General features: G+C 50.1%; 2 protein-coding genes across 23 annotated transcripts in view; one reads left to right on the top strand and one right to left on the bottom strand.

Moving 5' to 3' along the window:
* The window catches only part of SLC6A12 (solute carrier family 6 member 12), a 21,989-nt gene extending 7,168 nt beyond the window's left edge, over nucleotides 1-14,821 (top strand). For all 13 annotated transcript variants that reach the window (XM_084766716.1, XM_084766723.1, XM_084766720.1 and 10 more), the window contains 13 exons: nucleotides 634-768; nucleotides 2,047-2,187; nucleotides 2,929-3,016; nucleotides 4,071-4,203; nucleotides 5,984-6,118; nucleotides 7,800-7,903; nucleotides 8,222-8,346; nucleotides 9,442-9,554; nucleotides 9,941-10,078; nucleotides 10,764-10,866; nucleotides 12,424-12,524; nucleotides 12,873-13,043; nucleotides 14,286-14,821. In XM_084766716.1, coding sequence (XP_084622842.1) covers nucleotides 634-768; nucleotides 2,047-2,187; nucleotides 2,929-3,016; nucleotides 4,071-4,203; nucleotides 5,984-6,118; nucleotides 7,800-7,903; nucleotides 8,222-8,346; nucleotides 9,442-9,554; nucleotides 9,941-10,078; nucleotides 10,764-10,866; nucleotides 12,424-12,524; nucleotides 12,873-13,043; nucleotides 14,286-14,429 — 1,631 coding nt within the window. In that variant the 3' untranslated portion in view covers nucleotides 14,430-14,821. The remainder of the gene's footprint in view (nucleotides 1-633; nucleotides 769-2,046; nucleotides 2,188-2,928; nucleotides 3,017-4,070; nucleotides 4,204-5,983; nucleotides 6,119-7,799; nucleotides 7,904-8,221; nucleotides 8,347-9,441; nucleotides 9,555-9,940; nucleotides 10,079-10,763; nucleotides 10,867-12,423; nucleotides 12,525-12,872; nucleotides 13,044-14,285) is intronic.
* Nucleotides 14,822-21,626: 6,805 nt separating this feature from the next.
* On the bottom strand, nucleotides 21,627-118,073 carry IQSEC3 (IQ motif and Sec7 domain ArfGEF 3). Of its 10 annotated transcripts, none has more exons than XM_084766516.1 (15): nucleotides 117,457-118,073; nucleotides 90,529-90,612; nucleotides 74,172-74,442; nucleotides 59,449-60,551; nucleotides 57,507-57,668; nucleotides 40,779-40,901; nucleotides 40,212-40,378; nucleotides 37,127-37,266; nucleotides 35,916-36,041; nucleotides 33,545-33,644; nucleotides 33,277-33,438; nucleotides 30,387-30,479; nucleotides 28,721-28,770; nucleotides 28,544-28,623; nucleotides 25,010-25,116 (listed from the first exon to the last, which is right to left on the bottom strand). In XM_084766516.1, exons 1-14 carry the CDS (start codon nucleotides 117,975-117,977, stop codon nucleotides 28,549-28,551), a joined length of 3,177 nt encoding a protein of 1,058 aa, XP_084622642.1. In that variant the 5' UTR covers nucleotides 117,978-118,073; the 3' UTR covers nucleotides 25,010-25,116; nucleotides 28,544-28,548. The 10 variants fall into 10 exon arrangements, with proteins under 10 accessions (XP_084622636.1, XP_084622637.1, XP_084622638.1 ...); XM_084766515.1 differs by having other exon boundaries at nucleotides 25,043-25,133; XM_084766510.1 differs by lacking the exon at nucleotides 28,544-28,623 and having other exon boundaries at nucleotides 21,627-25,133; nucleotides 117,457-118,072.
* Nucleotides 118,074-141,867: the final 23,794 nt, after the last annotated feature.

Genomic DNA, 141,867 nt, shown 5'->3' with positions numbered 1-141,867 from the left:
GGTGGTGGTGGGGTTGATTTGTGAGGGTTCATGCTGCTGAAGCTTAGCAGAGGGTCCGACATAGAAAGCACCAACAGAGCGCTAAGTTGCAAAACTCCAAGGCCCCTCTCCCCACGAGGGACCTCTGGGTTGAGGCAGGACCTCAGTAGCTCTGCGGGTCCCCACACAGCTTACTGCAGGGCAGGCCGACCACATGGGCCCTAGGGGCTGAGGAAAACCCTCTGAAAACTATTGGTGAGAAAAGATGCTTCCAAGCTGGCTTTTTTTTTTTTTGTCTGTTTGTTTCCCAAACGGACCCATCTTGATAGTTTAATAAGCATATCAAATTATACAGAACACATGTTTTTCTTTCAAAACTAATACGTGATTTGATTTGTAAAACACAGTGAGTGAATAGTTCATTTATTGGAGCTTCCATCTCAGGATTCGTTTCTTTTCCTCCAAAGACTTTGCCTGACTATTTAGGGGCTCAGGTTAGGATTTTCTTCTGGGCACTCCTGACAGCGTGCCACCAGGCAGAGACAGCGTGGGTCTCGGGTATGTGAGAAAAGAGACAGAGGAAAGAGACCCTGGAGGGGGTCCAGGGTCTGGAAGCAGCAAGCGGCTCAGACTCTGCCCTTCTTCTCTTTTCAGGAGCCTTTTTCGTCCCCTACTTCATCTTCTTCTTCAGCTGCGGCATCCCGGTGTTCTTCCTGGAGGTGGCGCTGGGCCAGTATAGCAGCCAGGGCAGTGTTACTGCTTGGAGGAAGATTTGTCCCCTCCTCCAAGGTGAGTGATACCCTGGACCAACCATCCCCATCCTGCCTCCTGCCTGTATTTGTTGTCACTGCTCTAGCTTTCCTGCTCCCAGCCTCATCCCTCTCCTGTGCCCTGTGCAATCAGCTTCCTGAGGCCCAATGTTTAGATACCCAGGGAGAGGGACCTGTCAAGAGACACAGTATAGAGTTATTGGTACCAAATTAGGTGTAGATATTGGAACCTGAGCCCTAACCTACATCCAGGGAAAGTATGTCTGATGACTCTACATCATGACCCAAACAGGCTTCAAAAGACTTCATAAGCACGAGAATGCTGCTGACGGTGAGCGCCAGCGTCTATGGAGGCTGCCTGTGTCAGTGTTTGTGGGAACATTTTGCATGCATTCCATTGGGGGACTCTCATCAATTCCCTAACCCCATTCTATGGATAAAGAAAGTGGGGCCATTCACTGAGAGTTTAACGCCCCCCCCTCCGAGCCCCTCCTGGGGTCTTTTCTTCTTGCCTCTATTAGGGACAGCTCACTCTTCTCAGTAGATCTGTGGTGTGGACACAGGCAGCTGGGGCATCTTTTCCCTAGCCTCCCTTAGTGACTTAGCCAGTTCTCTGGGCTGCAACGGAGAGCCCAAGAGCCCTCTTGTCTTTGGGACATCCCTTATACCTCAGACGCAGAGGTTCTTTCCTCTTGCTAGTGTCTGGAGGACCACTAGGGACCAGGCTACCTGGGTCATTTGTCCAAAAAGTGACCAAATTGGGTTTGTCTGATGAGAACTGGGTATTCTGGCTCCTGAGAAGGTTGGTTGCCTGACCAAACACTGGAGAAAGGCAAGGCTGGCTGCAAGTTACACCTCTTGGAGCCTTAGCTGGCTGCTTGTAGAATCCAGGAGACCCCTAATGGGGCTACAGCCCAGGAAAGCAGCTAAGGTCTCTGTGAGAATTTCCACAGCATGTTTCCATCCAGGAGGCCACGTTCTTGCCACAGCCGCAGCGGCTTCTGGTGTCCCTGCCAAGTGTGCCTTGTTCCTTCCTGTCCTGCCACTTTTCATTTTACAGGTAATATATGATGGTAATAGAAACGTAGGAAGTGCAGGCAGGGGAAAGAGAGATAGTAATAGGGACAGTGATAAAGATGATAAAGATAAAATATTTTCACTGCAATGGGAGGATATATAAGATAATGAATTTATCCATCTTCCCTTAAGAAGGTGATAGGAATCTCCGTGTAGGAGTACATGTGACTGGCAGACCCTGTGTGTGCTGATTTCTTTGACTCTCTCTTTGCTCCTACAGGCATTGGCATGGCGTCCGTGGTCATTGAGTCTTACTTGAACATCTACTACATCATCATCCTCGCCTGGGCCCTCTTCTACCTGTTCAGCTCCTTTACCTGGGAGCTGCCCTGGACAACCTGCACCAACTCCTGGAACACAGGTATCTGTGTGTCAGCCCCGCCATGGGGCCTTGACCATGACATTGGTCCATGGTGGCTGGGGACAGAGGGTATCACAGACCTTGTCTTATAGCTGAGCTACGTGGACTGTGCTTTCAGTTCTACTGGCCGGCCCTTCCATGTAGCCACTATGGGGACCAATGGGGGCTGTTATACAATGACAGCATGCCTCCGTTTAGCAAATGTTCCTGGGCACCTCTCAGGTGCCAAACACGGTCAAAACTGAGCAAAGATAGCTAGGACCCCACAGCTGTCTGGCTTGGCTGTGGTAGAAGTAGATGAATCCACAAAGCCAGACTTCCCCTTGATGTGTGGGGCACAACAGTACATCAAGTAACGGGAGAGGGAAGAGCCCATCTTGAGAACAGTACAGAGGGAAGTTCAGCATATGGTCTAGGTTTTTCTGTCCATAGGATGAAATACCAGTGTGACACAATGGGCAGGCCAGGGGCAGGCTATCCTGGGAGCTGCCCATGTGGGCGGTACTGCTCTGGAGGATTTCAGCACATTCGTAGGAGTGGCCAGACTCTCTGGGAACAAGTGCAGTGGACACAGGTTCTACAGGGAGGAGGAGCCTGTCTCACTGATATCCTGGCCCCTGAGGCAACTCCTGGGCCTAGAAATGGTGGGTAGCTCTGTTGCTAGGTCATAGAATAAGTGCAAGGGCGTCCTTCCTCATCTGGTCCCTAACTGATACACATCCCCAACCTTGTCCCCGACAGAGCACTGCGTGGACTTTCTGAACCGCTCAACAGCCAGAGCAGTGAACCAATCTGAGAACGTCACCTCACCTGTCATGGAATTCTGGGAGTAGGTCCTGGGTCTGGTTGCCCTATGCCAGGGGCCCTAAGGACAGGGAGCCTGGATGTCTGGACTGTGCAAACTTGAACTTGGTGGTGCATGCTTAAGCCTCCGTGCATGCTTTCTAGCACCGCCAATCCTCTGCCCTCTAGACCTGTATCCCTTAGGAACAAGGGAAGCTTCACATTCAGCTTTGATTGCCTGCCTGTACTTTCATACTTAACCCAAGCCTTCACGTGTCATGACACACTTGCATTTTCCCATCTGCACCCATTCATTCTTCTGGCTGTCCTCCTGTGCCATTCCCACACATTCCCAGACCTCCGCCCACGGGGGTCACAGAAACCACCTTTACTATCTCCTGGCAGCTGGCTGTGTGCATCTCTTCTAATCTGTGTTCCCTGGTATCCAGTTGGCAGCTTGACACCGGCTGGCATTTATTTGCACCACAGAGAAGTGCTCACCGTCCACTCTCCTGCGTGATGCAGACGGGGTGCACCCCTACCCCCGCAGGCCGTGTACACTAGCTGCTTTACCCCGTTGCCTACCTGTGTCCTCACACTGACTCACCTTACACACACCCACCTGTCTGCCTGTGCCCTCTCACCTGCCCATTCCGGGCCATCTGAGCTCTCTCCCAGACAAACCCATCCCCACTCTCATCTTCTGATCGTGACACACTTCCACTCCCTCCCCTGGTCCCGTGTCATCGCTGACCTCCCTCTGCATGTGTGTGCCTTGTCTGTCACTCACTCCCAGTTTCAATACCTTCACTTTCTTTATCTCTCTGTACAGCAGAGAGACCTGCATGAGTTAGAAAGACACAGGTACCTGTGGGATCACAGCGATTTGGTTTTCTAACATCTGGGGACACTCAGACCATGGGTGGGTGGGTGGCATGGCCATGGAGAGAGTGGGGGGGGGGAGGGCTGGGAGCGGCAGGGATGGAGCAGCCCCTGTAGAGTGTTATCTGTTGGGTCATCTCTTGAAGACTTGGTTACAGAGGCAGATTGTCCCCTTTGGTCTTTCAACTGGTTACCTATTTTCTTCCCCAATCCCTTAGGAGACGGGTTTTGGGTATTACTTCGGGCATCCACGACCTGGGGTCCCTGCGCTGGGAGTTGGCCTTGTGCCTCCTGCTCGCCTGGATCATCTGCTACTTTTGCATTTGGAAGGGGGTCAAGTCCACGGGCAAGGTAAGGAGGTGTCCTGGCTTCTTGTGAATAGTTACAGTCACCGAGAGTCCCCAGGGACACTTGAAAGGGCCCCTCGGGAGAGCAGAAAGAGCAGTTTGGGAGTGATGTATTTATGTAAGCATAGGAGAGGTTGCAGGAATACAGGGATTTAGTTTAATATTAGGGGAGACACCGCCCCAACAGATGTCAAAAGACCTGTTTAATCTAAGCAATTTTTAGAGCAAAACAAGCCCATAAGAGACCTACTTTTGGAGCTCATCAGCTTTCAAGCAATATGGGGTGGTCTCCTACTCACCTTTGTGTGGGTGCATCTGTGTATGTGTCTCCATTGTATACAACAGGGTCTCATATCCTTAAGACACATCTGTTGTATTTAAGGGCACATGAAGAAGAGTTTCCATACAAATTAGTGGACAGACCATCTTTAGGGGTAGGTGCCAATCAGTGAGGGGGTTTAAGCCAAGAACGGGCAGCAGTGGGCTTGTTCTATAGTGAGATTTCAGACCTGGGCATCCAGGGATTTGGCCATGATGCCTCCTATTTTTCAAAGACAAGATTAGCAGGTGCTAAGCATCAGACTGGCCTTGCGCCTGGACTTATGAGCATCTTAAGGGAGGGCAGGATGATTTCAGTGTGCGGGTTGAGGGAGCATAGTCACGGGGTGGGGGGTGGGGTTGAGAGTGTGGGCCATGCCTGTGGTGGCAGGAACTTGAGGCTGCTGGTTATCACATGATGCTGACTAGGAGGCAGAGAGTTTGGGTGGGAAGCAAAGCTGGGTTCTAACAGTGTCCACCCCAAAGTCTCACAACTTCCCAGCATAGCGCCACTACTGGGAACCAAGTATTTGACACGTGAGCCTGCAGGGAGCATTTCACAATTCATTTCACAATGAGATGGTGCTACTCTTTTTTTTCCCTGGATGGTGGTCAAAAAAGGCAAAATCAGTATAGATAAGAATGATAACCGGGTGCGGTGGTGGCGCACGCCTTTAATCCCAGCACCCGGGAGGCAGAGGTAGGCAGATCTCTGTGAGTTCAAGGCCAGCCTGGTCTACAAAAGTGAGTCCAGGGCAGCTAAGGCTACACAGAAAAACCCTGTCTCACAAAAGAAGAAGAAGAAGAAGAAGAAGAAGAAGAAGAAGAAGAAGAAGAAGAAGAAGAAGAAGAAGAAGAGGGATGGTGGTGGTGGTAGTGGAGGCCAGGCAGACACCACCTGGTCAAGGCAGCATGGAGTCCCTTTTGAGTCTCTAGGACACTCAGGCCACTGCTGCCGCCCCAACCATGACCTGGAAAAATACAACCTTGATCACATGCAGATTGCCAGGCAAAGCTGGCTACCTTTTTCCTGGAGAGATACCCACACTCAGGGGCTTTGGGTGTGGGGTACCCAGGATGGTGGATGGAGGGGGTCCAGGCTCTGTACTTGTGAGCTGGGAGCTCCTTCTTGTCCCTGTCTTTCCCCCACTTGCACTCCCCTCCCCCCTCCCTGCTGATGTGTATCACACTGGGCTGGGGAGTAGGACCTGCTGGAATGTGTAAAGGGAGGTGTGGAAAGTTTCACGCACTCGCCATTGGCTGTCTGGGTGAAGCTGGAGGACTGAGCTCCTGCAATGGATGTGGGGTGATGTGCTGTGCCTGGAGACAGGTGGAGGCAGAGCAGGATGATGGGTGGAGACTCCTCCCCCTCCTCCCTGCCCTCCCCCGCCCTCTCCTGCCCCCCCCCCCCCCCCCCCGCCTCTGTGTACCATGCCAGGAGTGACTTTGGCCTGCTTTCCCTCCAGGTTGTTTATTTCACAGCCACGTTCCCCTACCTGATGTTGGTGATTCTCCTGATCCGGGGCGTCACCCTGCCTGGAGCCTACCAGGGCATCGTCTTCTACCTGAAGCCAGACTTGCTCCGCCTCAAGGACCCCCAGGTGGGTACCACCAGGGAACCATTAACTGATATGTGTCCTCACCAGACTCTACTGCACTTTTAAAGTCTTCTATTGCTTTTCCTTTGGTTTAAGAGAAATAGATGTATACTGAAAAAGATATGATAGAAGAAATTTGCAAAAATTGCATGAGAGTCCCTTGAAATCCTGCCACCACCACTATTAGCATTTTAGTCGCTTTCTTCCCCACTCATAGGTGGTGTGCATGCATTAATGCAATTGAGATAATTTTATTTAGAGAAACAGACCGTCTTGACTTAAATTTTGTTATAAGCCTTTCCATGCCATTACATCCGTCTTTAAATGCCATCTCAGTGTCTGCATAATATTCCCTCCAAACAATTTATTCAACACAAATATCCCGAGGGCCTCTTAATAGCTAGGTTTCTGCCTGGTGCTGGCCCTAGAGCAGCGGAGAAAACAGACTGTCTCCCCACCCTGCTGAACCCTGAACCCCAGCCTCAGACACTAAGGTGATACCTACTTTTAAATATACATAGTCTATCAGTTTCTGAGGGTGACTGTGACATGACAACATACCTGCAGGCTCTCATCTCTCCTTAGAAATGGTGCGGTATTTTTTTGTCTGACCAAAGCTTGTCCTACAACACACATTAAGTCATCTCTTGGTTGCTTGTAATACAATATCAGCTGTAAATAAGTAGTTGTCCTTTTTGTATCCATACAGGAGACAGTGTTAAGAAAAAAGTAACTCATACCTATAATCCCAGCACTCAGGGAGGTAAAGTCAGGTGGAGCTCTTTGAGTTCAAGGCCAGGGTGGTCTTCAAAGTGAGTCCAAGACAGCCAGGGCTACACAGAGAAACCCTGGCTTGAAAAACTAAAAACCAAACCAAACTCAACAAAACCAAACAAAAAAGGAAAAGAGTCAGTTCTTGTCAGGACAGGTATATATATATATTTTTTCTGAATATCTTTCATGTGAGGGTTTGTTAACTCTCCACCCCACCCCCACCCCCAATGTGTCTCTAACCAGCCTGGGACTTAGGCAGCTAGACTGCCTGGCCAGGGAGCTCCTGGGTTCTGCACTGGGCTTATAAATGCACACCGCCAGGCCTGGGTTTTTAACCTGCTTATGAGAATTGAACTTGGCTCCTCAGGCCAGTACTACCACCCCAGTCCCAGTAGTAATTTATTTTACTCTTTGGTAAGTATGTAGACCCAGTAGAATCACTTTATGGTTTATTTTGTTGTTCACTACAGGTGGGGCTGGGCGTCTCCTCGTGAATGTATTGGCCATTTGCAATTCCACCTCTAGGATTTGTCTGAGCATATTTTTTTTCTTTCACCAAGAAGTCTTGGTGGATTTCTTTATATTTTTATGAGGTAGCCCACGCACCAGGTCATAGTTCATAAGGTGCCATGTAGACACCCTGGCTGAATGCACGCCGGGGACTCGTCACTTTAGCAGGCCCCGGTATAGCCTGGAAGTGAAATAGCCCGATATGCACTTGATGCCTCCTCCCTACCCATAGAACCAGGCTGGAAATGGGTCCTGCCCGTGAGAAGGTGGATGTGGAGGAAGGGGACAGTGACTGGGAGTAGGATGCAGGCATGATACGGTGCTCTAGGGAGGGGCTGCAGTCTGCTAGCCACAGCTCCAGGCCCTGCTCGCCTCTACCGCTTTCTTGGGCCTCACGTAGGTGTGGATGGATGCGGGCACCCAGATCTTCTTCTCCTTTGCCATCTGCCAGGGGTGCCTCACGGCCCTGGGCAGCTACAATAAGTACCACAACAACTGCTACAGGTGAGAGCCGCTGGTGTGGCAGGGGAGGGCAACCCTGCCTCCGTGGGAGCTGAGCAGGGTTAGTGTGGACGCCTTTCCAAGACCCGGTTAATCTTTCCCCTTCCTGGTCCCCTCCTCCTGTCCTGACAGCTGGTGTCTGTCTGCTTTACCTGCGCCATACCGCACTCTTGCTTTCCCATTTCTTTCTTTCTGTGTTTTTCCACTTCTCTTCCTCTTCCTTCTCCTTTACCGTCTGTCTTTCGGTCTTTCCTTCTTGCCTTTTCTCTTCCCCTTTCTCTTTTCTTCCCCATCTCCATCTGACCTCACTTATCCCCACAGGGACTCCATCGCCCTCTGCTTCCTGAACAGTGCTACCAGCTTTGTGGCTGGCTTTGTTGTCTTCTCCATCCTCGGCTTCATGTCTCAGGAGCAGGGAATACCCATTTCTGAAGTGGCTGAGTCAGGTAGGAGATGCTCTCCACATGCTGCTTGGGACTCCAGGAAGCAGATCCATTCTGCTGAGAGAGGGAGGAGTCACAAAACGGGGCTAGGGGCCTTTTTAGCTTGGAATGGTGGGGGGTTGTGTGGTATAATGGTACAAACAAAGCTTTTAGGACTGTGGGAGAGAAGAAAAGGAGAAGGGAAGAAAGCAGAAAAGGAAGGGAGGGAAGGAGCTGGGGAAGGATGAAATGATGTGTGTGTGTGTGTGTGTGTGTGTGTGTGAGAGAGAGAGAGAGAGAGAGAGAGAGAGAGAGAGAGAGAGAGAGAGAGAATGCAAGCATATATGACGCTTAGTCCCAAGGAAGAGCACAGAATGGAATTGCTTGTTTTCCTTTAAAGAGCCACATCTACACGCCTACACATAAAGGAGCACAGATACACTAGATACACACATAGGTACTCACAACATATAGTCATATGAACAGTCAAAAATGCTCAAGACTCACAGACATTCACAGATACAGACACACAGAAGATCACACCCACAGACACAGGCACTCAGAGGCACACAGAGATCATGGAAGTCCACACTCACAGGTGCTCACAGGCACAAGCACACAGGTGTGTTTAGTCATCCCCAAGGAATCCCATGTATAAATTCACACACACACACACACACACACACACACACACACACACACACACACACTCATAAATGAACACATAAAGATCACAGAAGTCCACACTCACAGATGCTCACAGATACACACTAATCCTCACATAAACTCAAGGCATGTACACAAACACTAACGGATGCACACAGATGCTAACAGACATGCATAGAATCTCACAGACCCTACAGATGGTCATAGCTGCAGACACGCATAGACAGACACAGCTGCACACGAGCTTTCACAGACACAGAAGCTCACAGACACACATAGATGCTAACAGCACACAGACGCCCATGGACACTCATAGGGACTCACAGGCATGTCAAGACACACGCAGATGTTCTCACACACTCCTGGGTACACCAGGTGCTAAGGAGAGGAGAGGGTTCCTCTTCAGGCAGTGAGAGGGCTGGGGTCCACATAGCTGTATTGTGTCCCTGGCAGGTCCTGGGCTAGCCTTCATTGCTTTCCCCAAAGCTGTGACGATGATGCCTTTGTCCCAGCTGTGGTCCTGCCTTTTCTTCATCATGCTCCTGTTTCTAGGGCTGGACAGCCAGGTATGGCACCCTCGTCCGGGGTCCCTCTTTCAGCGTCTGCTCCTCTTGGTAGCACTTTTCCTCATATACCTTTCCCTGAGCATGGATCAGAGGCCTCGCTATGGTTCGAGTCTTTTGCCTGGTGTTCTAATGGGTAGTCCCAGGCCTCCAGAGCCCCTGCTGTGAAAGGGCCAGGACTGTGCTCCCCAGATGTTCAGCCCCTCCCCATTTCCAGCCCTCCCCACTGGAATTCCTTGATCCGAAGTTGTAGCTGAGGGCAGGGCTGGCTCACCACTGCCCCACCGCCGCCCCTCAGCATAGACCAATAGCGTGTCCCACAGCAGGGTCGTGTGGGGCAGTGCCCTGGCTGCACAGCTGTCTCATTCTACTACTGTCTTGACTCACAGTTCGTCTGTATGGAGTGCCTGGTGACGGCCTCCATGGACATGTTCCCTCAGCAGCTTCGGAAGAGCGGCCGGCGGGAGCTGCTGATCCTGGCTATTGCCATCGTATGCTACTTGATAGGGCTTCTTCTGGTCACTGAGGTGAGAGGACAGCGTGGGGGCTCCCTCCCTCTGCCCAGGGACTTACACCCTCCCTCTGCCCGCTCATGGTGAGGCTGAAGGTCCTGCTCACTGGAGTCTAAGTGCTGGGGATGGGAGCCACACACAAATGCCCTAAACATGAAGGTGTTGGGTGGCAGCGAAGTCTGTAGCTATGTTGTTGCCTTCTGTCAAATGCATGCACCTACCTGTAACACTGTTGGGCATGCATGCTATCTTTCTTTCCTCAGGTCCCTTGACCCTTAGGCAGAGTTCCCTCTGTGATATCAAGGAAGGCTGTTACTGCGCTTGGTACCTTTTCCCATTTAGCCAATCAGGCTTTCTCTTGAGCTTGACAGGTGTTTAGGCTAAGACCCTTCCCTAGGCTTATCACATGAGAAAGGACTGCTAGCCCAAAAGGAACAGCATGAGAGGTACCAGTTCCACCAAGAAGGAATACTAGGCAATAATACACTATCACAGGCCCCCCCAGAACCTCGCGGGCTCAGGAATTATTGTCCTGAGGCCGATGGTAGTTCCTGACGGCAGAACCAGGTTGAGCGGTCTCCTGGTAACTGCTACACGTTTCTCCTGAGCAAGGCAGGCTAGGGCAGCATACCTCGCTGTGGGAGCACAGGTGTGGGCCCTGCCCAGGCCTCAGCTCTCTCCTCCTCCTCCTCCTCCGCAGGGTGGGATGTACATCTTTCAACTCTTTGACTACTACGCCTCCAGTGGCATATGCCTGCTCTTTCTCTCCTTGTTTGAGGTGGTCTGCATCGGCTGGGTGTATGGTGAGTGGGACAGATGGCTACGCAGCAGGAACGAGATGCCCCAGGGCTGATGAGGGCAGGCTCTGCTGTCCAGGACGGGAGTCTAGGTCTGGCTGCCTGGCTTGATTCCTTTTTCTAGGAATGTCAGACATGCTTGGAGGCCCATGTCGCTCTTAGAGTCAAGGCAAGGACAAAACAGGCTTTCTTCATCAGTGGACTCCCTGTGAGGGGGGCGGCCTTTAGGGCCGTTTGGTCTGACACTTCCCCCCCCCCATACCCACCCTCAAAAATCCTTAGTTGCCTTTCCAACAGCCAAGCCACTCCTGCAGGCTTTGCTGACCACTGACCACTCCACGGACAGTCCTCATGCCTTCAGAAACAGTTTCCCCCAGTGGTGCTGTTATATACTGCTTTCCTACAGGGAGGTGTCCTGACTTCAGGGGAGGGCCCCTGGGCCCCACAGCACTGAGATCACTAAGTGGCAACCCCAGTGCCTCAATGTCTAAGCCACTGTCATGCTTGGCAACAGCTGGGGCAACACTGGGCAGGCCACATGCCACTTCAAGCCTTATGCAGCAGAAAGGCAGGCTCAGAACAGATGCTCTTTTGCCAAAGCTTGCATAGCTACTAAAGGGAAATGCCATCTCCATCCAGGTCTGTAGGCTCCTTTGCAACAGGTTCGGGGACACAGTGAGAATGTCACAAGGCCCAGAGCAGAGAGAATGAGTAGACATCTCATATTAGGGTCTCAGAGGAAGCCTGGCCAGGAAGGTTCTTACTTCACAGCCTTGGCCTTCCTATGGTGTCCTTTTTCGTCCTCGGAGCTGGCTCCTCTTCTCACCGTAAGCATTTGATATTTGCCCGATTCTCCAGCAACTCTTGCTCTCAAAGGCACCAATAAACTCAATCAAAGAGGTGGACACACCGCCTGGAAGTATTGGGCTTGGAACGCTGGCCTTTAGAAGTCAAAGCTGTGGTGGACATGTAAGGGTTGGCATCCATGCGTCAGTGATCAGTGCAAAGGCAGAGGCTAGAGGAGTCCCCTAGTCGTGGCCACCAGTGAATGGTTCTTCACCTCCAAGGAGACTGGCTCTGCCTGAAACGAGGGCCAGTGTGAAAGCTGACAGAAGCCAAGCCTGTCAGTGTCCTCACTAAGCACAAACCGACCTGGCTGTGCGCAGTGTGGGGGAATTCCCAGGCCTGGAATTGGGGGTGGGGTGGGGCACAGCTCTATTCCTGGTGCTTTTCTGGCTTTTCTCTGCTCTGCGGTGTGGGTCAGTAAGGATTTGCTGGGACTGGCTCTTGTAAGCCTGTATACTCCTATGTGGATAGGACAGACGCTATTCATCCTTAGACAGGATGGCAGAGGTTGTTCCAACAGCTTGTGGGTGGCAGCCTCTGCTGTTGCCACCGCCACCACTGTTCTGTGGCCCAGAGGCTGGGTCTGCATCTCTTTAGCCACTGTGTTACCATTTCCAGGGCAGCCAAGGCTCGGGGGAGGAGTGGGAGTGCTTCCCAAGGCCCAGGAAGTTGTCTTTACCTCCTGTTCCCATCCTTTCTCTCACTCTGCTCCCTTAGGGGCTGACCGTTTCTATGACAACGTTGAGGATATGATTGGCTACCGGCCATGGCCCTTGGTGAAGATTTCCTGGCTCTTCCTGACCCCTGGCCTTTGTCTGGTACACACGTAACCACAGCCCCTTCTCCCTTTTGTGTGAGGAAGACGTGGTGTCTGGAGGTTCTTTCCTGCCTGGGCAGGGGGCTGGTCCCTCTCTCTACCTTCTCTCCTGGGCCTCCCATCCATCTGCCTTCATTTAGTCTCTTCTGCTTCAGCCCTCCCTCAAAGCCCTACTTACTCCTGATAGGCCTCTTTCTGTCTGCCTTGAGCTCCTTAAACCCCAATGTTCGCCACCTGCCTCAGTTCCTGTGACTGGTAGATCAGCAGCCCCTCGGTGTGGTTGGGTGGCCCTCTGCAGGGAGGGAATCTTGGTGGCTCCTGTCTCATCCTGCCCATTCTCTCTTTTAAGGCCACCTTCATCTTCTCCTTGAGCAAGTACACACCTCTCAAGTACAACAACGTCTACACGTACCCTTCTTGGGGCTACTCCATCGGGTGGCTCTTGGCTTTCTCCTCCATGGGCTGTGTTCCACTCTTCATCATCATCACCCTCCTGCAGACCCAGGGTTCCTTCAAGAAGGTAGGTGGCTGTGGAGGTGACCCAGTGAAGAAGGCCCCGGAGGGAGGCTTAGGGGCAGGAGCATGCATCAACTCCCCATACAGAAAGCCCTGGGACTACATGGAGGTCTTTAAGGCCTTTGAAGACCATGCCTCTGGGATCTCCGGTACATAGCATCTGACATCAGGCTGACCACGAAAGCCAGCTAGCCGAGAGCAAACTGTTTAATGGTTAAGGGAAAACAAGCACCAAATGGGGCCAGATGCAGGACGGTTAAAGAACACATGCAGAGCCTGGCTTGGGAAAGTGGCCAAGTGCACCCTGGCTCCTGGCTTCTTTGCTTGTCATAGCCCCATCTGAGGCACAGCAGATGGCCTCCTGTGTAGTCTGGGGTATGCCTTCCTGGAAGAGGCCATTGCCAATGGCCCATAAAAACATCAATTTTGTCGGTCAAAGTCAGACTGTCCAACAGTAACAGAGAGGCCATCTACTGTGCTTTAAGCGAATGGGCCTTTTGAATTCTTACATATCAGCAAGGTCAGAGATGGAGGATAGCTGGGAAAATACTTAATGGGGCATATAACAATAGTAATTAGAAGTGCAGTAATGACAATCATAACTTATTGATCACCTGCCCTGTGCCAGGAACTGTCCCTAAAAGGTGTGTCGTGTGTTGTTACCCCCACTTTTATGGATGATAGGATGGAAGAGTTAGGCGAGTGACCTGAAGCTGTCTAGGTTGTTCTAGTTAGAACTGGAAAACCAGCCGGGCGTGGTGGCGCACGCCTTTAATCCCAGCACTCGGGAGGCAGAGGCAGGTGAATTGCTGTGAGCTCGAGGCCAGCCTGGTCTACAAATCAAGTCCAGGACAGCCAAGGCTACACAGAGAAACCCTGTCTTGGATAGAGGGAGAGAGGGGGGGGGTAGGGAGGGAGGGGTAGGGAGGGAGGGATAGAGAGAGGGAGGGAGAGAGAGAGAGAGAGAGAGAGGGAGGGAGGGAGGGAGGGAGGAGAGAGAGAGAGAGAGAGAGAGAGAGAGAGAGAGAGAGAGAGAGAGAGAGAGAGAGAGAGAGAACTGGAAAACCGGGAGTTCGTACTCCTTTTTTGAGTTCGTACTCTCAATCACCTCTCACTGTCTGGTTTCACCTCTGAGCCATCTGCCTTTAGCCATGAGCACCTGCCTTTGTTTCCGGGGACATAACCACAAAGAGCGTCCTCCCACTCGCCCCAGCACCTGTTCACTCCCTGCTTCTCCCCCCCACAGCGCCTTCAAAGACTCATCACCCCGGACCCCAGTCTGCCCCAGCCAGGGCAGCACCCACCTCGGGATGGCCCCTCTGCTCAAAACTGTTCGCCCTCTCCGGCCAAGCAGGAACTCATTGCCTGGGAGAAGGAGACGCACTTGTAGGAGGTGCCAGGGGCCAGGTGATTCTAGAGCCAGGCACCTGGTCAAGGCAACCTCCTCCCTGGGATAAACCTCTGCTCCATCCTGCTGAGACCTTCCAGGTCTCCGGACACCCCTTCCGGGGAGCCAGTTTTCTGTTCAGCTGGAACAGCTGGTCGCTTCTCAGTTCTTCCCAACTGTGCTCCAGGAAGCCCTGTGCTTTGAACTCAGACCCCTGACTTTTTGGATTGAAAACAAACAAACAAACAAACCAAGAACTGGACAGGCAAAGTGATGCTTTCAAGTTCACGTGGAGCTCAAGACCTCCTTTGGACTTGCTGCTGTTTGCTGAGGCTTGGGAGCCTCCAGCCTCACCCCTTCCTCGTTAACACGCCTGTATGGATCACCTGCCACTAGCTGAGTGCTTCTTGTCTCACTCCATTTTAGCTGTCTTATGGCTGGGAGGTGATGTCCACAAAGGCACTCAAGAATGGGGACATACCTTGTTAAGTTTCCTTCTAGCCTCTATCCACCAGGCTCCTCCCCCTAGCTTTCCATCTTCTTCTCCCTCCCTCCCTCCCTCCCTCCCTCCCTCCCTCCCTCCCTCCACGCTTCTCTCACAGACACACACACACACACAGACACAGACACACACACACACACACACACACACACACACACACACACACACACACACACCTTCCTCTTTTTCCCTACCCATTTCTCCTCTGTTCCTTTCCCAACCATTCCTTTCCAATTGCCAAATCCTACAACACACAACCGGTGGCTCCTGAGGGTTCCAGGGAGGCGGGATGTCGGTGAGTTCCTGGTGGGCTTTCAGAAGAGAAAAGAGGAGAGGGACTAGGGTGCTGAGGACACTGTCCTGGCCACAGGACACCAGCCCCCTCCCCCCCACCTGCAAGAAAGGATGCATAGATAAACATCACCCAGAGACAGCACCCAGTGCCAGAATAACGCCAATGGCCTGACCTGTGCAGCTTCCGTTCAGAGAGTCTCCAGGCCATCCTCAGAGCCTCCCTACCTTTACCCAAGTCTGAAAGGCTTCCCTTCTTGAGAGGGAGCATCTATCGATGCTCCTCTGAAGACTTCAGCTGCCCTGGCTCCCGGCAGCCCCTTCTGTCTCCTTCTAGACTGCTATGCGTACCTCGCTAATCCTCATTGGACCAACTAGTGAGAAAACTAGGAAGTCCAAAGAGAGGAATCCTTAGAAACTCTGCCATTGCAGTTGGATGCTATGGCGGAGTCCAGGCTCCTGCTGTGGGACCAGTGTGGAGCTCTTTTCTGCCCCCTCGTGGCAGAGGAAAGCAGAACTCTTCCTTTTTTCCTTTCTTTCTTTTCTTTTTCTTTTTCTTTTTTTTAAAAATAATTTATTTATTTTTATTTTGTGCGCACTGTATGTCTGTGAGAGTCAGATTTTGGAGTTACAGACAGTTGTGAGCTGCCATATGGGTGCTGGGAATTGAACCCGGGTCCTCCGGAAGAACAGTCAGTGCTCCCAACCGCTGGGCCATCTCTCCAGCCCTCTTTCTTTCTTTTATTCTTTTTTCACCTTCATTTGTTTCTTGCTGGTATAGCCTAGAGAGCTCCCTTAGAAATCAGGTCAGGTGCCTCATTAGCACTCTTCTCTGCCACCTGGACCACGGAAGATGAACTGTGTGGACACTCTCTCCTAAGAAGATGGCTGGCTCTTCTGTGCTCTTCCTGTCTGTCTCCTTGGCCTCTCCTTTGTCTTCACTTTCTTGAGGCCCTGTGACTCTACTCCTCAAGCCGAGGGACAGACTGCCTTTGCCTCTGTCGCTCTCTCTGCTCTCACATGTCTAGATCCCTGGTGACTGAATCCATGTGGTTTCCTTGTTGATTTAGCTGCTCAGTGAAGTGGCAAGGGCCGCTTGGATCTGACAGGGATGAAAAGCTTGTTAGCCACCCATGGAGAGAGGTCAGGAAGGACCAAATGTGCTTGGGAAACAAATACAATGGGGCGGGAAGCCCGGCTGAGGTGGCCTGGTACCTCAGGCCCCGCATCTTGACTCCAGCTCCTGTGGTAAGTGGGTTGGGTCTCCTATCTGGTCTGAGGGGCCTGCCTGTAGGTCACATAGGTGAGCATAGAATTGCCTCAGACAGACCGAATGCCAAAGCTGGAGGCCTCGGTGGCCACATCTATCTGTAGGATCAGTGTCCAGTCCCATTGCTGTGACAAGAACATGCCAGGACCGAGACAGACACATTGTGAGGCTTGCTCTGTCTACTTCGATCTCAGCAGAGTGAGGACAGACATTACATTAGCACCCAAGTGCTGGCCCTGAGGCCAGACCCCATAGCCATTCCTTGTCACTGGGGCAGACCTGTTCCCGTAGGATGTTTGTCACGGGGCCTCGTATTATCCCGGCTGGGTCAGACCTCTCCAGGGGAGGTGGCGTTTGTTCTGCTGTGGAGAGAAGTGTCTCAGGGGACACAAAGAGCTGTCAGGACAGCCTGGGAGCAGCCAGCCGTCAAGAGTTCTGAGTTCTCTGCCTTATTGTAGCCTCAACTTGATTCTTTTGGGCTTTTCACACAGACAATTGAGCTGCCTGGAAATAATCATCATGTTTTTCCAATCACTGCTTCTTCTTTTTTTTCTCTTTCTTGTCTTCCATCACTGGGTGACTAGAAGTAGTGGCAGGTGGAATCCTGCTTCCTTCCCAGTTTTGACAAAAATCTAAACATTTCACTACTAAGTGAGACTGTTGATGGGGATGTTTGATGGATGGCATTTATTAAGTGATGAAGTTTCATTGGGACAAACCCAACTTGGTCATGGAATGCTGTTTTTCTTTTTTCTTTTTAAATCATTTGCTGCCACATTCAGTCTGTTAATATTTGTGTATATTTTTTGTATGTGGGCTCATAAGGCTAGCTTGGTGTCTGTAATCTCTTTTCTAAATTGTCCTTACCAGCAGGGTGGAGAAGGGTCTTTTTGTTCTTAAGGTCATGTTGGGCTTATACGTGAGGGGGCTAGGACTAGTTTTGTCTTTTCTGGAGTTCATGTGAGAACAGCAGTCTCTGTTCGCTGAGTGTACATAGAATGCAGTCAGTTACCAGACCCAGTGTCAGGTAGAGGTTTGGGAAGCATGTATACAGGTTTTAAAAAATATATATGACCTGTTATTGTCATATACTGTAAAATTGTTTTTTCCTTCCTCTTTCCTTAGGTTTTAAGAAAACAAACTCTGGTAAGTTTTATTAAAGAAAAATTCTCCTACGTTACATTTCTCTAGTCTGTGCTGGCGTGCTCCTAATAATATCAGAAGGCCCCAGATCAATGGCAGCCAGTGTGTACACACTATAGTATTTTCTACATGCTGTGCCCAATTCAATATCATTGCCACTGTGTTGATGGGCAACAGCTTCGGCCAGTCTCTTGTGGTGTTCTGTTTCAGCTTCCTCAGAGCTGGGCACTTGGTGAGGATGGACTGCTGTGCTTTGCCTTCATCGTTCATCTTCAAAGTCTGCCTGTAGCCCAGCGTGCACTTTCTACTTTTCATAGGTTGGGGCCTAGAGTTGGTCATCTCCAGAGACTGTGTTGTTTGTGGCTGCCATCTTTCTGCCTTTGGTGTAGAATGGCCCCCAACCAAGACGACTGGGTTATGAGAAAAACTTTTTTTTTTTTTGAGAAAATATCTAACTATGTAGCCCAGAGTGTCTTCGAACTCACAAATCTCATACTTCAGCCTTCTAAGAGGTCCTGGGATTGACGGCATACCCTGCAATGTGAGACCTGGCTCTGTTGGTCTTATGGTTTGGCAAGACATTTTGATAGTCATGGGTTTACAGTCTCTTTGTAGTGTTTGGTTGTGAGGAACCTTGTAGTGTTTGCAGATCCAACTTCAGTTCTCACTCACGCTCCATCTTAGAAGTCTGCTGGCTTTATTGGTCATCAAATGAGCTTTCAATTATACTACTCTCTGTTGTATGCATATATATTTTTTTTTTGCTTCATCTCTGCTTCTTTCTTATTTCTATCTGTCTACTTATTTTGGTTGGTTTTGTTGTTCTTTCTCTAACTCCCGAAGCTAGGTATCTCAGCATCCATGAGAAAAATAGCTAACCTTGTTAGCTGGAGTAAGTAGCCCTGAGAATGCTGTGCATCCTATGAAAGTGGACAAGGCTCTCTCATCCCCCTCTTCTATGTCCCAAGGGCAAGTGCTGCACAGCCCAGATGTCTTAAAGGCAAAGGGGATGAGGCTCCTTGGTAAGGAGAGCAAGGCATGTCTGCCTAGGAAGCTTGGGGAAAAAAAAAACAACGGGATGGGGATGGGGTGGGGTGGGGGAAGGGTGGAGTCGGGGTCTCAAGCCTTCCGAATAGCTAGCTCTGGTTTTCCCAGAGTCTACTGTGGGCCTGAGGTCACTCAGGCCTGAGGTCGTGAGAGCAGGGTGCCCTGAGTGGCTGGCTGGTTCTCTAGGGAGTAAAACACTCAGACCTGTAAGGGGTGGTGGTGGTGGGTTTCCATCCCCTCCTGCCTATCTCCAGGGCCTGTATCCTCTGGACTAATCCAGGATGGAGTATTCCGGCTGGGACCAGTCCTGACCCTCCCCCTCCCCCAATCCCTGCTTATTTAACCTCCAGGGGGGGGGCTAGCGCTAGGCCTGATTGCCTACCTAAGAAGAGCAGGGGAACAGTTAAGGACATGAACACGCTTTGGTTCTCGGGCTCTGTCCTGGGGCCTCAGTCCTCCCAGAGGAGATGCTCAGAGGGATGTGGAGTGGACCTTGCTTCAGAGAGTCAAACTGTGTACCCAGTGGTGGGATGTTCTCATGGTGTCCCCTCACTCCTCAGCTACAGCTGGTACCTTAAATGCCATAATAAGAGCCCGTGGCTTAGAGGAAGGAGCTGGCGGGAAGTGAATGAAAGAAAGCCTGAAGGACACGGTACTCGGCAGGCTGTCGGAGAGAATGGCGCTGGACATCCGAGTGTCAGAGCACCGGGGAAACAGCTGCTCTCAAGAAGGCTCAGTTGTCAGGAGCAGACTCATGAGAATACATCCCACTCTGCCTGTGGTCTCGGCCCTCAAGTGTCTGCCTCCCAGCTCCCCAGGGACGGTCTGAGTCCAACAGCATGCTTATCCCTCAGTTTTGCCTCCTCTGAGCTGTCTGCCCTCCCCCTGTCAGCCCCTGTCACGCCTTTCTTTCTTTGGGCTTCTGAATATTGCAGAAGGTCAGCGTTATGACTTCTGCAGTGAGGGTGTGTACCTCAAAAAGATACCTCTGCCCTACCCTGTAGATGCGCTTTCAGATTGCTTCTCTGACCTTGACCTGGATGAACTGTCCTCTTGGACACTCCCTCCTTGAATGCCCACTTTAACCTGTCACCCTTCCCTGTCACCATACTGCGTGGCTACAGCCAGACAGTTCCTGTTCCTGTGGGATTTCCCTTGTCTGGTTTTGAGAGTAGAGCTTTTGCGCATAGTGATGTGTGTCCCACCAACTGCCTGGCAGCTGCGGGCGAGCTTATTGTTAAACTCACCAACTCTGGCACCAGCGTCTTGTCAGAGTGAGATGCCCATTGCTCTGAGTCAGAGACCCACAAATTCTGGGACCTCCTAGAAAATTTCTAAGTCAGACACCAATGAAGTGATCCCCCTGTCTACAAAGAGTCACCATGGCCACTGACCTATGACAGATGGACCCAGAGGTGCCATTAAAAAAACATTTTGATTTCCCTTTCTTTCTGGAGGCTCCCCTTTCTCCTGGCCTACATTGCAGAGAACAGAATGCTAGGAGAGCGGAGCTGCCTGCTAGCCTGCTTGCATCATTGTTCCTGGGGTCCTCTTGGCCTTAGGCCCTTTCCCAGGCCTAACCCTTAGTTGAACCCCTCAAGGATGCTCTCAAGGGGCCAGCCGAGTGCTTCAGGGTCAGAGAATTCCCAGGACAGGACAGGTCCAAGCTGGTATCTGCTTCTTCTGGAATTTCCTACTTCCTGGGAAAGGGCAAACTTATGTTCCCAAAGCTTTTTAATAGAGGATCATGGAAACAGCCTGTGGAGCTGTTTAGAGGTCTTGGGGCTTCAGAGCTCTGGTCACCTGGGAGCTGGGCATCTTCTTTACAGGTACCAACCATCTTCATCCTGAGAAGAGAGTCTCTGATGCATCCTGGAGGCCCTGCCAGGAGAATCACTCCCACAACCTCTTGCTTTGCCTGCTGAGTGAGCTGAGCAAAGTCCGTGGCTGTGGACACGCACGTTAGCCCTTCTCTCCACTCTTACTCTGGCCTCCTAGACGTATCTTTTGTTTGTGTCTCAACACAGTATCTTGCTATGTGTTTCTGCCGGTGTGACACTCACTATGTGTCTCAGGTAGGTCTCAAACTCACAGTGATCCTCCTGCCTCAGCCTCCTATGTGCTGGGATTATAGAAGTAAAGCCGCCATAGCCATCTCTGAACCCATCTTACAAGCACTTGGCTGTTGTCTTCCTATTTCCAGAACGTTGGATTCCTTTTCTGCTTCCAGAGGGAGATGTGGCTTTGGAAGGGCATTGGGAATATGGTCCCACTCCTTTTTTTTTTTTTTTTTGGTTTTTCGAGACAGGGTTTCTCTGTGTAGCCTTGACTGCCCTGGACTCACTTTGTAGACCAGGCTGGCCTCGAACTCACAGCGATCCACCTGCCTCTGCCTCCCGAGTGCTGGGATTACAGGCATGTGCCACCACGCCCGGCTTATGGTCCCACTCCTAAGGTAGCTCTTTCCCCAACAGTATCCCACAATTCCTCCACCCAGGCCCGTTACGCTGGTTTTGTTAAGCTATCCCTTAGATTAGGTGTCAGATTTTGGATGTGAGTGTTGGTGAAAACCAGAAGCAGATGACCAGGCCTTGTTCTCCACTGAATGCACATGCGTGTTAGTTGGGATGGAGGCAGGTTGCATTTGCAGAGCAGTTTTCTGACCTTCACCTCATCTCTGCTCCAGTACCCACCCACTAGATGTCTAGTCCTTTCTAGTCTAGCATTCAGAGCGCAGCTTCTTTAGACGGGACTTCCTAAGGGAGTTATACCCTAAGACGTTGTCGATCCTGGGGGAAAGAATGACGCTATGGCCAGAGAGGATCTGGGTAGCCCCAAGAGGGTCAGCATATTGTCTTTCTGGATCCTAGCAAGGGAGACATTCTAATTTGAGGTGGCTCCCCCACCTCTCCCCCCCCACACGAGTGAAAGAAACAACAGACACAAGTTTGCTCAAGTGACACATTTCAATAGAATCTCTAAAACTCTATGAATTGAACAGATAAAATACCTCTGGGCTATTTTGTTACAAAATATTTGCCATTTGGATTAGTTGCTGAGTGCAGCCACCCTGCCTGTCCCCAGAGAGCTGTCACTCCACCTGGTGAAGGGTGAGCAGGGGAGGAGAGGTACCACTGAAAGATGGACAGCAGATGTGGAGACAGACAGACGGACGATATCAGGAACCCCTACTGGGTAACAGAGACATCCTGGCAGGCTCCGGACAGGTTGGGGATGGGGAAATCAAAGACCCAGGACCCATACATATTTGTGAGACATCTTTGCAGACGAGAAGACACACAGGCTGGCTTCCAGGAAAGGCTGCCAAGACAGGACCTGCATTAGAACTGGAGGTGGGACTGCCTAAAAGTAGGTTAGGAAAGGTGCTTCCACCTCCCACTTAATTCTGGAGTTGGGGCCAAATGGATAAATTGGGAGAGGGGCCCAGGCTCCCCAAAGTAAGGCCTAGAAAGTTGATGGATGAGTGCATCTTAGGGCATTTGGATCTGGAAGCTCAGCTAGCACTCCACTGCTCCCTTAATTTTGAGACAGCTGGAGTCTCAAGAGCCTCTTTCTGGGCCTCTAAGAAAAACTGAGGCCCTGACATGGCCATGCCATGGGAATGGGCAGGAGGCTTCTCCCAGATCTCTGGGGACTAAGATACAGATGGACGCCACCATTTGTAGGTTGGCTGACCAGGGGAAGGAGGCAACACATGCTGGGGGCTCTAATGTTGCCTGGCCAGTAAGGTGCACTAGTTCCTCCCTGCCCTGGGCCATTGGGGGCTCAAAGCCCTGCCAGCTCAGGACTGTTCTATCCTGTGACCCCCAAGCAGTGTGGCTTCCTGTGCAGGACTTTGCTCTTGCCAGCAGGGTCTAGGTCTACTGCAGCAACCTCTCCCTGTAGAAAAAGGTGCACAGTGCCTGACAGTCTGGGTCCCCAGAGCCTGCACATGTGGACCAGGCCCCCAAACCTTGGCCAGCTGAAGCAGGAGCTCACCTGGAAAGTCAGGCTTCAGCTGAGGTGGGGACAGACAGAGGCGCTGTTAGCATGAAGCCAGATGTGAGCAGGGAACAGGGCTTGGCAACGGGAACTGGGCTATCCAGGGCTATGTCCCTCTTCTCAGCCCTTGATACCATGACCCCTACTCCAGAAACACACTTAGACTCCTTTATACATCCTCTGCACTAGTCATAAATTTTCCTCTATTTTCCTCACATTTATCCCATCCCACAGAAAGCTCTGGTCTCTCCCCAGGCCCTAACACTTTCTGCTCCGGCCCAGATGGGTGAGGAGTCTAAAGAGTGCATCCTATCTGCCAGCTGTTGCACTCTGACAGGTTCTGATTATTTTCTCAAATGTGGGTACTCCAGAAGGGTTCAAGGCAGTCAACTGAGAAAAACACAGGCTGGGAGCCCCTGGGGAGATAGAATATTGGCCAAAAGTTACAGGAATTGGCCAGAAACTCCCCGGGTGACATCACAATGACCTCAGGGTGAAAACACATACAGACACATGCATGCATGCACATGCATGCACATACATGAAATGAGGTCATCTGGCCTGGGTTACTTCTGCCTTCTGTCTGGTCCAGAGTACTGAATTTTGGGGTGTATAGTAGGGACCAGGAAAAGCCAGCTTACTTCCAACAATGGCAGTATTCACTGTGCCTCTCACCTCTTTAAAGCTTTAAAAACAGGCTCTGACTAGGTGGCCATACTGAGGAAGGTCAGAAATAGCTGTTGGCCTTAGATAAGGAGGCTGGCCTGGCATGTGACAGATGGTCCCTGAAAATCCCATGAATGTGACAGCCTATGACATTATCTCTGTAGTCTTTGGGGCTGCCTCATCTGTCTGAGGCTCTGCTGGACCAGGGCCACCTGTGTTGACTCTGGTCCTGGTTGGCCTGGAAAGTGGATGCCTGAGCCCTGCTTAGCTCTGCTCTGCAGTTTTGAAGGTCCCGGGAACTCTTGGCCATCACTGCTGGAAGCCAGTCTGCATTGTCCAGGGAGGGACTGTTTCAAGGGTAGGACAGCAGGATGACACAGTGACTCTGCAGCCCCACTGCTTTACCTTGTCTGTGTACACAGAGGCTGCAGTAGTACCAAGACACACCCCTACTGGGCAGACCAGCACCCCAACTCCTTGCTTCTGGCTCCACAAAGAAGCAATCAACCCGGTTCTCACATGTGTTTATGGATAACTGCCCATGCGTTGGAGGCTGGAGGACCAAATGTTTTCACCAAGTGCACTTTGCAGACATGACCTCCCAGGGACATGTTGAATTGACCCGCCTAGAATTAGACAGCCTGTCCCTTCTCCTTAAATCTTTCCTGGGTCTGGGTAGCTCAGAATTCTCAGGAGGTGGCAGAACAAACATGATTAAGGGAGCCAATGTCCCTGAGGCACAGAGAACCAGGCTTCCAACTACAGGCTTGGATGACAGAAGCAGCAGACAAACCCCCTCTCCCCTGTTACTCTTAGACCCCCCCCCAACCTGGGGAGTCAGGGCTAGCTGTCCTCTATTTAGCTTGGTCATAGATACACCTTATGTTGGGGTACTCTACTCCTGTCCTGGGGTACGCTGCTGGCAAGTCTAGCCTTTTGGTCTTGTCCACTGGTCTTGCTAATAGACCAAGTCTGCAAGCCCATCAGGCCACACCCTCTCTGCCTTCAGTTTTCCTTTGATCTACAGTCTAGTTGGGGGAGCACGGTGAATACAGAGGAGAAAGCATGGCCCATCCGGCTATGTGGGACCCCTAGGAGAGCGAGGCGGTATTACATGTTTGTGGCAAAGTACTAAAATAATTTAGTGAAGGATGGCTGGGTCAAGCAAACCATCTTGCCAGGTCATTCTCTTCCCACAACAGTGATCAGTGGCCAGGGAGGCACTATGCCAAGATGTGAGGAGTGGCAAGGGGCAGCCCAGATTCCTGAAGGACAGCCCATTGGAACAGCCGGTGGCTAAGGGCAGAGCCTACACCAGGCTCCTTGAGCCACTGGAATAGCGGCGTCGGAGCAGCAGAGAGCCTGGCGGACAGAACTGATGAGGGTGATTGTATGGGGGTGGGGGTGGAGGCAGTGGAGGCTGGTGGATGACCTTAACTGGGGAGCCTGGGCCACGCAAGGGCGTGGAGCCACAGGAGTCTGAGGAAGATGAGGCATAGCAGGACAGAGCCTGGCTCAGCAGGGGCTCCATGCGGGCCAAGCAGGGTTTGTCCAGGACAATGACCTTGACAATTTGCTGGCACTGCACCAGGGTGCCTGGGGGTGTGGGTGGCGGCAGTGGCAGCGGTGGGGGCTGCTCCCTCAGGGGGCTAGGCTGTGGGTCTGGCGGCAACGTTGGTGGTGGTGGTGGTGGTGATGATGTTGGTGGTGACGGTGCTGGCGCATCCCTCTCGACACCCAACCTGGGGCTGTGCTGGGACGTTTGAAGCCTGTTGTGAATTGACACCTAGTTTAGAAACAGCCAGAGAAGCATGAAAAGTTACCACTAATTCCCAGCTGCTGGGGCTGGCCACCCAAGCCTCCCAGAGCCTCCCTTCAGACCTCTCCTTCCTACTGTCCAGAGGATGCTCTCAGTCCCTGGCTTTGACCCCGCTTCTCCTCCCCACCCCCCACAGGGAAACTGTTTCTCAGGCCACTCTTCTGTGGTGGTAGAGAGAGTGCCTACAGCAGCCGTGGTTCTCCATGTCCCAGTCTGCTCATCTGTGAGACAGGAGGCTAACTCCTCCCTATGTACTCTCTCTCTACTCCGAGAAGCAGGGCCATTCTCCTTGTGCCCAGGGTGCGATTAAGGAGGGAACCTCATCATTCACCATCAAAGTACCTGAACTCAGAATGCTAGGGAGCCTTGAAGGGGTCCTGTCCTCCTATACTCCCCAAGGCCATGACCCCTGTGTCTGAGAGCTGCTGAGACAGTCCCCTTCACCTTCCTGTGCCACTCAAGCTACAGGTCTTGGTTAGACCTGCATGTTACAAGGCAGAGAGGTGGAGAGAGCTCCTTTCTTGACTCCTTGCATGGGCCGGGAACAGGTGGCCAGGGCAGACTCATCGTAAGAATGTAATGCTTGAGTCTGGACCAGAATTGCTGCTCAGGCTAGAGTACCTGCTAGCAGCAGCGTTTTCCCTTCCCACAGATGCCGAGAGATGCCTCCTGAGGACATTGTCATCCCCCCCACCCCCTCACCAGTCCCTAGCTAACAGGCTTCCAGGCGCCAGGATTCTCACGAAGAGAAGTGCACTAGCATCCGAGTGGGTATTGGTGGCCACACATCCTTGACTCCAGCCTGTGAGTCAGAGAGCCTCGTAGCAGGCCCATGCTTCTAATCACAGTTCTAAGAAAGGACTTCTACCATGTGGGCTCCGATCCCTCTCTTCAGAAGCCCCATCTAGAGCCGGACTCTCCCTTGAGCCATGCCACGCTTGTATCTGTCTGTCTAGGATGCTCATAACTCTTTAAATAAACTCCTTATCCTACAATAATCCGTCCTTCTTGAACTTGTGTCTGAGACCCGTGAAAGGCCCGCTCAGTAGGCCTAGGAGCAGGAACATATCCAGGCCCCTCTCTTAATGGCAGAAGAGGTGGAGGAAACAGACACCACGAGGAAAGGAGAATGGTTTAATTCCTCATCCTTTTCTACCTCATCCCTCATCTCCCTAGTCGGTAGCTAGCTGTGACCCACCGCCATCTTCTCCAAAAACATGGGTCTTTTGGAGGTGGCTAGGATCCTTCTCTCTGAAGATGCTTTCTCCTGGGGTGTCTGTCCTGAGGTACCACCTTGTAGGGCTAACTTCTCAGGCACAGAGGGGGCGTGCTGAGGATGCAGGGGAGAGGACCTTATTCCAGGCCTGGGCCAGAACAGCTCATACCCAGAGTTCCAGAGCAGTGTTTACTAGTCCTGCTCATTGCCCAAGAGTGTAATTTCAGAGACTCCTTTCCTAAAGTTGTGCTGTCTCCCCCTAAGGCTCACTAAGACTCTAGCCCCAGCACCCAAATCAGCCAGCCGTAAGGATGATTTTCTTCATCCTTTCCCTCCACCTGGACAACATTCTCCAGGCCGGAAATCACCCAAGATGAGGGAGCAGAGTTCTTGGCTGTTGAGTCACACATCCCACAGAGGGCATGGCCAGCATCTCTGTCCTCTCAGGGGATGTCATGTCACCACTGCTAAAGCAGGGCACAGGCTAGCCTCATACCTACTGGTATTCTGAATAATTCTCCAGGAGAAGTGTTCTGAGACAGCCTGACCAAGCATCCTCTCTGGTTCCTAACCCCCGTGTCACAGCACCCTCATGTGTGTCTGATGCACCAATGCTGGGCTACCCAATCCAGGGCCAGTGAGCCTTCCTTCTCTCCTCATCCTCAGTTTCTTCCATGTAGCCCACAACCTCAGCCCTGTACACAGGGACACAGTCTTCACTTCCCTCTATGTGCATGACAGTCCCATCCCAGCCCAGATCCTTTAAGACTCAGTAAAGTGAAAAAGCCTGAGAGAGAGAGAAAGAGAGAGAGAGAGAGAGAGAGAGAGAGAGAGAGAGAGAGACAGAGAGAGAGAGAGAGGATGAACATGAGTAGCAGTCACAATAGCTCAGAGGAAATGGAGGAGCGCCTGCCACAGGGGCTTGGCCAAGCAACGCCAGAGGAGAAGGAGCTAAGGCCAAGCCGAGAGGCCATGGGGGTGGCCACATTGCCCTCTGCTTAGGGGAGCAGAGGCTGGCAGGATCCCTGGAGCTAGCTGGAGGGGCGGGGCAGCCTTGCAGATAGCCACGTGGTCCTTTGGGTGGATAGGAGGGAAGAGGGGCATCATATGGCTGGTCCTCCCTGGGTCGCCCCAGGAGGATGTGCTGGAGGGCTGGTGACTAGGGTTATCTGCAAGGCTGAGAATGGGCAGCTGCGGGAAGATGCGGGCGCAGGGCAGGGGATGGAATACCCACCCTGGGGGCTGTTCAGCTGCTGGGGCGGGAAGCTCCTCCGGGTAAAGGTGCCTCCTCCAGAAACACGTGGGGGGTGGGGTGCGGGGACAGAGAGAAACTGAACTCCCAGGTATCCTGTGGCTCCCCAGGGCTTGGCAGGCTTCTGGGTGGGCATCTCCCTCCACATCTAGGGGAGCCCTCCTGCTAATGGGCATGGGAAAGGACTGTCTATGAGCAAGCAGCTGGTGGTCCTCAAGGCCTGGCAGCCAAAGAGAGGGTCTGTATGGGAGGCAGTGTACACTGCCTTTAGGGGCTGCCTTGGGGCTGGTGGAAGCCAGCTGCTACTTCCAGGTTCCTTTCCCTGGTGGCTTGGAGATGGCAGCTTCTCCTCCAGTGAGGAGGGTCTTTGGCTTTAAGAGCTCATCCCCCAGGAAAAACTCTTGAGGCACCCCAACCCTGTTCTGCCTCTTTTTCTCCTGTGCTCACCCCACCCCATGGCCAACTTTCCAGAGACTAGTTGCCCCAGGGAGAAATCCCTTCTCACTGTCTCAACCCCATTCCTCCAGTCTCCCCAGGAGGTATCCAAGGGTCCTTAGGAGTGATCATGGAGGCCTTGACTTTAGGAATTGACATGGAGAGGGAGCCCAGGCTCTCTCTGTTCAGGGAATGGAAGGATCTGGAAGGACCTAGAAAGGGACTGTTGAGTCTCGGCTACAGCATATAGTTGAGGAAAGAGCAGTGTGTTGGGGGTGAGGGGAGTGGATACACAAAGAGCGTGGAAGGATGGCCCAAGGCCACGGGAGTGTCGTGGGTTCATCTCCCTGGGCTGGGCTGGGCTGGGCTGGGCTGGGAGCTTGGCCCTGGAGGGCAGTGGGCCGGGTTGGCTGGCTGGGGAGCAGTTTGGCAGTGCTTGCGGCTTAACTAGGCGCTGGGAGAGTGTGGCATTACCCATGCTAGCAGTAACTTTTAATTGTATCTCTTGAAATTGGTAAAATGGTGAGTCGGGCTGGGGAGGCATTGATTAATACCTGAGAAGAGAAACAACAGAGACAGTGAGAAGGAGGGACAAGGGGGGCGGGTGGGTCACAGGCTTACTCACCTGGATGCCACCAGGCCTCCACTTACCTCCCCCGAGCTCTCCGCCGCTTTCTCTCCTGCCATGGCTTCCCTTTTGGCTTTGAATGCAAACAGCATAGGGCTCATTCTCCACCAGTCCTGCCTGGAACCCGGGGTCCCTTCCTCCCCATCCGGCATCACTACCCTCTAGCTGGCGTGGGTAGCAAGACGAGACTGTAGGTTACGCCCACACATACTCCACTGGGGGCGCTGCCTGGCATAGGGAGCCTCCCTAGGCCACTCAGTAGCTGTGTAATCTGGGGTAGGGTGCTGCACCTCTCTGGGCCTCCACAGACAAGCAGGCCTTTCTGGAATTCTTTTCTGATTTTGTACTGTTGGAGTCATTTTTCTCCTGGTCGAATCCTTGTATGACCTGGGAAAGCTGGCTTTTAAGTGACTTGTGGGAACCACGTAAACCTGCCTCCTTTCACCATAGGCCCCTTGAAGGAGAGGCCGCCATTTGCTATGATCACTACAACTTAAGGGGTGCTGTGTGTGGAGTTCTGAGGACCTAAGGGCCCCACGGCACACCCACCATGGTGCTTGCCATGCGTAGAGCTGCTAATGGCCTGTGATTAGGACTACAGCGTCTCACCACCTGGTATGCATCAGGGAGCCCTGTGGACCCCCAGGAACGGCTTGGGGACTCTTCCTGGCTGAGGTCTTCTATACCTGAGCTCCTTGGAGTTTCTCACTCCTCAGCCCCCTCGCCCCACCCCCACCCCAGCTTCCCAAAAGTGTAAAGGAAGCTGTGCAGTCAAGGGCAGCGTGGGCAAGCCCCCCCGGAGATACACATGCAGATCTGACAAGGGCTCACAGCTCCCTCAAGAGAAGCTGGAGGGGATGAGTCACGTCAGCTGGTACCCAGATGGTAAAATGCAGGCGGGCCTGAAAAGTGAGCGGTGACCCACATCCCGAGCAGAAAGTAAAGGAGGCTATTGGTTTAGGCGGGTGGAGAGTTATGGCGCTATATAGATGACATCTCAGAGAGATGCTTTCCACAGCACAGAGAGCCCGAAGCCTTGCTGCGAAAGGGAAAGGCTTGTCTCGGCCGGTGCAATCAGAACGCTCATGCTACAAGCTCTGAGTGTGGATGCAAGACTGAATGGGTAAGCTAACACATGAGCTGTGCACGGGGTTTCTGTGTATCTATTTCCTGTTTCTCTTCCAATTTCTCCTTATGAAGGGGATATGGAGGCTGTCCGAGCCCACTTCTCCTGCTCCTTGCCAGTGGATCAGACTGAGGTAGCTGGCAGAAAGAATAAAGTCGGGCAAGGGTAAGCCGACTTCAAGGGCTGGGCAAAGGGAATACTAGGCCCTAAGCTCACATGGCTAGCAAGGGAAATTTAATCTGAAGAAACCAATTAAGAAATAGAGTTCAGGGCTCATTTGGATTGATTCCAGGCCATCAGGGGTCTTGGCCAGACTCCAGGGGCAAGTGGTGACATTCCACATGCAGTCCCGCACTTTGGTACAGTTTGCAAAGTGGACACATTTCTCGGTCACCTTTCTCTACCCCAAGCTAAGGACTAAAAGTTAAGGACACAAGTCTGGAGCTTCTCCATGGAAAGAAATAGCCAGAGAGACAGCACTGCCCACCCAAAGCCCCCAGAGCCAGGTGCAGGACCGCGGTGGCCTTTGTATGGGCCGGAGTAAGGGCAGAGCCCACTCTCACCTGTGGGCGATCCTTGCTTCGATTGTGGGTCCCCCTGAGCTCCAGCAGACCTTACAGAGTGTGTCTTTGTCCCCTGCTGCTTCTCCAGTTCCCCTAAGGAAGGGAGAAGGATACAGAGGCAGCACTCACAGCCCCCAGTCCCGGGGAGCAAGGGGATAAGGGGAGAGTGGGAGGAGGCAGGGGGAGAGTGGGAGGAGACAGGGGGAGAGTGGGAGGAGACAAGGGGAGAGAGGGAGAAGGCAGGGGGAGAGTGGGAGGAGGCAGGGGAGAGTGGGAGGAGACAGGGGAGAGTGGGAGGAGGCAGGGGGAGAGTGGGAGGAGACAGGGGAGAGTGGGAGGAGGCAGGGGAGAGTGGGAGGAGACAAGGGGAGAGTGGGAGGAGGCAGGGGGAGAGTGGGAGGAGGCAGGGGAGAGTGGAAGGGGGCAGGGGGAGAGTACAGGGGGAGGGTGAGAGGAGGCAGGGGAGAGTGGGAGGAGGCAGGGGAGAGTGGGAGGAGGTAGGGGAGAGTGGGAGGAGGCAGGGGGAGAATGCTCGCTCTCCAGTCCCACAGGGACTTTGGGTTGGGCTGGAGCACTGAGAACCAGCTAAATCTGTCTGGCAGCTGCATCCGTGAGTGATGATAGCAAGATCTGTTTGACTGTCCGAGGGACCACAAAAGGCTGGTGTGGGACAGGGAGGTGGCCTGCTGGGGTTGACACCCTGGACTGATGGGCCTCTCTATGCCTGCCTCACTTGAGGAGACAGCTGGGTTCACTGCCCGATAGGGTTTAGGAAGATGGCCTGAGATAAAGCACACAGAACAAGGCCTGACCTGGGCGAGTGTTCCATGCTTTGAAAACATTAGGACAGTGTGCAAGAAAATGCAGTATTGGTCCTAGACACAGTTGGTGACATCTAGTCCGTCCATGTGTGCTTGGCAGGAATGCTGCCCCATCCCTAGCTGTCAGCTGCTGAGCTTCCTACAGGGTGTTTAGCAATGCCCCCAAGGGGTAGATTCCATAATCTGTGTGGCTGGGACACATGTCTGCCCCTCCCCCCGCCGGAACCCCCTCCCCCCCCCCCCCCCCCCGCTGGTGCTCTGCTGGAGCCTCTCTGCACTAGAAACTGCAGTTTATTCTCCCAGTGGCTCTAGGGGCCTGGCTAGTTGCTGTCCATGTAGATTTGACAGGTATTATTAAAGCGCGCTCTCAGCTTCTTGGTTCCAAGGGACATGACTCAGGATTCCTTTATTAAAACTACCCACTTGGGTTCCATTGCTGTTTCTCTGGCTGTCTAGAATCCAGGGACACTACACAGTAAGTGTCCAGACCAGCAGTTTGTCCTAGTTGCCAGAACCACAGCACTCTTCCCTTGTACGCACTCTTACGGAACTCAGTTAGTTGCTTGCTGGCCCCAGAGGGACCCTCCTGGCTTTGGAGGAGTTAGTGTCCTAATTACGTAATTACGCGTGAGTTTGGAGGGCCTGGACGTGGCGTTCATTGCCTCTCACTATGAGAACTTGGACCCCCATTTTAAGTGCTGCTGGCCTCAGTTGCCTTGCTTACAAGAGGAAGAGCACGGTGTGCACACAAGGGGAGTTGTAGGAACTAAATGCTGGGTCCTGCCGCCTGCCCAGTGCTAGGTGCGTAGCGGGGCCCTGAAATGGTGGCTACTTGTGCCTTCCATTTGCCTCCTTGCTGACTCATTTCTTCTCCTGCCTGCCTCCACGGCCACCTTTCCCTGTCACCCACTTTCTCTTCATCTGAAGACCTGGAGGCAGCCCCCTACCTACTTTCCTTCTGGCTTTCTTGTCCACCCCGACGCGGCACCCCCCCCCCCCCAAAGTCAGCTGCCGAAGCGGCTTTCTCCCTGCCCCTTGATATAATGGATTCTGACCAGATCTGCTCCTCTGATGCTCTGAGAATGGACTTCTAGGCTGTCCCGTGCTCTCCCTCACTCCTCCGGGCTAGACGAAATGTTTCTCCCTCAGTACTGCCGAGGCCAGGCGGGCAGCGCCTCTCTAAGCAGTTTGGAGCCATTTGTGACATTCTGACCAGGGGCAAAATAAATCCATCTCCAGACACACCTTTGAGAATGTTCAAGAACAAAGAGCTAAACAGGGCCCTCTAAGGTAACTAGTCCAACCCTTGAAAAGAATTTGTTTGTGACACCCCTGAGTCCACGGAAACCAATGTTGTACAAAACCAGCAGGCACTCAACGCACCGTCCCACTTGCCAAGGAGCAACCTGCTTGGGTTTCAGTTTAGCCAAATTTTGAGCGTTTTTCTTAGGAGACTATACACAGAACCTCAGTCCCACAGGGGAAAGACCGTGAGACCAACCATCAGCCTTAACTGCCTATGCCAGCTCTGCCTGCGCATTAGCACTGGTTACTGTCTCTGAGCTTCATCTCTCAAACGGGACGTAACAGCTCCCTTGTAGGCTACTGTGACTATAAGTGGAAACGTAGCAACAGCATTCTAGGTGAGAAAGGCCCTTGTGCGCCCCGTGTAGACACCAGTGTGTACTCTGGGAGGTGGGGCTCACTTCAGTTGTGAAGCAACCCCACATTGGGATGGAATGTGGCAGCGGGGCTAGAAATTCAGGGGTGAGGGGGGCTGGCTCGGGTTGGGGCAGTGGAGGAGTGACAGTTCCCAGGAGGCAGAGGCAGGTGTGTATGCATGCTGCCTCTGCTTTGCGGACCCCATCTTTCTGCCTTGGGAGTCGGGGTGTGTGGGGGTGGGGGGTGGGTTGTGTGGGTGGGGGTGTGGGGATAGGAGGCATGAGGGGTCGGGGGGAGTGGGGGTGTGGGGGTGGGGGTGAGGAGGTGGGGGTGGGAGGTAGGTGGAGTGGGTGGGGTAGGGGGGTAGAGGGGGGGAGTGGGTGGGGGGGGGAGGGGGCCATCCTTACACTCTATCCGAATCTGTTCCAGCTCTGTCACCTCAGCAATTGACTCCTTCAGGTCCTCCACGAACTTTTGCATCTCGTCGGAGCCCAGGGCGCAGAAATGCAGCACCTGCTTCTTCTCAGAGCCCGAGAGTGGAGTTGCCAGAGTGATGCCATGGGAGTAATCTGAAATCCAGCCCGATCCCCAGCAGTGAGCTTTGGGCAGCTAGGTGCAGGGAAGGCTGGTGTTTGGGGAAGCCTCCACCCTCTGGGGGCTCCCGGGAGGACTCACACTCATTCTCAAAGAGGTGAAACCGCATGCCTAGCAGGCCGACTGCCTTGCAGAAGGTGTATGTGAAGGAGCTCTTCTTCTTTGGGCACAGCTTGAGAATCTGCCCAGGGGAGGGACGGAAACAGATGAGGGGGCTCCTGTAAATGTGTGTGCACATGGACAGGCACCAATACCCAGAGACACTATGGGCACTGTCAATACACGGAGATGCGCACCTCTACACATCAGAACAGTTCCCCCTCCTTCCAACCTGGTGGTCCATACACACGGGCCAGTCACTGCTTAAACCCCACTGGATCCCGTTACTTCCGCATTAGAAGCTCTGGCCTGTATGTCCTCCCAGACTCAGCCTCTGCCCCAGATGGGCTTTATGCTGGCCTCACACTGACCTCCTTTTTTGCAGCCTGTAGCAGCCTAGCTCAGTTCTGTAGCAGCCGTTCCCTCTCTACAACTCTCCCTGCAGCTTTCTGCATGGCCAGATTCCTCTCATTAGTTAAGTTAACCCAAATGCTCCTTAGAGAAAGCTTCCTTTCAAAATCCTATTTAAACCAACAAACGAAAAGCAACCCCCAAGTCTCCACTGAAACCCAGTCACTGATCCTACCACCATTGGATAGAGTTCCGTCATTAGCTTTCCTTCCTTCCTTCCTTCTTTCCTTTCTGCCTCCATCCTTCCTTCTCCCCTCCCTCCCTCCCTCTCTTCCTCTTCCTCCCATTTCTCCCTCCTTCCCCTCTTTCTTTCTTTTTCTTTCATTTCTGTCTAAAATGAAAGATCAGTTCATCAGTTGCTCAACATGTGCGCTTATATTTTATTTAGCACCTCTTATGCGCTGGGCACAGAGGATGTGGAAGAATGGATGTGACAGAGAGCCCGCTCTCCAGAGGCTCATGTGATGGAGGAGGAAGACAGTTAAGGAGAAAACCCCTCGACCCATCCAGCAAAGTCAAAGCAAAGCTAGGGGCAAATGAAGTAAAACAGAATCAGAAATCAAAGGCACTTGGACAGGCTGCCTTGCCTGGGCGAGAGGCCACCCGGGAGGCCACATTCAATTAGAGACCTGCTTGGAGAGAGGGAGGTGACCACACCTAGAGGAGCTTTGGGATGGGAAGAGAAGGAGCAACTGCCAGTGGGAAGCAGCTCCTGGGGCCAGGTATTTGAGCAACCAGGAGTGTGCAGAAAATGAGCTCAGAGACCTCTGGGATTGGGGGAGCCTGGGGCAAAAGATGGGGCTTATTTCTTATCCCGTTGAAGCCTGGTGGGCCCTGATGTGCACTCCAGAAATGTACCGCTGCTCTTTGGGAGTGATAAAGGACAGAGGGACTGAGAGGAGCATTTAATATCCTGTATCATATAGACACATTTGTACTCCATCCTGCAAAAACGGAACCCGCACAAATAAGCTATCACTGGTTGTCCACACACACTGTTAATGATTTGCCCCTCCCCCCTAGACCCAACGCTCCTGCAGAAATAAAGAGTTAATACAGTCAGTGACTACTCAGTGTTTCAATAAGTGCCTGAGCCCAAACTTCTGCTTCATGAGGCCAAGTGTGGGAACAAGAACCAGAGAAGTGTGGACATCACAAATCCCCCAAAATGACTGCCTGACCCACGGACAAGACTGGCCTCCAGAATGACCCACTGCCTGTGTTGCCCTATGCCGCTCCCCTAATAACCTGCTGCAAAGAGATGAGGTGCAAGGCAGGTTTTAAAGATGCTGATACACTGTCTTCTCAGATTGTCTGATCTCTAAACAGAACAGTTTTGAGGTGTTGTTTCTACCTTTTCTCATTGGCTCTGCAAATGGCAGGCACCTAGGTGTTCTGCTATTCCGGCTACAGGAGGAGGACACGCCTCCCCCCCCCCCCCAAAGAGTCATGGGGCCAGAATGGCAGGGTGGAGAGAGAGAGGGGCCCTTCTGTGGGATCCTGCAGAGCTTTCTGTGTGACTCCCTTACAGAGAAGGCCTGAGAGCACAGGGCTGCAGGAGCTTACTCACCCTGCCTGCCTCTTTGCATCTTGGACAAGTGCTATCCAACCACTCCGTGGGCCCAGGGACAGTGGCCTTCTGATGACCTCCCAGGCAGGAATGTGGTGCCTTGCCGATGCCTTGCCTCAGGTTTTCAGTATTATAGAGGCAGGCTGTCTGGGGTCTGGCTCTTTTCCACTTTGACCTGACTGTGTGCCTCAGATTCATGGTGTGTCAAGCAGGAATGGCTTATCTTGGTCCACCCTGCCCAGTGAGTGCCTGCATGCTTGGGCATGTCCCACCCCGTCCCAGTAGGCAAGGACTCAGCACAGCACCAGCCTCATCTACCCTGCCCTCCCCCATCCTGCCCTCCCCCCTCCCGCCCTGGCCTGTACTGCTCACCACCAGCAGATCATTGAAGAGGAACACTTCTCTCTGGTGTGCAGCTTGTTTCTGTAGCTTGTTCACATCGGTCACCTCGAAGAGCCGGCTGCAGCAGACCAGGCGGCGGTGTGGCATGGACAGCACCTGGAACCCAGACAGGGCTCTACAGGGAAGCTTCCAGGGCCCTCCCCCGGCCCATGGCACCCACTTTCCAGATGAGGAGATAGAGTTCCAGGGAATGGGCCTGGGCTAACACTTGACCTTTGACCTCTCATGGCGTGGGGGTGGGGTGGTTGGTGTAGGGTGAGGGGGGCTGGGGTGAGGGGGTGGGGGTAGGGGTAGAGGGAGGCAGGGTCTGTTCCCTTCATCATGCCCCAGGGCAGCATACTGAGAGAAAGGATTCATTCATAATGGGATTATGAGATTATGGGATGAAGAACAGAAACTGAAATAAGCCTTCAGAGTGTTCAAAACCTGTCAGCCGCTCCCCGCCTCTATAACCATGCGTGTGTGAAATTGCTACCCATTTCTTTACTGCACACCCAAATGCAAGTGTGCAAGGGGGAGAGGATTATAAAAGCCCTGGGATCTAGCCTAGTAAGTAAATTATCAACTGGCTTGCAGAGCATAGGCATGCTGAGCCCTCAGCTATAGCGGCTCTGATACGAAGCTCTTTTCTAGGTGGAGGAGGGAGTTCACAAACAGAGCTCAAAGGCGCCCTCCAGTGGGAGGGACAGGAACCTTCCCTGCTTTGTCTGCACTCAGTGTATGGTGCCAGTAGCACAGTGAGCCACAGAGGATGCCAGCTTTAATACTCACTGCACATTAGAACATGTTGTCTGGGCCCAGGCTGCCACAACCTACAGTCCATGTAGCTCATTTTCTGTCTTCTTCTCATCTGGACTACCCAGGCATGCCTGTTATCCACTGCTTCCTGTGAAGGGCACCCTAAACTTTCTCAACTGGCAATCCATATGTTTTAACTGTAGGTCACCAGCTCGTCCTTTTTGACATCTCATCCTAGTGACAGCAGCTGGGGGCAAGAGGGATGAGGAAACTATGCAAAGGGGGAAAGGATGTGGTGCCTGGCACGCAGCACAAACTCAATTTATGGCCAACAGAGAGATGACTACGTGAAAGGGGAGGAACAGACTAGGAGAGGCTTCCGGAAGAAAGGATAGGACATGGAAGATGGCTGCCTGGGAGTGCTGCTTTGCGTGGCCACTTACCGTCTTCATACCCACGATGGACTTCTCCACCTTGGTGACGTATGTGACATGATCCTCATTGGATTTGAGCTCCTTCTGCTGGATCCTTTCATAGATGCCCACCACCAGCTCTCTGGGGATGTCAGCGCCATCATCCACACCTACCAACATGGGAGGGTCAGGGTCAGAGCCTCAGACAAGAGGGGCAAGATTTCCCTCCCCAGGGAAGCCCCGGGGTGGGTGTGGGGTGGGGTGGGCGGAATTCTGATTCTGTTTTGTCTCTGAGCTTTAACAACTGGCTCCCCACTCCCGCTAAAGGGAAGATACACTTTTCAGCCCTGTCTGCTAATGTCCTCTGCCTTGAACACCCCGGCCTCTTTCCTGGGGCCTCTAGGCTCCTGCTAAGCATCTTCGATTCCACATTTCTATTGTCTTCTGTGTCTTCTGTATATTCTATTGTCTTCTGTGACCTCACCCTGTGTCTCCCGTGAGCATGGATATCGTCTGTCTTGTCCTCTTTGCAATCCTTTCTCTCTGGGTCTTCCCCTCCCCCTTAGCAGGGGACACGGTGCCCAGCAACTTGTGGAATGGGGAGAGGAGTCTTCTCTGACTGGGAACCTAAAAGCTGAGCAGGAAGCAACTAGGAGGCCAGTGTCTTGGGATGGCACAGGCAGCGAGACCCTCCCCTGTCCTGCTTCCCAGTGTTACACTCTGGTAACCCTTGGTGAGCAAAAAAAGCTATAGGATGGAAATAAAAAGTAGAATGACAGTGGGAATGGAGAGCCAGGAAGAAGACTCAAAAGGTAAAGCAGAAGAACATCTTCCAGAAAGCCAGCCAAGGAAATGGCTGTATAGAGAACTACTATAAGAGCAAATGAAACAGGCTTCTGACACTTGAGTTCCAGGGGTTAAAGAAAGCTATGAGAACACGGAGAAAGCACCGTGCACAGTGTACAGTGCACCGCGTGGCTTCTGTACCCATAGCTTTTCTTCAACCAATTGTCAATCAAAGGTAGTCCAAGATCTGCAATTGTCCCAAACATGTACAGATGTGTTTTCTTGTCTTCATTACCTAAATAATACAGTGTAACAACTGTTTACATTTGTGTCATATTGGCCCTAGAGATGACTTAGAGCATAAGGAGGGAGTGTGAATGATATATGCCAACACCACACACACACACACACACACACACACACACACACACACGGAACTTGAGCATCCAAGGGGGTCCTGGAAACAATTCCTTGCACACATGGAAGCATAACTATGTAGCAGAAAACCTCACACAGCTAGACATGAGTTTTTAGACTAAAATGATTGACCCAGAACTATGGGTGAAAAAAGGCATATCCTGTGAGACCTCACTACATGAAGACAAACAGAAGAACAGGTAAGTGTTCAGACACAGATGAAAACAACTGTCCAAAGGTCAGGTACTGGGATGGCAGAGCAACACTTCAGTGCCCACATCTAACCTATGTATTTCCAGCCTGGGATTCTATTCCAGGTGTTTCCCGATCACACACGAAGGCAGATTCAGAACTTAAGTTCTGAATTTATCTCCAATGTTTCCTTTCTTTGGAAAACAACTAAAAAAATGAAAAAGCTGTGATGTCCAGGAGCCAAGAACGCAGTGTAGGAGATGCCAGGGTGACACTGACTAGGAGACAAAATGCCTAGGGTACCGTCCAGATGTGAAGGATTGCCACTCATGTCTGGTCTGATGTTTTAATGGTAGAAGCACGAGGAGCCAAGTTGGATATGAAGGTAAATGCCAACTCTAAGGAAGATGCTCTGAGGACTCAGCTTTGGGCTGTCTTCACTCGGCTCTCTTATCCCAGGACTGGTTTTAGTGGCAGTGGATGAAGAAAGCAGATAAAACTCTACATAATAGACCATTGATCCAATGCTAAAATAAAACTTCACTAAGTGAAAAACTGCAAACAGCACAGTATGTGGAATGTGTGCCTCCATTTCTATACCTTGAGGGCACTGGAAGGCACGACAGTGCTAAAGCTTAGACAGGTGCCTCGGGTGGGATGCGATGAGAGAGAAGGTTCCAGGGGTGTCGGAAACGGCCAGTTCGTAGTCACAGGTGTGACCACACGGGCGTCCATGAATATAAACTCCTGTCATATTTATACATCTTATATAGTCTGTGTTTATAACAAGAGATAGGAAGAAAGGAACAGCATGCCATTTATTGGTGTGGAAGGAACGCTAAATACAAAGCCAACAGGCTGGGGATGTAGCTCAGCGCCAGAGGGCTGGCTGAGCTTTCAGAAGTCCCCGGCTTCTGTCCTAGCACCGCAAAACAAATCACTAAGCAATTGAGAACCATTGAAAGTGTGGCTTGAGGGCATGGCAGGTAACAGGGGCTGGCTCTTCTTCTTCTTCTTCTTTTTTTTCTGTAGTGAACCTTGTAGAATGCTTTTACTTTATTAAACACATACACACAAATAACTTTGGTTGTTTTCTGCTTTAGATTTTGGAGACAAGGTATTATTCTATAGTCCAGGCTGACCTTGAACAAGCAGCGATCCTCCTGTTTTATCCTCCCAAGAGCTGGGGATTACAGGTGTGCAGCACAACACCCAGCACTCTGATTTTTTTTTAATGCCCAAAGCTATCAATATTACATACGTTATATGCTGATAGCTTTGGTCTGGTCCCTGTGCGAGGTGCATGGTATCAAATAGAAAGGTTTCTCTGGTAGATCTATCAGGTGGCTGCGAAGCCGAATGTGAGGAGCTCAGATGTCCTACTCCCAGTCTCTGTCATGAAGTGAGAGGAGCTGGCGCCACCCAGACACCATTCTAGTGCCAATGTCCCTGAGGCCACCTAGTGGGGACGGTCCACCATACGTACACAGAAGGCAGAGGCGTTGTTATAGATAGGACCCTGGTGCTCTGAGTAGGGCTACAGCACCTGGACATTCAGTATGCTAGAAAGTATGCAACCTTTCAAGCATGTTAGGGGTGACCAGGTCCTAAGGGCAAGTGACACTAACAGTTAGAGCACATACTCACAAAATTAACAAGGACGGGACCGGGCTGCACTGTGCAGCACCCTCACCCCACCTACCCAGTCCAGCCTCCTCACCTCGGAGGTTGCGGATAAAATCTTCCAGCATCATCTTCCGGTCAGGCTTGATGTTGGGGCTGTACATGTCGGTGTTGAGAAGGATGATGGCAAAGGCCAGGATGAAGATGGTGTCCGGGTTGTGGAACTGCTGCACCACCTCGGGGTTGCACATGCAGTAGCGCTGGCTGCGGGGGATGTGGGGCAGGACCATCAGATCCCCCGGCCCCAGCTCTTGAAGGGTTTGGGGACCAGGGAGATCCCTGGCCCACATGTGCTTAATACAATGGGCTGTCTGTAGGTGAGCAAAGGGCACCCACTGGGAGGGTCCCATGTGGCTCCCAGCTTGGAGGGCTCATTAAGGGATTCTGGTCTTTCCCCCCCCCCCCATGCAGCCCCCACCTTCCCGCCTATACCAGAAAAGCTTTGCCCAGCTCAGTATCTCTGTGGCCCAGAATTTCGGCAGCTTTTTCTTACCATCTCTGCCTCTCAGGAATCAGTGGATGCTTGGAGGGCCTGGGGGGTGGGGTGGGGGTGGGGGTGGGGCTGGGGGTGGGGTGGGTGGAGGAGCTGGGAAAGGGATCTCACCTGAAAGCTTCTATGAGGCGCTCTACCTTCTGGGCCTCCCCCTGCACGCGGATGTGAGCTTGAAACTTCCTGAGGGCTTCGTCCAGCTCCATGTTGGAGAAATCCATTTCATCTACCACACAGCTGAGGGCAAAGCAGGAGTGAGTGAGTGAGACAGTGACGGGCAGAGGGGTGAGGCCGGGCCACCCTGGAGGAGTCGGAGGATCTGGTGTGTTTGTAGCAGGGAGGGAATGAAGGAATGATCTCTTGCAGCTTTGCTCACCGCTCTGGGGTCTCCTCTGAATAACCCAGGAGGACAGCTTTCTCCTGTCACTTCTCATATCGTGCAGCAGCCCCAGGAGGCAAGCTATTGGCTGTTGTCTCCATCCCATAGCCAAATACCTGAGGCCTACAGGGATGAGCTGTTGTCCAGTGCCACCAAGGACAGTGGAAAGCTGAGCTCAGACCTCCCTCTTGCGATTTCAAATTCTCTCCGAGCCCCAGAGGATCTCAGGGTCATAAAACGCTTGTAAATGGAATAAGCCAGGCATGGTGGCTCATACTTATGGTCCTAACTACTTAGAATGCTGAGGCAGAAGGATTTCTTGGGTACATAAGGATTCTACCAAAAAAAAAATGGACCCCGCACTCAGAAGGCAGAGGCAAGCAGATCTCTGTGAGTTCGAGGCCAGCCTGGTCTACAAAGCTAGTCCAGGACAGCCAAAGCTACACAGAGAAACCCTGTCTCAAAATAATAATAATAAAAAAAGCAACCAAAACAACGACAACAAATGGGGTGGAGATAAATGTTATATATCATATATCGTATCAAGAAGGATGGAGAGTCCATTTCTCCCCACCAGAATCTCCGAGAGGGCGGGTCTTTCCTGGACCCCCTTTTCCTTGCACGGCCTGGAAAGGTCGATGCCTACACGGAGTGTTGCCCCTGTCCAACCAACCCCCACCATTCAGCCTCGCTTTCTTTTTGGGTGCTCTTTTCCCTGGCTCTTGTGTGGGGTGGCAGGAATCTGGGTGCGGCCATGTTGCAGATCTGATACCTCCAATGTGAGACTTTCCTGCCAAGAGAAGCTTGTCACAATATGGCTGGCAGGGGCCCACAGGCTCTCAGAACTGACGTCTGTCAGCTCTGTCACCTGCCCCATCCTAAGTTACCTCCTTGCTGGCTCCTTCAGAGCCTGCCCTTTGTTGTCTGCACAGTCTTCTGGCAGAAAGCATCACAGCACAATGTGGGCACAAGTCACCTTGTCCTTCAAGGCTGCTCGGAGCTTTGAGCCAAGCAGTAGCTCAGTCCCTGGCACTCCTGACAATGACTTGTCAGACATCTACAGAGTGGCCAGCTGTGATGTAGACAGGCTCTGAGCAGGATCTGCCTCTCCCATATGATCTCACAAGACCCAAAGACCCTCAACTGTGTTGCCATTTGTCAGGGAAGATGCCATAAAGCAGTGATCTGGCCATGGAGGTGTGTGGGCTCTGCCAGCCCACTGTGGGGGAGTAGGAAGAGAGGGCAGCCCCCAAAGAGTGCAAAGAAGGGAGGGCTGAGAGGGAATAGGGCACTTCCTCTTTACTCTCCCTGGCTTGGGCAGAGCCATAGCCATCGCCCACTGAGCTCGCTGGGCTCCTCTAAGGCTTGTCTCCAGCTTGTGATGGTGGGTTAGTAGATGGGGCAGGAAGCGCCTGGAGGCATGAGGCTTGGAGAGCCCGAAAGTCAGTCTGGACTGGAGAGGGATGCCTGGGATGGCAAAGCCTCCAAATCCACCCAGGTGGAGACTGCTCTGGCTTCTCATGGATAGCTGAGCGTTTGCTTCTGCTTTGCACTTTCCTCAGCTTGCTAGGAACTGGGAGGGAGCACCCCAGAGTGAGCATCTGTGGGTGGCCATGGCTCAGCCCGGGCAGGAGCCAGGTATTGAACCACATAGTGTTGCTATCCTGGAGAAGGAAAACAGACAAGAGAAATTAGGGGGTGGGCAGAGGAGGGTGGAGAGGAAGAGACAGGAAAGGTCAGGTAGAGATGATGTTGGGCGAGGAAGACCCCATGTATTGGGTAAGGGGCCTGAGGATGCAGAGGCTGAACACATTGTATCCTCTTACCCGAGAGCTGTGGACCCTTATAAGGACAAAGAAGAGGGCTGCAGGCTCAGCTGGGCCAACACTGACTAGAGGGCCTGGCTCCTCTAAGGTCCAGGTTGGCCCTTGGCCACAATGGGCTGACATTTGGCAGCTTCCTAGGCCTGGGCCATTAGTCCATCTATCCACTCTGTGTTCCCCCCACCCCCGCCAGCCCAGACCCCTCTGCTGTGGGCTCTTGTAGGCGCTCCCCCACCCGTGTGTGTGTGTGTGTGTGTGTGTGTGTGTGTGTGTGTGTGTGTGTCTTCAAAAAGAAGCCTCTCTCCAGGACACTCTGCCCCCAGAGCTCTGGGCCAGGTGTGTGTGTGTGTGTGTGTGTGTGTGTGTGTGTGTCTTCAGAAGGAAGCCTCTCTCCAGGACTCTCTGCCCCCAGAGCTCTGGGCCAGGTCTCTCTCCTAGATGGTGGAGTGGGTGCTGGAAGCAGAGTTCTATGGGAGAGGCGGGGAAGGAAGTAGCAGCTGGGTGGAGTGGGGGGATGGGATCTGCCCAGCCAAGCACAATGGCCTACTTTCCAGTCCCCTACTCAGGTGACACGCAGCCTGCCAGCTCACCGGATCACTGGATCGGGACTGTGGCTAAGAGCTCCAGTAATGAACCCGTTCAGGAGAAGCGGCCAGGTGAAACACAGCTCCCATCATCCCAAGCCAGGAATGGGAGGACCGCCATGAAGCCACAGCGCCTCTAATTCAGCATCTTCTAGCCTGTTCTGAGACGCCTGAGCTGGGACGGAGAAGGTGTTAGTCAAAATGCAGCACCCTGGACCCTCTCCAGAATCAGTGAGTTAGAACACTTGGAGGCTGGCCTGGGAATCTGCATTCTTTATCAGCATCCCTCTGGGTGATGCTTACAATGTGGAAATCAGGGGTTGAGCTGAAGCGAGGGGTAGGAGGAAGCTCAGCCCATTGGAAGCTTTTGGAATGTCAGTCTAGCTACTACCAAGCCCCAGGGACCACCAGCCTTTTAAAGGGAGGGGTGTTTCCATCATCCAAAGCTATCAGGATGACTGTGTGTGTGGGGGTATGGAGGTGGGTAGTAAAGGGCAGAGAGCTGGAATTGTGGCTAGATAAAACATCATCCACCCCCAAACTGCCTCCCTGTGATGCACCTTGAGACATCAGTGTTTTTTGTTTGTTTGCTTTTTGTTTTATGTGTATGAGTATTTTTTCCTATGTGTATTTAAGTGCAACATATTTATGCAGTTCCTTAAGAGGCCAGAAGAGGGCAACAGGTCCCCTGGAGCTGGAGTGAACAGCAGCCTGGGAATTGCCACTTGGGTGCTGGGAACTGAACCTAAGCCTTCCGTAAGGTCAGCCAGTATTCTTAACTACGGTATGAGTGTTTGACAGTTGGTGTAGTCCCGGGATCCTTGCATCCTGGGGAGAAATCTTAATATTCTCTGGCTGCAAGCCAGCTGGAAGGGAAAAGAACAGACAGAGCCACGGGTAAACCCTCACTTCTCCATAATGGCAAGTCACTTCTCACAAGCCTGTGGGTTAGCCCAGGTGAACACTTAGGACCCGCCCACCCTGGTTAGCCCAGGTGAATCTGTAGGACCCGCCCACCCTGGTTAGCCCAGGTGAACCTGTAGGACCCGCCCACCCTGGTTAGCCCAGGTGAACCTGTAGGACCCGCCCACCCTGATTAGCCCAGGTGAACCTGTAGGACCCGCCCACCCTGGTTAGCCCAGGTGAACCTGTAGGACCCGCCCACCCTGGTTAGCCCAGGTGAACCCTTAGGACCCGCCCACCCTGGTTAGCCCAGGTGAACCCTTAGGACCCGCCCCACCCTGGTTAGCCCAGGTGAACCTGTAGGACCCGCCCCACCCTGGTTAGCCCAGGTGAACCTGTAGGACCCACCCCACCCTCATCGTAACTCTGCCATTCCCAAAGTAGGACACAAAAGCAGGGTGAGCTCACAGCCCACCTATAACACCACAGTAGGATAGCACCTAAGGTGACAGACAAGGATATAATGCTCTGGCTGACTCAGAATTCATCTGTGGTGAGCGCTGGCCATTCCACCTTCTACTGAGGGAGGCGTCATTTGCTTTCCTGGTAGGGCCTGTGCCCTCCTGAGGAAGGTGGCTGGAAGGTGGCTGGAAGGGTGACTGGGTTGGTCCCTAGCAGTCTGCTCCAGCAGACAGTCATCTTCAGGGTCGTCCCCTGTGACCCTAACAACGTGGGTTCCTTCAGTATGGACTTGTGGTGGCACCTCCACATCTATCACTTTCCTCATTTCCCTTCTCCATCCTTCTTTTTTGTAGCCCTCTTCCCATGCTTTTTTTTTTTTTGTCCCTGGAATCACTAAAGGGAGCAGACTGTTGATCAGCTTGCCAAATCTTCCTGCTGCTGGGTCCCAGAGCGGGTAAGGTAAGGGTAATGTCACCTTTTGTCCCCACTGTCCTGATAGTCTTTTCATCTCCCAGTTTTACACTAAGCACCTCTTGGGCCACCTAGGGGCTTTTTTTTTTCATTGCCACAATTAGGAGAGCAGGCTCCCCTGTGGTTCTGGGAAGCCTCTTCTTGCTGGGGTTTCTTCCTGTGTGCATGGGCCAGCAGGACTCCAAGCACCGGCTGGGAGGCTCCTTCTGGACCCTTGCTTACTGAGGGTTCTTTTAGAGCTCATTATATGTCGAATATGAGACATTTCCCACAATCCCATGTGCTTAAGTACTTGGGTCCCACCCGGTGGCACTGTATTAGAGGAACTTTAGGACCCAGCTGGCAGATGGAGGGCCCTGTTGAGCGGCTTCTGGTGCCATCTCCATTTCCTGTTTCTCTCAGGAAATTAGGAGCTGTTGTCTCACACTCCTGAGCCTGCCAATGCACCTGCTTTGATGGGCTGTGCCCCAGCAGTCATGAAGTATAGTAAACCACTCCTTTGGTAAGTTACTTCTATCAAGTATTTTGTCGAGAGTGGTAAGAAAAGTAAGTAATTTCGTGTCTCAAAAAGTGAGTTCAAGGCCAGCCTGGTCTACAAAGCGAGTCAGGGACAGCCAAGATAACACAGAGAAACCTTGTCTTGAAAAACTTAAAAAAAAAAAAAAAAAAAAAAAGGACATAGCAAGCTAATAATCTGCATTTTATGAAATAGTAACTATTAGCTGTTCGTTTTGTCTCCATAGAAGAGACTGGCCCCGTGGAGGAACTCCATAGACCCCACTGCAAGAATACTTTCTGGGCTAGCCTGGCCACCTTCCCCACCTCCTTAGTGTCCCCTGCTTCTCAGTGATTGGTGCTAATGCTCTCCCTGAGGCCTTCTGTCTCCCTCAGATCTACAGCGGGGGCCTGGGGAGTGCCTCAGAGGACATTTGGACACATTCATACAGGCCTGGCCTCTTATTTTCTGCCTTTCCAGGCCTTGCCAGAGCTCCAGGAGTGACTGGCTGATTGGCTTGTTTTCAACACGTACATTAAATGGCTCCCAAGTACAAGACTTGGCCAAGGACCTATTGTGACTTGCTAACCATACAAACAGCCTCTGTTCTGGGGATGAGATGCTGGCTGGTTTTATGTCAACTTGACACAAGCTGGAGTCATCTGGAATGAGGGAACCTCAATTGAGCAAATTCTCCCACCAGACTGGCCTGTGGGCAAGTCTATAACGCACCTTCCTGATTGAGGATTGACATGTGAGGGGCTGGATCACTGTGGGTGGTGCAGTCTCTGGACTGCTGGTCCTGGGTTCTATAAGAAAGCAGGCTGAGGGCCTGGAGAGATGGCTCAGTGTTTAAGAGCACTGCCTGCTCTTCCAAAGGACCCGGGTTCAATTCCCAGCACCCACATAGCAGCTCACAACTGTCTGTAACTCCAAGATCTGACACTCTCACACCAATGCACATAAATTAAAGTTAAATAAAATGGTTTTTTTTAAAAGAAAGAAAGCAGGCTGAGCAAGCCACGAGGAGCAAAGCCAGTAAGCAGCACCCCTCCACAGCCTCTCCAGATTGCTGCCTCGTCTGAGTTCGTGCCCTGGCTTTTCTCAGGGATGCCCTGTAATGTGGAACTGTAAGCTGAAAGAAACCCCTTCCTCCATGAGTCGCTTATTATTTATTTATTTATTATTTACTTTTGGCTATGGTATTTAGCATAGCAATAGAAACCCTGACAGTGACTGGGAAGCCATGCCCTAAGAGCAGTCAAAACTATTCCTTTATAGCGAACACCTATACTCCTAGGTCTTGGGCGGCTGAGTGGAAGGATCACATGGTGGAGGGGCAGCTTGAGCTCTCCCCCTTCCGCCCTGTGAAATTCTTCACAAGCACCACAGACTCTACGTAGAGAATGGTCAAGTTCCACACAAAGACAAAGAGGACATATCTTCTATTGTTTTGCCCGTAAAGAACTCAGGGGGCCATGCAATTTCCATTGAGACCTGAAAGATGAGTTGCAGTCGTTGAGGAGAAGATGTCGAGGAGGCGGATGCGTATACCAAGGTCCTGTGGCAGATAAAGCTTCCAAGCACCTAGAAAAGGTTGATGAGTCTGCAACGCAGAGAGGAGGGGAGTCTGGAGGACATGGGGGCTTGGGATAGCAGGGGCCGTCATCTGTTAGTCATGAGGATTCTAGAGTTTATCCTGAACACAGCAGGAAAAGCAGCATGGGGGAAGCAGTGGGGTGACATGATCTGGGTTTCTTGAGGAGGTTTCTCTGGTGGCTATAGGATGGGGGCGGGGGAAATGAAAGGGAGGGAGCGGTGAACAAGAGAAAGCAGGGAGCGCAAGCCAGGGGCTGCGTCTGGGTTGAAGCAGAGAGGGGAGTCTAAGATACAGCTCAGAGGCATCTGGGACTGAAGGATGGAGGAAGTCGGAAGTTACAAGGAGAAGGGTCCCAGGGTCCCATAGCTGAGTGTGAGCATGGGGCAGGACTCAAGGTGGGCAGGAGCCTAGGTTGAGGCTGTAGCTTGGGACACTAGGTGTGAGAGGCTGGTTGTGTTTCTGTCTCTTCTTTGCTATCTTGTTCTCTCTCTCTCTCTCTCTCTCTCTCTCTCTCTCTCTCTCTCTCTCTCTCCCTCCCTCCTTCCCTCCCCCCTCTCTCTCTAGGAGTAGAACCTACAGCCCTACACACGCTGGGTAACAACTCTACCCCTGAGCTACACCACAGCCCCATAAACTGTTATTACGATCCGATGTGCGCCTCTTTCAGCTTACGCATGAAAGCCTTGTGCCGATGCCTCCCTGCTCCCCAGTCAACTCCCTTTGTCACTGCTTTTGTTTGGTGCCAAACTTCAGGAAGACATCCCTGTTCATCCCTTGTTTCCTCACTTCTTTTCATGTTCCGGTCTATGCTGTCGGCATTACATTAAGTGTCTCTTTTCCAGGTCACCACGGGGCACGATGTCACCAAGCTCAAAGGACTCTAGTTGTCATCCCAGCAGCTGAGGGGAGCACTGCCTCTTCCTAGAGTGACTCCTCTCTCTTTCCAGGTTATCCTCTAACTTGACCTCTTACTTAGGGGTGGCCCCCAGGCCTTTCCCCCTTCCTCAGGTGCCCTTGCCAGTTTCAGGGACTTTGACTATTTCCTGTCCCTGAGAGTTCATTAGGGATTTCTCTTACACTAAGTCCCCTTATTGCTGGGTCTCCATTGCTTATCTCCACTGTTTATATAAAAAAAAATCAGCGATAGCGCCACCAAGCTGGGGGCAATTGCATCACCACCTCCTCTGCGTTCCATCGGAGCATCAGTGGCACACTTTTTTTTCTGGTTGAGTCACCTGAGGTCTGAACATCCTTACTGGGTGACACTTGTGAGAGCGTAGGATGTCCTGACGTCTCTTGCGTAGATGACAGGTTGCGCATCTTTTGTTTTACCTGGTGGCTGACACATTTGGCTTGATTCAGCAAATATTTGACAATGTCAAGCTTGCTCCTTTCTGCAGACGAGGTGTCCTTAGGTGCAGCACACCCCTCCATTTTAAACTGAAAATATACGCACACGTATCAGGAGATATCTACACCAATGTAATGAGCTCAGGGCACAAGCACAGTTAGTTATATGTAAGGATGAGCGCCCTGAGTTCTCATCCATCCATCACAGCTTTCAGCTCTCCTCCCATACCTGCCGCAGGCTCTGGGATCCACCCACTTCCCTCCCTGCCACTGCCAGGGTCATAGCTAGGTGCCTGACCCTTTCTTACTTCCTGCTGTCAAGTCATCCTTGAGAACTATCCTTCCAGGATGTTTGCCCGGTCTTCAGTGGCTCCCTGTTCACACCCCTTGCATGACCTTCCCCAGCAAAACTAAGCCCCTTCCTCCTGGCTCCTTCCTGGAGTCTTGTCCTCATGATCCCTAATCCCAGACTGGAAGCTCTGATGCTCTCCCCGACTTCCACGGTTTTCCGGACCTGTCTTCTGTCGGCTTTAAAAATTCCTGGCATGGCCAGAACATGTTCTTGCTTCTCTGATCTGTCTCAGGATAGGCCAGCTAGCCTCACTTTTACCTCCCCGGAGTATATGTGAACCTAGTAACTTTTGTGGGATTGGTTGGACAGCACAGGGTAGTGTGCTGTTGAAGGTCGGTTAACTGGGGAAGAAACTCCAGAGCCCTTGGGAAACTCCACCCACACCCAGGGGCCTAAGGTCGCTCAGTCTTTTTTTCTCAGATTGTCTGGAATTGACTGCAAACCTCTGCCGAGGAAATGTCCCATTGCAGATGCTGGCCAGTGAAGCAGCGTGCGCCACACACACTTGTGTGTGCAGGAGCAAGTGGGCATGTGAAGAAGAACTGGAGTGTGTGTACAAGCACTGGTTGAACTGCTTTCCGGAGAGACTATCTGGACCTGCTCAAGAGGCCTGTGCATGCATCAGCAAATGAATTAGGGTTTGGGTGGGAAGAGAAGGTTTGCTTGGGCTTCCTTCTTCCCTGCATGTTTTTTGGGGGGGGGGGCCTGCAGCAAGCACCCCTGGAGGGCTGGGAAGGAGAGGGCCAGCTGTTCTGCATCTGTATGAACAGTACACTCTTGCATCAAATTGCTTGCTAACACTGGTCTGTTCACGCAATCAATCCGCGTTGCAGGGAAATGAAGCATCCTACACAACTGTGATCAAAATGGGTTGCGTCATCTCAGGATTTTTTTTTCTTTTTAAAAGAGAGCAAGACAGTGTCTGGCAGACAAAGGGGCTGGTTGGGAGCTGAAAATAGGTAATAGCAACAGCAGGGATTTTTTAATTGGCCAGAAGAGGTGGTAGAGATATTGTCAGCGAGGCCCAGCTGAGGCCAGGGAGAAAGCAAGTAGCTGCCCTTGAGGCGAAAGGGCCACAAGATGCAGGGGCCTTGCTTTTATTCTGCAGTGCGTGGCTTACACAATTTAATTAAAAATATCCTCATCCTCTGGAGGTTTTTTTTTTCTGGTCAGAACTCATAACATGGCTCTGTAAAAGTTAAGGCCATTTAGAAAAGTGAATGGGGCCAAGCAAACAGAATGAGAGGATGCTGACTCAGGGAGACCTATCAGTGCTACCGTGATGGTGCTGGAGCCCCACGTCCTCTTTGAGGCCACCTGTAAATGGGGGGGGCTGCTAAGCACACTGTGAGGACCCAGGAATCAGGAGTACTTCAGTTGTAACTACCCAGACAAATCAGAAGACACGGTGGATGCCAGAGCAGATTTTTCTCTTACTGGACTTGGCAGCATCCTGGTGGGTAGGGGTCATTAGACCCACACACATCTCAGAATCCCCTGGTGCTCATAATAAGCTTGGATTACTGGGCCCCAGACTGTCTCCTTCGGTGAGCCTGGAGCAGAGACAGCGTTGGCATCACTGACCAGCCTCCAGGTGATGCTGATGTTGCCACTCAAGGCACCACAATTGGAGATGTAAGACTGTGTCCTGTAGCAGTGTGGGCCGTGGGAAGAGGTCAAGGCTTTGGATTTGAGTCTCGTTTCAGCTGTGCAACATTCTGGCTCAGGTCACTGAGTTCCCGTGTATCTCACTTCCCTCACCTACGGAACAGACACAACGCCTGTCATGTCTTCTGGGCAGGGCTAGGGTGCGTTTTAAGAAGGCCACGGTGTAGCAGGACTTAGTAAGGAATGGCTTTCAATGTGTTTCTGGGGATAAAGCTTGTGTTGACATGCCAGACAAGTGAGTGGACTCACTGTTCCCTTTCCGCTGAGGTGTTGAGGGTACCCTCTCCAGCCAGCACCAGCCAGCTAGCTATCTGCAGGCTTTACCATGCATATCAAGCAGAGGAAACTGGGTCTAGTGTAGGCCTCTTGAGCCTTGGAATCACACTCTCTGCTCTGCTCTTTCCCGGAGGATCAAAGCACAGCAAATAAAGTGCGGTCGAGGGATGGCATTGCCCCTGACTCCACTCAATTTCCCCCACCACTGGCCAGTGGATAGGCCATTTCTTCTCTCTGGATCTGTTCTGCCCAGGCAAGATGAGAACACTGAGTTACAGCTGAGCACCCGTGGGGCTTTTCCAGCGCTGCCATTCGGAAACGGCGACTCACGAGAGCCACGGATGCCCCAGATTACGCTTCTCTCGGGGGTGGGGCACGGACATTGGTGTGTTGTGAGATTATGGCTTCATTCCAATTTATATGCCAGAAGGAGCCTCAAGCCTTGAACTGTTTGCCCTACCTTTGGGGTCTCCAAAGTCTCCAATGCAGGGAGTAAGGGAGTGCTAACCCTTCATGACTATTTACTATTCAATAAAGTCTTTGTTTATCTGTGTCAAGGATCGGGTGGGTGGGGTGTCTGTAGGGGAGGGAGAGAGGTCAAAGCTGTAAATCCAGAGACACCACTGGTTTGTTTTCTTCCTTCCTTTCTTTCTTTTTCTTTCTTTTCTTCTTCTTCTTCTCCTCCTCCTCCTCCTCCTCCTCTTCTTCTTCTTCTTCTTCTTCTTCTTCGACAGTGCCAGGACTTAGACCTGGGGCTTTTTACATGCTAAGTTAAGCGCCTTACCATTAAGTTATATATTATCCCAAGAAAGCATTTTTAAAAGAGACACTCCCCCTTTGCCCCTCAGTGGTAGCAGAGAACTTTTCAAAGGCGTGGGAATAGCATTGTCTTCTTCCTGAGTGTTTCTTTCCCCCTTCCTCCTCTAGAACCTGGAACCTGGAAGGGTCTCCCTGGGCCCCAGCCTGCTCTTCCTCTCAAGGGAAGTCCTCAGGCCTAAGTTTGCTCTGAAATTACACACAATGCATTGGGCAAGATGTTCTTAAAAGATTTTTCTTTCTAACCAGAAAGGCCATATCCTCCCAGACTGTTGGGTATAACAGACAATCTGTCTTCATTTCAAAATGTCCCGAGAAGAACAAGTCTGTTCCACTCTGGCCAGTACAAACTGGTGGAAGTGGAGTCATGAAAATCTGACTCCAACGTCAAACGCTAATTAATATGTCCCGGAACTTCACAGAGGACCGAGAAGGCTAGTAAGAAGGAAGGAACATGCCAGAATTTTCCTGCTGGTGACTTAAGCCTAAAGTTGCGCTTCGAGCGTTTTCACTAAAATGACAAGACATGGATGTCCCCCTCATGCTTGTGATTCACACCGGAAAGAATCATCCACGCTGGAAGAGAGGCTGCTAACAGCCGGCCCAGAACATTCTCCCATCCGCCGACCTTCAGGCCTGCTGAAGCGAACACGTCAGGAAGGAAATAGAGCAGAGCTAAATTCCCAGCCATGTGAAAACTGTCGCTGGGTGTGGGGAGCTAGCCTAAAGGATCCCAAGCCTGCCTATGTATGCCTGGGCTTGCAAGGTGTCTCTTCTCTACATTGAGAAGGGATGTCTTCAGGATACAGGGTAGTCCCCAGGACAAGCCACGCCCACTCTGTTCTTTCCCATCCTTCCCTGGCAAATCCTAGCAAGTTCTCATCTGGTGAGTAGACCTGACGTCAAGCCAGAAATGGCACATTTGAGCTTTTCTGCACTAAAAAGGCAGCAGAGAGGTTCTAATGTCTCTCAGTTTTAGGTAGGAAAAATAAAAATGGAAACAGCTAACATTTATAGAAATCCTCCTGAGCCTCAGGCAGCCCAACACGTCACATGCACCTAAAAAAGACACAATTCAGCAGATACTATGACTTTTATGTAACAAGCATTGGCATAAAAAACAAGCAGCCAATACCCTAGCGCGGGCATGGCCCTTTGAGCCGAGGATACCTTTTATTCTTATTTTATTGTAAGCCTAGAAGAAATCATTCTATTATTGGTTACTTTTCTTGCGCTGTGACCAAATACCTGGCAAGAAGCAACTTAAGGGAAGAAGGATTTATTTTGGCTTGCAGTCTGAGGGATCACAGTCCACCACAGCAGGGCACGGCAGAGGGCAGTTTAGTGGTAATGGAATACCAGGCATCTTATTCACATTTTAGTGGCTTAGGAAGCAGAGAGCTTGGGTTGGAACCAGGGCCAGTCAATCATCAACCAGTTCTGTCCTTAGAGCCTTGTTCCTCCAGCTAGGCCCCATGTCCAAGAGGCTCTAACATCTTCCAAAATAGCACCGTGAGCTGGGGATGGAGTGTTCAAACACATGAGCTTTCGTGAGACACTTCCCATTCAGACCATCACACCCCACCTCTAGCCCTCACTAGGTACCCTTTTCAAAATGCCAAGTGCATCCTGTACAACCACCAGTCACTAGAGTCTTACGGTTTCAACACTTCAAAATTCCAAATCCCAAAATCTCTTCTGGGATTCAAGGCAGTCTCTTAACTGTAAAACTCTGTAAAATGCAAAGTCAAGTTACATATTTGCAGCATGAAATGGTACCGAGCAAGTGCTCCACTTTCAAAGGGCGAGGGTGGCAAGGAAGGATGAGACCAAAGCAAGACTGAAGCTCAATATGGCAAATACCAACCCTGTACCTTCACACTTAGCATCTGGGGCTCATGGTGGCATCATGACTGTGCCTGTTGTGTTTGCAGTGAGTCGTAGCTGCGCCACACTCTAACGCTGTGATGCCTCAAAACTACGGTCCATTACTTTTAGACCCAGTCTCTCTCAAAATGTCAGGATCTGGGTAGGACACAGGCAGATGGCTTTGACGTATGTAACTTGATATACATAACGTGAATGCTTCTAGTCTGGGTCCTGGCAGAGTCCTTGGTCACTTCTGCAGCCTCAGGAGCTGGCCCTTCGTTGTCTGTTTCAGGCAGCACTTTGTTTTTCTAAACTCTGCGATGCTCACGCGACTCTACTTACAGCCATCCAAGACTTCCCTAGCCTGTAGCTCCAAACTCTTCCACATTCTTCCTTCAACCAGGCCTTTAAGGCCCCAAACCACACGGTCAGCCTTATTAGGGCAATGGCCCCACTTCTCAGCACCAATTTTCTGTATTAGCTAATTTTTCTTTCTCATTGCTGTGATCAACCCCCTGACAGGAAACAACCTAATGAGGACGGATTTACTCATGATCTCAGGGAACACAGTTCAGCGTGGTTGGGAAAGCTTGATCAGGAAGCTTAAAGACAGTGAGAGTGTTGGGAAATTTGCTCACGTCTCAGCAGAAGAGAAGGCAGAGAGATACGGTCAGAACCATGGCTGGGTTATATAATCTCTACCCTCCCTGGCCTGGCCTTGTACCTGCCAACCAGGCAGACACTGCAAGATTCTAAAACTTCTAGAATCAGCTCTGTGAGCTTAAGACATGTCACATTCAAAAGCAATGTGTCTCCTGTGAAAATGAGACCAGAACATAGCCGTCAGCCACCAAGAACACCAAGGGGCCATGATGGTATGCTCATCGTTGGGTGAGCATTTTGAGACCACTTCTGTTCTTGTCCTTCAGCCTTTTTTCCCCCTCACAGGTCTGAATGTCATCTCTAAAATGATAATTTCCCTCTGAGAGTCATTCCACCTCCACCTTCTGTCTGCTGCTGCCTGATGGGGAACGCTGGGGCTTGGCATGTTGCGGTCTCCGAGGGCATGCATGGGTGACTTATGTCCTTTTGTTTGGCAAACAGCTATGTATGGAATGGATGTGGCTTGCTGAGCGCCCTCAGGCAGTGGCGGGGAAGCTGTAGAATATCCCAGTGCATTTTTCCCAGCCTGGGCAAAGCAGCACCAGACAGCTGTTAGCACTTGTGCTCTGTCCAGGGGGAGTAAGGAGGAGGCAGTGTGTTATTAATGTTTTCAGGGAGGTGACTGGAATGTCAGGGAGAGACCAATGCCCCTGATGTCATGGCTCTTGATGCTGACACCTGGCTCTCTTTATTTCTCCATGTCTTCTTGCATTTTACAGGGAGATGCTCTATCTTAGGCATAAACTAGGGGTTATGAACTTGGGGCATAGGCTGTATGTGTCAGAAGTTCAGATCCTGGGGCAGAGTTTGTACCTGCAGAATAAAGCATAAGACATAAGATGTGTGTGTGTGTGTGTGTGTATGTATGTATGTATGTGTGTGTATGTATGTATGTATGTATGTATGTATGTGTGTATGTGAGTGTGTGTCTGTGTGTGTGTGTGTGTGATGCCTCTGCTCTATGCCCCTCCCTTCTTCCCACATTCAGGACGCCAGCTGGAAAACTCTGCTCTTCTTACTGCCTTTTTATGAACCTCTCTTATCTTTTCCCATCAATGTGCAGGTATATAAATTCCATGAGACCATGAGCCATACTTGTTCCCACATACAAATGCCTAGTCTGCCTTCGTTCCTAACACAGAATAGGTACTCAGTGTTTGTTGAATGAATAACAAATGGTCATTTCATTCTTCCCTGAAGCTGCAGCACTGCTCTCACGCCTAAGGGCAGCTCTGAGACTCTGACAGGATGACAAAGCATGGTCCTGACGTTTAAGATGGAGAATCATCTGCCCTAATGCACCAGCAAACACATCAAGGAATGAGAAAGATGACAGATTTCGCAGAACTCAGAGGGACTTCTGAGATCACACAGCCCAATTTTCTCCTCTTACAGAGATGAAACAGGACCTAAGCGAGCACTTTTCCCGGGCATCCTAGCACCCAGGAGCAGAGACTGCTGTTTCATTTCTTAAAATCTACCCACTAGCAGCCACCTCTTGCCAGGAATGCTAGTTGATGTGGTCCCCCTGAGTCCTGGGCTCCTTTCTTGCCAGCTTACTCCCTAGCCTGGTCTTCTCCAGCACAGGCCACAGTGGCAGGCCCAAGGCTGGAGCTCTCATCCCCCAGTGACTCCCCCATTCTCTCCCATGCCCTGTCTCCCTGGGAAGGGTGACAATTAGTTTTCATTGCACCGTTCAGCACAAAACCTGTGTCCCGCATGCTCCGGATGAAATGTGGGCTTGGCACTAGAATACAGGCCAAGCTGCATGGTGATGGGGGCGTGGCAGAAGAAAACAGACAAACCCTCTGAGGAGAGCAGGGTCACTCTTGTTCTACTTGGGACAGGAGTAGGCCAGTTGGACAGAAGGAAGTTAGTGGAAAGGAAAGCGACAGGAAGCCAAAGATGAGACACAGGAGAGGGGGTGTGCAGTGGGGAGAGATTATAGAAATGTGGTCTTCCTCCTCCTGAATTGCATGGCATGTTCTGGGTCCCTGTATCATTTCCTGGACATCCTTTCAGGACACACTGCCTAACACGGCTGCCAGGACGGGGAAAGCGAGGCTGGAGCGGAAGGGAGAAGGAAAGAGCAAATGGGAACCCCTGGAATTTATCACTACTCTTCTAGGTGTGCAGCCTCAGGCCCAGAGCCTAGCTCCTAGAGTCGCAGGGCAGAGCGTTGGTTCTGCCATGCAGCCCTTGCTATCCTGCCTGCACTGGGAGGTACTCCCCTGTCACCATCAGTGACTCCAGAGCACGCAAGGAGCTGCCATTTTCTCGGACTGTGAGGTGTGCCAGGATGCCCAACCTCATTCTCAGGGAGCAAAGGGGTCCATCCACAGGGCCAAATGCCCCACCCTCTCACAGGACGGGCACAGACAGCTAGCCGTGTCCACTTTGCAAGAGTGCTGTGACTGCTCCATGAGTCAACGTCATCTCTTTGATCATCCAGCCAGCAGTGGCCAGAAACACAGTGACCCTCCAAGCTTCAAGCCCCTTGTCCCTCTCTCTGTAGCCCTCGCAAGGAGCAAGAATAAGGAGGCCATGCTTTCCCAGGGGCCTAAGGTAGAATATATGGGCACTCCTCACCTTTTCCAGGGGTGAGGAGGCTCCAAGGCTCTGTTCTTCAGCCAGAGGAGTGCTCTGAGGTGAAGCTACTGAGCAGCCCAAGGCCCAGCATAGCTGAGGCAGTCCACATGGCCCTCACCCCAGCCATTTACTGGAGCTTCAGGCATAGGCTCTTTGGTGATTTGGCTGGTTAGCTCTTCTTTATGGACTCTTAGTATCTCCTTGTCTTAATAACCCTCAGTCTCTATGTTTCGTCTCTATCAGTATGAAAATGAGCCTTGGCATGGGTATCCCGAGGCTGCTGCGACTGATGCAGAGAGAAGGTAGGCTGAGAAGCTGTCCCCCAGCAGAAGTGGGCCTGAGCTGCACAGTTCATTACTATTTATGCCCCGTCCCCACTCTCCCGGCTCATCCTACCACCAAACAAATGACTGCACCGAAGCTACACAGGAAGCTGGAGCAAGGATCCCCACCTCCCAAGGGGAAAAAAAAAGAGAATTCCTGGGTCCAGGGCATGAATGAAGGGGGGGGGGCAGGGGTGCATCACAGGCGCTCAACTCACTCCAGCACGTCCCGGTTGAACTGCTTCTTGCTATTACCCAGGAACTCTCCTATCATCTGGCGGCTGAGGCCCTTCCGCTGCAGGAGGAAGTGGGCCACACCGATGGGGGTGTCAGGAATGAAGCCACGTGAGATCAGGAACTGGATGCCCTTGTCCGGGTTTCTGCAGAGGGGTTGGGGGTGGGGAGGAGAGAGGAAGCCAAGGCTGCTTGGGGCTGCTGTCCTGTCTCCCATAAAACCATAAACAGTTACTTCCTAGGGACTTCCCCCACCCCGGGCCACACACAGGGCTTCCCATGGGAGTAACTGTCACCTGAACATCACACATAGTGGGGGAAGTTGGGAGTGGAGTGGGGCATAGGGACAGGTATGTGGTTTGAAGTGAGAAGAGGCTGTCTAATGCAGTAAGAACCCAGAGAAAGTAGAGATGCTCCCTTCTCTGTCCCTGCCCTAAGGCTCTGGATAGCCCCAGGTACCCCAGGCGAGATGAGGAGGCGCTTCCTCCAGCCTCACACCTCAGCTGCTCCTGGAGCTGGCGCTTACTGGCTGGGAGGAGACAATAAGTCAACGCTGGGAACCTTTCCTCAGATGGCTGACATTTTCAGGACATCTAAGTCTGTGACTGTTGTCCTGGCAATCCATTTGTATTGTGTTTTGTAAAGGCATCTTCCCATAGAGAGGGGAGGGGAGCAAACTTCACTAGGGATAGGTTGGGAATCACTGTCTTGAAGGATAAGAAGTGATGGTGTGTGTGTGTGTGTGTGTGTGTGTGTGTGTGTGTGTCATGGTGGTGTGCTAGGGTGGGACTACGCTCCCCAGATGGATGGCTCTGGCAGCCGGCCTCACCTAGCTTTACCTTTTGCTAGCAGCTGAACAGTGTGCAAACCTTCCTCCCCGCTGTGCGCCTGCTTGCTAGTCTGCGAAACAGGAGGATGTGCCCTAGCTCTAGATACTGCTGGGAGGATTGAAGGTGAGAGCACCGTGAGGGCCAGGGCCGGCCGGGAGCTGTGTCTCACTCATCTGCATGGTACGGGCCTGACATGCAGTAAATAATAGTTGTAGGAACACAGGGGCCCAGGGAAGGATTCATGCTGTGGGCAGGGAGCTCTGAAGGAATGGGGGAGAGAGGGTTAATAAGCTTCATATCTTGCAGGGAGGGAGGTGTCTACATCCCCTGTGTGTGTGTGTGTGTGTGTGTGTGTGTGTGTGTGTGTGTGTTTTCTTGAGCAGCCTCATTTGGGTCTCTGCATTGCGGCAGCTGTTAATCTCTCTCCTTCGGTGCCCTAATTCCTTTTCCATCCCACTTGGTCCTCTCTATACTTCCTTCCTGTCCGCCTCTCCTCTTACCTGTCCCTTTATCTCATTAAAAATTATTTTAAAATAAATTGTGATTGTATGGAGAGGGGATGGCCTTCACAGGAGGCCAGAGGACAGCTCTGTCGAGTCACCTTTTCCCCTTCCACGTTTATGTCTGTTCGCGGGGACCAAACACAGGCTGTCAGGCTCACAGGCTGATTCTTCTCCACGGGGACTCTACCTTATTTATTTATTTATTTTTTTACACTGTCTCTCCTGTCTCCATCATTTCCTGATTTTGTGACTCCAGTGAAATAACACCGTTTACCTGACTTCATTTCCGTCCTCAGTGATTCCTGCTAAGCCTTCATATTTGCCCGTGCGCAACTCTGTATTTTCCCATTTTCCAAACCATCATTTCACTTTAAAAAGCAATAGTTGTGAAAAATCTGTGTTCGATGTGCTGGTCATCAGGAAAAATATATGTGTATATACCCAGGAGGCGGGTAGGCTGGGGGCCGAGGGTGGGGTATTAGGCTAGATAGGTGCAAACTGCCTGGCAAGAACCTGGGAAGATGCGGTCAGGACTTGGTACCCTTCAAGACCTCTCCATGATCCCTCCCTCCCGTCCTTCCAAGCTCACTTACATGTTGAAGAGGTTGAGGCCAATGCGGTACAGCCGCTTGCGCAGGGTGTCGGTGGAGAGGGTGGGGGACCTGCAGCTGGCTGGGTTCTCGCAGTGGTAGCGCGGCAAGCTCAGGATCACCGCCTGCAGGGCCTCCTTGGAAGCAGCGGCAGAAACCTCTGAGCTAGATTTTGCGGACTTGGTAGATGCGCTGCTGCTGCTCAACTGTTCAGAGTTGTCAACCCCTTCGGCCTCCGCCCCTTTCCCTGCCTGCCCGGCCCCTTCCTCTTCCTCTTGTGCCTCTGTGGCCACCGGCTCCTCCACCACCGCCTCGACTACCGCGGGTTCAGGTGTGCTCTGGGCGCGGCTCTCCGCTGCCTCTGAGTCCTCACCCGGAGGGTTTGTCTGTTCCGAGGCCGGGGCTTCCGAGACCTCCTGCACCGCGGCGTCCCCTTGCTCAGTTTGGGCAGCTGCAGGTTCGGCTGTGGCCTGGGCGGTCTGTGTGCCCAGACAGTTGGCCACAGACAGGGCGGTGGAGGAGGAAACAGAGATGTTCTGGCTAGCGATCTGCACCGTGACGTCCCGAAAAGCCATCATGAGAGTGCCGCTGTGACCTTGAGGCAGGCTGCTGGACTCATCTCCAGACCCCGGCATGCTCTCGGGCTCCTGTGCCTCGGGCTCCAGGCCTGGCTGCCCGGCACCCGGGTGCAGGGCCTGGTGAAGCTGGTACGCGCCGCTCTCCTGCAGCGAACACATGGTTTTGAGGCTCCAGGTGCTGAGGGCGTCGTCGATGGACTTGGCCAGGGACTGCACCTGCTCGGTGAAGGAGTCCTCCAGCTCCGTGAGCGAGCCTGCGAAGGTGGGCGGCAGGGAAGGCGAGCGCCCAAGCGGGAGCCCCAGTAGCCCGCACCCCTCCAAGAGCGCCTTCTCTGCCACCAGGCTCTCGGCTGTGGGCGCCCGCACCTTGCGCAGCGAGATCCGCCGAGGCAGGCGGCTCTCTAGGAGTGAGTTACGGATCTTCTCAAAGTTCTTGCTGAGCTGGTACTGGCGAAAAGCGGTTTGGATGGTGCACGCGGCGCGTCGGGATACCAGGTGGCCCCCGTATTTGTGTTCTAGCATTTCAATCTGCAGCAGGGACAGAGACAAGGGCCCAGTTAGAGAGGGTAAAGGCAGCGTGGGTTAGATTAGTACAGCCCACCTCGGGACTCAGGTTCTGGGTCCACAGGGCAAAAGGTGGCTTTATTGGGAGCCTACATCCAGAACCTCACAGCTTGGCATGACTAAGATGCCCAGTCCACAGCAAGACTCCTAGAGGTAAGATTGAGGATTACACTCAAGCTTCATGATGTCCCCTGTGGCAGTGGACAGAGGTGTTGAGATGGAAGTCACACTTAGCTAATCCTCTGCTTATTAAAGAACGCTTATATCAGAGATGCATGCAGTACTGATGAGTAAGATACTTATCATGAATTGGTATTTAAATACGGTAAAATGCACTACTTAGCATGATATTAATATTAATAAAAACATTAATAAGGATGGATGAGTTTGGTGACGGCTGTATGGGAGTTTATTACACTGTGGTTTCTGCCTTGATGGACAATTAAAAAGAATTAAAAAATGAAAAGTTAAACAATGATGTCAAGATCAGACCAAAAAAAAAAAAAAAAAGCCTACTGTGAGCCTTGCTCACCCGTGGGCACTCTCACTGCTCTGGGGTGCTTCTGTTTTCCTGGGGGCACCAACAGCATAGCATCTGGGTTAGACAATCTTTGCATCACCAGTCCCCAGTCTGGGTTGAGGCACACAAGAAGTCCTCAATGAATGTGATCATAATGAGATGGAAGAATGACCCAAGAGTTGGATCCCCTCTAGGGTGGCATGAGTCAAGTCACCTTTGTCGGTATCAATGGGAGCTGTGCAGCCATGGCCAGTCTTGGTTAGGGCCTCACCAGAGCAGAGCTCCCGTGCCATATCTTGTTCAGCGTTCTGCCCTTTAGCTCTGATTCCCCCCCCCCCCTTTGCTTAGATCGCTATGTTCTTGCTTTCTCTATTTTCCCAAAACTTCTCAAGAAAGAAGCTCCAAGAAGTGACTGACCATTTGACCACCCCTCCCCCCCCCCCCCCCCGCCTTTGGAGGGCTTTGCATTTAAATAAAAGTTCAGGCTAAAACTAAGGAGATAGGCTCAAGACTCCTCAGTAAGTCCCTTGACTCCTCTGGGAGCGGGAAGGTAAGTCCGGACTCTGAAATTATGCTTGGCTCATCTTTGCCCTCCACGTTCACACTGTGGCCTTTTGCAAATAAACATCTGGATGAACAGGCTGAGGGTCACCACTGCACTGCTGTTCCTACATTCTCCAGGAATCAGGATGAGGAGGGGCCCAGGTAGATTTGTTATCCACGGAGCACATGGAAAGGGCAAGCCCATCTCTCAGTATAGCATTGTAACTTGATTCCCGATCTATCATCCCACCAAAGGCTGTGTCTGGGATAACCAGTACATGCTCTAAGCATCAGCGGGGAAGCCCCCCTGTGTACCACGGGTTACAGGGAAGTCTTCATGGCGATATTAACAAGCAAACCAGGATGGGCATGGAGACATGGCTCAGTGGCAGAGGTCTTGCCTAACACATGTAAGGCCATGGGTTTCATCCCCAACACTGCTTTAAAAACAATCCTATTGATAAGGTCATGTTGTCTATCAAAACATGTATTTATTTCTTTAGTTCTTTATATCAATGGTCTGGACAGCGTTCAACTGGATTCAGCTGTGTAGAGCAGCATTTTTGGAAGACTTTCCAATGGGAGTCAAGGCTGCATCTCCGTTCTATGCCTCAGTGGACGTGCTGGAGTTCAGCACTGAGAACCAACCAAGCCATGCTCTTCTTTGCAGTCTAGAATGATGTCTGCAAAAGCAGAGACAGATGCCCTGAGGCAGAAAGCCAGGTTTCTTAGAGGTACTGGAGGTGCTACATAGAGACACCAAGTAGGCTACTCTCCAGCTATGTGGTAGGTACAATTCCAAGATGGCACCGATGGGTCTTCCTCCTGTTGCACTTATCCTATACAGTCCCCCTTTAAATCTGAGCTGGTCTAATTGATTCGATAGGCATTATTTGAGTGAATTTCCAGTGTATTAGAAACATATTTTCAATCAACTGACTTTCAGTTAGCCAAAAGGAAAATCGTCTTTGTGGATCTGATGCAATTGGATAAACCCTTTAAAATAAGACAGAACCTAAGGTGGATGACGTTCTGTGTGCCTCAAAGGAAGCCCTGCCTTGTCGTGGAGAGTAAGATGAAAAACACCCCCCTCTCCGCGCCACTATTGTTTTATCCTTTCTCAAGGACCATGAAGAGGAACTCACTCAAGGGCCAGACTTCACAGCTCTTTCCCATTTCTACTTCCTGAAGAAACCAAGACCCAAGAGCATCTTGACAGGTGATAAGATTCCATAGCAACGGAAAGAAGATGCGGAAACTCACTGCCTAAGATACTTCAAACATGGTGAAGAGTCTGTCTGCTTGCTATAGCATCGTGCTGGTTAGGTTTTCTTGTCAACTTGACACAGTCTGGGGTTATCTGGGAAGTTGATGAGTTGTGTCAGAAAGCAGGCTGAGCATTCCTCCATGGCCTCTGCTTCACTTCCTGCCTCTAGGTTCTTGCCTTGCTTCTCTCAATGGAGGGCTGTGACCTCTAAGTCGAAATTAACCCTTTCTTTCCCAAGTTACCTTGGGTAATGATGCCTATCACGGCAAGAGAAAGCAAACTAGGACAGCTATCGTCACACTCAGAGGCAAAGGCTGGCCAAGTTGTCTCCCGGAGGGTCCATCTTCAAGCTCAATGTCTACGCTGTTTGAAGAAGCCGAATTTTATATTCCTGTCCCTGTCCTACCAAGACCTTCCCACACACTTCAGTTCTCTATGTTTCACGTCTCAAGTGTCTCCTAGTGGCTCCTCCGCTGGTAGCGCTGTTATGGGGGGTAGTGTGGAACCTTCTAAGGAGGTGAGGGTCTATCTGGTAGAAATAGGTAAGTACCGACAGGTTATAGCTAGCTGTTCCTACCTGTCGTTTTCTGTTTTCTAATGAGAACAGCCTCTACCACTATGCTATGCTGTCTCTGAAATTATAGACCAAACCCTCTCAAACGGTGAGAAAAATACAAAGAAGAAAAAAAAAAACACATATTTTTTCCCCTTTAAATTGTTTCTCTTAGGTATTACAAGAACACTAACCAGTACCGAAAAATGGTGCCACAGAAGAGGTTGTTGCTGTAATTAAATCTGACCATGAGATGCTTATGCCGTTGCAACTGATTTGTAGTGAGAATCTGGAAGAGCTGGAGATACGAGTTTCAGAAACTGTAGAAGGAGAGATTAATTGGTCGAAGCTTTGGAGGCTAGAACGGTGATGAAACATGGATAGTAAAGACTGTGCTCATGATAGTTCAGATGGGAGCAAGTTACTGGGAACTGGGCTACAGCCACTTGGATATAGCCTGGAAACGGTTTGTTTGCATTTGCCTGCACCCTGACATTTTGAGCAAGGCTGCATTAAAAAGCCATGGGAATTTCAAGACAGCAAAGCATTCAAGTTGTGATATGGTTGTTGCCGCATGCTTGAAGCCAGGCATACAGTCACAATTTGGAGCAAAAAGCAGTGTAGAAAGATATGAAAAACATTGTCCGGAATAGCAGCTATGCTGGGTAGTTTCACGTCAAAGCTAGAGCCATCTGAGAGAAGGGAACCTCAATTAAGAAAATGCCTCCGTCAGATCAGGCTGTAGACGAGCCTGTAGGGCATTTTCTTAATTAGTGATAGATGGAGCAGGGCCCAGGCCCTTGTGGATGGTTCCATCTGTGGGTTAGTAGTGGTCCTGGGTTCTATAAGAAAGCAGGCTGAGCAAGCCATGAGGAGCAGTTAGGAGGCCACATCCCTCTGCATCAGCTCCTGCTCCGGGCTCCTGCCCTCACTGCTTTTGATGATAAACTGCTGTAAAGGAACTGTGAGTTGAAATAAGCCCTTCCCTTCCCTCCCCAAGTCGCTTTTGGTCACTGTGTTTCATCACAGCAATCATAACCCTAAGACAGCGGCACATTTAAAGTGGCAAGACCACCCGCTAGAGGCTCCAGGGTGTAAAACAGCGGACTCATTCAAAAGACTTACCCTTGAAAAGAGAATGCCATGGGGTGGGGGTGGGGGTGGGGGGGCACTCCACTTGTAAAGAACCACCTAGAGAAGTACTTTCTCAGATTCAACCATACCAGCACTCAGAGGTTGGTTGTTGTAGCTGTGGCCTAAAAAGGTCTGGCTGCTGCCGAAGCTCTCAACAGAACTTGGCATCATCTACCTGGTGCTGATATTGTTGGCATGCAGAATACATGGTAATGGAAGCTTGGACCCCCAGATTCATAAGGAAGGGCTGGAAGGTCAATGGGGTCCCTGATAGGAATGTGTGAAACTTTAAGTGTGAAAACCTGAGATACAATAAGACCTTGGAAACCCTAGAGATGCCAGCCAGGGACACGGACTATCTGTCTGCCAAGGAAAGCTTTAGGCACTGGTGGAATCAGACCCCAAAAGAGGTCACGTGGATTGCAAATGGCAGGGCTGTCTAAGCTTGATGGAGCTCAAATGCCAGTTCTCAGGCATGGAGCTGGAAAACTTGATGGGTTTTGGTCTTGCTGTAGCTCTACCCTTTGTTTCTATGTTCTCACTTCAACTTTTCTTTTTTTTGGAATGAGAATATTGGCTTTGTGCCATTGCATACTGGAAGTCCGTAGCTCATTATAATATTTTCAAACAGAGGCTCATGACTAAAGCGATTGCTTTGAGTCTTAATGAGACCCTGCAGTTTAGATACCCCCCGCCCCCTGCAACTTTTAGGGGAATATATTTATTGTTCACAATGCTCAGTTTCATAAAGGCAATTGTTTTCAAATATTTGATAATATTTACTTCCTCCTCCTCCTTCTCTTTTGTTCCCACTCCCCTGAGTGTTAAGACTTAGATATGTTTAAATTTGGACTAAGTGCATTTCGTATTATGACATCCGCAGATGGAGCGTTTCCACTTGAATGGGAGACGGCCCCCACAGGCTCATATTTGAAAGTGCTCAGTCCCAAGCTGGTGATATTATTTTGGGACATTATGGAACTTTTTGGAGGTGCAGCCTAGCTGGTTACTAAGGCTATACCCAGGGTCTGGCTTTTGTCACACTGTCTGGTTCCTTGTCTATAGGATTGTGAAGAACCACACACCCCAAGCACTGTGGACGAAGCTGTTACCCCACGCCTTTCCTGCTATGATGGAACTGAAACTATGAGCCCTGCCCCCAGCCTCTTTCTTCCCTCCAGTTGGTGGTCACAATGATGCAAATCAGATATAATGAAAACAAAAGCAAACAAGGCCCTGTGAAGGCAAAGGCGTTGCTTGCCATTTTTACTGGCAGGTCCACAGCTCTTGGACAGTATCCAGCACACAGTCAGCATCCTATGTAGTGAATAATGACTTTGTAATGAAAGAATGACTTTCCTCCCAGGTTATCTTTGGGACTCTTAAAGTTCCCATCAGACTCAGAGCAAATGATCCTGTAGCATCTGTTTCTTAATGGATTTTCCCTCATCTTCCTGTTTCTTAGCCACACACCCTTCTATCTGCTGCTTCTCTCCTGCCTTCGGACCCTCTCCCAGTTCTCTGAGGACTGAAATATAGCTCCACTTGACTCCGCTGTCCACGAGGCAAGTGGACTCCCCACCTCCTTTCCAGGCAGCCAGACTCCCCATCTGAGCCTCCTGCTCTGCCTTGTTCTTGGGTTCTAGACATCCTACAACTTTGGAGGTCCTTTGAAGAGATCCTCTATGACCAGCTGTGTGGCTTCTTCAGCACTAGTCCTCGCTCACCTCTCCTCTTTCCTCCTTTCTGGAGCTCTCAATGCTCCTCCTGCAAACCCCTTGACACTCAGAACACTTTTCCCCAGCCAGACTATCACTCCTAGACTCTAGCTATAGAATCCCTTTGCATGCCAGGCACAAATGAGTTACCATTTTAAAAAACTCTATTCATACATTTTCATTTCCATCCTATCCATTTTCAAAGCCTCTTCCATATTTTCCAAGTTGGGAATTTAAAGCATTTGATGGGTGATAATTAACAACTAATTAATAGGAGGAAGAATCTCAGGGATAGCCCTTTTCAGGACTCTAAATATATTTGTTTTCTCCAGTGACTATCTTCACACCTTGCCCACTATCAAAATGCCACTCTAATAACGTGATGAGCAAACATCACATAGGAAAACAGTTCCTTTTAGATTTGCCTCTTCCGTGTTGGTGGACCTTGGGCATAGTTTTAACATCTCTATCCATTAGATGAGGCCAACTCTGCTGACTCTGAGGCTTGGGAAGGTTAAATGAGATTGTGAAGCTCCCGACACTTGGTAAATGGTAACTATTTGAAGATGACAATGATGCTATATGTGTGAGTCTCGTATCTATCTCCATTATGACCCTTGATCCTGGAGCCACATGCCCAATGGCCTTTATGGATACTTCTGGCTGCTACAAAACCACTGACTGTCCTTCCTCAACTCAGCCCAACCAGCTCTGCCTTCTTTGTTTGCTTCTTAAAACTTTGATTCTTCTGGATTGAAACAGATGCTGAGACTCACAGCTGAACAGTGGGTGGGGCACAGAGAGTGTTGTGGAAGAGTAGGGGGGAATAATAGAAGGACCCAGAGTGGACAGGAGCTCCACAAGAAGACCAACAGAACCAACTAACCTGGGCCTGGGGGTGGGTTACTGAGACTGATGCACCAACCAAGGACCATGTATGGACCTGACCTAGGTCCCTACATCACATAGGATACATACATAGCCAATGGGTAGCTTGGGTTTAGTGTGGGTCTCCTAGAAAGGGGAGAAGGGGCTGTCTCTGACATGAACTCTGTTGCCTGTTTTCCAGTCACATCCCCCTGGTCTTGCCAGGCTACAGGGGAGGAAGATGAGCTCAGTCCTGATGTGGCTTGATATACTGGCGTGGGCGGGGCTTCCCTTATCTGAGGAGTAGGGAATGGGGGGGGGAAGGGGGAAGAGGAAGGGTAGGACAGAGAGGAGAGAAGGGAGGGGAGGTCTGTGGTCAGGATGTAAAGTAAACAAATAACTCGAGTCTTATACCACCTTATCTAGGCATGTTGTGTTTGTCCCTGTGTCCTCCTTTGCTCCGTCCTCTGAGAGTTCAGATGGAAGCCCTCACTTTACCATTTGCAGTCACCCCTGATCTTTCCATGACAATGTCACCCCAAGGAGCTGCCTCTGACGACTTAGGTGGGCCACCCGAGAAGCTTCTGAGGCAGGATGCTCCTGCTTCTGTCCCATCTTCATTCTGACACTTTATAAACCTAATCCACCTCTCAAAACCCAGACGGAAGCACGGGCCTTCTGTTGTTTTAGAGCCATCACTCATGGCGAGTGGAAACTCTTCCCACTTGCTCTTCCATTCCAAAGGATCCGGCCAGGCCACCTCTTCTCTCTGAGCTCCTTAGATAGCAACCAGGCCTGCTGCTTACTCGCCCTACGCACAGAAAACACTTCACTGGGCCTCTGCTCACCCCGCTCCTCTCCAGGTATAAATGTTCCCCTTGCTCCAAGACCTGTTCCAAAGGTGCGCCATCCCTTCCAGAAGGCTGTCTTAACCTGCCAGCCAGCCAGCACAGGAGGTTGTTCAAACTGATCTTTGACTCTGTTCTTCCATGAACTTTGGGCGGGGGGGATACTTAGACTATCCACCCCTTTCCTGGTCTACTCTTTCCAGCCCAAGACTCTACAGGAGCATCAATTATTCGAGACATTTGCTAGGCCTCCGTTACCCTGGTTCGGAGACGCTGCTCACGGAAAGGACAGAAATTCAGTCATTACTTCACCACCCTCCTCTCCAACCCTTTTGCACAGCCACTCCCTGCTGGCTCCAGCTGTTTCTACTACTGCCTTCCCATCTTTCACAGCCTCTCTTGATGCTTATACCTCTGTGCTGCTCTGATCTCTTAGCACTCTCATGCCACCCCTCAAAGCCATCCCTTCTGCCTGGCGCTGGACCAGACCCGTGGCTGGAGTTTAGTAAATGAGTGTGGCCATGAGCTAAGACGAACTCTTTCCTGTGCTTGGGAGAAATAAAACCCCCAGACTTTCGTCCTGGTCTAGGCTGGGAGCCAAATTCTCCATCCTCCGTCCCCCTTCATTTTGCCAGACAAATTCTCGTAGGACCGAGGAGCTCTGCAGTGGCCCAGATTAGGTCCACCCAGTCGCTCCAGTCTCTTCTTAACAGAGTCAGGTAGAGAGCTGAGAGGTGATGTGGCAGCCTGGAGTGCCCAGGAACGGGCGGGGTGGGGGTGGGGGAGACGGCTGGACCCACTGGCCAAGGAGCATGTCTGTTCACTCCTCCCTGAGCCCCATGATTCATGGGTAATTAATTGTGGCTCTGCCTGCTTCCAAGAGAATGATCTTTCAGCTTCTGCCAGGAGCAGTGGCGAGGGGCTCTCAGTATCATTAGAACATGCTCCATTTTTTCCCCCCAGAAGTCAGGCCAGCTGAGCCTAATGAGGGTGCTGAGAGATGGCAGCAAGTGAGAGTGGAGAAGGAGATGCTGGCTGGGGGAGGGGCATGTTGCTGTGGAGGCTGGACTGGGTGAGGTCGTCTTTCAAATTGAGGGAGGGGTTTCCTTCTGCTCAAGGTTTCTCAGTTGAGAACCTTAAAGCCAGTCCTGTTATGAGTTTCCGGAACTTGGCAAAAGCAAGCTCAAACATCTGGCTGAGAACAGAGACCCCTCAAAAGCAGCACTGCTCCAGAGCCCACTTTGAGCAACAGGTCAGGCTGTGTGCATTGATCTGTGGAGCCTATGCGAGTAGTTTGCTGTGGCAGCCAGAGATGGGAGGGTAACAGGTTCAGACCAGGGACTGTGTCTTAAGTCTTCCCATCCACGCTGTGGTGCACTAACAATATGCAGACCTGGGAAACAATGTAGGGCAAAGGCTTTGCACTATTCCTAACAGACCACCAAGGCTAGCCCTAGGTGGCCTCTACATGTCATGGTCTACCACAGGAAGACTAATTCTGTGACACAAAAAAGGGTTTGTGTGTTTTGTATTATTTTGTCACCGGATCTCACAGTGAGCAGAGAGCAGCGGTGTGACACCATTCTCTGAGAATGAAGCCAAGTAGGGTACCACTTCTGCGTGGCCTCGTCTTCACTCCCAACCTCTGCAGCCTGGTCCTCTGGTTCACTTCTTACTCAGGGAAAAAAATCTCGCCTTCGGAGTGATAAGATCCCAGGTACACTTCAGCTCAGCATCCGAGCTCACACACGAGGAAACAGGCTTAGAGGGGAAGGTCGTTTGGAACCCTAGACAACCACTTCTTGGCAAGGTGCCTCAGGGTAAGGCTGGACTTCCAAGCTTGGGGTTCAGAAGATATGCCAAGAAGGAGGGGGGAGAGGGACAGAATGTGACATCTATGGATCCTGGATTTGGGAGCAATACTGGGATGCTGCTGACCACAGCTCCATGGCCTTGTGGTTTGGCTAGATCAGGGAGCTCTACAGTTTGGACAGCCAGCCAAATCGGCCTATTTAGCAGCCACAACAGAGAACAGGGTGCAAATTCCTTGGAGAGCTGGAGGATATGGGAATCACATTGGGCTCTCTATAGTGTAGGGGGTATAGAGTATGTGCCCTTATCATAGCTGCTTTCCTAAAGGGCACACCTATGGAACATGCATGCTTACTCTCTCTTTCTCTCTGATCCCTAGACTGTAGGCCCAACCATCTTTGGAAAGGAGGTAAACAGGCAGGGAGGAAGGGGTGAAGGGTGATGAAATAGTGTAAGAGGCCCTCTTCCTAGGCAGGGTCTTGGAGGAAGGGGTCAGTGAAGTGCGTTGAGCATTTCCTAGAGTCCAGGGACCACACAGCATGCAGGAGAACTAGGCCCAAGAGCAGAGCAACAACTAGGGTACCACTCTGGGGCCACTAGCTCTCCACATAAATTGCACTATGAAGTACAACCCTTGCCCCCACCCCAATCCTTGTGCTGTGAGTGCTCAGAGCACAGTCTACTCAACTCTGCAAGAGCCAGAGAACACCACGGTCCTTGTCTGTATGAGTGGGGGTGGCTACCAGACAACAGTATAAGCCACTGGTACTCTCTACAAGTGCTGACCCAGCTTGGAGCTTCTGGATGGGACCTAAGTATAAGCTGAGACCATCTGAGAAACACATTGGGACCAGCTTAGGTTTGGGTCTTTCAGTGGAGGAAGCAACATGGGTGATGAAGGGCCAGAAGCAAAGAGTAGCCAGGGGATTCTGGTACTGTGAAAAGGCACAGCAGGCACCCTGGAGTGGGCTTGGGTGTGTGGCAGGGAAGCCAGAGAAGCCTTTGTACCGCACATAAAAGCAGCCACTGAGGGTTTCATGCAGAGAGCAGCGTGACCAGAAGTGCACTGTGCAGGGATGACTCAGCTGCACTGTGGAGGCCAGGTAGGAGAGGCACAGCTGAAGCTGGAGCTGGCAGGAAGTGACCGGGGGGGCAGGCAAGAGGCACGCTGGCCAGCCCGGCCTGATGTGGGATGGTGGAAAGGGTGGGATTGGGAGAACAGTTAGAGGCAGTCTCAGAAAGGGTTAAGGATAGAGATGATACAGGTCAACAGGGAGTCAGATAGATGCTTCTAGGTCTAGGCTGTCTGCTGGAAACCTAGGAAGGGGAGCACTGGGGAAGCCATGGTTACCCACAACCCCACGCCTGAGAACTCATGGATTCCGTATGATTGTGGGTAACTTCAGGGTCAGAATACTAATCCCTATATCTCAAAGAGTTACAGAACATTTACGACCTCGCTTAGGCTTCTTGCCCGTCCCCATCCCTCCTCGTCACAAAGTCATTCTTTCTCCTTTCCTTTTCTGAACACCTTCTTTTTCCTTTGAATTTTTTTTTCCTGGTATCTCTGATATTTTCATACATTTTAAAATTAACTTTTAAGTTGGCCTAAGAAGGGATGGGTTTCACTGTGACATTTTCATGCTTCTCTTTTCTTCTTTAATAAGCAGGATTTTATTAATTTTTAAGATGCCCTTCCCCTGTGGTTTGCTTTCACCACACTGTGGTGCTGGGGATCATGCCCCGAAACCCACAAGCTATGGGACTTCTCTCTCAGAAGGTCTTTAGCATACCAGGTGATGCACTGGGCCCTGGGAGGATAAATGATGAGAGGCCAGAGAAGCTTCCAGAGGAGGGAGGAAATTCCTCCAACAAGCTGGAAAGTAAGAGGCCAAGGGCAGGAGTGCTGGGAAGAAGAAGAACTGCAGAGACAGAAGAAATGTTGGGGGGTTGCACATGCAAAGCCCCCCCCACACACATATGAGGTAGCTGAGGCTCAGAGAAGGTAAAGAGCTTGTCCGAGGCCTCACAGCAGAGAAGAGGTGAGTTCAGTCTACTGTGTGTGGCACGTTTCAGCTACCTCTCTCTGACTTCCTCAATCCCCCTTCGCCTGTTTCTCCTCCTGCCTACCTTACCTATGGTTGGACTAGAAAGACACAAAACTCGCAGGGGGCCGGCTGGTCCTCAGCCTGAATCCACACTGTCTATTCAACTCAGTCCTAGCGGCCTGAGATACAATCCCATGTGTTAGAATTAGACTCGCCACAAGCAAGTCACCACTCTGATCTGAATCTGCCACAATTCTCCATTCCCCACCGCGACACCTAGCATCTCTACCGATCTCTCCTGCTCAAGCCAGGTTTTCTTTGGTTTGGTTGATGGGATTCTAAACGGGACTGCAATCACTTGGGGGTGGGAAAGGGACCTTGACTTTTCTCCTCGGTGCCCTACTGCCAGCTGCCTTTTGTATCATAGTTACTAAAAACATTGCTCGCTCTATTAGTACGTACTACATCCGAGACACTTTGCTGGATGTTGGGGGAAAGAGTACAGAAGAGGAGAAAGCTCCCAGGGGAGCGGAGAGACCTGTGGAGTTGTGGGGATGCTCAGAGCTAGCCCATGCCCCATGTCACACTGTCCCAATCCTCCCACAGCTACTTCAGTAATGAAGAACCCAGGACCGCACAGGCCAGGCTCTACACCGCTGCATGCTTAATCGTTAAGCTAACTGTGTTCTCCACCCGCAGCTTTCACATATCGGCGCCTCTGTATTTTCCCGGAATGATAGAAAAATCCATCTCATTGCTTTTCCATACCTCAGCCCTTCCATATTTCAAACTTGTCTTCTAGTCTACGCCTTATTCACCTGACAACAACCAAGTCCATTTTTCCTTCTTCAGGACTCCCAGAGTTCTCATTTTCCATCCAGAATACAGAAGACCCAAAGGAGTGTGAAGTGTAGGATTGCTGGCTGGCCACCCCATTGTCCTATGGCTTTACGAAGATCTGTTCTGAGCACCCCCCCAGCCCTCACCCCCCCCCCCCCGGCATCAATCCCCTAAAGGCTGTGAGCACTCTGGGACTTTGGGCACTGCAAGACTACAAGCAGAATTTTAGAATTCTTCCTATTTTCTCTGACTTATTTTCATTTGAAACATCTTTCTGCCCACTTTAAAAAAAAAACAACACAAATCTTGGGTTCAGTTGTTAAGGTTCTTGGTGATGTCTTTCAGCCTTATCTCATTGGAAAGTTTGGTAGCTATAACTTCCATATTTTACTCCAGTGCTTTCTCAAAATGCGGAACTGGGCAGAACCAAGGACAGCAGTCCCACATGGAAAACGCTGAGGATTCGTGTTTTGTTTCTGTTTCACAAATTCTACTTTTGAAAAACCCCACCTGTCTGTGTTGCCATCTAATCCGTATAATCCTCTCTTGTCACATAGATATGATGAAGGATTTTGTCAAAATGCTTTACTAAAAGTCAGGCACATTGCCCACTGCTGGTCCCAATCCAGGAAGAAAGCTTGGCATCATTGTCCGCCCCCCCCTCCCCACCAAAGGAATGAAATTAGTTTGACTTTATTCTATCCTACTGGCTTCTTTAGACTTGCCTTGCTCATGGGCCAAGACTGGCTCTTTAGGGCCTACACATTATGGAGCTAGCAGGGCTGTTGGCAGTAACTGAAGGCCTATTTCCCAATTTTAAGGGAAGCAATGGCCAGAGTGTTATATGGGCGTTCCTGAAGGCACTGTAAGGACTGGATCCCATATCTACCTCTCCCAGTTCAAATCTGTTTTTTTTTTTGACAGACTCTAACAGCTAAGGTACATCTCCCTCTAAGCATGTGTCCCCTTTCCAGTGGGGAGGCTCTGAATGCCCGCATCTGGGTCAGCCTTGGAAATCCTGACAATCCATAAGCAGCCACTGACTTTGCACCTTATTTTTCTTGTGCATGCCTAAGAGTTGGGCTTTCCCTTGGAAAGTATGGAAACAAGGCCATTTCTTTTGGGTAAAGTGGAAGTGGGGACTCCCTTGACGACAGCTACTTGCTTAGAAATTTGCATCGTGTACAGGGCAGTGCAGGGATGTACTAGCTACAGGCCTTGTGGTGTAGGACACGAGTCTTGCCAGGTACAGGCAGGTATGGGAGCTAAGCATGGCTTCCTGAGGACTTAGGGTCTAGGGAAGGGCAGCTAGGTAGCTCAGCTGGGGAGAAACATAGAAAGAAAGTGTGCCTGGTGGTCCCTGGCACCCTGGACAGCCCCCAAAAGGCAGGGCCCTTCACCACCCTCCCCGCCCCCCTGGGAGGCCCTGGGTACCTGTTTATTCTTTAGGTCAAGGGAGAGTTCGTACTCAGAGGCAGCAGGAGTGTGGGAGCAGAGCGCCGTCGCCAGAGCAGGCTGCTGCTGGCCGGGGGAGGCCGTGCGGAGGGGCCCAGCCCGTGGGGAGCCCCCCGACCCCGGCCGCTCCTCCTCCTGCTGTAGCTCCTGGGCTTGAGCCTTCGGGGCATGGGCACTGGGTCTGCCGGCTGCCACCGCTGCCACCACGGAGTCCTCCATGCCCCCACCGGCCTGGGCACAGGAGCCATCACTGTGAACAGAAGGCAACGGTGCTCGGTTGGGGGAGAGGGGGATGATGCATGTGGCCTGACCTGCCTGGTTCTAGTCCTTTCCAATGCTAGGAACTAATGGGATAGCTTCTGCTGCCCCACTAGGGAAGGGCTCTTATGGCTGGAAAGAGCCCCAGGCAGGAGTAAACCTGAGATTGGGAGGGCACTCCAGGCTAGAATTCAGAGCAGGGGCCGAATGGTGAAGAGCGGCTGGGCTCACATCTGGGATCTGCCTCTTAGCTGCTGGGGTACCCTGGCAGGTTACTTAATGACCTGGCACCCATTGCCAGTCTGGAAATGGGCGTGTTAACTGTGCAGGCCTCATGGGAAATGGAGAGGTGTAGTTACTACACATCTTCAAACTGTCTGGCTTGTGGACACCCTGTACACAGTGCTAACCACTGCAGTGGTCTCTGGTCTGGCTCTATGGCCATCAGCTTGGAAGGCTTACTGGGACTTGCTCTATCTTTAGCCCTAGTGAGTCTAGGAGAGGGAGTGATACTTAGAAGGCAGGCTTGGGCATCAGTCCTTTCCCAACTTCAGTTTGGGGCTGGGTCTATGGAAAGGAGGGAGCCTGCTCTTCTGGGTTTAGAGAGGCCCCTGTTTTTCACTGGCTCCCCTTTCCTCGCATGGAGCCCCCAACAGGTTGAGCGATTACTGCCTTCCTCTTACCTACCCTAAGAAGATACAGAGTCAGTAATTTGGCTGCTTCTTTCTCCACAAGCCTCCGAGCTATGCCCTACTTCAAGGCCCAGAACTAAGTCTCTAAGAAGCTCCTCCGGATGACTGTAGATTTCCCTGCTCTGTCTTAGAACACTGAGAGCCATCCTCGGAGAGCCATTGTGGACTGCACAGTAGAGGACAGTGGTGTAGTTAACAGCTGGCCCCCGTCCAGCCCCGACAACTGCATGGCATTGATCACGTTGCTCTGTCTCTGAGCCTGAGGTTCCTCATTGCGTAACCAGGGTTAATACTGACCTCAGTGAGCTGCAGTGAGAAACACAGGGGCCTATGTGTATAAGGTCAACACCAATCTCAGCGAGCTACAGTGAAGAACACAAGGGTCTACGTGTCTAAGGAGCTTAGTACAGGGCACGTGTGGATCAAACTGTTCTTTCTACACTGTCCCTTCCTAGAGGCCAAGGCCCGGGTTCTAGTTGATTCTAATTTCCCTGCTGAGAGCTGAGCAGATGATGAATGCACACAGTTATTGATGTATGACATAAAGAGAACCAAGGGCCTGGGGAATGGATCCCACAGCAGACGGTAACCGAAGGCCAGGATTTTAGGGTCATGCTGTGACACCTGCCAAACTTTTACAGAGGAGGAACATGGGTCCCTTGGGGTATGTGTCCCTGGTACTGGAGAGCTGGGACACCTCAGGATTTAGTTCTTCCAAGACTGTGCCCCCCACCAAAGGTACTCCAAACTATGCTAGAAGGCCTCTTTGTGTGTTTTCCCTGACCTTAGGGAACAGAGGTGGGGTGGAAAACCCTCTGGTCCCCATCTCTATTGGTTGTCCCAGGATTCCCTCCTCCCAGAAGATGAAGAAGAGCTCACAGGCATGTCTCAACCACAAGCAACCTTTGCCACTTCCCATGTGGCCACCAGACAAGCTCCACGGTGGGATGTAGCCCTCTAGACATCCTACATGTTTTCTCACTACAATCACCAGAAAGTTCTTTTTAACCATGCTACTTCAACCCATCTTGCTACAGCATGTGTCTTTTCTTCCTTCCAAAATGCACTGAAATGGCCCCACCTACTATTAGGTCATCTTGCATCCAGGGCTTGGCAAGAACACTCTCTCACCCTCTTTTCTCCAACATGTCTCTACCTCAGTCTTGGCCCTGGCACCCAGGGCCACTCCATCCTCTAGGGAACTGGGGACTGCTCATACCTGCAATGCCATTTGTTTTCTTTGGTTGTTCACAGTCTTCATGACGTTGCTATTCTTTGGTGCCTGAGCTCTGCCAATGACATTGTAGGTTGGCAGAGAAGTTCTTAGCTTTGCCTTTCTCCCCTCGACTCATGTATAAGCGACACGAGGGGAAGTGGCCATGAGCTCCATGAATTGCCCTCACCAACATGGTTGAGATTAGATAGTGGAGGGAGAAAATTATGGCTTAGCTGTCAGGAAGTACGAATTATAATTCTGCTCTGTTCCTTCCTATGTGACCTTGCTCCACTTAGCCACCTGCTTTGCAGCTCTATCTGTTCATCCACAGAATGGATAAGTACCTTACAAGGCGTTGCCACAAGGAACAGATAAAGCATATATTCAGTGTCTGACACAAAGTGGGGACTTAATGAATAGAGGGAATGGTTTGTTTCTGAGCCAGAACCACACAGCACGAAATACTGTGAACTAGAAGGTACTGTCCCCCATCTGGTCCTCTGTCAGCCCTTTGAACAAAACTGAATGACAAGGTTCTCCATACAAGACATGGCCTTTGTCAGCCATCCAGATGGACTGGCTTCATTGAGGCTTACCTGAGCCCTGTTCTATGCATGGGGAAGAGGCCCTGGTTCTGAGCACTATTACTGATGGGGTCGTTGGCTCCTCTGTGCTCACTGCCTTCATGCAAGCCCCTTGGTTGTACCCATCACAATGTAACCTTTTTTGGACAGACACTGTCCAGAGTCCATTGTGTAAATCTGTAAATTGTGCCCTTGACCAGGGAGCAGAAGAGTACTACATGCTCAGAACCTGTATTTTTGTGTCTGAACATCAACAGAATGGGCGCTGTGTCCTGTTACACTATCGCGGATGGAGGCCTGCCTACTCCAACCCAGAGACTGCGATCTTTGGTGTACAGCTTCTTGATTTTGCACCCGGAGTACTGCTTCTTCCAGGACTGTGTCTATGCAGCTCCTTAATAACTCAGGTTCTAGGCCTTAACAGGGGTTCTGCAAATGAGGGTCATTTATTCATCCCCCAAACAAAATAGCTTCCTTACAGCCTCACCTGAGTTTCTAGAGGGTGTCTAGGGGATCTCCACTCCCCAGGGCCCAGGGACAATGCACTTGCCTGGGACTTTGTTAGCATGTGAGTGAAACTGTTCACCAGGTTCTTCCTTGATCGGGAATACCCAATGAAAAGGCAATATATATATATATATATATATATATATATATAAAATATAGGTGCCACCAAAAGGAAGGGCTCTGAGAAAGCTTTGATTGTGCCCATGTGACAGTAGGCCTGTAGTTGAGAGTGCAGCAATTTACATATGGGAAGTGGAGGTCCTTGGGAGACTGAGGGACAGGCTCTTGATCAGAGGATGATCACATGTCCCCGCAGCAGATGACCCATGTCCTGGAACTAATCATCACATATGAAGAGGGTCACTAGGTGGGAAATTGGCCTGTGGTTTGAGGGTCACTGGAGACCTGCCCGTATATGCCTGATCCTAGCCTAATAACAGCATATATAAGTATCCTCTTGGTTTTTTTTTGGGTGTGTGTGTGTGTGTGTGACTTCTCCTTTCTGTCCACTGTGTCCATGGACAGAGCCACCTTCCTGAAATGTAGATGTTTTAGTGCCAATCCTCTGCTCAGAGTCCCTCAGTGATTCTGGGGCTGGAGGAAGAAGTCCATTTATAATTGCCCCCACTGGATGACCTCTCTGCTCCATCCACACTGTTGCCAAGTCAGCTGAGCCCTCTCAGGCCACCGTGCATCTCAGAGGGTCCCTCTCTTTCTACACAGCCCTCTCACCCACACATCTATCCTCCTTGTGAACTCAGGACTCATTTAGAGCCTGTGGGAAGAGTTGATCCTCCCTCTACGTCTCTCTTCTTACCTCTAGACAAGTAAGTTTTGACACTTGATTCTCTTTCAACAATGACATTCTAAGTGTCTCTATTCTCCACTTGACGTCCATGTGCACGCCCATTTAAAATCACAGGTGCTTATTACATGGATGGCTTATAAGATGTGTATAATAAATGTTAATGGATGGATAGATGGAGAGGTGGGTAGATAAATATTTAATATTTACTACTTTTCCGAGGGTGGAGGCACTGGACTATACTTCAGTGTGTGCCATTCCAATTGCCCCCCCCAAGGATGGGCTTCTTGCCTATCTGCTGAGAGTGCCCTGGGAGAGTCTCTTTGGCTATGGGTGCTATTGTCCCCACCATGAAATATCTCAGCAACAGAGAGCAAGCTGTCCCCAAGTCATCCTCCCCAAGAATGCCCACATGACCAACTGAAACAGGGCCATTAAAAGTCCACTGGGACACATTTGGACTTCTTTTCCTCACCCAATGCTTATAACAGATTGGCCAAGACTGGCAGACATTGTGCATTTGGTCCTTGCCTCTGCTGTGCCTCTCATCTCATTTCTATGGAGACCTCCCAATTGCGATGCAAGTAAAAAGGTTGACACATTGAGGTCAGAGTTTGCTGACCAAACGCACAGTGGAAGCCCAGTATGCTGCTGCTGGCTCCTCTTTTCTTTATGGCTAGGATTATCTTTGTCTTCTGTCCTTAGACCTACATAGATCATTTCCAAGACCCAAGTGCCTTTGCTAAAAATCTCTGGGTTCTCTTCCTAGGAAACTGCATACATTTTCATGCCTACCATGTTCTGCTATCACATCAGTGCTGTAGGGACTTCATGCATGCACCCAGGTAAGAACACTTATTCGGAACAATGATCATGGAGCGGTTTCTGGGCCAAGGGCTGCAGGTATCTCTGGGGACCCAGGAAAGATGCTTGGAGAATAAGTACCAGATGGCTTTGCAGGCTCGCCATTATCTCTGGTGCTGATGGAATGCTTAATCAAGGTTAGAGAGCCTGAGAGGAGTAAGGCCCCTGCTTCTGCACCTGAGCAGCCAGGTACCCAGTGCTTCTGTGCCTCATCCTCTCATCTGAAAAAAAAAATGGGGCTGTGAATACATCCCTCCCAGGAGAGCTGAAGATGGCGTGACCTCGCAGGGGTGCCATCCGCGTTCACATAGCTGACTCAGGAAGGGAGTGTTCTTTTAGCCTCCTTAGTAGGCCTTAATAGGTCACATTTTGCAGTGTCAGGAGCTGGACGGAGCAGGGGGCACTGAGAAACAGGGGAGGGGTTGGTGGCTTTGTTTGGAGAGGGGAACCAGCTCTCCCCCAGGCAGACACTAGCTTGCCTGGCAGCACCGCACACAGTTGGGATAAGGTGATGATGAGAAAGCGTGCAGACCCCCAAGGGGTCACTAGCAGCAGATGATGGCTTCTGGAGAAGCAAGATGTATTTATTTTCCTGCCCCTGTGGTAACAATAGCCACCAGAGACCTCACTGGAAGGTTTCTGAAGGCCGAAGGGCTCCTCCCTCATGCAAAGGCCTCTCCTGAGAGCCTGGACACCCACACCAGACTACTCCCGATTCTGCCACTCATTCTCCAAGCCACTCTGGGACAAAGAAACAAAGCCATTTCCTGGACAAGAGCTAACAGCGTGCTTCAGAGCCCCTCAGGGTTTTTCACCCATTACTAAAGCACGCCTGTCCCTCCTTCCTTTGAATCAATAGAGCTGTTTCAGATGGGCAGGATGAGCATAGGAAGCCAAGTGTCTTCCCGGGCCCCAGGTGGGATGCAGGGAAGGGCTAAGATTAGAGAAGGCCAGCGTTAGTGACAGACAAGGACCAAGTCGGCAAATGGGCTGAAAGATTCTACCCAAGGCGGTCAGAACAAAGCCGGGGCTGATCGCTCCTCCTTCTGTGCTCTGTCACACTGGGACATCAATCACCCTCCCTTAGTGGACTCTACTTCCTCTGGTTTACAGAGGAAAGCAATGGTGTTACAGTGCAGCGTTGCTCTACACAATGTGTGGAAGGAGAGAGAGAGGCTGGCTTCCCAGTTCTTACGCCTTGTGCCCCGCCAGAGGCTGTGCTCTTCTACCCCTGCCCCTGCTCCCAGCCCTCAGCCCACCGCAGATCTCTATGCAGAAGTCTCCCATGTCTCCCCAGAACATTTCTTTCTTTCTTTTTTCCAGACAGGGTTTCTCTGTGTAGCCTTGGCTGTCATAGACTCACTTTGTAGACCAGGCTGGCTTTGAACTCACAGCGATCTGCCTGCTTCTGCTTCCCGAGTGCTAGGATTACAGGCGTGCGCCACCAAGCCCAGCTAGAACATTTCCCACAAGCTCCCCTGTCCCTTTGCTCCTTGAGCACCACAACCCGAGCTGGAAGCTAGGTCGGCTGTAGAAGCCTCAGGCGGGAGGGGCTCTTCCATTTCAGGGACAGCCATAGCTCCACTGGTGGTGACAGCCCTTCCCCACCAGCTCCCTAGGGCCCTGAGAGAGAAGTTATCTTCTTTTCCTGTTGGCCTCATGGAAGCTTTGGCCTGACAGGTATCCCACAAGCAGCCGTTGGGTTTGCTTTGCCTCAAGGGCTTCCTGACAAAGAAATAGTAGCTTCTTGTCTGAGTTCTGGTCTTCACTCTATCCAGGCCTAGTATGTCCAGGTCACTCATCAAGGTGGTCACAGATGGCTGGCCTTGATGGTGAGCTGGCGGTTCCTGATTCATCCATGCGGTGAGAGACATCACCCGTCTGCCGTGTCCCAAGACACTCCAGGTGGTGGCTCATCTCAAACCCTCCGCTGGACAATGTTTCTTCTGAACTCCAGCCTGACCCACATTGTTTCATACTTTCTGTTGCCACTGACGTCTTCACGTTGCCAAGCATGTCATGTTTCCATGGTACCAAAATTGAGTTTTGAGACCCTCCTCTGCCCTTTGCCACCACACAACACAGTTTCATGAGCTTGTCTTTCTCAGTGCCTGGTAGACAACAGCTCAGAGGCACTCTGCCTCCCTAGCATTGTCTTGCTTCGGCTGTTAGCTGGCCCTCTCCAGCTTCCTCCAGGAGGAGGAGGAAGCTCCTACTACCTGACACCCTTGTTTCCCTGAGCCTTATGATGAGCTTCCAGAACCTTCCCTGAGCATATAGTTTAATGTAATGTCACAGCTGGTTCAGGCAGCACTTAAGATTTCCAGCCATGAAGGCACGGTGTGGGACCCTAGAGTTCTGTGCCTGAAGACTTAATTGTCCACCCTCCGATCTTGTTAGAGTGACTGTCCAAACCCTGTGCATATGACTCATCCATGAGACAGGGCAGGCGGTTGCATCGTCCCATCTGTAGAGACCCTTCATTGTGCCTTCCTCCTCTTCCGACCCTGGCTACCCACTTTGTTTCTACTTCTTTGTCCCTGACCTAGTTCCAAGGAAGGAAGCTACTCAGAGGCCCAGGATGATCCCATGACACAAGAAGGCACAGGCTAGGGACCTTCTGAAAACTGTAGGCTGGTACCTGCTTTGATTTGAATTGTCAGTGACACCCCAGACTCATGGTTTGAGTGTTTAGCCCTCAGCCGGGGGTGCTGTGTCTGGGGCTGTTGATGGGGTTAATCTCAGTCATCATGTTGGTGAGATCTAGAGTCACCCGGGGGATGGGATTCCCAGCATGCCCCACTGGGGATACCAGAGCAATTGAGATAAGAAGAGCCATTCACCATCCTGTGGGCTGAGATCTTAGACTGTGTGAAAAGGAGACGGCTGTGTGAGCCGAGCACATATCCGTGTTCTCTCCTTCTCAGCTGTGGATGCAGTGAGGCCTCCTGCCTCAACGTTCTACTGCTGTGATTTTCCTACTATGGCAGACCTTAACCTCAGATTACGAGTGAAGCTTCTTCCTTATATTTGACCCTCCCCCTGCCGGGGGTGTTTTGCCACAGCATCAGTCAAAGTAACTAATAAGACAGGAGGCTCCGGAGGCTGGGAGAGCCAGCACCCAGTCCTCAGAAGAGTCACTAGGAACAGGGCTTTTGGAGGTTTTACTCAACCCTTGGTTCCTGCCTCTTTCTCTGCTCCCCAGCCCACCATAATTTGGACACCCCTCCCACCACAAGCTCCCACTGATGTGAACTCAGTTGCCCTGCTATGCTGTCCCCTCCATGGTGGACTGAAACCCTTGCAAGCTGTGGGGCACAATCAATCTTTCCTCCCTGACGTGTTTCTATCAGGTACTGTGGTCGTTATGACACCAGGGTGATGACTGCAGGACTCGAGAGTTGGCAGCATCGCCAATAAAGTAGAAGGCCGTTCTAACACTGTCAGTCCCTGGAGTTCCTTTCAGTTTCCCTCCTGCGAGGCTTCTTTGGTATCCTGCCTGGTTCTTCTTGCTCTAGTAGAAAACACAAGGTATGCTATCAGACTGGCTCCACTATTTCCTGCAGTGTTGAAGGAAGGGCTGTCAGCCTGCTGCGGCATCTGAGGTGATGTTGAGAGCCTTTCCACTACATATTGACTTTGGGAGGAAGCCCCGGCAAGCCCAACTTGCTCAACAGCTGTGGGGCGGGGCTGAGCCATAAACCCTTCACTCTTGAGATTAAATTAATTTCCCTTCTCAGAGGATCAGTCAGCAAGCTCTGGGTTGGCAAGGAGACTTTTCGGATACAGTGCCTGGCTCTCTATATCACCCCAGGCTCTGTAGTGACATCCAGGCTCTGCTTTAACCTCTGCCTGATGTCTAGAAAATGCCCCAAATCTGTTTCTCTGGTTGCCTGCGTTCATCTGGGACAATCCCTTTTTACAATCTGATTCAAATCACTCCCTCTATTCAGAGTCTGTCCCGATCATGGGACTCTTCTCGGCCAGCACGTCATTAGTCACAGGTGAGAACAGACCTCTTTGGATGAGGTTTCCTCCTTGTGAGCCCATCACCTGCCATGCCTAAAAAAAGGACCTTTCTCTGAGGGGCCCAGCATGGTGACTGTTATGATTTGGACCTGAAATGCTCCCCCAGACCATTTTGCTAGTCTGTGGCTCTACCAGGAAGTAGAGGCACGTTTGGGACATGAGGTCTGATGGTAGGAAGTCAGGGCACTGGAGTGTGCTCTTTAGAGGGACAGTGAGTGATACCCCCAACCCTTTGTCCTTTTCTCTGTTCTCTTCCTTCGCTGTGATCCCATCTCTTATTCCATCTCTCTCCTTCCTGGCTGCCATGAAGTAAGTAGCTTCCACCATCACATGCTCCCTCTAAGATATGTGCTACCCCCAGGGGCCCAGAAACAATGGAGCCGCGTGACCATTGACTGTAGCCTTTGAAACTGTGAGCCAAGACACACCTTTATCCTTTAAGTTGTTTCTCTCACATAACGAGCATATGCAACAAGAAGGTCATGGTCCTCACCTGTCTTCCGCGGGCTCCATCCCTGGATGTTGATCTAAACACTTCTTAGTCATCTTGAAAATCTTGCCCCCTTCCTCGTGTGTGTGTGTGTGTGTGTGTGTGTGTGTGTGTGTGTGTGTGTGTGTGTTGGAGAGGAAGCCAGGGTCTCACATGTATTCTAGGTAAGTACTTTACCACCAAGCTATTCCTAGAAAGTCCAGCTTTCAGGAAGCTAGCACCCACTGAGTTCTTAGGACGTGCCAGGCATCTTTCTAACTCATCATCATGTTTAATGCCTCCCAAACATCCCAAAGATGAGAGCTATTGCTATCCCTGACCCACACTGGTGAAGGTAAGATACATTAAATTACTTAACCAAGGTTTGGAGTTTGTAAGCACCAGGCCTTGGTTTGAACTTGGATTTAAGTTACTCCAGTTGGCACTGTCACCTGCCCCACACTGCTCTGTGATGAAGTCTCCCTGTGTCCGTCTTCCACTGCTGAGCACCTCACTACTCCTTTGCCTTTGAAAGGCACAACAACCCTCTGGGGGTCACCCTTTCATCCCTGGAGAGGAAAGGGGACTCATGCTTTTAGTAATACACGAACAGAATCCTGCTCACTAAGATGCCAACTCATACTGATAAGATACATCAATCTCTTATGAATATGTCTGGTAGGATAGTTCCCCTGGAGGCCTGAGGAGCTCTGACTGACTCCCTAAGGCTTCCAAGACTTGGCAGAGACATACAGCATGACAGCCACCCTGAGAGCTCAGTAGTCTGGGTGGGTGCTGGTAACTGTGGTCCAGCCAAGGTGATACATCCCAACATGAACAAAAGAAGCAGGGCTCACAGTCACCGCTGGATGCCGCTGTATTTGAATGGTTTTTGGTCTTCACCTCTGCCAGTCTCTACCCTCTTGTCCCATCTTCTCTGAGGAGACACAGAATTCTTTCCCAAGGTCAGTCGGGAGGCTACCCAGGCTGCCACTTCACTGCTGAGAAGCACATAGCCGAAGATGTGTTGGGGGAACTTCTCATGAGTGGAACTTCTCTTCTCTTGAGCGTAAAGGTGAAGTCTAGCCTCCTCTGCCCTCTTAAAATCACATGTGTCCTTGGGTCTGGAGGGAAAGAGTGCCCAAGTCCAGGACAAAGGCTGGGATTTGACAGTGCAACCCTCATGTCACACTGAAGAAACTGAGGCACAGAGAAGGGGTATCCCCTTTCTTACTGTGCTGGTGAAAGTTCTGGGCTTCCGGGAACCCCAATTGTACATCATCCTGAAGTGGATACATTCTCTTTACTCCTCTGGCTCTCTCCCCACCAGGGACAGCCACATACACTGACTTTCTTCATCTCCTCATCAACAGTTTCCTCTTTTTAACTTTTCTTTTACCACGGCCTTCCTATGTAGCTCAGGTTGACCTTGAACTATTGATGTCCCTGCCACCAGCCTCTGGTTTGCTGGAATTATCGGCATGTGCCACCAGGTCTACTATTTGTCCTTTTAAGAGGTCTCCAAGAAAAATATCTCTAGATGGCTCCTATATTAAGACATCTTAAGCCTCCAAAAAGGTAATAATGTCTTTCAGAATGCCTGATATGATTAAATCAGTCTTGCTATAGATTATTTCTTTTTATTTTCCTTTCCTCCACTCTTGGTTTGATTAAAAATGATTTTTATTTATTTATTTTTTGGTCTGACATTAGGTGCCATTGTAGAAATTATAATTTTTATTGAGGGCTGATAGGTTAAATGATAGAGGGGATCTTTCAGAAGGGAGATAAAACGAAGCTCAGGAAGCTGTGGGTTAAAACAAAACAAAACAAAACAAAACCACCAGGCCTTCAAGGAGAGGTTGGTGTTCCCAGGAACCAGAAAAGAACATCCCAAGGAGTCCCAAATTAAAATTAAAACAGCTTCACCAGAAAACTGGGCAGACAGTGTTGCTGAGTACTGTGGGACCTGCAAGGTACCCCTGGGGTGCAGTTCATTCTGCTCTTGGAGTTCATGAATGGGACCAAAAGGGAGAGGCTGCACAGCTCCTCAGGGTCAGATTTCTTCCCCTCCTGACCATGCTCCTGACCCCTTCACATAGCTCCCAGGCCTCAATGGAGGCTGTCTCTAGGGTACACAGAAGCCACAGGACCCCTGAAGGAGATGCACACTTTTATTCGCCTCCTCTGCCATGCACTGCCTCCCTGGTGTGAAGACAACTGAGGCCTCAGGGCCAGGAGCCTGGCAGGCAAGGGGGCGGGCTGCCCCTGGTATCTTGAAGGCTATCATGGGACCGTACCCCAGCGGTGTGACCTGGATGACCCCCTGAGTTGGTCTAAATCAGTGGGTAAGATGGGTTTTAAGAAGCCACTAGACCTCAGTGACAAAAGAAAGGGACAGGCATGTGGAAACTGTAATTGTCTGGTAAACACAAGCTGGTCCATTGGTCTGTTTCGGGCCCATGATAGCCAGCTGGGTGAAGGACGGAGGTGGATGGATTAGGGGTTTCCCCAGGCCAATTCAGGATCTCTGCCTGATAGCCCTTCCAGAATGATCCTGCCTGAAGGGTATTAAGTTGGTTCAGCAGGTCTCTAGGACCTGCTCTGCTACAGGCTCATGGGCCAGCTGGCTACCAGGTAAGGCATGTGAGTCACAACCCAAGGCAGGTATGGTAGGACCTGAGGAGCCTGGTTAGGACTGGAGGCCCTGGGAAAACTGCAATGCTGCACACCAGAGGAGAATGCAGGCTACAGATCCTTTCTTCTTCTTTTTTAAATGGCGGGGGAACGTAAAACCCAAGGCAGAGAGAAACAAAACAGCGGAAGGCTGTCCACTCAAATATCAGTAGTTAATGCTGTATGATTGGAGGGCTTTTTTTTTTCATTTTCTCACTTTATTTCTGCATCCACTAGACTTTTAAAAGGAAATATATTATTTAACATCAAATGAAATGGTTAGGAGGATTTTCCTTGAGCTCTAGGGGGAAAAAAAAATCCCAGTGTCAGCATCCAGGGAGGTTGGGCCTTGGAGTTGGACCTGGCTCAGCTACCAGATTTTACTAGCTGTGGTCCTTTCGCCAGGACACCTAGAGTCCTTGTCTGCACTTGGACATCACATCTGTCTCACAGATGTGGGTATGCTGGGATGACTGCCTGGCAGAAGGCTGAGGCGATGGGAAAGAAGCAGGCACCCATGGAGGAGGAGTCCCTTCTGGAAGCTGAGCCCCAGGCTTCCAGGCGGTGGGTGGGTTCCTCTCCCTCCTGTTGGGTTTCCTCTGCCACCCGCCTATCCTGCCACCCACCTCCCATTACTCTAATGGAAGCCAATCCTTCTCATCTCAGCCCCATTACCACCCACAGAGAGAAGTGGGCTGCAATTCTGAGAGCTGCTGGGAGGCGGCTGGCCAGCTCTTGGGTCATCCATTGTTCTGAATGTCACCGGGCCTGTAGCTGCAATTACAAGCTTATTGAGCTCCCAGAGCATAGCCCTGTCATCACAGTAGCAAGAGGGAGGTGGGAAGGGGCCAGCACCAGGTCCCCAGCCAGGGGTGGGAGGAGAGGGAGGAGAGCCTGGCATGGAGCTGCTGCTGTTTCCTGCCCTGTCACAGTAATGCGGGAATGGGGGTTCCTTTAGCTTCCCAAGCTCCCACTTGAGGGTTCACTTCCCTGGGCTGGCGGGCCCAAGCTGTTTGCCTGAGCTGTGTGGGAGTCAGTCTCATCGGTGCCCACTGTAATACTGCCTTATCATCTTCCTTCAGCACTCTCTGCCAGGGCCACAACTGCTGCTTTGCACCTGGCTCCCCCGCTGGTGCCTGTTCCTGCTTCCCCTGCACAGACAAGCTTTCAGAGTTACTCAGTTCCAGCAAATCCCCTTTCCAACAAGCAACCCTCCCTGGCAAGCTCCGGGTCTATGGAGAGTCGTTTCCTGACACAGCTACCAGCTGCTACTCAGGGGACCTGGAGAGGCCGTCCTCCCTTCCCTAGGACTGGGTTTCTCTGTTTCTTTGGGAGCTAGTGGGAGGCGGCTGGCGGCTGGCGGCTGGAGGGGTCCCTCCAGATTCCCCAGCTTTCTGCATGAGCATTGGCCTCAGGATAACACAATGGACAGAGAGGTAAAGTGCTCTTGCACAGGTGCAGTTAGGTCCCTGACTCTGCCCTGTAGTATGGAGTGTGGTAAAAGAGAGACCGATAGGCTATAAGCTTGTGTTGACCTTGACCTCAGCTGGAAAGCAGGGGAAGACTAGGAGGAGCTAGTATTGGCTCCTAGAATTGGCTAAAAGAGCTTACTGACTGCCGTTGGATTCTCTGTCACTCAAAGTCTTCTGTTGACACCAGCTGGTTGATCTCCAGAAGTCCTCTGTCTGGAGACAGAGCTGGAAGGAGACCAGTCTGGCCATGGCAAGGAATTTAGGGGGAGCCCAAAGTCTCTGGCCTGCCTCTCAGCCTCTCAGCCTCTCAGCCTGGCCTTTGACCTTGACACCATCTTCTCGATGAACTTTCAGCGAGTTTGGCCTATCATCTCTGGAGGTGGGATGCCTGGCTCAGGGAAAGGGACAAAGGGCTGTGGAGGGGTCAGTGATAGGGTCAGGAGATGTTGGGAGTCTAGTGGGAGAAAAATTTTGTTTTAGTTCGGGAGTTTTCCCAGAAGCTAGCAACAGACAGATCTACAGACACATGCGCTGTCGAGCAGTCCTCCCAAAGGACCCAAGAAGCTGGCAGCAGGCTCATAGATAAAAGAGACTATAGAAAACTATAAACCAGAAAGATGGGACAATAGCTGACATCTGGAGACAGGCCACTGACCTTGGATGACTGCCTTTCCCATGCAGAAACGACTCCCCGTTCCATGCAGTGTCCTAAGGGGGCTCTCCTGGGACATTCCTGAGACCTCCCACCTCTAGCATTTCCTCCTCCAGCACTTCCACTCTCTCAGCCTATCGCCTGAACTTCTAGAAGAGACACAACAGACCTTCTGGGAACTACACAAGCCTTGAAAACAACCTTCACCCATTACGGGGGTACTAACCTCCTTCCTGATGCTGCTGGATGTGGTGGGTCTAGGGGAGCCATGTAGCAGAACACGGAAGAGCACAAGGGTAGAAGGAAGGCAGGGAAAGAGTGTGCCGCACCTGGGCCTTAGCCTCCCCATTCACCCTCCTTAAAGAAGCATTGTGCTTATGCATTCCCAGCATGACGGTGACTGCTGGTGTGGGAGGCCACTTCTCCCCTAGGAGAGCAGCTAGGGCCCTCTGTCTCATCCTGTAGTGTCATCTGTGCCCCCCAGAACGCCTCTCTGCTTTCCTCCTCTCCTTTCCTCTGTGTCTCCCATTTCTTGTCTTCCCAACTTCCTGATGAGCTGTTTTCACTTTGGTGTTATCCCAGGGCCCTACTAGGTAGGGCCAAAGGGCTTCTCAAGGGACCGAGTGAGCCTTGTATGTCTTACACCCCTGTACTTGGCCCCAAACTTGGCAGAGACCAGGCAAAACAGGGGCGATTTGACCCTTCCCTTTTGTCTCCCCCTCCACCAGCCTGCCCAGCTTCAGGGAACCCCCACCTCTTCCTAAGCCTTGGGTGTTAGGACCCTGACTGTGTGCCCTTCTGTTGGCCCACCTCTCCTAGTGTCTGATTCAGAGTCTTGGCTTTTACTGTGACTCCCAGTGACCCTCTCTTAAGGACATCTGAGTAGCGATGCCTCAGGGTGTGTGTGTGTGTGTGTGTGTGTGTGTGTGTGTGTGTGTGTGTGTGAGTGGTAGTGTGAGTATGCATGCTTAAAAAAAACATTCCTTTTTATTTTCCAAGGAGTTAAAGAGGACACAATAACTGAATCATGGAATCTCAAATGTAAAAATGATCCGTATCAGGACTTCAGGGCCCCAGGTTTAAACTCGGGCGTTGGAACTGACTGCATGACTGTAGGATGACTGTAGGCTGTCCACAGTCAGCCTCATCTACCCACGCACTGCAGGGAGGGTCATCTGTTTGCTCTTCCTCTTGAGCTACTCAGTGAGTGGCATGGCATGTAAACACCACTTCCTGGACAGGACCCAGGCCTGACTCTACAGACGAGGAAACTGAGGCCGGGGGCGTTAAGGAATTAAAGTAGCTCCTACATCTGAAGACTCGAGATGGGGCAAGAATGCAAGTGATGTGAAGGAAAGAGAAATGCGAGAAGAGAAATCGGCAGAGACTGAGAGAAAAGCAAAGACAGAGGGAGGTGGCAGTGATGTGGGTGAGGAGGAGAGCCACTAAAAGCACAAGGCAGGGAGGGAGAGAAGCACAGAGCGGGGTGTGGTAAAAAAAAAAACCAACAACATGACAACAGGACCACAGATAAAGATGGTAGAGGCAAGAGGGAGTGTGATTGGCCTAGACAGAATGAGGACAGCACAGAGCAGTGACACCAAGGCCTGCTGTGTCACCACTGCCCTTCCTCTCCGGGTTGTCAGCCAGCCCAGCGAGGGTTGAGAAATCCTTAAAATTAAAGCCAGTCTCCTTGGGCCCCCCCTTTTTTTTTTGAAGGAGAAAGATCAGAAGGAAAACTGAATCTGCTACAGGAAGGCCAGGCAGTGGGTATGGGTTGAGCACCCACTGAACCCACCCACCCTGGCACAAGGAATATCCATATATGCAAGTCAAATTCGCCTCTCTTGTTTGCCAAATCCATAATTTACACGAGAGCCGATCAGCAGGAAGGAACACGGCTGGGGTTTAGAGCAATGGGGTATAATGACCTTGAAAAGTGGGAATCACTCACGTAGGACCGCAGGACGGAAAGAGGAATGGGAGGATGGGGGGGCAGAGAAAAGCAAACAGACGACACAAGACTAACGGGCAGCCAAAGCAACTAGTGCTGGATGCTGGGCTCAGAGAGGAAGGAGGGTAGCAGGGAACGCAGGAAGGTCCAGTTCGCACCTTTGGGAAGCCAGGTCGGAGCAGGCAGGCTTCTGCTCGGTGTCAGCGGCGGGGCAGCAGAATTGGTGCAGCACAGTCTCATTCCTGTAAGTAGAGAGGGGAGAAGGTCAGAGTGTAAGGCAGGCTGAGCCCTGCATCTTCCCTTCAAATCCTGGCATCCCTTTCCCTGCCTGGAACCCCCAGTGTGATTAATACCCAGGCCACCAAACACTGCTCTGGAGGAGTGTGCAGGTCACATGTTCTGTCCACCCATGTTTTCTCAAAGCCATTCATGGGCCAATTCAAACACTGGCCCTGAGCACAGTCTTGCCCCCCCCGACTCCCCGATGATCTCGTACTGCAGTGTGCATCTCTGCAGGAGGCTCCCACCTGCGATTCTCTGCTCACAGAGCTGTCTTTCATCCTAGCTCTTTATGATCCTGTTTCTTAGAAGTCCTGTAAGGCAGATCAAGGTCTAAACATGAGGGCTCGGGATCAATAAACAGAGGTAAAGCCCATTGCATGCAAAGCCTCCGAGCATGCAGGCAGCCTCCATGTTGCCTCCTGGAAGTTCAGGGTGTGCTGCTTGGTGAGAGATGTCACCAAGGAGTCTGATGGCGATGAGGAAGTATAGGTTCTGGCTGGAACTCTGGGTGGCCAGCTGTATTCACGGTCCACCTTTGTGGGCTTCCATCTACTTGCTCTATTGAGACAACTTGCACTTTTACTGAGACCAGGAGGTTGAACTGGAGAAGTGGTTCTTAACCTCGGCTGCCTATTAGAGCCACCAGATTTTAAAATATACCAAAGCCTAGGCAGGCTCTGCGCCCTAAGGACTCAGAGTCACATGGTCTGGCAGGGATCCAAGCACTAGGGCTCTTTATAAACTCCAGGCTACCCAGGACCCATTCCTGCTAACATGCTGGGATTCTGGTACCCGCTTTGAGACAACTTGGAGCTAATACAAAACTTTATTGTTGGGTGAAGTTAACTCTCCCTGTTGTCAACTCTCCTTTCTTAAGTCAGAGGACAAATGTCAGGTCTAAGAAGGATCCTGGGTCATCTGAAAGAAGGTATCAGATTTCCTTTAGGTCCAGAGTGCTTTGTCCAAACCAAACCTTTACTTAAGGCACATTTGGTAGAATGACAACGGGGGGTCAGTTATATCTCTGGGAAGCAGAGATTTTGCGCAACTTTGCAGAGCCCCCAGGCCTAGTTTTGCAATGTTATCTCCCGGGCACCTCTTAAGAATCCTTAAGTTCTGAGATCAGAGTTCTATATAGAGGACAACATTCCACTATATCCATGGAAAAAAGTAACAAAAGAGCCCACCTTAAGTAGATAAACATAATTACACAGAGATTATATGCTTAAGTGAGAAAAAAAATCAGAAGGAAACAAATACAGCTTATCAGCTGGGAGATGTTTTTGAACAAAACAGAGGACAAGGATGCCACTAATAAAAATGATATGTTGGCATTGTGGTGTATTGGAGGCTGAGGCAGAAGGATCAGCTTCGGGCCGGCCTGGGCTATGAAACATGTTTAAATCTAGCTAGTGCTGTTGCTATAAAGCAGTATTATTGCCAAGTCAAAGGTGATAGACTGGGAAGGTTTTTTTTTTTTTTTGTACCATGTACAGCAGAAGGTGTTAAGACTTGAGTCTGATGTTCCCTGTGGGCTCTGTGTTTGAACCCTTGGCCTAACTGGTGGTGCTGTTTGAGAAGGCTGTTGAATGCTGGGGATAGGTGGCATGGCTGATGAAAGTGGGTATCTGGGAGACCTTTCTGGGCCTGTCTCTTACTTCCTGAGTTTCCAGCATGTGAATAAAGCCACGCTGCAAATTTACACTACCACAGACCAGTGGTTCCCACCACCATGGTCCAAGCTGCTCAGCCACCATGTCTTCCCTGCCATGCTGGACTCTGACCTCTGAAACTGCGAGCCAAGATAAAGCTTCTTGTGCCTCGAGCTGCTTCTCTCAGCTCTTCTCTCAGGTTAATATTGTTCTTACATCGAGCTCTAATACACCCACAGTGAAAAGACAAAGCCAAGAGAGAAAAATGTAGAAATAGTTCTTGGAAGAAGAGGAAGTCTAAAGAGCTGATAGATACATGAAGAGATGTTCCACACAGCTTGTAGCTGGGAAAATGCAAATTAAGGTAGCACTGAGGTACCATAGCCCATCCATCAGACTGGCAAACATTAGCAAGATTGCTAACTCCCAGTGTTATGAGGCTGTGGGAGACAGGGGCTCTCAGATCTGCCTGAGTAGGTAGGAATTCTTATACCTGCTTCGGGGAGTTAGAAACGACATGCCTTCACATGCAGAAAAACCACTTCTGGGATGTTACACTTGCAGGGACTCAAATGTTTCTCAGAAAGGTATTTATTCCAAATGTTTAAGGGAGCATTGCTTTTGAGAAGAAAGAAAAGCTAGAAACAATACCCCAGGGAACAAGGAACGGGTGATAAAACTGTGGGATCTTCATCCATACTTTGTGATTACATGCCTGTACAAAAGAACCAGCACGGTATCTTTGCATCTGTGGATAGATGCTCACCCTTACGGCTACATGAGAAACTATGGTGCAGAAAAAAGTAGAGAGTATAACCCCAATTTAGTAGTAAACAGTGACCTCCCCTCCCCTGTGCTTGTTCGTTTTTTTTTTGTTTTTTTGTTTTTTTTTTTGTCAACTTGACACAAGCTAGGATCATCTAGAAAGAGGGACCCTCAGATGAGAAAACACTTGCCTTTGATTGGCCTGTAAGGAAGTCTGTGGAGGGGGGCATTTTCTTGATTAATCATTGATATGGGAGGGCCTAGGCTGCTGTGGGTGGTGCCACTCCTGGGCAGGTGGTCCTGGGCTGTGTAGAAAAGCAAGCCAAGCAGCCACGAGAAGCAAGCCAGTGCACAGCGCTCCTTTGCTCCTCTGTGGTCTGTTTCGGTTCCTGCCTCCAGGTTCCTGTCTGAGTTCCTGCTCTGACTTCTTTCCACGATGGACTGCAATGTGGGAAGTATAAACTGAACAAATCCTTCCTCTCTCCGGAGCCCTTTGGTCATGGTGCTCATCACAACAATAGAACACAATCTAGGACACCCCAAAAATGTCAATCTACACGTCTGCACTCCGTGTTTTATGTGCAAACTAAGCTGTTAACCTTGGCTACCACAGCAGATGAAGCTGAGAAAAAAGGTCACAAGTAGAAGAGAGAGAGAAAAAAAACAAAACAAAACCAACAATGTTTGGTGTGACAGTGATTTAAAAAGTCAAATATAAATCTGTGTTCATGCTATTACTGAAAATACATTAAAGCTGAATATATACTTGGATGGGAATAGAGAGTGTCAGAAACCAACACAAATACTGATGCCATTTCAGGAATCACATATGGTTTTCATTTTGAATTTTCTAATTTAAAGGATTGTCAATTATAGGTTAAGAAAAAAACCTATGATTATAGATTTGTTAATTTGTTATTCAACTAATGTGACACTGTAAAAGGGCAAGGGCTGAGGGCGTAGTTCAATGAGAGAATGAAGGCTTAGCATGCACAAGAGCATGGATTCAATATTTAATATGGCCAAAGAATAAAGAAAAGGTGAACAGAGAAAACAAGCCGGGCTAGGCTGGCTGCTCAGTAGTCAGATGTTTGCCCTGATTCAGGTACCCATCCAGCGCTCGCTAAAAGCTGGAACCCCGGCAGTGGGAGCACAGAGATAGGAGGATTCCCCAGAAACTCTCTGGCCAGCCAGCCAAAGTTCAGCCCCCCCTCCCCACCTCCAAAGGAAATGCATAGAAGAAAATATCCAGTGTCCACCTCTGACTTTCGCATGTGAGCACAAACCCCTCAACAGACAGAGAGAGGGGCAGGGGAGAATAAATAATAATAAAGAGAAGGGAGCCAGTAGGAGTGGGGGAGGGAGAAAAAAAATGTCTGACTCTAAACATTCATGTTACAGATGAAACTGAGGGCTAGGATAGAGACAAATGTGTCTAGAATTGTCCTATGGTCAGTCTTCCAGCTTCCTCCACATTCCCCCCCTCCCCCCGCTCCTACCTACCCTCCCCCGACCACCCTGTTTGGCTTTCTGGGACAAATCAGAGACCTTGGAGAATTGTCTGGAGCCAAGAAACATTGAGATGCTATACAAAACTTCCCGGCTCGGGAAAGGGAGTTGAGAAGGACTCTTGCAGGAAGCAGAAGGACCTAGAGCCCCAACACTGGGGGAGGGGAGCACTGTAACCCAGGTGTGAGGGTAAAGCCTCGCCTACACTTTCAGTTCCAGTTCATCAGCCTCCCCTATGTCCACAGGAGCTTTAGAGTTCCTGGCAAAGCGAGCAAGTACATAGGTAGATAAGCAGCCCGTTGCCCAGCCAGAAGACGGCATTTCAGGAAGCCGCAGTTACCAGCTGACTCAGAGAGCCTGAGGAGACAGTCTCGGTTTCTGAGGCAAGCTGCTCAATGCTAGCTGTCCAGTCATGGAAGGAAGGCTGGCCCTGAGGGCCCCCAGACCCTCAGTTTTCTAACTGCATTGACACATGACATGGCTGATAACAAGCGTGATGTCCCGGACCCCTTCTGCTCTCCAGATGTGGCTGGTTGTCAGTGCTGCTGGGGTTCAGTCTTGGTTGAGCTTCCTGCTTTTGGGGGTCCCTTAGAGGCTGAAGCTTCCAGGCTTTCTCCTGCTGCCCCTCCATCCACTTCCTACCCCTGAGCCTCCACAGCCGCTCCCAAAGCTTCCTTGTCTTCCCCTGAGGTTTTAGTCTACACTGAGTTGCAGGTTCAGATTCCCTCCCCTGCCCAAGTCCTCTGACGTGGGCAGCTTCCATGGGCTAATGTTACCTGCTGTGCAGAACTGCCCTTCCCTCTACCCTGAAGCGGAGTGGAGCATTAAAGAGGAGGCCAAGGAACTAACTCATTCTCACTAAAGATGAAATGCGATCTGTGACGGGAAAGACTCCTGTTCCGCGGCCTTCCTCCTTTGGAACTCACAGCCCTGGTGCGATCATGGGAAAGACAGCAGACAATTTATATTCTAAATGAGGGATGCTCCACTAATACTCTTCCAAACTTCCGAAGACATAAAAACCACAGGAGATGGAGCTGGACACAACAGAGGACATTGAAGAGGCAAGATAATGGCATGCGATGTGCCAGGAGCACAGGCCCTGGACCACAAAAAGGGACACCAGTGGAAAAAGCGGGAGAGCGTAGATAAAGTCTCAGGTTCGGGTCATCAGGACAGGTGGTAGGTGATAGATAAGTGACAGGTGGTAGGTAAATGTTGATAAAGTGCCAAGGAACCTACCAGTGATTGCATTTTATCACTTTATATTGTTTCTATACATTTCTTACACACACTATTATTCATCTGTACAAAACCCCGACACCCACCAGAACTCCCTCAACAGAAGAGGAAACCGCTGCGCCTTGTGTTTGTGAACTTCCAGGGATGTATCAGGTTTACACGTGGTCTACCTCCCTCCTTATGGCAATTCTTCATGCTGGGCCTCGTTGGCCCCTTTTGTGCAAAGGAGGAAGAAGGTAAGTGACTTGTCCAAACTTACTGTCACACTGTGAATGTAAAATTCCCATCGCCATGTGTTTGGTCACTTGGCTCCCAGCTGGCGGCCATTGTTTGGAAGTCTGTGGACTCGTTAGACATGGAGTCCAGCCTGTGAAGATTCTACTCGGTTCTGGTTCTAACTAGAGCGCCCTGTTTCCTGGTCTGGCTGTCACATGAGGAACTCTTCCACAGGCTCCTGCCGCTACACCCTCCCACCTGAGTGAGGCACTGACCCCTCCTCCACCTAAACCATGCCTTGAAACAAACATTTTCTCCCTTAAGTAGTTTCCATCAGCATTTGGTCAACACAACAGGAAGGGTGGTTAATACAGTCACAGGGCTGGCTGGTAGCGAAGGTGCCACAGTAGCTGAACAGGATGGTTCAGGGATTGCCCTTTTTAATAAGGCTTCTGGGAAACCGAGATCAGTGCCCGGCCCAAGGCTGGCACTCTGTACACTGACAAAGGCTGAAGCTCCAGATTGGTTGGTGCTGGGAAGGAAGCCATGATAAGCATGTGTGCTCAGGAACCGCAGCCCCACGTGATCTCCTCCGGTCAGGGCTGACACCCCAACATTGTCCTACAGCCTGCGCCCGATTCCCTGATCTCCAGGACACGGGCTCTCTCTTCTCTTCCTCCCTCTCTTTCCACCCTTCCAGAGAACCACCCCCATCTGGAAGAACTGTGTTCTAGGGGCTGTGAGGGAACCCAAGAGGCAGGAGGAAGCGGGTAGCAGGCACCTACCCATGACTGTTTTAGGACAGACTGCTACAGCCTGTCTGGTGAAAGGCCGGCATCTCTGAGAACAGTCCATCTATCCCCAGAGCCCACATGAACCATTTCTCCACAAGAACCAGGCCTTGCCACCATCCTATCCCAGGCTGGCTGGTGGGACAGCTGCAAGGCACTGTACGTCCCCACCCATGGATCCTAATCTCTTTGTGTTTATATGAATCACTTATCCTTCAAGACCTCCGTGTTCTCGATAGTTTCACCAGGCTAACAGCAACATCTGGCCTTGCAAGACTTTTTAAGAGGAACGAGTCCAACAGTAAATAGGAAGGCACAGCATGAGGGGAAGGCCATGTGGGTGGTCTTTCATTCTCAACCACAAGACCAAGTGTCTCCATGGTTGTACAGCTCCTGGAACTCTCCCATGTTTCCAGTGGGAAGGCAAAATGGCAATCTGGCAGTCTCCTGTAAAGTTAAATACACTCCTGCAGTATGGCCCTGCAACTGTACTTACCTAAGATGAAAACACATAGGGACACACAGAAAGCTATTCATAGCAACAAATATTCAGAGTAGGAAGAAAAAAAAGGGGGGGGGGAAATAGTTTAAATATCCACGTATCTACTAAAGGGACAAGCAAATCGTGACATATCTGTGTGGTAGGATGCACGCCACGTAAAGTAGAACCAGCCCATATGCCCCAACATGAACGGATTGCCAACACGTTCCAGTAAGCCAAGGCCAGTCTAGAAAAGGCAGGTACAGAGACAGAAAGAGGGTCTGTTTCGGGCACATGGGAGAGAAGGGACTAACACAAGAAGGAAACACGGGTCATCTGGGACCGTGGAGATGCTCTCCATCTTGATGACAGTAGTTATGACACTATGACAGACATCTGTCAGAGAACATCAGACCACGCCCTTAGAGCAAGCCAACTTCACTGTATATAACCCCCCCCCCAATAGAACTGATTTTAAAATAGAAAAAGGCCAAATCTGTGTTTCCTCCCTTCTCCCTTCTTTTTCCAGAGGCTATTAAGCCATTTCATCTTTAAATCCCTGCCACCCCAGGTCACTTGAGTATTAACCAGCTGCAGGAGGAGGTGCTGTATTTTCCTGTTTTCTCCTGCTAGATTGCTTTTGAAGAGACCAGATGGTTCATCACTGAGCCAGAGGAGTGCAGGGGCCGGGAAACGGGATAATGAGGAACCTAGGTGGGGTAGTTGGATGGGAGGAATTTGGGAGCTGGGCCCGAGGGCTGAGAGTCCCTGGGATGTATAGCAGAGATTACCCGAGCTGAAGATGGACACCTGCGTGCACTGCAGCCCACGCTGGGGTGGTCTGGTCATTTTAAATGAGGCTTGGCGGGGCGTGTCCCCGAATTGTTGGTTTCACCGAGTCTAGATGGGAAATCTCCACAAGAGAAACTTAAGCCCCTGTGTGTGTTGGGGAGGGGCTGACTCTTCATAACAATAGCTAATAGTATTGATTTCTGCAGCCCCCCCCCGGGAACTGACAACCACAGCTCGCTGTAGAAGTCAGCGTAGATGTCCTCTGCTCAGTGGCACAGTATGACACAGCACAGCTCCACGGAAGGCTGTGGATGGTCTCAGTAAAGCAAGTGACAGCTGTTCCCGGAGCGGATACTCACCACACACACAAAAAAACCCCCCCAATGTTTTGTTATTCTCAGGGCATGGTGACCACCCAGCCAGGCTCAGGGCACTGTCACTGCCTGCCAGGGGGTGACATTTCTATGTGGAGCCCCCACTGCCTCCTTACATTCCTTTGGGGCAGCCTTCTCAGGTCTTCCCACCCCTGCCACCAGGGGAAAGATAGGTGACAAGAGTCCTGAGTAGGAAGCATCTGCCTGTCCCCCTCAGCCAGACCTATCCTGAGAGTACACTGCAGCTTGTCAGACGTCCTCGTGAAGAGGAGATTATCTTGTGGTAACCCACCAGCCGCCCCAGGAACATCAAAGTTAAGAGTAAAGTGGAGAACGAGGAACGTAGACCTTCTGTTTTTCCGGAAGTATGACGAGGCATGTTTATGTACCAGAGCTGCTTATTAGCTTTAATTTTGTGGGAAAATGTTTCCTTTGTGAGGGCCAAAACAAAAACAAAAGCTACCGGGAGGTTTACACCTGCAACCTGAATGCTCTAGCAGTGGTCCCCACCCTTCTTGACGCTGTGACCCTTTCAACACAGTTTCTCATGCTGTGGTGACCCCTAACCATAAAATTATTTCATTTTTTAACCTCATAACAATAATTTTGCTATTGTTATGAACTGTGGATTTTCTTTTCTTTCTTTTTTTTCTTCTTTCTTTCTTTATTTCTTTTTTCTTTCTTTCTTTCTTTTTTTGCGAGACAGGGTTTCTGTGTGTTAGCTTTGGCTGCCCTAGACTCACTTTGTAGGCCAGGCTGGCCTCGAACTCACAGCGATCCCCCTGCCTCTGCCTCCTGAGTGCTGGGATGAAAGGCGTGCGCCACCGTGCCTGGCTACTGTTATGAATTGCAATGTAAACATCTGATATGCAGGATATCTGATGTGTGACCCCCAGAGAGGTCACAACCCACAGGTTGAGAACCACTGCTGTAGAGGATGAGGTAAAAGAATTATCCTGAGTTCATGGCCAACCTGGACTAGGTAGTGACTTTCTGGCCAGATGAGCTACAGAGCAAGACTCTGTCTCAAAAGACAACTTCACTCCCTCAAATAAAACATGCAAGCTTGAGAAAACATTGTAATCTAGAGTCCTTGATTGTCACTGGCCTGCACTTGTAGACAGGAGGTGCCTGGTGTGGCCCTTGGCAGCCCACCCTTCCTCACTGCCTACAGGAGCCTTGTGGAATAACCAGACCTTTCTAATGCCACTGTATGGACATTATTGCTCTTTCCTCACAGCGAAAGAGACTCGTAACTGCCTCAGTCTGTCCTGTGTTACTGTCACAAAATTCCTGATGCTGCATGCATCAGAAACAAAACGGTTTCTTGGCTCAGGATTTTGGAAGTCGGGGAGTCCAAGCAGTATGGCTCTGGGAAGGTCTCCCTAGCTGTACCCAAACGTGGCAGCTGACACAAGATGGTAGGCGTGTATATGACAGAGCTCATATGGTGTGGGGACAAGAGAGCCGAGAGAGGCCAAGCTAAGTTATGGCAGGCCACCCTTGTGGGACCTAATGTGCTACTGTGGGAATTAATCTATTGCTCTGTGAGCGGCATTCCTCCCTTAAAGCTCATGACCCAATCACTTCCCATTAAGTTCCACCAGCTAAAGGCCACACCACCTTCAAGCTGTATATATTGAAATATATTGGGACCCAAGCTTTACCACGAAGTTTAACAGGGACAAACTACATCCAATCTGTAGCAAAAAAACTGAACCTCTTTAAAGAGTCATATGCTAAGGAAATGAGTTAAAACACAAAACATTTGAATACAAGGTAGCTTAATTAATATTAATATGTCTGACTTAGGCCATTGTTTCCCTTCTCCATTGACTTTGTGTAACAGGTCCTCTCTATCCCCCCTGTCCCGTCTCCATCTCCTGCTGGCCCTCAAGGCTGTTAGTTTCACAGGCTGTTTTTGTTTCGACACGTAAACTTGCCTGTGTCTCCCCTCATCGATCCATGGCTTCTCTGTGAGTCAGCTCTTTCCCTCCTTCCTCAGGCAGCTCCCAGAAGACTCAATGCTGAACAAACCATCCTTCAGTTTGCCCTCTTGCCCACCTGCTGGACTCGGGGGCCTTCCTCAGACCCTCAGAGGTACCTTCCCAGGGAGATCCCTGATTATTTCACTGCCAAAACAAGGGAATTTCCCAATTCCCAGCGGACACAGCTCGGCAGCGGTTAGTGGTCAAAGTCTCCTAGGGACATTCTCCATTCACAGTTTCTCTCCTTGGCCGAGGAGTGAGCTATTTTGCTTCCTGTTTGTTTAAAAAAAAAAAAGGTAATAACAGGTAAACAGCATCTTGCTGGAAGTCCAAACAGCTGCTCCACAGAGAGGCCCATGAAGGAACCATCAGCTAGCCTCATCTGCCAGCCCTTTGGTGACCACCTTAAGGATGAAAAGACGAGGTTGGAAGCCCCGGCCAGTCTTCTGTAGTCCAGGCTATGTGGAACAGAGAAGAACTGTCTCCAATAAACCCTGGGCGTGTTGCAGATTTCTTAGTAAAGTGCAGACTTCGTTGCATGCTGAGTTTGGGGCTCGGGTTTAAGACACCAGGCTGACGGCACAGTGTGGCTGTATGCTCCGGCCATACTCATACCTCAGTGTGATGCCGAGTGGGGGGGGGGGAAGCCTCCCATTCACAGGGAAAGAGATTTCACAGAGGCCTCGTCTCAAATCATAGCAGAAGGCCCAGTTCCCAGAACAGCAGTAGGCTGTAGATTTGTGAGCCCTGCCTTCAGATGTTGTCTTCTTGCTGCGATGACTCTGGACTTACAAGCAGATTCTCTGACCTCATTCAGCCTGAGTTGCTGGGCTGTTAAAGAGACACCCGGTATGAAGCACGTACCTGGGAGCTCTCAGCGGCTCTTTGGATGACTAACAGGCTGCAACATCCAGTTTTTTTTTTCTCCTGGTGCATTGCTGGTGTTTATATGCACCTCACAGCTCCCTACACTAGAACAAGCTTGCCAGAGCCACTTCTGTGGCCAATTCATTTCTACAGCCAGCACAGGATATGGCCAAGCACATGACAGGGCAGCCACTGCTTGTCACCGAATCCATAAATAAATCCTGGTTCCAGAGGGGCTGGAAAGCAATGGGGGGGGGGGCGGGGGAATCAAGCGTGTACACACACAACACACACACACATGCAAATGAAAGCACTGGTGCGTGTCGTAGGCATATGGGCCTATTCATCACTGCCACCACAGGCTCAACCACGTTTCTTTATACCACCTCACTATAAACCTCACTTCATACCCATCTGGAAGGCTTTGGGGAGATTCACTTGGAAGAAAAACTCAGTTTGCAACTTAAGTGGGCCAGAAAGTTTCACTGTCCTTTTGTTCTTCCCTCTAGCCCCCACCACACCTTAGCCCCAGAAGGCCAGGCCTGGTGCTGTCCTCTCTGCTTTCACTTTGCAAGGCCAGCCAGTTAGCTGTCCAGCTCAAAGCCTGGTTTAATCTGAGCCCCATCACATCTGACAGGTGCTAGGTGGCCTCCCGGTGCCAGGCTGGCAGCACCGTACGCGTTACCGAGTTGAGCCTTCACTGCACCTTGCCAGCTTCCCTCAGAAGACACCTCTTCATGACTTGGCATACTCGTGCCTAGCTGCTGAGCAAAGATGACTCAATAGGGTGGATCAGGGCCATGAAGCCTGTGGCAGCTCCAGAGGCTGCCTCACCCCGAGCCCCTGCTGCTCAACATCAGAGCAGCATGAACCAGGAACTCACCCGGCTTCAACTGTGGGCATGCAGTGTCTCCAGGAATGGACAAGTCTAGCCAATGAGGAGGACCGCATTTGTGCAGTGTTCCTGCCTCACCATCATTTTTGAATGCCCTAAGAAGAGCTCCGTGGCTGATATATCCTTAATAGTACAGCCTTAATATATTGTGTTAATAACTGTAATTATGCATTGGTGTCATTTGGATGATGGAAAATTAGAGTTAAGAGAGGTCTGACGACCTCTCCCGAGGACCCACCGCTGAGACTTCAGATGTGCCTGTTGCATTACGTCACCCTGCCTCTCATGTCCCTTATACTCTACTCATCTACTCCAGGCCTCTGTGGAGGTGGGGGTGTGGGTGGGGATGGGGATGGGGTGGGGGTGGGGGTGGGTGGTGCCCAGCACATCGATGTTCACAATCCTTAAATGTTTTCCTAACTTCATGCTCACATTCAGAGTGCCCCCAAAATGCAAGAGTTCTTACCTAAACTTCTGGTCCCTCAAACCTATGCTTGCACCATCTTGCACACAGAAGCATATCCACACACGCTTCCTCTTAGATATGTAGCCGCACATGTACACATTTTCACACACAGCATTGTAGATGCACGCATGTTACCTGTATGCATGTACACTGAGGTCAGACCATGGATGCTTTGTCACCTACATGAACTCTCCTGACCATACAGATCACAGACATAGTCAAAGTTTTGGGGTACCTACAAACCACCATCCTGTGGCTACATGTGGGTAGCATTCACCAGTCCTGTAAGCTAGTCCTGCCTGGCATGTCAGAGATGAGCAGGCCAAGGACCACGTTCACAGCTATGACAACATGAACAAGTGTCATATGGGCATGGTGCCATTCACCTTTCTGTCCCTGAACACTAGTTCATGTCCCAGACTATGCTTTTCCTAGGAAAGAGGGACTCTTCTCTAAGATTGGAATGGCCATGTCAAGATTTAACAGACTACAGAGTTTGTGTGCAGAGCCAAAAGATGGCTCTTTTTCTTTTTTTTTTTCTCTCTCTCTATGGCTTCCAGTAGGTCATCCTAATCTCTCTGCCCATCAAACTCCACTTCTGTAGGAACTGGAATAATGGTACATTACCACCAGAGCTATGTGGATAAACAAGGTAATAAATGCTCATAAATGCCGTGCACAACAGAAATGAAATAGCACAGGACTGAATACGGAGTCACGGCGAGTGACCTCTCTTTTTGGCTCTTAGCCCTTGAGCTGTTTAATGTGCTATCAGATGATGTCATCCCCTGCTCAGTAACCCCTTGACTTCTCATGAGTCTTCTACCCACAAGCTCCCCCCATCTTCCTCTCTGTCTCCTCTCTAAGTCTCCGCATCCTCCTTCCTTTCTTGTTTCCTTCAAACACAAGATCATCTTATCGCCCCAGGGTCTTTGCATGGGCTCCCTTCCTTCCCTGCGTTTGTGCAGCTTCATGCGCAGGCATTCCAGGGCTGGCAGCCAAGCTCTGCACCTATTTTTCCACCGTAGGTTTTAATTTGTCTCTGCTCAGATGTCACCTCCGCAGGGAGGTCCTGCCAAACGGAACAGCTCTCCTCCCAACCTCCCTTCTACTTCTCTTTCCTTTTTGATGAGCTGAGGCGGCCGAGGTCATAAGTTTCCTTGTTGTAATGTTCCTCTCCTCACTGTGAGGAGACGCATCCATACGCAACGGCAGGGCCTTCGATTTACTGCTGAGTCCCTAGTGCCGGGGATGGCGGCAGAGCCTGGCATGAACGAGGTGCTCGACAGATATGGTCTACCTCAACAGACACCTGACTCCTCCCTGAGGAACATAAATGAAACTGTCCATCCCCCCCAGAGAAACACTCTCTAATCCCACTCTCCCGCTCCCCTCCCCGATGCAGCATTGCATTTGGGTTTCTAGACTTGTTCTACGCAGCACGTACATGAAGTGCAGGAGTGTGCGCCAGCGAATGAATGCACTGGGCTGAGCAGGCCTAATAGCTTGTAAGCAGGGAGGGGCATTAGAACCCCAGGGCTTAATTTGAAGCATGAAAGGCACTCCCCTGTGACCAAGCCCAAGGCAGATACCTGGACAGGTGCGTTTTGTAAAAGCTTCTCTGGGAAACTTGGAAGCATGCGACTGCAGTCATCCACAGGGGGCAGGGGAGAAGGGAGGCTGTGAACACCAGAGCTGCTGCGTGGGTGGGTTTCAATCTGAAGAGCAACCCCCTGTGGCTTGGCTTGTGGAATGGAGCCTTCTCATCATGCTTTACTAGGACATATTGAGAGAAAGTCTGTAGGGCATTTGCCCGGTGCCCACCCTGTGGTAAGTGCATGCTCATGTTTCCTGTGCACTTACAGTGATTAAACAATTATTTTCCTCCGGGAGTCTTTGCTGATTGCTTTGCAGTGCTTAGGTTGGGAGTTTTCATGCAGCGGGTGGCCAGTACACGGAGCTAGCTGCAGGCTCCCTCCCCCCCGCCCCCCCATCACCACAGTTTTCACCACTCTTCAAGGTAAAATTCACCAAAGAGATTTCTTCACACACTTTATACAACCCTCTACACTCTATCTTCCTTTGCACGTCAAACACCACTGGCTAATCTACGTCACTATATTTTTGTGGCGTATTAAAAAAAAAAAAAACAACCCCCCGAAATAATATCATTTTTATTCAGCATGTATTTCTAACAGGTAGGAACTTTTAAAAGACATAATAACGGTATCATTATCACACCTACTTAAATTAACGGTAATTCTCTAATCTCTGCTAATACCTTGTCTGCATGTAAATTTCCCCGGTTGCCTTAAAAAATGTATTTTTCCAGTTGCTTCATTTAAATCGGGACGAGATCAGGCCCATCCATGGCATTGGGTTTGCTTTTCTCTTGAGCCCCTTTCCCTTCTCCCTTGAGCCCACCCTAATCATGCTTCCTATTGCTCTCCCCTTTTCAAGGTTGCACTTGCTTCAATATTGCTGAAGGCATTGGGCAGTTCCTCCTCCTCCTGCTGCTGGGTGTGGGCAATGTCAGCAGTGACAGCCTCTTCTGCAGTTCCTGGGATTTGCCAAGCTCTTCTTAGCCGCCTTAGGTCACTGCAACTCATCTCTTATACCTACTTCCCAGCTCTGGTGTGTGCTGGGGCTCCGCCCCCATCCTCTTTAGCGCTGCCCCCATCCTCGTTAGCTCCGCCCCCATCCTCTTTAGCGCCACCCTCTTTCTCATTATTTACCAGTGTTGATCAGTCTCAAAGACTTAAAAAGCCATCTCAAGTTTCTGTTTCTGGCCCACCCAGAAGTCCACTCAACATCCCCCTGCAAGGGGCTGCTGGGCCTCCGAACCTTCAGCTGTCTGAATTTCAACACCTGCCCTTCTGATGACTTTAGCTCAAGCCTTGAACTTATCCCCAACCTCTAGCTCTCTCTCAGGCGTGTGTTGTAAGGTTAGGTTTAAGAAGGGTACCAAGCTGCTTTTTGGGGTAGGAGAATAGGGAGTTGTTAATATCATAGACAGGCAGCGCTTGTGAGGTTCTGAAGAGCTTTCAGTCCTTCCACACCAAGTGAGGTTTGCTTTCTGAAGGTTTCTGAGACCCAATGCCTCAGCCACACAGTAAGTACCTGACTGACTTACGTGCCTTGCTTATGAGGACTTCCCAGCACCAGTCATATCCCATATTTCTCTTTCTTTTTTTCTTTCTTTCTTTCTTTCTTCCTTCCTTCCTTCCTTTTTTTTTTTTTAACATTTCTGACTTTTTTAAAAAAAGATTTTTAAAATTATGTATACAGTGCTCTGCCTGCATGTACACCTGCAAGCCAGAAGAGGGCATCAGACCACATTATAGATGGTTGTGAGCACCATGTGGTTGCTGGGAATTGAACTCAGGACCTTTGGGAGACCAGACAGTGCTCTTAACCTCTGAGCCATCTCTCCAGCCCCCTATCCCATATTTCTTACTCCCAGACCCTCTTCTCTACTTGCCTTTTCTCTAGAGCAGCTAACCACCGGACACACTGGGAATTTTCATCATTTTATTTTGGGAGGGGGACTTCCCCAACCTTGATAGCAGAGAGCCCCAAAGAACAAAAGCATCCTAAACACTTCCTTCGTTAAATTCTTGCCACTAGCAAGGTCCCCAAATAATAGTAAGTATCAGTACCACATTTGGTGGAGGCCTCGCTAGGTCCATGGCCTGCCTGCGACTTTATCGCCATTTCCCTCTCAGAGTGAAATACCAGGTCTGTGCCCACAATCAGTAAATCACCGAATCAGGATTCAGCCCTGCACCCTGGTCACCTAATATTTCAGGCCCAGCCAGGAGGCCCTTTGGACTCCAATTCTACCATATAGAAGGAAGCTGGGTGGTGGTGGCACACACCTTTAATCCCAGCACTTGGGAGGCAGAGGCAGGTGAAATCTCTGTGGTTGTACCCCTGGGGGCCTTAGACGGTTGCCAGTGCTACTAGGGTATGTTTTGACTGTCAGGACTGGGTTAGGTTTGCTAGTGGCATCTAGTGGGGAGAACTCAGGGACGCTGCTTACGCTTCCTGGTATTCTCAGAACAGTCCTCACACACAGAGAGCTATTGTGGTCCAATGCAGTATAAAAATCCCAGCACTAGGGAGGCAGAGGCAGGTGGATCACTGTGCATTGGAGGCCAACCTGGTCTAAAAAGTAAGTCCAGGACAGCCAAGGCTACACAGAGAAACCCTGTCTCGAAAAACCAAAAAAAAAAAAAAAAAAAAAAAAAAAAAAAAAAAAAAAAAGAAGAAGAAGAAGAAGAAGAAGAAAGAAAGAAAAGAAAGAAGAAAGAAGACTGGGATTCTCCTGCAGGCATGTTGGGTACAAGATGCGAATGCGTGTGTGCACGCGCGCGTGCATGTGTGTATGTGTGTGTGTGTGAATGCTACCCAGAAATGACTTTGGCAAAGCCATCCTCATGCAAGATTCCGGCATTCCTGCCTCTACTTCCCCTTCTCCAAAGAGAATCCCTAAGCTGACCTGGGCCAGACCTCAGGAGGCCAGGCAAGGACACCCTCAACACCAGGCGACCAGCCCTGCCCCCACACTTACTGCCAATCCTGAGGAGGTGCAGGCCACCATACTATGGTGGAGGGGGTGGGTTATGAAGGGGTGGAGAGTAAATGTGGGGCGGTTGGGCTGTCGAGGTTGGTGGGGGAAGGGGATTAAGCTAGGTGGAAGCCCTGACAGGGCTGTAAAGTATGGATCAATCACAGGGCAGTTGAGGCCCTATGGGCTGGGTTGGGGTAGGTGGGTGGGAGCGGGCCCAGAGGTGAGGACAGCTCTTCCCCCCATGCGCGCGTGTGACTCAGCAGCGAGTGCAGGCAGGGCGGCGGGGCGAGGGGGGGGCGGGGGGGGTGCGGCGGCGCACGGCTTTCCCGAGCCTGGGGTGCCCGCCCCCGCCAGGGAGCGTGACGCCGGTGCGCAGAGGGGGCGCGTGGGCTGGGAGATCCTGTGCTGTTTGTCGTCTGCAACTCGCCAGCCGCCCACACTCCCAGGCCGGCCTCGGTTCTCGCCCCCAGCCGGGAGTCCCAGGAGTTGGGCGGAGAAGGAGGGGGAGGAGGAGGAGGAGGAGGAGGAGGAGGAGGAGGAGGAGGAGGAGGAGGAGGAGGAGGAGGAAGGACTTTTTCCAGTTCTGCCTGTGGCTGGGCACCAGACAGCAGAAGGGGGAATGGTGAAAGTGTGAGGGTCGCCCCTAAGCTCTGGAAGGAGGCCGGCTGCCTGGCTGCAGAGCCTCCCTCTTGCTTCTCCTTAGATTTAAGCCTTGATGGCCACAGGGTACCCAATGGAAATTTCCAGGGTTCTTAGCTCTGGAAGCCTCTGGGATTCCCCTTCATCCCACTATGGCCAGGTCCCCTACTCAGAAAGTGAGTCAGTTTCTCTCAATCTGTCTCTGTCTCTGTCTCTCTCTGTCTATACCTCTCTCTCTCTGCCCCCCCCCCCCTTTCTCTCTCTCTCAGGCTCCCTTCCCCGGGTCTTGCCTTGAGATGTTTTTCCATTAACCCACTCAGGGCTCTGTTTCACTAATTCTTGTTGAGCTGTGGGTACAAACCAAGGGAGGAAATGATTGGAGTAGAAGAGAAATCAAGGTCCACACAAGGAGAGGGCTTGCTGCAAGGCTGTACCTGGGGCTGTAGGATCAGAATCCAGTTGCTTAAAAGGACAGTGCTGTCAACCCACTGCTGTACCTGCCTCCAGAAGTCCTGGGTGTCGGAGTTTAGGGGGCGGGTGTGTGTGTGTTACTGAGTAGCATGAAATAGTCAAAACTGCAGTGCTCTTGTACGCAGAGGCTCTGCAAGGAAAATCCTGATGCTCGAGACCCAATCAAACAATTCCCAAATGCTTCGCCGAGTTTTTGTTTCTGTTGTTTTTAAATAATCATTGTGTTAAATTTTAGAACTGATTGAAAATTATGGTAGGCTGGAACCATTCATCGAGGAAGAGATTGCGGAGTTCCCCGCCTGTGCCAGGGATGGGAGTGCATTCCTCACCACTGGAAGCAGGAGGCTGGCTTGACCTGGCAAACTCAAAGAGGCAGCTAGTGCCAGGCCCTGGCCACAGGACAGCAAGCCCGGAGAGTCTGCAGAGAAAGCCATTGCAGATTTTTTTCTGTTGTTATTTCACTACGCTGTAACATCAAGCTCTGTATCTCTACAGAGAACTCCCGGGGTGCAGCTCAGCTGTAGGGCAGCCCATTTTCTAGGGGGCCTTTCAGGGGTTCACTTTTCTGGTAAGCCTAGCAGTCCTGCTTTTCCCAGATAGGACACCAGTGACAGCAGGGTGGGTGTGGAAGTCCGGTTCTGCAGAGGATTGCAGAAGTGAGCCAGGAAAGAACCAGCTAGCCAAGAGAGACGAGGCTTGCCATGAAGAGAAGGAAAACAAAACAAAACAAGAAACTGGCTTTCTGATAGAGCTGACTGAAGGGACCTCACTTGGGGATTGGGGGGTGGGTGAGCTGCCTCTCTGTTCGACCTGCACAGCCCTGGATGCACCTCCAAGACCATTTCAGTAACACACTCACTTAGCCTCACAAACACACCCACACTGTGTGCATGCCCCCCTACACCCATCGGGATCTCGACACTGTGGCCCAGGAAATGTTTCACGAAAAACCTGGCTGAGGAGCAGGACTAGAGAGGGGGCAGCTTGAGCACAGGTTCCTATTGTGTCCCAGGGAGACCCATCTCCCACCTCTGTTTTTCCTCTACCTTCCTCTGTCTTCCTGGGGGTGAAGGATGGATTCTGGAGCTTCCTGTGTGCTCTCTAGCACGAGTCACGTCCCGTCCCTGGCCATGATTCAGGACTCCTCCTGTAGACACATTTTCTGTTGCTCTTTCAACCTGCCCAGGGTATGTGTGTGACTAAGCCATGGATTGGAACATCTTCTCAAGCTTTGTTATCGGTGCATTTCCTAGGCCAGGGGACTAGTCAAGAGGCTGGGAATGGAGTTAGAGGCGAACTCCCCTTCCTCATAGGTAGGAACGTGGGTTTCATTACTCATGGGTGCATTCTCCACTATTCTCACTTTGATACCCGCTTGAAATATTGAGCCCTGAGATCTGCTCATTGCGCATGCTCAGAGGAGGGAAAGTAAGCTCAGTGCTGTGGGGCTAATCGTGAACTACAGGGAGAGGGAGTTGTCTTTTAGACTGCTCTTCTTCAGCCCTGACACCGTCTACTCCAGAATCCAAGACCCTCTTGGCTCTGTGGATGCCGGCTTTGTATTTTCCCAGCCAGCTTCCCTTCATCAGGAAGAGACTGGGTGCTGAGCTCTGTCCTCATCTCCCACACCTTAGGTTTCATGAGCCATCATCTCCGGCTTGGTGGTAGTCCATACTTCCGGCTTTAGAGCCATGAGTAACATAGTGATGGGACACTTTACCATCCCAAACGTTATCCCGAGGTCCTTGAAGAGAGCGCACCCAGCACCCTGACACTTCTTTACTCCTTCCTTTGTGGCTTCTGCATTGAAGATGAAGCTCAAAGAGGAGGCTGTCTCCTACATCCCAAATAACAGCAACTACTAGCTTCCCTGTAGGTGAACTTTGTGTCCCCCCCTTGCCCTCAGGGGTTTCAGTTCTTACAAAAAAAATTAGTGGAAATTAGGATACATTGAGATCCTCAGCAATCTCTCTATTGGGCTCTTCGTGCTCCTGAGCCTCTTGCCCTGGCCTTCAGTTAAGCTGTGCCATCATGTCCTCTTGTGGCAAGTATGCTGCCCTGGGAATTGTCCACAAGCATGCTTCTATGTGGATGTGGGAAAGACTGATGAAGCTGCATGGATGGTTTTCATCCTGTTTTAGACGCGGAACTGTAGCACGGGGAAGCTGTAGAGCAACAGTGGGGCTTCCCCACTCCTTTGAACCCCAGTAAGTAGCTACAAATTTGCTCCTGAGCACCCTGGAACCATCCCAATGGGTTCTCTAATCTGTCACCAGGGAGAGCCCGAGAACAGGATGGAGTTAAAAGAGATTGTGAGCTATAAACCTTGTCTTCCGACTGACTACTTTGGAAGCACCAGTCCCCCCCCCCACCGCCCCCGATTTTCATTTTCTCGTTGGTGGAAGAAGCCTGGACCAGGTGGCCTTAAAACATCCTTCCGGTGATGACATTTGCTTGACTCCCCAGAGGGACTCATGAAGTCCTTTAGTCCCTGCAGCTCTGGACAAGATGAAATAACCTCATGGTAGCACAGAACTCAGGGGCCTTCTCTGGGAAAGGACTTGGGAAGGATGCCTGCATACCCTCTATCCACAGTAGCCTGCCACGAGGTGGGGATGGGGAGGGCTAGGTACCATGCAGTGCAGCACTGGCCTTAGTTACATAACTCTCCTGATTCTAGCAAAGAACAACAGCAAAACAGCCTGTGCCCAGAGCACCCGGAACGCCAAGCACACACATGCACACACACACACACACACACACACACACACACACACACACACACTCACATATATGGCAGTATTGGCTTTGTAGCCACAAGAGCCGGTGAGAGAATCAGAAACTCTTTTTCCTTTCCACATGCTTTCTTTTTTTTTTCTAGAAGTGTCTAGCTTTTCCACATGCTTTCTTTTTTTCTAGAAGTGTCTCGCTTAAGAAAAAAATATCTGAGAGAAGACTCATATCCTTTAGGTCTGATCATAGAGAACAGGGTCCTCACATCATTTAGTGTCATGTGAGCCTCTTCTCTTTTGGGTCTCTCCCCGCTTTCTCTCCACCTCTGTGGGGACTGCATAGTGAGGGTACACCCTCTGTCCCCAGTAGAAGCAGCCCACAGAAGGGATTCACTGGACATGGAAGGTGTTTACCAGGTTCTATCCTCCTCACTCACTGGTCACTGTTGTCCCTGGCAGGTCACTTTGCCTTTTCCTTGAGGACACTGTGGCTTTACATTTGAGGAAAAATGGCAGAGTTCCTTCTCACCAGAGGGCATGGTGATAACTCACATGACTTTGATACCCTAAGAGAAAGGCAGACAATCTTAAAAGTGCTGTAGGAGAGCTTGCAGTTGGCCTAAGATGCATTTTCCAGCTGTGAAGTTGTCACATTGCATAGAGATCACAGGCCATGCTGGCTTTGTCCTCCCTGGCTGCTTGACAAGGTCGAGGCAGCAATCACAGCTCTGGAATAGTTTGGGGGCATGTTGTCTGGTAGTCAAAGAATAAAAGAGCAAGGGACATGTGTCCAAAGGTGACCTAACAGGCCAGAAGGAACCCGAGCGTGGATTCTGCTCTGCGGCTGTTATCTGAGAGTACATGACCCACTCATCTTTCCTTGGCCTTGGTTGAAATACTGTGTTGTATTAAGTGCTTAATAGGAGCCCGGAGTAGTGCTAAATTAAGTGATGGTTCATAGTTTTTAATCTTCATAGTAAGTCCTTAAAGCACCGCCCTTTTCTATGTGCAAAAAAACTGGCTGAAAGAAGAAAGTGGGATGAGGTGAGTTACCCCAGCTAGTCAGTGCTAAGACGGGACTCCTGCCTGGGTGTGCCTGTGAAATCCCAGGCTCTCAGATGCTTAGACTCTAAACATGCTGTGCTTCATTCGTTTCCCAGAGCTCTTTCCAGCGGAGAGCTCCAGCTTGTCTCCTCGCCTCACTCCTACCTTTTCCTTTCCGCGATGGCCTTCAGAACCCGACACAAAGCCCAGCTGTTCCCTTCCTGTACAGAGGAGTCCTTTGCAGCCTCTGTAGAGGCCTGATCTTGGTGCTTTTCCAGCGTGAAGCAGAGTTACTGCAGTGTCCTGAGCTTGGAAGCCTGCCAGAATTCTCCTGGTTGAGAACCTGCCAGTGTCCCCAGTGTCCCCAGGGCCTCTTAGGAAGCTGCTGCCATCCTGTGTCCTGGACCACAGAGTTAATGTGTCGACCCCTTTGGAAGAAATGTTCTGGCTTCCCAATAAGGGAAGTTAGTGTAGATCTCTTTACATGGAATTTAACTTCAAGAGTTGGGTCCCCCCTTTTAGACCTTGGCCCCAACTGTGGGCCCTAGTTCGCTCTTCTTTTTAACATCACAACCCTTCTCTTTCCCTCCCTACTCAGCCCTAACCCAATTTGTCTCCCTCTCTTCCCCAGGAAATATCCTTTGGAACTCAGGCTGCAGATACTTGCTGAATCAGCAGTACTAACTGCTATGCCTCTTGCTTGGGTTGGGGCCAAGAAGAACCTGTGCCAGGATGCCTCTGAGAGGGTCACATGATTTGGGAAAGGCTGGGAGGAACAAAAGGCGATGTGATGCATGGGCAGGAAGGGGCCCCCCAGCCAGAGGCTATGGAATGGCTTGAGTCTCTAAAACTATGGGTTTCCCACCCCGGGATTAAAGGGCAGAAAGAGGATCAGTCTAGGCCTTTGCAAAGGTTTCACCCCCTCCTCAAGTGAACCTTCCTCAGACCCCACTTTCAAACTACTACATTTGGAATCCTCTGCCTGTTGATGGCGGACAATGTGCAGGACGTGGACAGACAGATGTGTGAGCCTTGGCATGCAGGCATTCTAGGCTCAGGGCATGATGAGACCGTCCCTGCCTGCTGATATAGCTCAGGCAGGGACTCTCTGTCGGTGGAAGGACTGCAACACAGATGTCTCCCAGGATTGACTCTGTAGACGGTTTCCTTTCTGGCTACTTTCGGCTCTTAATTGTTTTCTCATGCAAACTCTCACCTCTAGCCAAGAAACCCTTTCGCCTGGTCCTGACCTTCCGTGTATGCCTATTCTTTTTACTCTATGATATTCAGAGAGAGACAGAGAGAGGATGTCTCTAGGCAGCTACAGTTATACTCACACTTGCTTAAACATTTCTAGATGTGTCTCGTTATATGTCACATAGGGACCACTTGCTTCTTTTCTGTCTTTCTGCAGCACAGAATTCAGGCTTTTAAACAGACTGAACACATAATGCATTTAACTCACTGGTAGACCTTCACACTCGGAGGGGGTTGGGGGTAGAGCTTCCAGGGTGAGCCAGACAGACACTGCCACCTTCAGGCAGACTACCCTCACTCAGTAGCAGAGATATCTGCTCTAGTCAGCATCCTAGAAAACTCTGGCTAAACGGCATATACATAAATCACCTGGCCATCCCCAGGCCCTAGCCAGCATCATACTAAGGAGCTCTAGAAATGACTCAAGATTTGTTTCATGTGGTTCTAGAGGGTGGAACTCAGTGCTAGAACATGTGCTTAGCATGTCCAAAGCCATGAGTACAATCTCCATCAGGAGAAGGAAAAAGGAAACAGAGGAAGAAAGGAGGGAGAAGAGAGAACATTCAAGAAAAGAGAGGGGAAAGAAGAGAAGAAAGGAGGAAAGTAATGGAAAAAGGGAAGGGTGCTCCAGGAAGGTGAAGGAGGAAGAGATGAAGTCACAGCAAGTTCTGATGGCACCCGGACTTTCACACTGAGTTGAGGAGCTTGGAGAAAAATCTGAATTTGAAGCACAGTGCCCAAATCTTACCTCCATGTGAGTAACTACCCACCTCTGGGACTGGAGACACAGGCAATCCCTGGGGCCCCAACTAAACATGTGACTGAGGTGGTGGGCAAGTGTGCTGTAATAGACGCTGTCATCCAAAGGCAGCATGAGACCATGTGCTCCCATGGTAAGGGGTCTTTCTTAGGTCAGGCTGGGGCCTGGCTCCAGCCAGGAAAAAGATAAAAATCAATCAGTCCTATAGCTGCTGTGAGCCTTGATTGTAAGAAACAAAGAGGAAGAAGCTATGTTCGCCGCTTTCATTAAGTAGCGCTGGCAGTGGGGGCTTGTGCTAGCAGGAGCGGGAAGCAGGCAGAGAAAGGATGCTAACCCCTAGGGCTTCTGTAACATGGCTGTACTCACCCGCCTCCACACTGCTGCTTTCTTAGCCTGGATCCCAAGGCCAGCCCCTTTATGTGTCCTCCAGCTGAATGAAGGAGAGAGGCCAGGCTGCACACTAATCCCTGTCAGGTGGCCACTAAATGATCCATCGTTTCCAGCCCCTGAGCTCCTGATTCTCCCAGTGTTGGGCAAGATGAGGACTTCAGGAGAGAGCAGACTGTGTGGCTGCTGAGTGTGTGTGTGTGTGTGTGTGTGTGTGTGTGTGTGTGTGTGTGTGTGTAGATGGTATCTAACAGTGCCTGGTCCTTTGGACCTTTTGTCTATCTGTAGCCACCTACCTAGAGCCACATTCTCCTTCTGTAATGAAGATAGAGAGGAACAAGCAAAGCTTTGCAGAAAAATTATGATCCGAAGCTCTCTTCCACCTCTTCCCCTCCCCGCCTCTGCCCAACAGAAAACTGAACTAGCAAAAGCATCAGGGAGAGAGACCAGGTGGGGCCCAGGGGCACAGCTACTGGCCCTAGTCTCCGCCCCCTCCACATGGAAGCCTCTCTCCACCTGCTGCCTCCATCTAGCCCTGCCCTGTGGAATAAGGGATCCACAGAAACATCCATGGGTAGAGGGCAGAGTGGGCTGAACACACAGTGAACAACAGTGATTAATTCCTGAGTTCTATGGGGGTAAAATGTTGATTGAAGCCAGGCAAAGACATGGGAGAGAAATAGGAGTCCAGAGGCCTCCAGCCATCCAATGTGTGAGTTATTTCACAAAGAAGGGAGCAAAAGTTGTAGAGAAGTGAAGTAGATATGTTCTCATTCTTGACGTTTCTGGGTATCTAGGCCTGTGAAGAAGGGGAAAGGCCAGAAACTCCAGAAAGAGTGAGAAGCCAATGGCCAGTGCCTGGCACAACTTCCCAAGCGAAGGGCTCCCAGCAGCTTCCATTAACTTCCACCATGCTCTTTGGTGAGGCAGAAGCAAGACAGGGAAGACAGACAAGGGTGTCACATGGTATTGGCACGTGAGGCTGGAGAGGACGCCAGGTGATTCCCCAACCTCTGGAGTCCTAGGGGGAGCATCTGTATAGAAGGCATAGGCTCTTAGGACCCTTTGGGGACCAAAGAGAAGTCTTTATCTGAGAACAAGATCGGTCATCAACCTTTCTTGATCACAGCTTCCCAATGAGATGCGAAGATACGGAGGATGTAGGGGAAGGGAAGTTAGATGCCAGATATCATGAGGAGAGAGTTCAGGGGAAGAATTCTAAATGCTAGGCCTCTACGGCTGTCCCTAGGGAATGGGTTGGAATTGTTCCTGTCTGTTAGGGGAAGAGGCCATAAAATATCTTGGAAGAACGTTGCCTCTAGATGAGGTGTGGGTGTTGAGGAAAACCCGACTCTGCTTTTCATGCCAGAAAAGAAAGACAACCATAGAACCAAATGACGAATAGGCCACGGAGGAAAATTTCTTTTTCGGGAGGTTGAAAAAGATGTGTTAGGTTTGTCAAGCTAGGTCATCCTAGATCTCCACCAGTGAGGTCCTGTGCTTCTGGCCAAATCTACCCTGGGTTCAAACATGTCTGGTCAACCTTCTTAACTCTACATGGATGGGAGAGGAGATTGAGGCAAGGGGCAAAGAAGAGGTGAGCTTTTAAACAAAGTAGCCAGTCTTCACAAGCATCTTTCAGACACAAAGCACCTGTGAGATGGAGCAAGCATGAGGTGCTTGGCTCTCCTCTCTTGCCCCTCCCTCTCCTTTGGCATCACATCATCAGTCAGTGCAGACCAGGCACTGATTGCTACAGGGCTGTGCTTCCCTCACCTGTCTAATCAGGGAAGTAATACTGACAGGATTGCCAAGCTCTCCCAATACAGAGGAGAAAACATTCCAGCCCCCTTCATGTCCTCCTCTCATGTTCCTATTCCACGGACCTCATGAGTGAAGAAAAACCTTGAGGCCCTAGACTCTGCCTGGGGACAATTACCATTTCTCCTGGAATCCAAGATGAGGTTTCCTAATAACCGAAGGGAAATAGGGCTTGCCACAGCAGCTACAACAGAAATTTATGGAGGCATTGCATTCAAGGAACTGTCTTCCAGCTGTCTCCATTCTCACTGTTCCATTCTCATAACTGCCAACCACCCTGCACCCAGATAGGCTCCCAAGTCAGACGAGAGCTCCAAGCCAGGTGAGTCCTCAAGCACTAACGGAGACATCCAGGAGTCTGGAATGTTGTTTCTGTGTGTCTGTTTGGTACTGCAGGGACTCAGCATAAAGATGCTCACTTGGGTCGGAAGGGAGAAAGCTCGCTCCCCAAGGGAGCCACTCCTGGCTCTGACTCCCACTGCATCAGATAAAGAGCCAGCTCCTTCCCCTGGGCAGCGCTGTTTCCCACCCTTCATCCTCCTGTATCCAGCTCCCTGGTCTGTTCACATCCCTCCTGCCCTTCAGCTTTATCCTCCCCGCTCTAATCCTTAATGCTGGCCCCTGGCCCCTATAAAGCCATTAAATCTCCTGATCAAGCATGTCTTGGTGTCTCACTCTTTACTTAAGCAGTTGTACTATGGCAAACTCCCTTCCGAGTTTTCCCTAGCTTAAATCCTTCAATAGTCCCCTGATTTGGCTTATTATTATTTTTTTCTGTTCCCAACTTACTCCCAATCTTATCTCACTTAATTTCTGGAACTTACCAATATCCCCAACCAATTAATGCCCATTCCCTCATTCTTTGCCCCAAAGATGATTTAGATACTTCCTATTGCTCCAACCGTCACAGACCCTAAAACACGGATCTCAACCCCTCATTTGTTGCACTCTCCTTGACACATTTTTACCTAAGGCATCTCTGCCCGCCTCACTTCACAGTACCCCAGTCTTCACTCTTACGTGCTGGTTTCCCCTATCTGCTCACACCCACTTGCTTCTCCCACCGCCTAGTCCTTACTCACTCGGGTCTCCTGCTCAGGACGCCCTTGCCGAGGGCAGCGGGGGATGTGTGCTGAAGCAGGGCTCCGGTGGCGGCACAACAACTCGAGGGGCGCTCCTTCTCCTTCTCGGCCCGGTGCTGGTGGGGTGACGGGGGAGCCTGAACCCGGCTGTTGGGGCCCGGCTGGTGCTGCGCCAGGAGCTGTCCGTGGTGCTGAAGTGGCGGCTCTGGCGTGGCCGGTACGAGCTGTCCGTGGTCCTGAAGCGGCTCCTGGGCCGCAGTGGTGGCCGGAGCGGTGGCTGCCGGAGCAGGCAGTGGGGCTGACGACGGCGGGGGGACAAGCCCGGGCGGAGGCTGGGCTTGCAGCAGCTGCTGGTGCTCCCACAGGCTGCGGTTCTCGGCGCTCAGCTCGTCTAGACGCCGCTCCAGCTCATCGATGCGCTGGCGCTGGGTGTGGATGAGGCTTTGCTGGTTCTGCACGATGGCCGTGAGCTCCTTGAGGTAGAGCACGGCGCGCACCGGATTCTCCAGCAGGCTCTCCATGCCGCCCGCCGCCGCCTGCGCCCAGCCAGCGCCTCGGCGGGCGGCGGGGAGCGTGAGCGCGCAGGAGCCCAGCGGCCTCGGCGGTCGGCGGCCTCCCTCCCTCTCTCTCCCTCCCCTTCCCGCCGTCGCCCGCGCGTCACCGCCACACAGGCATTCGCACACGCACTGAGGGGCGGGTCCAGAGCCAGGTCCCACCTCCCACCTCTGGGCTCTGTGAGGAACTCTGCTTCCCGCGGGGGCGTGGGGAGGCGAGGGAGGATGGGGGGTAGCAGAGGTAGAAGAGGCTGGGTCCAGCAGGATACTACTCTCTGAGAACCCATGATGGAGATCAGTCCTACCGGCGAGGAAGGAAGAGCCAGGCCAAGCAGAACCTCTGGGAAAGTACTGTGGGACTAAGAAGACAAAAAAGGAAGCCCCTGGAGAAAGAGGGAGAATAAAGGGAGGCGGGCACAGAGGAAGAGAGACGTATAAGCACCCAGCTCTAAAAGGTCACAATCACGTTGGTTGTTTTCTTGTATCTAGCCATCTGAGGCCGGGGTGGGAGTCGAGGGCGTTTTTAAAAGACCTTTTGAGGAGGAGACACACCTGTCTCTTTGATGATCAACAATTCCTGGAACAGAAGTCCGTGTACAATCAAGAGACTCAAGAAAACGCGTGTTTGTTGCCTAGTTCTGCTCGGGGTGGGGGGGGGGGAGGAGGCGTGAGGGGTGGTAAATTAAGGCAGGAAGTCTGCTCATGCAGAATTTTCTCTGGAAATTAGATCTCTTGGCTCGTTGGGCCACTCTAAAAGGAACAGAAACTAAATAGAACAAGGCCTCTGAGGCTACTGCTTCCTGAACCTTCTGAAACAGCCGTTCTGTTTGACACCTAGGAGGTGCATGCAATTATTGAACTGGACTAGGTATGATAACGACCAAGATGGCTTTGTTGTCCTCTTGTAGCTTTTGAGCAGTAGATGAAAGACAAAAAATTAATTCTGAGATATGTAGTAAGACAGAGTTGTGACCAGAGGTGTTGTAGGAGTCACCCATCTGGGGGTCTGGGGATGCTTCTTGGAAGAATTAACAATTGAGGAGGGAAGGGTTTTCCTGGAAGCTCAGAGACATGAATCAACATGGAGTTATCTGTTCATTTCCACAGGCCTTGCATATTAAACACCCACTGAATGTAGCATCATATTAGGTCACCCAGGAGGAAAATTAAGGCGGAAAGGCTGCTCGTGCAGGATTTTCTCTGGAAATGAGGTCTCAGGGCGCTTGGAGTCATAATTCATACGCAACGATCTGTACTCATTCCGACTGCACAGTTCAGTGGATTTTGACAGTGCCCACCAATCATTCGCCACCACAAACAAACCAGTTATATGTAATAAGCACCCCTCCGCTCTGCTCAACTTCTCGTACCCAGCCCCAGCTAAGGACTCATCTGCCTCCTCTCAATGCAGATTAGTTTTGCCTGTTGTGCAATTTAATATTAATGAAGTTACATAACGTACACTTGCTTGTGTCTGATGTGTTTGGGGTCCATCTACTCAGTTACAAGGACCATTGATTTTTATTTTTAAATTTCAGAGTGATATCAACAGCATGTATAGCATAGGCATTATTTCTGTCTATCTGTTGATGAACATTTTGGTTGTTTAGCACTTTTATTTTAAGAAGGAAAAGTTTATTGAGTATACTGCGCAGGGAAAACGGGCTGCGTAGTAGTAAGACCACTGCTACCAGCAGTTGTTTGCTCTGACTGTATAGAATAAGCTGTTATCATTATTAAAGGCCAGGTGGAGACATTTTGAATGTTCTGCCAAGAGTAAAAATCTAGAATTGAAATTCTTGGATTGTTTGAAGTACACATTTAACTTAGGGAGAAACTTCCTAATGATCTTTTCTCAGTGGCTGCCGTATTGTTCCCAGCAGCAGTTTGGAGGCCTCAGGGACTTCTTTATTTTATTTTATTTTATTTTTTTATTTTTTTTCCTGGCTTTAGTTTCAGGCTGGTTTTATTTTCTTTCCGTGCTTACAAATACAGTTCCTGGGTCCTTGGCTTGCATTTCCCAACAAGAAGTCTATGTCCATTCTTATTCCCATTATGACTCAAATGAAGGGGAAAAAATAGACGCAGCGTGAGTGACAGGGAAGTGGAATTCACAGGCACGGTTTTGAAACAGCTGCTCCAAATATGTTTAAGGATTTAAAGACATATGTGAACACAATGAGGCAAGAAATGTGATTTAAAAAAAAATAACTAAATGGAATTTCTAAGGAGTTTTCACCCCTAGGAATGTAATATCGGAAATGAAATTTGTACTGGATGGGATTCCCAGCAGATACGTGTTGCAGAAGTTTTAAGCATCAGCGAGATCAAACATAAAGTATCTAAACTGGCTAATGTTCTCAATAGGTCATTGGGTCTCTGGCGTCTTTTTTTTTTTCAGTCTTTCTAATTTTCGGTGTTATAGTTTGAAGACTCGGCTGTATAAATTTCATCTATTTTTTTAAATGTTCTTCCAGTGTCTTTCTCTGCTGTGCTTGTTTTCTCTGCTTTCGGGTTCTCCCTTTCCTGCCTCTTTATGTATGTAGTAATTTTTACATTTTGATTGAGATTTCGCTAAGTCCACATTTTGTTGTTTTCCTTTTGAGGGCATTGGCTGTAGTTCTAGCAGGTGGATAAGTTTCTTGAGGGGTCAGTTTGGTTTTGAGCTTTGATAGGTCAGGGCTAGGGTGATGACCACCCTGGAGCTGATTCGTCTCCTCCTACCAAGGGCTTATCACTGTGCCATATCCTGCAGTGTGTGTGGTCCTCAAGTGTTCAGTTCACAGCCCACCAGTGCTCAGCGTGACCCCCCTGTGCTCTTAGTCCTTCGGAGTCCCACTGTGTGCATCTCAGGTTAGTAGTCATGAGAAAGATGGAACATTATGGAGACATGAAAGCAGAAAGGAGCCCCTCACTTAGGAACTTTGTTGAGACCTTTTGTCAACTGAGAATCAACCTAGGATTACAACACAAGGAGTAACATTTCATAAAGGCCTCTCTCTCTCTCTCTCTCTCTCTTTCTCTCTCTCTCTCGTCAGATAAAACTCTGAAAATTTGTAGAAATCTTGTCAGAGACCCCCTTTGTAGTTAAATGATATCGTCTAATCCTCTTGTGCAATTCCAGTGACTCCGGGTTCTCCCTTATCAGATTATAACCCCATCCAAGATACTTCTGGAGCCACCCTATAACGTCATGGATCAAAACAAGCAGCCCTTTGAGATGTAGCTTGAAAGCTACCAGCATGGTATATATGGTTAACTTTGAGACACTTAACTATTACTTCTGTAGTGGAAAACAACTATTTCATTCTAATGGTTACCCTAGATACGACAATAGAGCCATTGTATCCAGGGTAAACATTAGAATAAAGTACTTGTAGTTCACTACAGACTTTTAAAAATGCCCATGCTCACACTTGGGTGTGTCTTATTCTTTCTCCAGAGAAAATGCCTCTTTCTCTTAGCCATTGTGCTTAGAACCTGTGGTGAAAATGTCTTTTTAGTGAACTGTAACCTTCACTTAAGGAGTCTACACCCATGCTCTCAGGTGTATCTTATTCTTTCCCTGAGCATCTTGATTTTTTTCCCCCATAAACTCCAGCTCTGTGTCATACTGAAGTTCTTTTCTGCATCTAAGCCAAGGCCAAGTTTACTGAGGTTGAGTTCTATGACAACTAGTGACCTCCTGTGGCTGCTGTGAGTGGCATCGTGGAGCTGTGTCTCGGTCCCTGTTGCTATTGACATTTGTCAGCAGATTCAAAAAGGACACTTGGATTTCTGGAGGTCCTTCTTTACCTACTGTCCTAGTTTGCTTTCTATTGATGAGATAGACAACATGATCACAAGGAAAGGGTTGTGGAGAAAAGGGTTTAGTTTATCTTACAGTTACAGTGCGTTATGAAAGGAAGTGAGGGCAGAAACTCAAGGCAGCAACCTGGAGGCAGGGATGAAACAAAGGCCACACAGTAATACTGTTTACTGGCTTGCTCTCTATAGCTTGCTCTACCAGTTTTCTCATTTAACCCAGGACCACCTGGCTAGGAGTAGCACTCCCCACAGTGGCTTGGGTCCTCCTCATCAATGATTAACCAGACAATGTCTCACAGGCCTGCGTACAGGCCAATCTAATGGAAGCATTTTCTCAACCGAGGTCCCCAGAAACCCAGGTTTTTGTCAAGTTGACAAAACACTAGACTGCACATCTAGTTTTCTCCTCCCTTGTGCTTGGCGGCGGTATATTGCAGTGAGTTCAGCATATCGCCTCTCTACCCTGGACCTACCCGTGCTGCCCTTTGTGCCCTTAGCCAAGAGAAACTCATATGTTCAGCTTTAGCTTCCTTCATCATTACAGCCTCAGTGATGCTCCAAGCAGACAGTCAAGGTAGTCGGAGGACCACCTACTCTGTTTGGCTTTTTCAGAAACCATATATAGATCCGAGATGCTAGCCTGGAAACTGATTTTTAAACATATGTGCATACTAGAATATAGTGTTTTTCTAGTGGTCGATTGTGGGAATCAGGATGCAGGCGGGGGACGGGGGCGTGGGTGAGGGAGGCGGAGCCATGAGCCTGGGAAACAGACTCCGGAGAGTCTGTGCAGCAGATGGAGAATATTGCATAGCAAGCAGCATTTTTATACAGTCTTTGGACCACTTGGGAATCAACACAAGCTCTGGGGTAGCCAACCATCCCACTGTCACTGTGGGAAGGTGCCAGGCCACCAACACCCAAGGGACTTTTGTGAAGACAGCAGAGCAGCCACGGCCTTGTTCTGGGTCCACCGAGGTTCTACCAGTTTTCAAGGATCCTCTATTTTGAGTCACACACATCAGAGGACATATTCAGGCTCTTTTCTAGGCATTTGTGAGAAGTGGAGAACTTTGTAAGAACAGCCTCGTGAACTTGGGATCCCCATTCTAGGCCTTGCTGTGAATGCTGGCTCCTGGATGTTCCGGCTCTTTCTTTCTCTCCCTGCCCTTCTTCCAGCTTCTCTTTTAGCACTGTAAAACATCTGACCTTTATTGTAATGATTCCAACCAAATTGTCTAACTGGTTTCAACCAAATTGGACCATCTACTCTTTCCCAAAGTCAACCACACCTTCTATCTTTCTGGTGTTTTCTACTCTGTCTAAAGTGTTCTTTCTCATCTCAAGTGTCTATGTGTTCAAATCCTGTCAGATCAAGACTCTGCACCAAAGCCCCTCTGACACGAGTAGCTTCCAATTTATCTTCCTCCAGGAAATTTCCATATCAGCTTGCTCTTGCTCTCCCTGGCAGTTGCTGCTTTCTCTGTTGCATAGTTAGCTGTGGACTTGTCTTCTCTTGTAAGACTGTAAACTCCTATGAATGTTTCATGAACCTGGGTGCCTACTTATTAATCCATCCTGCCCCAAGTCCAAGGCTTTGGGCACAGTAAATATTCAAACAAAATGTTCAATAAAATTATGAGGTAGTGATATGGAAAAGACAAAGGACAATGAACAATTGGATTTGGTTGTGGGTAAGAATGCAGCTATATAAAATGGCACTCCAAGCCATGAGCTGGATGTCTCACTTACTAAAATAGCATTATAGGAACAGGACAGTGTATTTAAATGCTAGACCACTTGGTGTATCATGTAAGAGGACCTAGACCTGATCTCCAGGATAGCAAAATGAATAATAAAATAAGAAAAACAAAATGATTAATGTATTTTGGTAAATTGTGTGTGCATATATATATATAATGTCTATGCATAGTTATCACATATAATATAGTCACAGAAATATATACTTTATTTTCTATGTATATATGTTATTGACAGTAAAATGTTTCAAAACCAAGAACTATGTGACTAGATAGGCCATACACCCCAGGAAAGACCCCACCATTATTACTCTGCTAAATGGACATCGTGTTTAACCAGATTCTAATGACTTAACGTTATCCCCGTAGAATGTTGCTTCTCTCAGTCCTTATCAGAGAACTTTCTGTTTGCAGTAAATGGTGGTTAACTGGGAGACTCCACAACTGGCTAATGCGCAGAAAATCTCTAACTTTCTATGTTTCTACTGTGGTAGTCCAAGCCCTAAATGGGACATTTACATCACACTTCTTTCTCCCGCAGCGGCTCAGGAATATTACAGAAGGAGGGCAGACAGTAAGACTGGGGGTGGCAAAGGAATCAAAGAAACAGCGTCTCGTGGATGCGGTAGGGCAGTTGGACATGAATTTACAGGGGTGAACGCTCAAGCCACACCAGTCCCAGCACAGAGACAGGGGACTGGCATGAAGTCTCCTCCCTTGCCGAGGAGCAGTCGATAACTGTTGAGTGATGTAGAAACACTTTTCTCTGAGAACGTAGCTTCTTATAAGCTGACTGTGCTGCAGTGGGAGGCCACACATCCAAGAATGTCTGGGCACTGCAAATTGAATCTGATGCAAATTAAAAGGTGGAGGGGAGGTCTGAGGGGGATACAAAATGTTGGCTAGGAAGGGGAGGGGGTGGACCCGAGAGGGGTTGGGGTAGGGGTGCATATGAGATGTATGCGATGCTAGGAGAACTAATTAAAAACTGAGGTTGTAGAACAGGTCATTTCTAAGGTCCTTCTTAGCTGTGATACATACACGCTGTACTGTTAATGCTAATTGTCACCTTGATCAGATTTAGAATCAGCTAAGAGACATGCATGTGTGGCTGACAGTAAGATGTTTCAGATGCTGTTTGTGAGAGGCTATCTGCATTATGTTGGCTAAGGCGGGAAGAACAGTCATGGATATGAGTAATGCCACTGCACAGACTGGGGTCCAGGACTGAAGGAAAGGAGAGAAAAAACTGCCGAGCATTGCCATCCATTACTTTCTGCTTCCTGAATGTGGACCCGTGACAGCTGCCTCCAGGTTCTGCCATTGTGACTTCCCGCTCTACTGAATTCTATCCTTGAACATAACCAAAATAAACTCTTCCTCCTTAAGTTGCTTCTGTCATGGCATTTTATCCAAAAAACCTGAAAAGTTAGAGATATGCATATTAAAAGTAATAATTCTGCAGTAACTTGATGGTGTACAAGGGTATTGGTAACGACTTACGTGGCCAAAGACTACATACCCTTTGGTCATTCTGGTCCAGAGTGAGTACCTAGCATTTGTCCCTTCATATCTCTGTGGCCAGCATACCCACAGGTCACCATCTGAAGATAAATTCTCTCCCTGTAGTAAGAAGGTCCTGGGGCTCTCACCTGGATCTGTTCAGTTGTAGGCCAGAAAGTGCAGCTGTGGAGGGGAAAGTGGCAGCACCTGCTCCAGCTCAGAAGGTCTGATGATTCCAGATATCTCAAATGGGTGGTCAGGGGTCATTTCTCTTAGGCTCCTGCCTCTGTGAAAACATCAGCTAATCCTTCTTTCTCTGAAACCCAGCCAGAACTTCTGGACCACACGGCTTTGTATGGGTTCTGTTGGCTGAGTTGAAATAAATGAGACTATAAGCTTTGGGGAAATAAAACAGGCAGCCTTTCCTGGTAGTGGTGATGCCTGCTTTTGTGGGCATTTGCTTCATTGGAAGTTAATGATAAGGCCATTGGCTCTAATCAGCACTTTTATTTCATCTCAAGGGTCAATAGACTTTGATTTCCTTGATGGTGAAATGGACAGATGACTTGAGGTCACATAAACTTGTCATGAGAATAAAGGAACCATGGGTGTCAAATGCCATCATATTCATTTGCTTCTCAATGAGCCGTAAGCAAGCTGTGGTCTGTTCCTACTTCTGTTTTTCAGAAGTGTTAAATGAGGCTCAGAAACAATTAATGGCTTTCTTTAGGTTTCACCGCCAAAAAGAGGCAACAAAAACAAAACACCCGAACCCCAGTCTCCTATTCTTAGCCTCTGCTCCTCTTGCCTCACACCACATATTATGACACGTATATGGCATGTGTGGACAGGATTACAGCTGGGAGCCATCCCAAATCCCCTCTATTGCTCAAAGCTTGGTCTCCACTCTGTGGCACCATTGGGGAGTAGTGAAAGCTTTTAGAAATGGGGCCTCGGGGAAGGAATTAGGCCGATGGAGGCCTGCCTATGAAACAGGTACTAGAACTCTGGCCCTCCCTGCCTCTTCCTCCCTCTTACATTGGTATGAAGCTTTTTGACCATGTGTTCCCACCATGATGTGCCAAACAGGGCCAGAGCCAACAGAGCCAACCAATTATGGGTAGAAACTTCTGAACCTTACGAAATATAGAGTAAGAGTGGAGCTCACATTTGTCATCCCAGCACTCAGGAGCCTGAGGTAGGAGGATCCTAATGCAAAGCAAGCAAGCAAGCAAGCAAGCAAACAAACAAACCAATAAAACTTCTTTATGATCTGATTACCTTTGGTATTTATTATAACAATGGGAATCTAAAACAGAATCCCAGGAGAAGAGAGCCAATCCTCTAAAACTGTGTGTGGGATCAGCAACGCCACAAGTGTAAAGCACTTGAAAGCACATCTAATGGAGTGTTTACTAGGGGGAGAGCAGTTTTACCGCTAAGCGGTAATGCTGTCCTGATGGAAAACGATACAGGGTCTGTGAAAGTGGGTTTGAATTCCCACTTTCCTCCTTCCCAGCAATGTGTTCTCCCCGGCATGTACTTCTTTCATTCTTTACCCAAAGTCCATGGAATATCATCATCAAGCCCATTTTACAGGAAAGGGAAGAGAGGTAGAGGAAAATAGTGACTCACTTGAAGCCAGAGAATAACATAGCTTTGCTCTACCCTCCTTTCCTGGGTAGGGATTATCTCAGGTACAGCCTAGGGGAAGAAATTTCCTCAGCATCTCATGCAGCCAGTGCCAGCTGGAGGATGCATTTCACAGCATGGGCCTTGGAGGGAGTCTCCAGGCTATGAGGAAGCTCTGCTCATCCCTAATTGCCTGATTGATGGGTCGATGCAAGCTTGCCTGGTTTCAGAGCCATCTCGAGGCAGCCAGGCTCCTCTGGCTTGTGTAAAACACTCACCTTTCCTGCAAATGGTCATTTATTTCTTTGAGTTTTTTTTTCTGAATTGGGTGGTGGAATAGAATCATGGAAAAATGATACAGGTTCTGTGAAAAGCAGATGGTTTTGAGTTCTCACTCTCCTCCTTCTCAGCAGCGTGACTTCTCTGAGAATCCTGTCAGAGGGTTGCTGGGAGCATGCAAACAGGTGTGTAATGTACTCAGCTTTGCAGGAGTAGGATGATTTACTGTGATAGGAAGTCCGAGTTTGCCCTGTGGTTGTGGAATCTGGGGTTCACCCAGCCTAGCCTCTGGACACATCTGGAAATATGTTGGGATCCCCTTGGTTCCCATCTGTGTCTGTTCCACATGAACAGGAACGTGGAAAACAAATGGTTTGGGAAATACATCCAGATCCAAACAGAACCTTCAGACCAGCTAAAGGTAGGAGTAGCCATTGCCCGCTGTGTCCACACCTTCTGCCCCAGCAGGTAGCCTGTACTGACTTTGCAGAGTGCTGGAAGCCTCCAAGAAGAACATGGGAGGACTTTTCTGTCCTTCCTAATGCTGAGCATGGATGGGGAGTCTGTGGAGTGGCATTAAGTATGCTTGGGGAGGCTTCCCAGCTGGTGCCACAAATTGGACAGAATTAACTCAAGTTAATTCTCAGATCTGACCTTTGGACCCCATAACTATGTGTGCTGGAATCAAGACATGCCTTCTCTTGGCTTAAGGAATTCCACTGTGGAGTCCAATGTGTGGGTGTACCACAGAACCTAGGAGGAAAAGCACAGGATGCTGCCTCTTTATTTTATTTTTGATCATTTCATATATACAATGTATTGTGATTAGCCACTCCCATTACCCTTTCTTATCTTCCTTCCTCTCTTCCCAGACCCCTTCCTCTCCCCAACTAGTTCTCCTGCTATTTCTATGTCTTCTTAAAAAACAGGCTGGGTTTAATTGCTGTTTATATGAGTTTGGGGGAGGGGCTGGAGCATGGTTAACTTACCAGTGGCTACACTACTGAAGAAAATGACAGCTCCACCCTGCCAGGAGCTCCCCAGGATGGAGTGGGACTCATAAGCCTCTCCCCACAACAGTGGTGAAATATTGAAGGGCCCAATCTTCTGCAGGTCTTGTGCTGCTATGTGTTCTTGATTGCAACGGTCCTGCCATAACCAGTGGGATGGATTTCATAGCATTTCTTTCTATCATGTGGTTATAGCATTTTTCTGTTCTGTGATGTTCCCTGGGCCTCAGAGGTGCTGAGCATTCGATGTTCCTCCTCCTCCTCTTCTTCCTCTTCCTCCTCCTCTTCTTCTTCTTCTCTTTCCCCTTCTTCCCCTTCCTCCCCTCTTTTTCCTCCCTTACTTTGACTAGATATAAGTCTCTGCATTATCTATCAACCGAGCTTCTCTGCCCCAAGCTGAGAGCAGTGCTAGTCACTGGGTATAAACATCAATATTTAGGAAATGGTTTGACATCATTTCTACTTAGCAAAACAGCAGTACCAAGTTCCCCCCAAGTGACTATGACTTCTCTGGCCATATGCTTTTGTCTAAATTAAAAGTATCAGACATGTACACGCTCCCATGGAAAAGGCCCCAAATCCAATCAGAGAGTGGTTGGTTACCCCTCAAACAGCCATGCTACTATTGTACCAGTGGGTGCCTGGCAGGCCAGTATTTTAGAATGCTTGGTCCGTGGTGGGGTAAGGCTTTTCAGTGTTCTTTCCTCCAGCAGCCTGTGTAGAACCTCCCTGCACTAAGAATGTTAACAGCAAGAAAGAAAGTTCCAGGTTGATTCCTGTGTCCTATGACCAAAGTGGGCGACATCTTCAGCAGCAGGATCTCAGCTCAACTTCTGGTTGGCAGTCAAGAGCAACGTCAGTAGTGTGTGTTGTTTTGGGAACTACTCAGGCCCACAACTCAAAGGGAGTTAATTTTCCCATACCCGCCACTGAGATAAACAAAACATCACTTCTGGGAGCAGCATTATCCAGCCATGCTGGGTACCAAGAAACCACTTCCCTTTGTATACCCTCCCAGATGCAAGCAACCACTCAGCTTTCCTGTTTCCCTGGTTAGCAGACACTGTTCACAACCTCTTAGGGCAAAAATAAATGTTTGCCTTACACTGACTTTTTTTTTTTTAAGCACACTGAGCTGTGGTCACCTTCCCGTTTCTGTTCTCTTCCGGACCCAGTTCATTCCTCTGAGGTGCCATCAGACCACCTCTCTAGCTCTGCCTTCTGAGAGGAAAAGAGGCATGAAGGAGCAGGGCAGGGAGAAGGAAGCCTGATTCCAGCCGCCTGAGGAGCCTCTCATGTCGCATCTGTCTGCACAGAATCTGTGGGCTGCTGTGTTTGACAAGTTCTTCTAAAATATTCTCTTGTTCGGAGTGCTGCCTACACTTCTTCACCTCACCCACAGAAGCTACCCTGAGGGTGACCTAGGAAGTGGGAAGCAGCCCTAGCACACACACCCCACATCCCCACCCCCAGGGACTTCTCCACTTTCAATAGTAAAATCTAGTGGCTGACTACCTTCTTTTAAGGTTAATAATCCGCTAGACAGACTTGCATGGAACTCATCTGGGAGGGTGGATGGATACATAAACAGTGCGTGAACAAAATGGTATATAGTTAAGTAAGTGTACAGACTACAAAGGCTCAGATCTCTTCTGGGCCACTTAATAAATGTTTGACCCAGAATAAGTCACTTAACCTGTTTCCTTATCTGAAAACATGCAGTTAAACACCATTCTGCAAGAACATTGTGACTGCTGTTTGGGCTGATACACACAAAGGGCGAAGGTTATCCCTACAGCAGTGAATGCTCTGTATGTGTGCCCTATGTCGCTACTTGCTAATAAATTCTTTCTACTGATGACTGAAGTTGAGGAGATTTTACCCTGCCCCAATTAGTTCAGGTCCTGAGATTCTGGCAGTTTTGAGGAACCACATTTTAGGATACTTACCTAGTCCATTTTTTTCATTTGACAAAGCAGAATATGAGGCCCAGAGACTAGACATGACTTGACTAAGGTCACAGAGAGGCATGGCATTGCAAAGCCTACCTTGAAAAGAGAGGCCTTCTGACTAATAGCCCTTGTGACTCACAGAAGTCTTTCTGCACCTACAGAGCTATGGGCTGGGCATCACGGCCAGGTACAAGGAATTGGAGCATGCCCAGTAGCCTGCAGAACTGAAATGCTGTGCTCTGTCTTCACCAGAATGGATCCCAAAAGTTGTATGCTGATGAGGTGGGAGACCAGCTCTCTTCAGGAGAAGGGTGAAAGTGGACCCAAGAAGTGAGCTGAGATGCTTCATTCACACTTATGTCATGATATGAAGGGAAGAGGGGAATAGTGGGAAGGGAAACATAAGTAGGGAAAGGGATGGGGAAGTAGGGCAGAAGGGGAGGAGATGGAACAAGTCACACTAAAGATGTTTGGGAAAGCTATATGGAATCTTTATAAGCTTTCTCTCTCTCTCTCTCTCTCTCTCTCTGTGTCTCTCTGTCTCTCTCTCATTTATCTATTTTCTATCTATCTATCTATCTATCTATCTATCTATCTATCTATCTATCTATCTATCTATCATCATCATCTTTATATAACATAGTTTAATTGGAGTTACCACACACACAGGAAACAGTGCTCTTCTCATATTGCCAAAACAAAAACCCCAGTGCTGGGTGTAGGATACCTCTCCTCAAATTGTTTATCAGGCATTGTGGTAAAAACCTTGAGCAAAATCAGCATGGGGAGGAAAGGGTTTGCTCTATTTCACAGCTTGCAGTCCTTCATGAAGGGAAGTCAGAGCAGGAATTCAAGGCAGGAACTGAAGCGGAGGCCGTGGAAGAATGCTGCTCACTGGCTTGCTCCTCACAGCTCACTCTGCTTGTTTCTTTATATGACTTGGGACCACTTGCCCAAGGCTGGGATCCATGCAATAAGCTGGACCCTCGCACATCAATCACTCATCAAGAAAATGCCACACAGAAACGCCTACAGGCAATATGACGGAGGCGCTTTCTCAGTTGAGGTTCCCTATTCCCAGATGACCCCAGCTTGTGTAAAGTTGACCAAAAAGTAACCAGAACACCCCTCAAACAATACAATGTATTGCCATTGCTGCTAGTCATCAGCCAGAAATTGCTGGTAAGACCCTACTGCTGAAGACACCATACATCTTCATTATAGGATATGGAAAAATCAAGTTGGTATTGACCTGATGCCTTCTTTTGCTGGCTAACTTTCATAGTTCCAGAGACGCTATGTAGGCTACTGGAGGGGAAAGTCATCAACATCTTACTCTGCTGTAAGCCCTGTGAACTACAATAGTGACAACAAATGCCTATGGGTGCAATAGTGGCACAAGTGTTATGGGGGCAACTACTACTTTCCAACTGAAACTAAGGTCTCCTTGAAAGGAGGAAACATATGCCTGAAATGATAAATCTGGCCCTAAACCCATGATGGGAAGCTTACAAGTTTCAGGGGGTGAACCTACTTATTATTCTGCTCAATAGATACAGTATCAAATTCTCTCTAAAAGTGACTGTCTATACCCTTAGATTAATGCATCTCTCAAACCCTATGAGGGAGGTCTCTTTGTGTGGTGGATGGTGACTAAGGAAGAAACTCCTAACTAGTCAAAATGCAGACAGTGTCAGCAGGATGTTCAGGGACAAATGGAACATCTATATCACATCTCCCATGAAGGCTCAGGCTCGTCACAGAAGGAGGGAAGACTGTAAGATCCAGAAGCCATGGAAGATCTGTGTGAAAATATGCATTCTGGACAAGGTAGGACCTCTGCGGTCATGAAGTCATAACAGCTATGGTTGCCTGCCTAAGAACTGAACAGCACTGAGCTGGTAAGCATTCTAACAGGAAGAGGCAGGAGTTCACATCCTCCGCCCCCAAGGACCTGTTGACAGTTGATGGCTTCTGGGGAGAGGAGAGTCAATTATCCTTACAAGTGTGGTCCTTTGCTAGGTCTGCCATACCCCAGTGATGATCACAGGGGAATGTGGATAACATACACTGAACTCAACGAATTACTTATAAAAATGGAGGGAGGGGAGAATACAAAGCCGGGATCTGGGATGAGTTATCCTTGAGGAGTAGGGATGAGTATGATCAAAACACTATGGAATTCTCAAAGAATTGATAAAAAAAAATTTTTTAGACACTCAGGCTACACTGATTATTCGAGGTGAAGTGTGGTGATAGATTGACTCACTAGTTTCTCCACCCCCTCACGCTCTCACTCCTACTCTGGAATATTTGAGGAAGTGTCTCACCCCAGGATACACAATTCAGGCAAGGGTACTCTGCGAAGTGTATGTAGCATCTCCAAGGTGACAGAGCAGGAGGCCTTTAGTGTGTATCAAAACTAAGTGAGCTTGTTGGGGTTTAGTGCCACACGCCTGTGATCCCAGCACTCAAGAGAGTAGTGAGTTTGAAACCAGCCTGGGCTACATAGTGAGACCGTGGCTCAAAAAACCAAATGAGCAAAACAAAGCCAGAACCTCTATTTTACATCGCACTGCAACCTTTCATTCGTGTAGCACATGCTTGTTGAGTATCTACTGTATGTCACAGCCACTGTCGTCGGGTAGTCCATGTGGTTCTACAGAGTCCTGCACTCAGAGGCTCTCTGACCTTGATGCGTACCCTGCTGTCACCACCTTGGAAAAACTGATCCTCCTATCTGTACATTTGTATTTTGTAAGTGAATAATGGTGGGACAGTGGATTGTGCCCTCGGATAGAGGAAACCCAGATAACGTGAGCGAGCACCTTCCTTACCACTCACACACAGCCTTCTCAGTGCATCACGAGGACAGGATTCGGGGGTGCTCACAAAGAAAGGAGTTTGAGAAGACTCATTTCAAGTGCAAAGTAAGATCACTAGGCCTATGGCTAATTGAGTGGGGAACTCTGACAACTCTGAGGCCACATGTTCCACACAAAGCAAAATGATTTTCACTTAAAAAGAAGACAGTGGCCTTTGAAGAAATGTGATGCATATATATATATATACATACACACACATATATGTATGTATGTACTTGAGACACTTCCTTTATTAAGCAACCATTTCACCTGAGATGGAACAAGAGAAAACACTCTTTGATAGAATTACTATCCTTTTTTTCCTTCATTAACCAACCATCTTCACAGAAGCACTTCTTGTCATGTAACACCAGTTAGCCTCCATTGCATTTGTAGCTCAGGCTGGCCTGGAACTTGCAATGTGGTGCAGGCTGGCTTTGAACTCACAATCCTGCTTTTGCCTCCTAAGCACTGTGATGCCACCACACCCAGCTACACCCTGGCTTCTTATGCTTCATTAAGAGTGTTTTACAATTTGAAGACTGCAGCTTCTTTGCGCTAAGTGCATGGGCACAGTTTTCCCAGATGTACAACTGATCATTTGTGTTTTAGTAACAATTTAAAATTAATATACACACATTATAAAATATAATTCTAGTTTGGTTAATCTCCTGCTGCTGTTTCAAAATGTCTGAGATTTGGGGGCAGGAAGGGTGGCTTAGTGGTTAAGACCTTAGTCCCAGGAGCACCACAAGCTGGAGATCAAGGCTTCGACACATGGGCCCTTGGGAGTTTAGATCCACACTAGCACAGATGCACACTTAGACTCTGGGGGAGTGTAGACATGGCCTCCACGTGCTGTGGGGAACCAGAGATTTCGTGGGGCTTGCTGTATTGTTGTAGTTGCCTTGCTGCCGTGCTCTGGAAGTGAGCCTGCCATGTCTCCAGGCGCGTCTTTGCTAAAATGAGGAGACCATCGGTGGAGCAGCAAGAGGAGGCCTACGGTTTCTTGCCTGTTATCCCTTCCTTCCTCCTTGGTAACCCAGAGGTGAAAGTGTGGGTGGAATGCGTGAGCATCTGGGAATGAAACAAACACAGCCAGTTTAGCTTTGGGCGGTGTCTCCACTGTTCTGGAAGAATGAGATGCGTGCACATGTGCTAGCTATGGAATGTGAGTTCTGTGTTTTAGGTGGTTCCACATGAGTCAGAGGCTTCTGTTTCTAATAACAACTTGTAATACATATCATTAAAATGACCAGGAAAATAAAAATACTATCACAAGAATGGAGAAAAGGCAGGGAGAGAGAAGAAGGGAGGGCGGGAGAGAGGAAAAGATGGAGCGCAGAAGAGAAGACTGAACATTTTAGACCCATTGACGCCCCTTTCCCTCAGTCTTCAGACAATAGATTTATTTCATCTTCACTGTGCCCCACAGGCTAGATATCTATCTGGGGTGTTAGGTATTCCGGTCATGTGGTACAAAAATCAGCCCCTTTCCTCCTGGAGCTTGGCATAGTGTCAGGAATATAATTGAGTACTCCCAGTGCATATAATATGATAAAAATTATACAAGAACAGGGCTCTCTAATGGCGAAACCTAATCTACTGTCAGGATCAGGGAGGACTTCCCTGAAGAAGCACCGTCTCAAGTGAGACGTGAAGGGTAACATGGGGATACTGAGGTTAGGAGAAGGGAACGAGTGTTCCAGGCAGAGGGTGTGGCATGTGCCAATGCACTGGGGCAAGCACAAGCCTGGAATTACAGCTAAGAGGAAGTCATCTCGCTGGAGCAGGCACCAGTCTTATAAACATTAGGAATTAATCCTTACCCTGAAAGTTACCGGAAGCCAGGGCAATCTTAAACAGAAGAGTAATGCGACCAGTCCTGTGCTTGGAGGAGCTCTGACTCTCTCTCATGTACAGCACACTGACGAGGAGAAGATGAGTCAGAGTGGAGGTGCCTGTGGCAATTCATTCCAGGTGTGATGGTGGCTTTGGTGATGGCAGGAACAGGGAGTCACACGGGGAGAGAAATGGATTGGACAGGGCAGGGAGGCCGGGGAAGGATCAGAAAGCATACTTGGGTGCCTGGTCTGTGGCTCTGTGTGGAGACAGGGGTCGTCACTTTGTGTGTGTCGGTGATGGAAGCTAAGTTCCCATGACAGCCCAGAGATTGAGGGGGAGACTATGAGCTTACCTTCCTCTTCAGGTGGGGTCCCTTTGAGACATTTAAGTAGAGGTAGTAAGAACGCCATTGATGTGTTTGTCCAGAACGCAGAATCAAGGATTGGACAGAGGAAATAAAGTTGCTAATAAAAACCATAGCCATGCAAATGGATTAAATGGGCTCTTCACAGAATAGACCATCAAAATGGCCAATAAGCATGTAAGTGCTCAACTTCATTTGCCAGTAGAGGAATGCAAATTAAAACCACAATGAGATTCCATTTCACACTAGAACGGATACCATTTGAGAGGGACTGTCACTAAATGTTGGCTGGCATGCAGGACTCACACAGCCCTTACTGGTTCCTGATGGGCACGTAAGGCTGTACAACCATTTTGGAAAACAGGCAGACAGGTTTGGCAGAAGTTAAACATCCTTGCCACACAGCCTAGTGATGCACTCTTAGATACTCACCCAAGAAAAACAAAAGCACCCACCCCATAAAAGACCCGTGGCATAATATACACTGCAAATGTCCTTATCATAACTTCCAAATGGGAACAAGAGGAAAGTGACTCAATTGTGGATCGGATCACTAATTCTGGCATGTCCATGCAGCAAAATACCATTCTACAGTTAAAAGAAGCAGGCGCTGGTCACAAGAATACCATTAGTGTGCTTGTGGGTTAAAAAAAGGTCAGGTTGTAGAGTACCAGCTTGACATCGTGACTCTAGCAATCCTGCCTGTGACTGCCATTTTGCCCTTCTGGTGACCCTGGCACATATCCAAACTCCATAGGACAAATACAGTTAAGGTCATCATCTGGGTGCAGTTTGCCAGTGACTGATGGTGGCCCATTTCTTAGCTGATGTCATGAATGCTTATGATTTGGAGAATGGCCAGGTACCCTCTTGTAGACCCCAGCCCACTGTGGTCCAGTTCAGAGCATGAACTTCCTCCTGTCTTGGGTGTGTACCTCCATCTGTCTGCTTTTCCTTTGATCCACCCTCAGCCTCTGGTTCTTATGTTCTACGCCTGGGCTGGTCTGACTGTGACTGAGGTTGGATCATGTTCTAGGACGGGCAAAGCTAATACCCAGAGATAGAGATTGCTGGGGCAGAGATGGGGGTGGGGCGATTTCAAGAGACTGTATGGGTTTGAATCCTGAGAAGTAATTGGGGCTGCCCTGTACCTTGGTGGGACACAGACAAGGCTAGAAGTACTTGTCAAAACTCAGCAGAACTGCACATGAAAATGTGTGGACTTCCTCAGTGGTAAATTATATCTTAAGAAAATATTTTTAGGAGATTTGTTAAATGGCGGGGAAAGAGAATTTGAGGCTGTTAATCTTACCAGCAGACGCAAGATACTGTTATTATCTGATATATGCCACCTGTGAGAAGAACAGGGGCCAGAGACAGGAAATGTCTTCCTCAGGGTGTCAGAGACACCAAGCGCAGCTGAGGTTGGAACTCAAAACCTTCTGCTCATGAGGCGATACTATTTTGAAGTCCCTCCTATCAATCAGGCCTAACCTGTGGCTGGGCACGGTACCCAACCAGGCGACTTTGTAGGTTGGGCCTCGGTCTGACCAACTCTGTGCTGAGTTCTGTGTACGAAGACAAGGCTCACCTGCCCTCTCAGACACACAGGTGCTCTGATGGCAGAGTGTGAGGACCACGGTGCCAATGGTTTTGTTCTGAGCAAGCCACACTCTTTTGTTTTGTTGTCCACACCCATATCCAAAGGGATCACCAGCAAAAGGAAGTTTGGCTTTGATTGGGGGGTTTGCTCTGACCCTACCAGATGCCCAGAGAGCCAAAGTCAGATAGACCTATTCCAAGGGGGAAATCCTGCCCGGTTCCAAGCTGTTCGTGACTTTGACATGGCCCCAGATGCTTTGGAACTGTGGAAGCTCTGAGGTCAACTACACCGAACCACTTTCCTGTCTCCAGCCCTGCCTCCTTTAATCGGTCCCAGCATAACGGCCTGATTCTTCCCCAGAGCTGGTTCCTCAGCCTCATAGGCTTCCTCCTCCTGCCAGGCAGGGTTTATCCCTCGTTGCCCCAAGACCAGGGAGCCATGCTGAGCACCTCTTCAGGAGCCTGCCAGTTTCCTATGCCCTGTGTGGTGCTTCGCACTATTTGGCAGTAGTGGATGCAAAAGTAAAAACTGCAGAAGGGAGCGGTTAAAATTCTGAAGTAGAAGAAGAGAACAAAGCGAGGCACAGAGTGTGTCCCTCATGAAGTCCCCATGATGAGGAGGGGTGACATCCTTACACGTTCTGCAGCTGCTAGATCCTCAGGTTTCCATATGTTCACTGCTGACAGGAACGCAACAGGCGTTTCTTGCTGTGTGGATTACAGAAAGGACTGGAAGTCCACAGAATATTGCTGACAGACACCAGGCACTTTTCCTGCTTCTGGCTGTAACCCACATCCTTCGTCCTGATTGCCTGGCAGCATCCCTACAAATTCCTTGCTACCCCCACACAGGCCCCTTTCTCAGCCTTTGTCGTCCTAGAACCTTCTTTTCCCATTGCGAATCTGTCTGACAAACACCTGTTTGAAAGCCTCCAGCTTCTCCCCAATCAGAGCTTATCACCAATTCCTCTGTTCGCGCAGTGCATTTGCATACACCACTCTTAGCAGATTTCATTCTGCTTGAATAAAGGTTAATTCAAATGTCACTTTCTCCCAGCTGTCTTCGGTGCTGGGAGCATATCTAACTCATCTTTGCTTTTCTCTGCGTGCTGCTCGGTGCCTGGCACACTGGAATCCCCGAGGACGTGGTTCTTCATTTCAGCCGAATCTTTAAATAGTGCCACGAGGTACGTATTATTATTCCAGCTTTGCACATAAGGCAAGTGAGGCTCTGAGAGGTTGGGCAACTTGCCCAGTGCCACACAGCTAATTTACAAGTAGGCTGTGGGAAACCGAAGGCCAATTGATTTTCCCATGAAGGAGACCTGACCTCAGAATGCACTCTCGATTACGTCCTGATGCAGGCTTCCCAGGTACTAGCCTAGCCAGAGACCTGAAATGCTCCATCCCACCGGGATATTCTCACAGAGTTGGCGGAAGGTCCTCCCCAGCCTCCCCAGGGGTTTGAGGAGAGGCTGAGAAGGAGGAAGAGGAGCCTAGAGAATGAAAGGGGAGTGAAAAATAGAGAAGCCCAGGTAGAGACTCACAGCAAAGGCACTGAAGAATACAGGTTGATGAGGAAGAAAGAGACGGGAGCCTGGGAAGCAGGGCAGAGAGCAGAGGAGGAAGCCAGGCTGAAGGAGGATCAACAGACAGGAGGTGGCACACACCAAGGCTACACAGAGAAAAGCTGAGTGAGGTCACTGTGGGTTTTGTTTTTTGTTTTTGCTTTTTTTTTTTTTTTTTTTTTTTTTTGCTTTGCCTAGCGCCTCCCAAGGGCCCTGCTCCTCCTAGGGCCAGCATTTCCCACCTTCCTTCTGTGTATCAGCTGGGGCCTCTGGCATCCTCAGGAGGATGGCAGCTCACTTACCACCTCTCTCTGGCCAGCTCGGAAATGTTAGTTGCCATGAAGAAGGCCAGCCGAGGGGCAGGGCAGCGGGTGGTGGCATGTAGGAGCACCTCTCCTGTCTCCCACTCTAAAGGGCTGACAGATCCTATCTTAACACTGTGGTGATAAAACACCTTGGCTGAAGCAGCTTGAGGGAGATAGGGTTTATTCGGGTCCACATTTCAAGGTGACCATTCATCACGATGTGGAAATGACAGCACAGCAGGAACTTGAGGCAGCTGGTCACATTGCACCCGCAGCCACGAAACAGTGAACACTGAATGCTTGTGCTCAGCTCCCATTCTCCAGGGTTCGAGTCCGGGGTCCCAGCTCAGAGCATGGTGCCACCCACGGTGGACAAATCTTCCCATTTCAAGCAATCTCATCAAGACAGCCCTCCGTAGGCATGGCGAGAGGCCCATATTCAAGTTGACAACTTGAGCTTGATTAACAATAACGGTTCCTAGGGTCGCTTCTCAGAACAGCCCACTGCTCCTTTTGTAGTTCTCAGACTGGGAGTTTAGTGGAAATAGGCGGCTTGGTCTGAATTTGCACATTTTTTTTATGCAGAATGACGAAGTGGCGCAGCCTTACTCTCCCGAAGCAGACTGTTGTGCGGCTCAGTATCCTTCTGGCCCTGGGCTCTCTGGGTGGCTTACCAGATTCTACTGTTGCTGAGACCAGGGCTTTTCTCCAAGTGTTTCTTAATTTAAGCACCTTTTGTCAAGTGGGAAGCCAGAGGATTTTCAAAATCATTATGTCCTGATTTCTCTTTTTAAAAATCTGAAAAGTCAGTCCCCCTCCTTAATTTACCTCTATCCTCTCACATTATAATTAACAAACCCAAGAATCAGGTAGCACCTTCAACACTTTGCTTAAAGTCTCTTCAGCTTTACAACTAATTTATCCCTTAAAGGGCCAGCTCCTCACCACATGTTTTTCTAAGCATTCTGCTTCTACCTAACAGGAATCCCCTCATCCTGCTCCTATTAAAATTGCCAGTCCCTTCCTACAGCCTTGCACAATGCACACACCTGTAAGCCACTGAGATGGTTTTAACACGGGATGTCCTCCACAGGCCCTTGTGTTTAAATACTTGGTCCCTACCTGTGGCACTGTTTGAGGGAGACCATGGAACCTTTAAGAGGCCTGGCTAACTGAAGTGGGTCACTGGGCAGACATCAGTTATAGCTGGCCCTGGTTCTGGGTAGGAATCGCTTTCTACTTCTCACCTACTGTGACTATGTGACAGGCTGCCAATTCCTCTGTACCAACACAGAGCCAGCCCCTGCCCCCCCTTAACATGGGACTATCAGCTAATACAAACTTATTTGCCCTCCAATGACTCCTTGCTAGATACTTGGTCACAGCAATGAAGAACGAGCTAATTTACCATCATATGGTGAAGAAAGATGTGTTACTTTGTGGCCACTGGGTTTATCATGAGGTCAAGGCTGACTGAACTATATACATGAGACCCTGTCTCCAAAAGCCTATAAATACATAGTAATTTTTACAGCCTCTACCCTCTGTATAGCTCTAAGGCTAGTGCTATATTGTCAGGGCAGAAAGACTAAATCTAGATTCTGTGTCTGTTGCCTTGCATTGATTTTATCGCAAAAATAGAGGCTAAAAGTCACATTTATTTATTTTCTCACAGTTTCAGTATAGGTCAGGAAACACATCAGATTCTTGTGACGGCGTAAATAAAGATGTCCATAGAAAAGAAAGTAGATTTTGTGGTTTCCGGGAGCTGGTAGGGGAAAAGATCTGTGATGACAAGGTTTGGGGCCTGGGTGTGGTGGCATATACCTGTGACCTCAGCCCTCCAGAGGCTGAGGAGGGAGTTTTATAACTTTGAGATCAGCCCAGGTCACATTGTAAGTTCCAGGCCAACCCTGACTATATGGCAAGAGACTGTGTCAAAAACCAAACCAGGCTTTCAATCCACATAGTGGTGAGAGTCGCTCAACCTTCTGAACACACTGAGGCTGCCAATGCTTTGGAGATAGACCCTAATCTGGGGCCTACTTGGGCAAGGGCGTACTTCTAAGCTGAGACGGTTATTCTGATTATCAACTTAACAGGACATATATTTAATCATTAAAGGGGAAGCCTCTGGGTATGTCTGTGAGGGAAGTTCACCCTGAATGTGTGTGGCACCATCTCATATGCTGGAGTGAATAAACTATCAACAAAGTGACTGAATAAAATGAGGAAAAAAGAGAAACTTACCTCCATCCCAGCATTCATTCCCCTCTGCTTTCTGGCTGTAGGGATGGTGTGACCAGCTGCCTCATGCTCCTGCCACCAGGCCCACCCTGCCATGACGGCTATGGTACGCCCTGAACTATAAACCAAAATAAAAGTCCTTCCCTTAAGTTGCTTACGTCAGGCAGTTTGTCACAGTAAGAGGTGGCTCAGAGGTTTAGAGCACTGGCTGCTCTTCCAAAGGTCCTGAGTTAAATTCCCAGCAACCACGTGGTGGCTCACAACCATCTACAATGAGATCTGGTGCCCTCTTCTGGAGTACAGTTGTATATACAGGCAAAACACTATATATAGTAAATAAATAATTTAAAAGCAAAAGAAAAAAGAAAGAAAGTAACTAAACCGGAGTGGTGGTGCAAGCCTGTAATCCCAGCACTTGGGGGAGGAGGGTGCGGGGTTGTGGAGCAGAGGCCAGCCAGGGGACAGTCAAGGCTACACAGAGAAACCCTATCTTGATAAAACATAAAACAAGCAAGCAAGCAAACAAATGAACAAACAAAAGTAACTAATACTCTGACAAAATCTTTATTGAGCTGGCTGGGAATAGAGTATGGCGCTAATCCTGGGGATCTGAGGAAAACACCTCCCATGAGCAGTTAGTTTTATGCAAACAGGCCTTAGGGTCATCCACACAGGTTAATAGGTCGGTGGCTTGCTCCATGCAACAGTTTTAACCTTGTCCTGAACCACACCCTCACCCTGCCAAGCCACCCAGAGACCCTGTCTTTCTCCGCTTTGCCGGTTCTTGTCCTCATTCCTGGCTAGATTTGTGTCCTTCTGTCCAGTCTTTATGGCTAGAGAAGTGCTGCCCAATATAAAGATGGCAACAGGCTTAATTAAAACATTTGGGCCGGGTGTGGTGGCGCACGCCTGTAATCCCAGCACTCGGGAGGCAGAGGCAGGTGGATCACTGTGAGTTCGAGGCCAGCCTGGTCTACAAAGGGAGTCCAGGACAGCCAAGGCTAACACAGAGAGACCTTGTCTTGAAAAACCAAAAACCAAAAACCAAACCAAACCAAACCAACCAACCAACCAACCAACCAACCAAACAAACAAACAAAAAACCCACCAAAAAAACCA

This window comes from Acomys minous (assembly GCF_964271855.1).
Source record: "Acomys minous genome assembly, chromosome: 17".
Classification (NCBI taxonomy): Eukaryota; Metazoa; Chordata; class Mammalia; order Rodentia; family Muridae; genus Acomys; species Acomys minous.
Note: the sequence above shows the minus strand (reverse complement) of the source record. Positions and strands in the feature narration are given on the sequence as shown.

What these genes read in the sequence shown, in the direction of transcription:
- IQSEC3 (XM_084766510.1), bottom strand. Translation starts at nt 117,977, where the DNA reads ATGGAGAGCCTGCTGGAGAATCCGGTGCGCGCCGTGCTCTACCTCAAG. An exon ending in CGCCTCATAGAAGCTTTCAG is followed by an intron (nt 40,379 to 40,778) that starts GTGAGATCCCTT and finishes CATCCCCCGCAG; the next exon opens with CCAGCGCTACTGCATGTGCA. An exon ending in TCTTCAATGATCTGCTGGTG is followed by an intron (nt 33,645 to 35,915) that starts GTGAGCAGTACA and finishes TCCCCTGGGCAG; the next exon opens with ATTCTCAAGCTGTGCCCAAA.